General features: G+C 38.1%; 2 protein-coding genes and 2 long non-coding RNA genes across 9 annotated transcripts in view; 2 read left to right on the forward strand and 2 right to left on the reverse strand.

Annotated features, from left to right (window-relative positions):
- The first annotated feature begins 41990 nt into the window (after positions 1 to 41990).
- On the forward strand, positions 41991 to 45701 carry LOC113648756. The gene is made up of 2 exons (XR_003442014.2): positions 41991 to 42546; positions 43967 to 45701. It is a non-coding gene; the product is annotated as an uncharacterized LOC113648756 (long non-coding RNA).
- A 1300-nt stretch (positions 45702 to 47001) lies between these two features.
- gpc5a (glypican 5a) lies at positions 47002 to 121131 on the forward strand. Of its 5 annotated transcripts, none has more exons than XR_007138524.1 (9): positions 47002 to 47543; positions 48392 to 48598; positions 50884 to 51054; positions 58478 to 59172; positions 59509 to 59633; positions 61991 to 62116; positions 83390 to 83510; positions 86409 to 87683; positions 97790 to 97892. XR_007138524.1 is itself a non-coding variant. In XM_047803673.1 (9 exons), exons 2-9 carry the CDS (start codon positions 48448 to 48450, stop codon positions 103171 to 103173), a joined length of 1563 nt encoding a protein of 520 aa, XP_047659629.1. In that variant the 5' UTR covers positions 47003 to 47543; positions 48392 to 48447; the 3' UTR covers positions 103174 to 103298. The 5 variants fall into 5 exon arrangements, 4 of the variants coding, with proteins under 4 accessions (XP_047659629.1, XP_047659630.1, XP_027012389.2 ...); XM_047803673.1 differs by lacking the exon at positions 86409 to 87683 and adding an exon at positions 103163 to 103298 and having other exon boundaries at positions 47003 to 47543; positions 97790 to 97952; XM_027156588.2 differs by lacking the exon at positions 86409 to 87683 and adding an exon at positions 118462 to 121131 and having other exon boundaries at positions 47013 to 47543; positions 97790 to 97952.
- Positions 54956 to 56333, reverse strand: LOC113649026. The gene is made up of 2 exons (XR_003442053.2): positions 55775 to 56333; positions 54956 to 55210 (listed from the first exon to the last, which is right to left on the reverse strand). It is a non-coding gene; the product is annotated as an uncharacterized LOC113649026 (long non-coding RNA).
- A 19979-nt stretch (positions 121132 to 141110) lies between the features above and the next one.
- gpc6a (glypican 6a) overlaps positions 141111 to 144179 on the reverse strand; it is a 118571-nt gene continuing 115502 nt past the window's right edge. Inside the window, exons 9-10 of one of the 2 annotated variants that reach the window (XM_027156563.2) lie at positions 142549 to 142724; positions 141111 to 141679 (exon numbers count right to left, since the gene is read on the reverse strand). In XM_027156563.2, the coding sequence (XP_027012364.1) occupies positions 141450 to 141679; positions 142549 to 142724 (406 nt within the window). In that variant the 3' untranslated portion in view covers positions 141111 to 141449. The remainder of the gene's footprint in view (positions 141680 to 142548; positions 142725 to 144179) is intronic. The other variant, XM_027156564.2, reaches the window with a different exon arrangement.

A 144179-nucleotide genomic window follows, 5' to 3' on the forward strand; every position in this document is an offset into this window, starting at 1 on the left:
GCTTGAACCTATTCAAAATCATTCTGCAAAACAACCTAAGAGAGCAAATAAAAATATTTAATTTTCTTGCATTTTAAGCTGTTTAATTAAAGAACATAATACAATTAAATCTATGATTATTTCCTAAGCTTCCATCTCCAACAGTTTCTAAACATGCTAGTCTCTTTTATGTCATCTAATAAAAACTGGCGGTAATACAATAAACCTAAAATAATTTGATTATAAAAATAATATAAAATTTATGATAATCAGTAAAAAGATTATTTACTCAGAATAATAGTATTAATAATAAAAATAAATGCTGGTGTATATGCTTGAAAGTAAAAAATATAAAAGTGAAATATTTTCCTGAAGACAACAAATTAATGCCACAGAGTGAAAATTTCATTCTGTTAAGACTATGTTGTAAATGCAGGACTTAGTTAAAGGTCCAGTTGTTGCCGGGATAGTAGCTTCATCCATCACAAATCAGGGTTGTCCAAAATCTGATCCAAGGGCCAAAAGCGGCAGATGAACAGATAATTCGCATGTGGCTTCACTGCTCAGTCTCTCAGTTTTGTGCTTTTTTGTGGAAAACTACTTGAATTGGCACAATTCTTCTTTTAAACTTACAATTACTTTCTATTATAGCTGTTAATTAAAGATGGTTTTGGCTGATTGTGGATTTTGATGATGCCACATGACGTGTCTCGGCCTACATCTGCAGAAAATCTGTGGCCATTTGTAAAAACACAGAGTCCTCTGAATATCATAGTTTGCTTAATTTTGCATTCATTATTCACAAAATTATAGAATCCTTAATGGACTGTCTTTTAAAACTTTTAGACGGATAGACGGATAGACGGATAGATAGATAGATAGATAGACGGATAGACGGATAGATAGATAGATAGATAGATGGATAGATGGATAGATGGATAGATAGATAGATAGATAGATAGATAGATAGATAGATAGATAGATAGATAGATAGATAGATGGATGGATGGATAATGTATCTAGGAGTTTGATAGTTACACTGCATGATAATACTAATATTAGTACCAATACTAAATACAATACAATATTAATCTGTTCTTTTAACTACATACATTGAGCATGTGATCTGGACCACGAAGAGAGTGTTAAGAGCCTTGCAAATGTGTGCTTCACCTAAGAAGACTAATATCCCTTTTCCAACAAAAAGAACCGGGTGCTGGTTCAAAGTTGGTTCCACTGGCGAACCTTCTAAGAACCGGTTTGCCTTTCCATCGGTTAGAGAGCCATCACAGAGCCGAGTCTGACGTCACTTTATGCATGTCACGTTACACAGCAACTTTAGTGCAGCAGCGGCAAACACAAATACATCAACAATGGCGGATGTTGCTTTACTCATGGCTTTACGAACTTACATTAGCATCCAAACGCGGCGAATCCAACGTGTACTTGCAGCTCCATGTAATCTGTATAAACGGAGGTTGCAATCTAGAAAGTACAAAACATTATTTTATCATTAACACAGAAAAAAGTTACCCTTAGCATGTAGCTACCTACTATCATGTGTGCTGATAATTGATCATATTGCGGTAAAGTAAAAGTGTATTAAACATTGGTACATTATCAAATGCGCTAACAGTAGCCCCACCCACAGCCCCTGACACAAGCAGTTCTTAAGTCTATTCCAGCAATGTTTGGGTGCTACTTAAGAACCACTTTTCCTGGTTCAGAGCCATGGCCTCCAATTTCCCCAGATCCTAATCTGATCAAGCATCTGTTGGATGTGATGGACAATAGGTCTGGTCCATGGAGGTTCCACCTCACAACGTACAGGACTTCAAGGTGCCAGGTCCCACAGAACACCTTTAGAGATCTTGGAGTCTATGTCTTGATGAGTCAGTGCTGTTTTGGCAGCAAAAAGAGGTTGACACCATATTAGAGAGGTGGTTTTAATGTTAGGGCTAAATGGTGTGTGATCAACTATACTATCAATCTGTCTTATTGATAACAGTTTACTCATTTTCATGTACAACAAACAATGTTACTGCCAAATAATACAGCCATCACTAATATTGGCTTACCCTACCGCTACTATCAAGGAGATTCTACTTATTGTTTAAACATTTCAAATATATTGTTCTAAAGTTTAGACAATCTTATCCAGCAAACCGATCATGTCTTCACAGAGAAAAAAATGAAATGCTGCATTCAAATTTAGCCAAAAAAAAATGAAATAAACTTAGTTTAAATGGGACTACCTTCATCAGCATGCAAACACTCAAAAATGTTGTTTATTTCACAGGGGGAAATCAGCTCAGGAATCCTGTCATCCTAGCTCATGGAAGCTGGCAAGCTAGCTTTAGAAGTAAAGAATATAAATCTAGATAAGACAAAATCCATACTAAAATGCTATCAGGTAAGCTCACATTAGCTAGCAGGCTAGTTTTAGCAGTGAATGTTATTAACTTTTACAACTGTCTTAATAATCCTCTCAGGAATCTTGCCAGGTTAGCTCATATTAGCTAGCAGGCTAGTTTTAATTGTCTTAATAATCCTCTCATGAATCCTGTCAGGTTAGCTTAATCATTCTCAGGTTTATTAGCTCTCCCTTCCAGCATGCGATGTTTTTTGTTGTTGTTTGTTTGTTTGTTTGTTTTGCCTCCCCAGTGGCATATTGATCATTTGTTCTGTACAGTCATAGCAGGACTTTGTCTCTCGCTATCTGTCTTTCTTGCCATTGGTCTCACTGGTGTTTAAAGATGCATCGAGTGTGTTTCTGCATCAGACATCTGATGTGTTTGTGCAGGAGAGAGAACTGAATTAATTAGACGTCCACCCATAGGCATTTCACTTAAACCTCCAGTCGTGACAACTCGACAAAATAATCTATCAGTTTTAGGGGTGTGGGCCCCAGATCATTCCTGGAGAAAAAAAAAATCTTTAATGTAAATTAAAGTGTTTCTGTAGGAAAATAGGATGGTGAAGTCACTTCCTATGACTTTATAGTGTACACTGACATGTAATTAGCAATGCTCTGCTGTCTAATCAGTATGTTCTGTCCTGTTATACTGATAACTAGATAAAGGCATGTGGTTTAGTGTATATATTGTAGTGTGTGTTTGTGTGTGTGTGTGTGTGTGTGTGTGTGTGTGTGTGTGTGTGTGTGTGTGATGTAAATTTATGGTTAAGTGTGAGTATTGTGTGGTTAATAGTGTACTGTGTGTATTGAATTGTTTGATGGTGTTGTGTGTATTATTTAGCATGTTAATTATATTTTTTGGCATAGTGTGTTGTGTCTGTGTAATCCATGCCACTGTGTGTATGCTGTGTCCTTTATGGTGTTATGCCTGCATTGTGCATGCATGATGTGTGTGGTGTGACAGTGTGATATAAGAAGAACATACAGCATGTGAGGAATCACAACATGTAGATTGAAGTACAAGTGTAATGAAACACAAAGTGTACAGAGTAGGCTAAAATACATGTAGAGAGTGATGTAGGACAACATGACTGAGTACAATGCAGTTCTCACATATAGAGAGTGTGATGTTACACAACATGTAGAGTGTAATGTAACAGCATGTACAGGGTGTGATGTAACACAGCATGCTGATAGTGTCATGAAACACAACAGGTGGACTGTGTAATGTATTACAACATGACACAGTGTGATATAAGATAATACGACAGAGTGTGATGAAACACCTAATGTACAGTGTACACATCTCCAATGTTAGCGAGTCAAAGAGGGAGCAAGCAGTCATTTGGGACACACACCCTCCAGAACACCTGAGTGGCTTTCTAATTAAAGCTAAGATCAAAACGCTGAAGGAATGGAATGATGAGCCTAAGATGAGCATCATTAACCCTTCGCTTCATCAAGTCTAGAATGATCTCTACTGCTTTTCACTCTTTCCCTTCCTTGCGGCTAAAGCGCTGAGATTTGTTTGGAACGTTCATCCCTCTTCAGCGAACATTAAACTCACTGCAGGTGGCCTTTACCACTTCTAATTTAAGAGAAAAGAGAAATGGGAGTGGCTTAATACTTAACATGCTAAGAATAGGACAGGCTGTACCGCAAATCAGCTAACAACATCATAAGGCTGCCATTTAACCTTAACTTAACAACAGGAGAAGAGTATGGCTTACTGCTAACCTGCCAACAACAGTGTACATCTTACTGCTAACCTGCTAAGAACACTGTACATCTTACTGCTAACAAGCTAACGACAGGAAAGTGCAATGCTGCTAATGTGCGACAGACATTAAAGCTAATCCACAAACCTGCTCGCCACCCTTAAAATGCCTGAAGTCAAGTCAGCTCTTATATTATGTAGCTTTGTGCATTGTACAGTCTTGCGAATTATGAGACTATTATACTGTATAGTCGTGGCCTAATGGTTAGAGAGTCTGACTTGTAATCCTAAGGTTGTGGGTTCGAGTCTTGGGCCGGCCACGACTGAGGTGCCCTTGAGCAAGGCACCGAACTCCCCAACTGCTCCCCGGGCGTCGCAGCATAAAAGAATGGCTGCCCACTGCTCCGGGTGTGTGTTCACTGCTGTGTGTGTGCACTTTGGATGGGTCAAATGCAGAGAACGAATTCTGAGTATGGGTCGCCATATTTCACTTCACTTTGTGTTTATTGTGTAGCTATAATCTTTGTTGTTTGTACTGTGTATTTATACATACTGATTGTGTATGTATGCATTTATGCCGATTGTGCAGTTGTGTGTGGAGTATGTTATGTGGCTAGATCTGTGTATTGTGTTTTTTTTTATTGTACAATTGTACACATTGTTTAGTTTTGTGAATTGTTTTATTGAGTCTAATTGGGTAGTTGGGTATATTGTGTACTTTTAGTTGTATATATTATGTTCATCGTACAATCATCTATATAAGTATAGTGTTTAGCTGGGTGTATTATACAGTTGTAAATTGTGTATTTGTGCGTTTTCTGTATATGTGTGCATACTCAAGCTGTGTAAAAACTGTTGCTAGGTAACATACTGTGCTAGAACATCATCACCATTGAACATAGCAGTCTACCAATGATAGCTGTGTAGCTGTCCATATTGTTTACTTGTATGTATTATATCACTGTGTTAGAATGTCATTGTGTTAGAATGTCATTGTGTATTTCTGTGTTTTGTGTGGCTGTGTGAATTGTATAGTAATGTGTAGTGTTTAGTATTGTAGTGTATTGTGTATCAGCGTGTTTGTGTGTAGCACTATGAACAGTTACATACATTTTTTTTTTTTAAAAAGCATCAAACCTTTTCACTTTTTGTGAAATAGTTGTGATGAATCACAAATCTATGTTTACTGAATCTTTTCTGTGTTGCAAAAGACACTGGAGACTCCATCCCTAACTATCCTTCACAATATCGGTGACTGTTGTAGAAAATGACTCAGCACCTTCTGAATCAGACTCCACTGTTCAACACTGTTGTTCTGTATTGACAAATATTCATAAACTAAAATATTGTTACATCATTATAAAATATGTGACCCCTACAACCAGGACTTTTTAAAACCTTAATACCTTAGATCTAAAATACAAAAGAAAAAAAACAAGGATCAGCATAACAAATAACAGAAAAATTTTAAATGTTATTAAAACATAATTAAATTGAAATACAGATGTGATCAAAAAGATGTGATAAAAAAGAGAAAAAATATATTACATATATCTATATATCTATAGATAGTGTTTATCAGTGACCATTACTTTTTTACTGCAAGATCATTATACAATATTCACTTGATATTCACTTCCTTTTCATGAACACAATAAACACTACAGAAAACATCTGGATCTGGCCAGTTTTGCCCACTCAGGCTGCCCAGGTGTTTGTTCAGTCTCTTGTCATCTCAAAGCTAGACTACTGCACCTCACTGCTGGCAGGTCTACCTGTGAACGCAATTCGTCCTCTGCAAATGATCCAAAAGGCAGCTGCATGACTTGTTTTTAACCTGCCTAAATTCTCACATACCACTCCCCCCCTCTCCCTCCACTGGCTTCCTGTAGCTGCATGCATCAGATTCAAAACACTGATGCTTGCCTACAAAGCCAAAAATGGTGCGGCTCTCTCTTACCTTAAAGCCCTCATCACTCCTCACACTGCACCTCACACCCTCAGAGCTACCAGCACTGCTCGACTGGTCCCACCATCTCTCAGGGTAAGAGGTAAGCATAGTACAAGACTATTTTCTGTTCTGGGTGGTGGAATGAACTTAATCTAGGGGTCTGAACAGCTGAGTCACTGGCTATTTTCAAACGACAGTTGAAGGCCTACTTATTCATGAAACACTTCAACTAGCAATTGTGTGTGTATTTAAAAAAATATATACATACTTTCAAGAGTGATTTAGGCTCATGGTCTCTTAAGTCTGTAGCCTAGTGAACCAGAGTTCATGCGTTCAGTGATTGAGTTCTTTGTACGTCACTCTGCATAAGGGCTTCCGCAGATGCTGTAAATGTACAGTAAATGTAAGAGATCATTCAGTGATGTCACAGGTGTGAGTGAATATGCAAATGTGGAAGTTGGGACTTACAGACAAAAAACATTATAGATGACTCTTACATTTCACACACACAAAGAAAAGCATTGCATTTACCAAGCACCTACATCAATTGTGTGTATGTGAGTGAGTGAATGTGTGTGTGTGTGTGTGTGTGTGTGTATGTGTGTGTGTGTGAGTAAGAGACAACACAGAAAGAGATCAGTTTGCAGTCTCCCTCTCTTTTCCTCTCACTCTCTCCACTATAGAAACACTATAGAACACACTATAGTAAAGAGAGAAAGAAAGAGAGGCCGAGAGATAGATACCACGATGATGCACCACTCAAGTCTGCCATCTAGTGTTGTTTCTGTCTGTTGTCTCTCTTTATCTCTTACTGTCTGTCTGTCTTTCTTCATCATTCATTCACTTATTCCCTCGTTTTTTTCTCCATCTATTTTTTTTTCAATCTCTCTCTCAGCATCCCTCCTTTCCTCTCTTTACTTCTCTTCTTCACACTCACCTACTCTTTTTTTTTTCCGGTCTTAATCATTTAACCTATCTTTGTCGTCTTTCACCCTTTCCCATCTACACTTTTGTGTTTCTATTGCTCCATTTCTGCTGCTCTCTATTTTTTTTCATATTCATTCACTTTCATATTTATACTTTCATATACTCTCTCTTGTTCTTTCTGTTTCTGTGTTTTGTTTTTTTCTCTTTTGGTCTCTCGACCTTTTTTCCTTTTCGAAAATTTCTCTCTGCACAAACCATATTTTCAGTTGCACGTTCATGAACGATATCAAATGGCTGCTTTGGACATTTCATTTTCTGTACATAACAAGGTCGGTTTCAGTCATAAGCAACATTATTCCTTTCCTATTGTGCTTTTTCATGATTACTCTTTCTCCAGCATTTCTTCATTCACTGTACGTCTGTCAATCAAACCCTGTGGGAGGGACTAATAGGTGTTTTATTTCTATGAAATTGCACAGTGGGTTCAACTTTCAAGCAGTTGTATTGAACATATGCCAAAGCTACATCAAACATCAGTTAGATCAGAGCGACAGTTGTTGGAAAAATTCAAACCTTTAACAAGATCAAGAACACTTCACTTGAAACGGACTCTCGTAGCTCAGGCTGTAGTGATCCTTGACCAGCTGGGAGAGTTTAAAGCTGTCAACAACACAAATAACATTAATAAATTTGTCTGTGCAAGTTTGTATCAGGTGATTGATCTGCACCAATAAGTGAAAAACAAATAAGAAAGAAAGGCTTAAAGAAAAAAAGAAATGCGAAAGGGAAAAAAAAACATGTCTGACTTAGTTAGAATGTTTGATACACTGGAGCATTGACTCTTGCCTCTGCCCTTTGTGTGAGTGTGTGCGTGCGTGCGTGTGTGTGGAGTTTGCATGTTTCCCCTGTATTGTAGGGGTTCCCCCCAATTGAAAAATTGTGTTCTATACGTTGTGTGTAGTGTGTGAATAGGTGTGCGTAGAATGACTGGTATTGGTGGATTATGGCTGCACAGCAAAAGTATAAATAATTCATATAGAAAGATAACAATTAAGAAAAAAGCATAGAATGAAAAGCAAAGAAAGAAAGAAAGAAAGAAAGAAAGAAAGAAAGAAAGAATTTTGTTTCATTTTTCATATTGATAATAGACATGAGTAGGACAGTTGCATACAGATTTGTATGTTAAACAGAACAGTGTGGTGTGAAATGGAGCTCTTTATCTGGTTGATGCAGTAATGAAGACACTCCATGACACTCTATTCATCAAACTCAAACCTGCTATTCTAATCCTGCAGTCTTCTTCTTACGTTCCCTCATTCATTTCCTTCTCTACGTTCCTCTATTACTCTCCTCTATCTCTTCCTCTCTCCATCTCTGTCTCTCTCACTCTTTTCTCCTTGCTCATGTTTTCTTTATCAGATAAAGGACAGGAAGTAGAGACGTGTGACTGTATTATTTGGTGTCTGTGTCAAGGTTATTGTTTACCCATTTTATCTTCTAATCTCACACACACACACACACACACACACACACACACACACACACACACACACACACACACACACACACACACACACACACACACACACACACACACACACACTTTGGTCTAAGAATCAGAATTTCCACTGGTAAACAAGAAGCGACATCACCTTCTCTGACAGAGACACTATGGAATGGATTATGGAGTACTAACGTGTGTGTGTGTGTGTGTGTGTGTGTGTGTGTGTGTGTGTGTGTGTGTGTGTGTGTGTGTGTGTGTGTGTGAAATTACCAGAAATTCCATATTTTCTCCACCACTTCATTTAATCAATCACAAAATTAAAGCTCTGCACTGTTTACATCTACTGCGGAATTCTATTGGATGAATGAGCAATCATTTATCTCGTTATCACTAATGAAAATACAGTATATACAGCAAACAAACACAAAAAAACATGCATTGACTTACGATCCACTCACAACACAACAGACTGATGATGACAATGATGTTTATGTGGTGTATAAAGTGAATAGGGCATGTAAATACGGACACGACCTATATTGATTAATAGTGAGATGTTTGTGAGGAATCTAATAAGAATATGTACGTGTGTGTGTGTGTGTGTGTGTGTGTGTGTGTGTGTGTGTGTGTGTGTGTGGCAAAACAGTCCTTAGTTACAGCAAAAACATTTTATACCTTCTTTGTGCAGCCGTAATATTTATTCATTATTAGCTAACATGTTGGCTAACATTTCCTGTTCCATTAACAGGTGTTTTGCAGCTGAATCGCTAAAATGCTCCAGGTCAGTATAAATTAGAAAGCTAGCTGAGGGCTATGTTAATACTGAGCTGTTCCTATTTAGCGATTTATCAAGTGAATGACTTGTTGCCTCATTAGTAGCATAGCTGTTAGTGTTGGAGATTAGTGTGCAGGTCAGATTATCCATTTATTCATTTTTCATGTTTTATGTATCTTAAAAAAAAAGCAGTAAATGTGCCTACAGTTAGACTTTTTTGCCATTAATCCATTACAATTATCATATGTAGCTTGCAATTGAGCCCAAGAAGATTTCTTTTTGCTACTTTAATATATTTTTCAGTTGAAACTGCTATATTAATCTGGTATAATCTGATAACATTGGTAATGTATATAGTACAGACCAAAAGTTTGGACACACCTTCCAAAAGTTTGGACACACCACCTTTTCAACAGGACAATGACCCCAAACACACCTCCAGGCTGTGTAAGGGCTATTTGCCCATGAAGGAGAGTGATGGGGTGCTGCACCAGATGACCTGGCCTCCACAGTCACCGGACCTGAACCCGATCGAGATGGTTTGGGGTGAGCTGGACCGCAGAGTGAAGGCAAAAGGGCAACAAGTGCTAAGCATCTCTGGGAACTCCTTCAAGACTGTTGGAAGACCATTTCAGGTGACGACCTCTTGAAGCTCATCAAGAGAATGCCAAGAGTGTGCAAAGCAGTAATCAAAGCAAAAGGTGGCGACTTTGAAGAACCTAGAATATGACATATTTTCAGTTGTTTCACACTTTTTTGTTATGTACGTATATAATTCCACACGTGTTCATTCACAGTTTTGATGCCTTCAGTGTGAATCTACAATTTTCATAGTCATGAAAATAAAGAAAACTCTTTGAATGAGAAGGGGTGTCCAAACTTTTGGTCTGTACTGTATATCCTGTGTTTTTTTTACCCTGTGCCATGAAAGCTGAGAAGGAAAAAAGCAGTTATTCTAATATGCCAACTGTTAGCTAGTTAGCTACCAATTTTTTTTTCCAGTCATAATTTGGAAATGATTCATTTTGATGGTTATTCGTTATGAAATTTGACCTAGGAAATTTACTTTTTTATTTCACCCATCAAGGCTTGCACAAAGTTAGCTAGCAAACCACAATTAGCTAACACATTTCGGTGAAAGCTAGAGCAAGTTAGCATGACCTTTGAATACAAAATGCAAGTAGTCATGTGACTGATTTCATCCAATAGTGTATTATCAATGACATATAGGCTGTTTTTCTGTTCCCTGAGCCGAGGTGTTTCCCTCGACAGTGAATGTTTAATGTTCTGCATAAAAGGTCAGGCAAAAGTACGATACCGTTCCTCATGATGTTTTCAGTCTTTTCACACTCGACATCTTCCTATTTTTCTGCAGCAGCTCTCGACAAGACATTAGCGCTCGACTTTCAAAGGGCACTGACATTTACTCTGGTAAAGTAAGCAGGAAATCAAGCGAGTGTACAGTGGAAGTGCACATGCAGCATACTTAAGATCAGAGAGCAAAGAATTTGCTCTTAAATCATGTCCAACACCACTGTGTAGTGAATTAATTAATGGTAATGTTATAAAGAATACTCACAATACGTTGTGGTGTATGGTTTGGGATCCACATATTACTATAAGCAGTCTTTATAGTAAATAGGACATGTGGTTTGGGACAGGTCCACATGATGTATTTGTGAATAGGGAGTATACATTGGACAGATCATGGGAAGTGTTATAGAATGAATGGAAATAATAGAGCCAGGGAATTGTAGATTTTAATTTGCTCTCTCTCTCTCTCTCTCTCTCTCTCTCTCTCTCTCTCTCTCTCTCTCTCTCGCCTTGCATGTTTTTGTTTGTTTTTCTTGAGAAAGGGGGATTTTGAGGGAATTCACCACCAATCCCTTGTCCAACAATCTAGGCTTGACCACTAAGCCTGACTATCTGGAACCCTTAAGCCATGATAAGTAAAAGTCCACAGTCGTTGCAAGCAGATATTGGCAGGACCTCATGTTGAACCCATTAAACATGACCCTGGCACCATTATTATGGCTACCATGAAGCAGATGTGTCAGAGGTTATACTGTGTGCTAGTCAAATTCATCGATGTTAAATATAATCTGCTTCAGAATCTGATGGTTAGTGAGACAAGGGGAGCTTTGACTGGCTGTTCAGCTGAGCAAATCCTTGCAAGTGAAGTGAGAAACCAAGTGTACGGTATCTAGCAGACCGTAACCCCATAAGGTGTTTGATGCTACCGACTTGCAAGGATGAGATATTGATGATGCTGCAGGTGTATTTAAAGCATAGTGGAGCCAGTATCATGCTGTGGGGTGCTTATAAGTGGCTGGGATGGGAACATTGGTCAGAATTGAGGGAAGTATGAATGCAGTCATATACAGAAAGTTCCTTGAAGAAAACTTGCTCCAGAGAGTGAAAGTTCACCATTCAGCAAGACTACAACTCAGTGCTCAAGTCTCTAAATATCCTTTAGTGACCCAGCCAAAGCCCATACTTGAACCCCATAGAACATTTATGGACAGACCTTCAAATAGCATATAATAGGTGAACCCTCCTGGGCTTCTGTGTCAAAGAGGTCATACAGTTTCTTGATTTAACAGGGTACTTCCTTCAGTTTAACAAAGATTATATTTAACAAGCTAAGCCAACACCTGATGTCTAATCTTCAAATCTTCAGATTTACTGACTTGCCATTTCCTTTTATTCATGCAGATGTCTGTGATGATTTGATGCAAAAATAATGATAGAGGGCAAGATTTCGTTGTGGCATCATACTCCAGAACCTCTGAATAGTATTCGGAATGCCATTTTGTCCTGAACGTTTCCTGCTAGTCAAATCCAAAGTAAGGACATATCCAAGGAGGGAATATCATGTTCAGTTAAGTAATAGTTGTTATATTAGTAATAGTAGTTGTAATTGAATATTGGAAATTAAGGCATTCTGGCTACACATAAAGGGCCTCCATGTTTCTGTAATTTAAGGTGGTTCATGTTCTGGCTTAAACCCATCGGGCAGCTGGCAAGACTTTGAGTTCAGCATTGTACACAAACCGGGAGATGGCAAAGTGGTTTCTGACACACTTTCCATTTTTCCTTGGCCCAAAGAAAGGTTCAGTATCTGGGAAGTCTGAGAGGCTCCTAGCAGGAGGCAGATGATAGTGTACTGGTACTTTTCACCTGAAACACCAGCCAGTAGCATACCACTTTTCACAGTAAAAACTTACATCAAATCAGATGCGGAGGCAAATTATATGGCTGAAATTTGAGTCCTTGATCGAAAATTCATGAGCTCCAGCTGTCACCCTGCCCACTACTTGAGCTCAACTGCTCAATTGTAAGAAAAAATAGATAAATTTTACTCGACCTGTATCAGGGTGTCCACCAAATGCCCTGCGTGTGAATCTAAAACTATAAGCTATTTGATGCTAACTGCAGGATCGTAAGGCTGGATATACAGTAGGTAGTGTCTTGGTAAAGCATGGTGGTGCCAGCATCATGCTCTGGGGAAGCAAAACAGAGGCAGGGATTGAAACACTGGTTGGAATTCAGTGGAGAATGAATGCAGGGAATAGGGTGTGAAAGTTCACTACTCAACAAGACCAGAACTCAAAGCATAAAGCCAAGACAATAGAGTGGCTTTGGGACAAGTCCTCTGAGTGGCCAGGCAAAACCCAAGTTTGAACCCAATTGAACTATGAACAGACTCAAAACGAGACTGAAAATCTGTTTGGAAGAATGGGAGAAAATTTCCGAATCCAGGACTAATATTATAGAAACTTGAATAAGAAGATTCAAATTCAAAACAAAGATTATAATTGTTGAAATTTGTGAAGTAAAACAGATAAGAAGAGGAACGATTAATAAAAAAAAAAAAGATGTGTATGTGTGTGACTATAGTGAATGTCTGTGCACGCCACTGAGGGTGAGTTGACATTAAGCTGCTGATCGGCTGGTTTCTGTATGACGTTATCTGCTAGAAAATTCTGTCAGGGGAAAGTGAATTATTAGTGGATTATTAAATTGGGTACACAAACCGAACTTACACACACACACACACACCGCAGTTATCAGCTGGATTAATACCTCAGTATCTATGTTTGTCAGCCTGTGCTGAACTTTCTGGTGACCCAGAGACTCTAAAAGTTTCTTTATAGCTCAAATGATGATCACTCCTGCTGCCATGAAGGAGCTATAAAAGTTAACCAGGTGCTTTTTACGCACATTTTTTATCCGTGAGCTGCTCTTTATGCTCGCTTCACTGCTCCAGACGTAATGGTCAATAGCTGGCCCTGTGTCAGTACGGACAGGGCCGCGGCCGCCCTGTGTAATTATGCCATTCCTGCACTAGGATCTAATGAGATAGATCACTCGAAGCAGTATGCATCACCTCCATTTACTGGATTCATTATTGAGGCGCCAGTGTAAAAACGAGCTGTAAATATGGTTCAGAGCTCCAGTACGGTGACAGAGCAGAGATAAAGGAGAAGCTCCTCAATCCAGCGCAGGGCTAATCTCCATTTCCAATAATGACTTCCATTTATTACTGCACCTTCCTAAACATCACGGCCACATCACGATGATCATCAAAGTGTAAGTAACTTGGTGAGTTAATGTCTGATGGAAACACTGGGCCTGCAAAAAGTTCATTGTGGTGGGATGAAGGATGAAGAAAAAATTTCAAAATTATATATAAAAAACAAATAGGAAAACAGCATTAATGTGTTAATGATTATTGTTTAAATAATGAAGGATGAAAGAAAGAATGAAAAAAAGAAGAAAAAAATCAGATGTGAAATGAAGATGGATTTTAAAAAGTAAAAAGACAAACAGACAGATTAAGAAATACTGGAAGAAAGATGAAAGTAAAACGATTTAAGAAACTTAAAAATAAGAAAAAATATCGTTTTTAAGATTTTTTTTTTAAATAAAAAACACTGAAAATTGGTAAAATACAAAACTTCTGACTGAGCTTATATTCTAGTGTTTAAAAATGGCTGCCAATAGCACTAATAAGATGATTTTAGTAACATGTTCTAGTATGATCGGCACCGAGCCCGTTTATGGCTGACATTCTAACCAGAAGACTCACTATAGGCATTTTGGAAGGTTTGCAATGGCTAATTCCATCTACTGACTTACATATATTTTTATCATGTGCAGTGATAGACAGGCAGGTCAAAGGTTACTTATTCACCTCTTTTGTGCCATATCATTAAGTAGTGCACAGAAGATTTGGGTTAAGTAAAGGAATTTTTTTTTTTTCATTATTTCTCACTCTGTGCATCTTTGAACTATCGACACAGCACTTGGTGATGAATTACGCTCCTTCGTGTGAAGTGTCAGGATGGTAATAGGGTGCGGGACGCCTGGCCTAGCGAGTATTCAAGTGTGGCGGCAAAGATAATGGCTTTAACTTTAACTGTAGTTTTGTGAATTCAAAAGAAAAAGTGCTGATAACAGAAAAAAAACGCTGTATCGTTTTGTTCTGAAAAGTTGTTCCGGCTTTTGTATAAGAAGGTTTTTGTGCATGCTAACATTTTATCAAACATTGTTCTGAGGGACTGAGAATAATATTAAAAAAATGCTGTGATGCTATGTTAGCAAGCTGAGCTAATGAACGTCCAGCTCTTGTTGAGTGTGCCAATCTACTGAAGACTTTGTTGCTAACTGAACAATCTCACCTAATAAAGGCCAGATTGTTAGCTTTGTAAGCCAAAGTAAAGGAGCCTGTGGTGCAAGCTGATTGAACATGAAACACTAATAAAATTATGCTTTTAACCAAGAGAGCTGAGCTAATGAAATCTATTGTGTGAACTGTGAGATCTGTGATAACATGGCTATGATGCTAACTTGAGAGCTGATCTGCAAATTAAAAGATTGTGGTCAAATTTTCATTCGTCATTCTTACATACCCAGGATCCTAATTATCCTATTTAAATGCCACATAATGAACACATAACAAAAGATTATTTGTTCCTATGGTCCTATTTTCTTAAGTTTAATATTCTGTTAACACACATTAATAAACATTTGTGTACTCAGGACTAATTTTCTATGGGTCAATTTAATTACCGACAAATTGAAAATGAATAACAACATCTATTAAAATCCATTCTTTATCCACACTTTATAAGCTACTAACTTGAAAAAATATCTAGTTTGCTCATGCTGAACATGAACAAGGTTGACTCTTAGAACATAGGAACATTTTTCACGTTTTTATTTATTATTATATAAATCTGGGGAAATTGGGACCCTGAGAACATAGATGTAATGAGTCCGTCTGTGTTTTCCTTTTTGTCTGTCTGCTGCCTTGCCCTGTTAATTGTTTGCTCCGCCCACTCATTCCTTACCATGGACACTAATTGCACATCATGACAATAGACAAATCTAAAGCTAAACTTCACAGTTATATATGCTGTTTTTTTATTATTATTATTATTATTATTATTATTTTAAAATTACTATTTTATTAGATTAAAAAATGTTAATCACTCAGAACATGTGACGTATTGGTTTAAGTTTAATTACAGTGAAATTTTAGGAATAGGAGGTCTTTTCTTTGGCTTATTCTCACAAAGTTAGCACACTGTAGCTTATACTCATGGATAGTTAGCACACTGTAGCTTATTGTCACAGAAAGTTAGCACAGGTAATCTAACGACATATCTGAGGTAAATGTTGACATTCCTGACAGTCAGTGATGTATAAAGTGTTAGTAAGCAATACTTGAGTAAAAGTACAAGTATCATACTAGAAAAAGACTTTGGTAGAAGTGAAAGTCACCTTTTAGAATATTACTCAAGTAAAAGTCTTAAAGTATCTGATATTTACTGTACTTAAGTATCAAAAGTCATTTTCTGATATTTAATGTACTTAAGTATTTGAAGTAAAAGAAGAAAAGTAAAAGAAAAGAAAAAAAAGAAAAGTTTTATATTATATGACTACATAGTAATCCAAAAGTTATGATATTATTAAATGGCAAAAGTGGACACCAACATTTTATGCATGATGTAATGATGCCAGTCTTGAATCAGATCAGTTCATGTATGTGTGCATTCTCTACAAACTGTGTGTCCAATGAAGGCAGTCACTAATAAACTAATATTCACAAGACAAAGACCAAATCAATAAATGTTATTTTTTTATTTAGTATTGATATTGCATTAATATTTTGTTTGTGCTACAACTTTGGTAATAAGAATAGTGACATTTCACTGCTTTTGGTTGCTACCATTATAGATAAATGCCTCCAGCTCTGACTGCACGTGCACGCTGCGTGTACCTGTGCTTCTCCGTAGAGCGTGCGGAGGACGTGCAGTGATTCGTGCGGATGTGCAGTGACAATCTAGGAGCAGTGATTCGCCAAACCTCCCTTATTGCAGTCGCACACATTTCTTATGATTTTATTTTGTAGTAACGAGTAACGAAGTTGCTTATTGGAAATATAACGGAGTAAAAGTATACATTTTATCTCGGAAATGTAGTGGAGTAAAAGTGAAAGTTGACATAAATTTAAATAGCGAAGTAAAGTACAGATACGTGACATTTCTACTTAAGTACTGTAACGAAGTATTTTTACTTTGTTCCATTACAACACTGCTGACAGTTATGTTTTGTTTTTTATTGTCAATGTACCTTTAACTTGTCTGTTTGCAAAAAAGGTTGCCTGCTAGCCAGTTACGTGTTTGGCCTAAGTTAATAGCTAGGTTTTCATTTGCCTAAAAAAAATTATTTATTTACTACTTGAAGCTCAGTGGTTAAGGTGTTGGACTACTGATCAGAATGTCATGAGTTTGAATCCCAGGTCCACCAAGCTGCAAGTACTGGGTCCCTGAGAAAGGCCCTTAACCCTCAATTGCTCAGTTGTATATATACCAAACAGAATATCAAGATATAGTTACCAGATATTAAGCTATAATTATTTAGCTGGCTATTCTGTAGCCATTAAGTCTATGATACCGAACATACTACTTTAAACATTCTTTAATGAATGTTTATGATTAATTTATTTCATTAATGAATGTTGTCATGTAATGTTGATATCTGTAGTCATTTCACAGAAAACACACTGCCAACTATTTTATAACGGCAACAAAAGACGGCTGAGGTGGCAGGTTAAACATCCTCTTTCCTGCTTTTTCTTTTCCCTTCATTCTGAAAACCATGTGTCGTTTCCAGCTTGGCAGAAAGCGAGAGGAAAGACTGAGTCTCTCTGCATAACTGAAAGCCCAAGCATCAATCCTTAGCAAACGAGATTAGAGACGTAAGTCATCATTTTTCGCTGCTAGCCCTACAGCCCGTAAAACCAAGGCCTCGTCCTCGCTCCGTTCCTCAGAGACAGTGAAAGAGAGAGAGATGTAGGGAGAGACGGGAACAGATGAAAGTAGTCTCGATCCCATTTCCCCCTCCATCTCTCCATCTTTCAGCCTCGGGTTGGTAAGCATGACCAATCACTGCTCTTTCCGTCCCCCACACAGCCAAACTACCTCTTCCCCCTCTCTCTCTCTTTCTCTCTCTCTCTCTCTCTCTCTTTCTCTCTCTCTTTCTCTCTCTCTCCATTTCTCAGAAGTAATGGAATAGGTTGGGCACAGTATTGGTAGGAGGTCGTGCCTGACCACCCAGAATGATGATGAGGGCGAAGAGGATGAATAAAGCTCCACATCTCTCTGTAAATCTTTCTAAAAGCTTTGGAACGTCAGGACCAAATTCTCTGATTGTTGCCTGGATGAATGCTAATATTAACATTATTTTTCTGACTGTCAGAAAAGCAGGTGTCTTCTGGGAAAAAACCATGCCCAAATGCAGGGATAATAAAACCACAATTTATTAAAGAGAAACATAGACAGGGAAACAAATATCACAAAAAGTCAGAAAGGCACCGTAAAAACAAACACAGAAAACACCAACTGAGCCGAACAGGAAAAAGACAAGGACTCCGCACCATCCAAACGCAATGCGGCAAAAATAAATAGGCATAAATAAATTAATGATAGACAACTAGGAGCAGGTGAGTAATGACGAGAACATGTTTTACACAACATGCTGCTGGAATGCTCCTTAATGTTCCAACAGAGAATGTACAAGCAACATTCCTGACACTAACATTACTTTGCTAGTCAGTTTTTTTTAACAACCACAAGATAATGTTAGGTAAATTGTTATATTCTGTAAGTTCAATGAGTCATGAGGTTATATGAAAGGCTAATGCGAAGCTAAAACTGTGTTATTCAGCTCATATTGTAACGTTATAGTAAAACAGAAGGGGATCCCAAACCTAACCCTGAGGGACACCTGATGTAGCATGATGTAATCACCAACCTTTCTCAAAATCTTTAAGTAATGAGCACATTAACAATTGGGAAATGCACATATTATGCATGCAAAAGCCATTGCACGTATGAAACAAACAAACAAAAACACTCACTCATTAAAAGTGAAAAAGATATGTGTTAAACCAAAATGTATATTCTGAACTCTAATAAGCTTGCAATTGTGAATAAGGAAGCCATTAAGGTTCTGATTGATGATTATCGTTGTGATAAGTGACAGTTATAATCACATCAGCGTTCTTATCGAGTAATCAGATATAGAGTTCTCTTCATGCGCACACAGTGTGAAATCAAATAAATTGTCATGATACAAAGCGTTTAATGGCTTCCCCCACTTTTTTCTTTTTGAAGCCCATGCATTAAATCAAGTTTTGTGTGCTGCAAACATACTCAAGTACTGCATTATAGGAAGTCAAATATCTGCCCCTGTTGTGGGCGTGGCCTAAAACAAAGTATAGCGTTGGATATATGCGTTTGGTAAACATTTGGTGTATGGTGTTGATTAAACATTTCTTATAGACTGTGCAATCACGGCGAAATAGAGCTGCGATTAAAGAAAATGATTACACTGCTTATAAACAGTGTGCAGAAAATGGGCTTGCATAAACAAAAGTGTTCTTTAGCTAATAATTTATATTATAGATATAATAATTTTTTCCTTTCTATTAGTGTGTTTTGTGTATTTCTCAAGATTACCAGATTTGTTGCTATTCTGTGAGATTTGTGCCATCCTATGCTCTCCTGATATCAGGTTTTAAAGCACTCACACACACAATATGAATTTGAAATTTCATACACTGTCAGAGTTTTCTTGTTTGGCAGCTATATTTGATTTTCACAAAATTTTAGCATTGTCACTAAATTTAATTAGATTAGTTACTGAAATTATAAATGTCCACAAAAAAGTGCTTGGATATCTTAAATATTGCATTATAATAAAGGTGACTTGATTATCCAAATGTGAGAAAGTTCCACACGCCCATTAGATTCAGTGTTAGAGCTCAGTTACTGCACCAGACATTTGTGTTTGGCCATCAAGACGCGTGTGTGTGCGTGCATCCTCATTTCTTTGAATACTCACACACTGTGTACTGCCAGATGACACGCACTGATAACAGGGCGTTCAGAGTCCTACTTAATAAGGAACACTGTGTTACAGACGGTCGCTTTAATCAGCACTGCAAGATCTGGAGTCTCACTTCACTTCAAAGGCCTCTTTGACATACACACACGCATACAAACCTCATATATATATATATATATATATATATATATATATATATATATATATATATATATACACTCAGATCAGTATCCCTACAGTGCAAAGATATTAAATGTAACTGATATGATGTTGGGAATATGTGTGAAACACCTGTATGTATCATCACACTCTCTCACACAGTCTGTATGTATGAGTGGCACACTGTGCTTTGAGTAGAAAGCTGTGTCATTGTCCAACGGTTTAAACACTCGAGTGTTGCTTTATCCTTGAACACATACACCCACACACGAATGGTTTTATATTGAACCCCAGGGAGAACCCAGGCTCTTTGAAAATGCTACACTGTCAGTTCACTTCAGCAGATTGTGGAGTGAGTTAGTGCACATAAGCCTTTATTGTAAGCAATAACAAAAAACTCCTTGAACAAGGAGGGGTTAGCATATTTACCTTGAACGTCAGAGGTTGGTAAGGGGGTTGATTCCTGACAACACCTTACATGTGCAAAGCTTGCATCTTCTTTCCTTGCTTCATGAGTTTCCTCTGGGTACTTCCCCAGTCTAAAGACATTTGCTGTAGGCTGATTGGCATCTCGAAATTGTCCATAGTATGTGAATAAGTGTGAGTGCATGTGTGATTATGCACTGTGAGGGGTTATCACCATGTCGACGGTGTGCCCTGCCTCATACCCAGGATAGACTCTGCAGGCAACCCTGTGTAGGAAAAAAGGGCATAGAAAATGTATAGATGAATGGATTTTGAGCTTTGCCTATATAATAATAATAATAATAATAATAATAATAATAATAATAATAATAATAATAATAATGTGTTGATCAACACTTTGGTCAACTTTGGTTGTTTTTAAAGTGCTTTATAAATAAAGTTAGATTGATTGATTAATACTGTATGGTGGAAGCCCTACATACAAACCCTATATATGAATTTTGAAGTCCACCAACTGAGTACATTTTCAGCACTCAACTGAAAAACGATTTTGTAGTGAATGTAAACAAATAAGCCCAAATTGGGCTCAAATAATCAAAAAGAAAGTCAAATTGAAAAATAGCCAACAAGATGAAATCCAAAGTGACCAACATTTAGCTGAACTGAAAAAAATAAAGTTTTGATAGTGAGCAAAACGATGCACGTTGAAAGTAAATTTATCAGGTTTTTCATGCAAATGGGTTTAAAGTCTATATCCGGGCTCAAAACTCAAGCAGCTTAGCAAACGTGTGTTACACACATACACACTGGCAGCACCAGGAGCATATAAATACATGGATTATTAAGAGTTAATTAGAAGCAGGTGAGAACAATTTACAACCATGGCAACCGGGCATCCAGAACAGGAAGCCATGACCATATAAGGAAAATAAGGGGCTGAAATAGGAGAGTGAGTGTATAAGTGCAAATAAATCCAGAATCACAATTCTGTCATCTATGAACTGCCCTGAATCTCTGTATCATTTTTTTTCTCTAGAAACAATCATTTGTAGGCCCTGAAATGGTAGAATGGTCATTTTTTTGTTCTTAATTTAAAGACTTTGACTTATTGTGCCACAAAACATTAACCTGAAAAATACAATAAAGGGATGAAAGAAAACAGAAGAGGAACAAAAATGTATATTTAACATTTTAAAATTTTAATGATAGATAGATAGATAGATAGATAGATAGATAGATAGATAGATAGATAGATAGAAAAAAGTGATTATGTGATTATATTGAGTTTGTTTTAAGATTGTAACGAGGGTGCAGTTCTATTTAGTGGGAGTTGATTCACGGCTGCTGACTGTCTGGTTTCTGTGATGCCCATTATGATGGCCTCAACTTTCAGTTACAATTGAAATTATCCAACACTGCAACAACCTTAAGCACAAAAGAAGAATAAGATATGCTTGTTTTTCACACTCTGCAATAAAACTTCTTCTGAACTATGGAATGAAAATGAAGAATTCATTTTCAAACAGCATGAGACCTCAGAGCCTGAACAATCACCTGTAGAATTCTGTACTTCCAAGAACTCCATTTCAGAGGTATCTACATTCAGACATACAGCCTGCAAAATCCGTTCTAGAGCTGGTTTACAATTCCCAAAGCTACCAATTACAGCCAGAGCCAGCCGCAGACGAGACAAGACGAGACGTGACCAATGCTGAGTGACAATCCCTTCCTACGAGTGAATAAAGGATTAGCAAAGCTAGTGATAGATACTATTGACCCACTTCCACTTCAGCACAACAGGCTTCACTTCCTGTTAAAGAGGAACCCAATTTTTTTTTGGTTGGGGGTTCTTTACAGCATTGACTCAGACTTGGAGTCTTTCATGTGAGCTTACTCAGTGTGGCTTTGAAGACTAGCAGCCAGGAATCTCTTCAATCAAAGGGAAACCATGTAGCAACACTAGCAGGATCCCAAGGGAATGCCAGTGGAATTGCTAAGGTGGGAATGTGAATGGAAATCCAAGAATTACGCAGGAAGAATTGCTGACCTGATTCTATGTTTCCAGGAGGTTCAAATTGCCTAGGTTCCGTTTCATAAAATGAAAGAGAATTGTTAAAAGTCACTTTCCTGCTTCAGCTGTAGTAAACCTTTAATCCTAAACAAGCATTACTGAAGAGAGGAGGAAGAAGAGATGGGCAGGGGTTTTACAGCTGTTATCATTTATCTTAGAATCCAGTGTACAAAATTGGAGAGGTTGGTGCTCTTTAAAATATTAACTAAGGCATACACGACGACAAGCAAGAAAGCGAGAAAAAATAGTGAATGTAGAAGATAAGAAAAAAAGAAAAAGAAAGAAAGAAGAATACAGTGAAAGAAAGAAAGAAAGAAAGAATACAGTAAATGAAAGAAAGAAAGAAAGAAAGAAAGAAAGAAAGAAAGAAAGAAAGAAAGAATACAGTGAAAGAAAGAAAGAAAAAGAAATGTCAAAAGAATACAGTTAATGAAAGAAAGAAAGAAAGAAAGAAAGAAAGAAAGAAAGAAAGAAAGAAAGAAAAGAAAAAAAATTAAATCTAAATAAAGATAGCAAAACAAAAATAGAAAGAATGTAAAAAGAATAAAAAGAAGAAACAAGCAAACAAACAAAAAAGAGAAAGAAATTGCAAAAGCTTAATAATAGGTCAAATAAAATATAATTTATTTTTTCTATAATTTATTGTTATAAAAAAATATTTCTTAAAAATCAGGAAAGGACTTTCCTTGAGACAAAACGCAGAGCAAGTTGAGACATTAATTATTAATCTGCTCAGGCTGAACAAGTTATTAAAGTGTCTCCAGGTTTGGCTTTAAAAAAAAAAAACTAAATTAAAATCATCTGTTCTAAAATTATCTGAGTAACTGTTCTATATCACTCACATTACTGTACTCATGAATTACTGCACAAATTTCTGCTTCTGGAAAGTTCTCTAAAATTCACGTGGTATGTTTTTCTCAGTTGCACGATGACTGGTCCGTTTCCTCAGAGCACAACCAGTTCTGTTTAGAACTCTGATGACCTAAGCTTACTTTAATTACAGCTGATGGACACCATGTTCCTCTGTGAGGTGAGGGTCTCCATCTAGTAAAACTCATCTGCCTGTAAACAAAACAAATGAATATTCAAATGTCTAGGGACAAATTGAGATGTTTGTACCCTGTGGTGTAAAAAAAAAATATATACACACAATCATTTATGTAACGGAATCTTTTATTGGATCAATTATTGAAGAAATAGAAGGCTAAATAAACAAACAAACCGGCTTGTGTTTTTTTTTCTTTTTGTTGAAGGTAAACCAACAAATGACTTCAGTACATACAGTGAAGTTATAAAGTGCTAAATCCTAAATCATGTATTTATGCACTATTCTACATTATTTTATAAATAGAGGAAGTGTTTAACTGAAAAAAATCCAACAAAAAAAACTCTCAACTTATAGAGATTGGAGCTTTGTTTACATAGTAAAATGGGGCGGGGCTACCAAGCTCTAACAATGGATAAGAAAATCATTTTTGAGATGGCCGGTGACGCAAATGCCTATTATATTATGCCATACTGTGTGATTTAATTTTCAACTTTCTAAAATTCCAATGTATTCTGCTAATACTAGCGGCATCATGTTCCGTGCTTTTGCCAACATTTGCCATAGACTGGGAAATGGCTTGTAAAAAAAAGAAAAAGAAAAAAAACTTGTCATTTATTTCAGACGATATTACCCTTAGTATAATACATAGTATGTCAGCATAGTATATAATACATAGTATGTCACTTAAATCTGGTATCTAAACATATCATACTGTAATTCATATAGTTAAGTCCTGTATTACACCTGGGCAATATAAAACAACTAGTAAGATTTAATTCATTCACACAATTATGCACACAATTATATGTTGGTAATACCAACTCAAAGCTTTCACTATAACACCAGAGCCCAAAAACTTGTCTGAATATGGAGCTCATTCATAAAGTTTTATCTGGTACAGTTAAGGTTTTGTGATGGAAAATTTTAAAAGAAGAACTTCTGACCTTCCGTGTACAGGTCCAGAAGTTGTTTGTGACGAGTGTTTGTTTTTGTGAACTGCTAGCGGATCAGAATGCGCTGGAGACGAGATGGAGAGGCTTAATGCTTGGTCAGACTCAAGGTTGCACCTTACCTGATCAGGCTTTCTGAAGTAACAAAGGATTGACAATGTTTATTTTTTGCTTTGTTTTTGTGTTTGAATCATGTTTAGAAAAACTCGAATGATCAAGGCCCTTGAGATTTCTTAAAGAGCCTTGTGACCTAGAGAATTGTGAACTTTTTACTGTTGCCCGTACCTACCTAGTGTGCTATGATCGTAATAGCTTTTTATGTTCATGGTATGTTCCTTGATTGCTCTTGGCAATAAAAGATCACTTTAAATAAAGCTGTGATGTTGTGTTGTCCTATGGGTGTGCAAATATTTGCATCCAACTGTATAATATCCTACCTAGTTATACAGTACATAGTACATACATAGTTATCCTAGCTCGGATTAAAGATGTTTCCTGGTTTTATTTCTCGTAAGTCTTTTTATCAGGCAAAAATAAACACACCGTTATGAATGCGTGACCAGCTTGTGATCATATGCACATGGATGACATTCTAGCAAAAAATAGCGGTTAATTCCAAAGTTTTGGATGAAACCCTATAATGACATACATTCTACTACAAGACAATAAGCATGACCTCTAACATTTGAAACGGAATCTTTAAAATGACCTGTTTTTAATAACAATACTAAGTATACTTAGTGCTTAAGCACAGCCCTCGAATGGCCACCATTTTAAGTACACTAAGCGGTGTTGAACTTTAGACGTCTACAGTATCAGTATTTGAAAATATCTTTTCAAATAATTGATTTGCATCACGTCACTTGGGTTCTGGATTTTATATAAAATTTAAAGTAATCAAAAGTTTATATATTTATAATTGAAGGTATAAGCAGCTTATTAGCAGTGTGCTAATAAGCTAGCTAATATATTATAGTTATATATTATATAATAATTTGTGGCGATATGACTTAAATTAGAGATGCTAAGTTAAATGACCATGGTAGATATATTTTTTATTCTGTATAATAAATATATTTATTTTATGTTTTCTATCATTTATAATCACTATTATTTTTTAATCACATTTTAGGCTTCTGTGCATGTTTTTAACTAGCGTTCAAAACTTTCTTTTTGATCTCTGCTATCAAGAGGCTAGCATTCTTTTGAACTACTTTTCTCTTGTGCTTCTTTTTTCTTTTCTGCTAATTTGACCTCCAAAATGCTAATTACAGTCTCCAATGAGCTCTTTCACCCTGACAACCGCTCGTCCCCTCGTATGAGGACGCATTAATATCTAATACACCCACTAATGAGCTAATAATGCAGAATCCGACCACGCTAATTAAACCTAGAGGTTCATCTGTAACGGAGTCCATGAATAAAATCAATAAAGTTAGCAACAGAGCTCTTTGGAATTTCAAGCTAATATTTATACACTATTTATATTTTCAGCATGAATTATGCATTGATTATTAAAGCCCTCTTTTTCACGCTAATGACTGCCAATCAACTTTTTTTTCCTCTTACTTTTGAAAGGTTTCATTAAAAAGCAAAGTCAAGCAGCACTTGCTGTCCTTCTTTTAACTTCCTTTAACTCAAAGTTGAGATTAGCATAAAATACTGGTATTGTCATGTAGAATAATAGTTCAGTGTTCAGAGCCAGCTGCATGTTACTCTAACTAATTATCTTGGCTATCGTTACATGTCCTTTAAGCAGTAGCCAACTGAATTCACTACCAAGTAAGAGCCTTAGCCTACATGTTTTTATTTAAGTATTTTCATGTTTGCTAGCAAGCTGGCTGAAAGAACCCAGTAACTCTTTTGGTGACTGCAAGTTAACATCAGTCTGTGAAAGCTAGCCAATTTTGTGTGATTTCAAAATAGCCAGCATAGAAACAGCGCATCAACCATGTGTGTGGTATATTAGTCAGCAATACCATGGCATAGAAAATCCAGTAGAAGTGCTACATCCTGCTAAATCACGGAATATTTTCTCACACAGGTACATATCACAGTTATTGATGCTAAATAAGAACGAGCTAACTCCACCGACTCCCTGGTTTTCATTTCATTATCTGTTGTTCATCTCGTTCTGTTTACACCTCAGCTCCTTATTGCGTCTCATGATCTTATCCGTTTTCATTTTCTGCTAGTGCTTAGCATTTAGCCACACGCTCTTCTTTTCTTTCCTCAATCTCCGCCTCCTCAGGGTTTGAGGCGATAACCTGACACTATCAGGCACGTCTCTGAGGAAATATACTGGAGAAGAATTCATTGGATTTAAATGTACACTCCGTCCCAGACTGGGAATGAGGGAATGGAAGAAGGAAGGAGAAGAGAAAATGATACATTAGGTAGCTGTTAGTAGATTGTGTGAGATTTGCTTGCTTTGAGTTAGTTAGCTAGGTTATTTGGGACACATCTTGAAATAGTTGATTATTCTGTTGCTATGCTGGTAAATGTTTTGTGCCGTGTTGTTTATTATATAAATACGTTAAAGTATATTATAAGTACAGAATTGTCATAAAATATCATAAGACCATTGTGAAAATTAATGACAGTTTAAATCTAGTTAGCTATAACCAGTAGCTATAAAAAGGCATTAAATTTCACATTTGACAGCTTAAAGTGATTATCGTCTTTCCCTTACGTCTTGAGGGGAAGTGTATCTGATCAGCTTGGCTCCTGGTTCTCAGAGGGAGAAGGCAGAGAACGTCACGGCTGAGTAATTTAAACCCCAAGTCGATTGAAACACAGCGTTAGAAACTGGATTTTGGTAGATTCCTGTCTTTCTTTCCTCCCCATCAGTGACACACAGGCTGCTTCGGAGAGAAAAAGTAGAAGAGAATGTGAGGAAGTGTGTGTGGGTGAGACAACACCTGCTGAGACGAGCCCACCACCGTCGTCTCTTCATCCTGAGACGTGTCAGGGGGTCTGAAGAGAACGCGATTGTGCAGAGACTTTAACCTGGAACTCACAGAGAGAGCGGAGTGATGGAGGAAAAAACTTCAAAATGCAGAAGCTTAGAGAACATTACTTTTCTTAAAATGCAAATGATCTATGCAAATGCTGTATACACATATTTACTAAAATATCCATTGTGTAGAATATTCCAGCACAAAAGTAATGTGTGTATATGTTCAGTACTGTGCTGAACATTCTAGAACGTTTATTTTGCTTAAAATAGACTTTGCTGCTGTTATGCATGTGTACTAAAAAATGGGGACATGGTAGCTTAGTGGTTAAGGTTGGCCTACCGATCGAAAGGTTGTGAGTTTGAGTCCACCAAGCTACTACTGCAGGGCCCCTAAGCAAGGTCCTTAACACTCAATTGCTTAGTTGTATAAAATGTGAGTCATTCTGGATAAGGGTGTCTGATAAAAACCATAAGCAAGAACAGAACAACTCCACTATTTGAATCATTCTAGACTGCTTACATACACAGTGCCACATGTTTCATAGCCACTAAGCTAAAGTATTCTGGAACACTGACATCCACGATGCTGAACATTTGCTCCAACTTTGTTTAGACTCCATCACAAAACCTTTCTGAAAATGGCCCAAAAGCATAAATCTAATATCCAAAATGTTCCAGAATAATACATTATACAACATTTACTCCAAATGTGTTTAGATTAATGTTCCAGAACATTTATCACTGCAATGAACTTTATCAATATGCAATATGTTCTAAAACATGCAATTCCACTTTGCAGAACATACCATCTAATTCTTTATTGGTGTATAGTTACATTTATTGACAAATGAGACAAACTGATTGTTGTGGCAACCATTAATGGTAGTTACGTCTTTGTCTGTAAAGAAAGCTCAGACAATGGTGACCCTTTCCAGCGTAAATGCTAAATAAAGGTCTTTTTTTTATTACAAAAAGCTTCACCACATTTTTTCTGTAAAACCACATTTACAGTACATTGTGTTATATCTCTACTTGTATTAGAAGCACTGGTCATTGTATTATAGATAATCGGTTGTTACTATAGTAACAATATCATTTTGAAACGAGGGCATCAACAAATGTAGTCCAACAAATTACTACACTATACTTTTTGTAACAGCTAACAACTATCAAGCTGGCTAACTACTGTACTGATCTATTTCTCTTTAGTGTTTTGTCTTGTTGTAACTCGCTCTTTAATTAGGTCTTAACATAAAATACATACTACAGTTATCGGAACAGTCCCAAAAAACAACACAGATTATGCACGCTTCTCATGACCTTATACACCATTTTACATTCTCTCAGTAACAACTGAAAGAATATGTTTTGTTTAAGGTCCAAAAAATCCATTATGAACCTTGAGCCAATTGCATATATTTATAACAAGACCTCATTGTGCAGGGTACTGTTACAAGAAAAGAAAATGTGACAGAAGAAATGAGACGGAACCATGTGGAACATCAACAGTTACCTCAGATGTTTTGGGAAATTACCAGTTATTAATTACTAAAACAATTAAAATTATCCTGTAATTAATTTTTAAGTATTTAGCACTTAAACTTCCATTGTTTCCCCAAAGGTTTATTCAATGCTCTGAAAATTCCTACAAAACACACAGTGGTCACAAATCCTAGAACATTTTAGAAGGAGGATTTCCAACAGAAATGAGTACTAGTGGATATCAAACACCTTCTTTTTGTGTCAGGTTCAAAATTCTGGCACTTTTATTGTTGGATCATTTTGCCCGGAGCTACAACTGTGAGAAGCCTTGATCTTTTTCTACGCAGCTTTCTGTCTGGTGCTGATAAAAAACGGGTCTTTAAACGGGAGGTAAAGTTATAATGACAGATAAATTTCAAAGAAGGTCAGTTCGACATGTCGGGGGGTCTAAAGTACACATAAGCAGAACGTCTTGTTATTTGAAACAAGGAACGATCTGTGCAACGATGATGCAACAGCTCTTCACACACACTGAAAGTAGCCATTTTTCACACACTTCTCTGTCATGTTCTCCTGATTGTCAATACGTAAGTATAGTTCATGCTTTGACCATAATGGCCATAGACATCACCACATTTTTAGCAGACTTTATTAAACAACGTAAAAAACAAAGGCAATCAGGTTACAAAGACATTATATCAGCTTAGAGTCACTTCCAGCAATACACAAAATGACCACATTATAAGGTAGAAAAATAAAATAACCATTAATTATAAAAAAAAAAAAAAAAATCTGTACATGTTGCTGTAAAATGTTTAGAAACATAGCAGGTCTGACATGATTACTTTTATGGAACATCAACATAGCTAGCTGGCTAATTAAATAAATTAATAATATAAATATTCTCTAGGAAATTTAGGCTACTGAATATTATTCAAAATTTGAGTAAATTGTTATTATAGCATAGATTATATATTTGTGTTTTGTGTTAAAAAAAAATGTATTGAAATGTAATGAAATGTTCATATTGGTGTGAACTGAATTTGACTAGCTAGCTGAATTACTGGTGGTAGGCTGGTCTTATCCTCTCTTGCTCATAGCCATAATTACCAATTACTTCATTCAAAACACTTAATCAGCAGCACTCAAGTCAAGTTCTACACATTTTTTCACGTCATTTGTATTTGAGTGTGTCGTTATAAACCAGATGTTATGTTTATGGCCGCTTGAGGCACATGCTGTAAAATCAAAATGGCCTCTCTGCTCAGGTTTGCAACCTAAATACACACAGTAAGGACATTTGTTGTTTGTCTTCTATAAAGCAAAGAGAATAAAGCTACAGTTACAAGCATATCATGAAACTACAAATAAATAGATGGTACGTGACATGTATGCTAATATTCTTCAAATAAATCCAATAAAAATGACAACATTTCAGACCTCTATATTTTTGACAGAATGAAATTATGGATATTGTTAGTATTTTGTCAGTGAGAGTAACTGTAATATGGCTATTTGTTAGAATATCTAATGCAAACATGCTATTAAATAGGAAGGTTATATAAAGTAATTTTAAAGTCTTAGTAACCAGAACCACTCAAATGTGTCCTGCCCATTTGCAGTTACAGTAGCTTTGCACAGCTGATTTTGCTCTCTGGCTTTGTAAGTTTGCTGATAAACTCTACTAGATGACCTTTTTTGTTTCCTTTTATTTGCCTAAAATCTAGTTTTGATAAACCAAGATGATTGGCTGGGTTCAATTTTGTTATCTTTTTAATGCTATTTATTAATGTAGATTTTCTCCTGACAATATCAGCATGTTCTTTGTGTGCTTAAAAGCTCTTCTTATCTTCATGACACAAGCCTGCAGATATATGGATCTTATGAATGAATACAGACCGAAATATTAACAAAAGACCATATATTTTACCAGAATATCTGACTTTGTAGAGATTCAGCTGAGGTATGGGAGAGAATATATCACCACCATCACATACAAACAGATACAAACACACTGAATTATTCACCGTAATGCTGATGTACAAGAGATTGAAGGATGAAAAAATTGGCATGAGAGAAAGAGCATCAAGTGTTGCGTATTCAATAACACACTTCTTTTTTTTTTTTTTCAGATCAGTTTGTCCAGAAGAATAAGAAGTGGGACATGCTGTGTGTTTTTATACAATCTTCTCTCCATCACACATGTGCGCTTGTAGCACCAGAGAGTGTCCTGGTTTCTAGTCCTACTGTATGATCAGGATGCTATAATAACAGCACCTTATGTTTCCCATTCCCATTGTTCCAAGAGCTCCAATGTTCCCACTTCCATTTACTCCCTGTCAACGTCTCTATGTTTGTTTGCAGGCTTGAGAAATTTTAGGACGTATGTTTCCAGAGCCATATATGTCCAGAATCCTTTGTTCACAGTTGTCTATCAGACCAAGGTTCTATATTTCCAGCACCCTATAAGTCCAGATCCACATGATTTTAGTGTCCAATAAGTCCATGTCTCTGTGTCCCCAGTGTCATTTAAGTTTAGGTCCCTAAATTATATTTCACAGTGTCCTCTTAATCAGCTCTCTATATTCCCAAAGCCCTATATTTCCAGTTTCCTATATGTCAGGTTCCTATATTCCCAAAGCTCCACATTTCCAGTTTCAGGTCCTTATATTCCCAAAGCTCTACATTTCCAGTTTCCTATAGGTCCGGTCCCTATGTTCCCAGAGCCCTTGGGTTCAATTGTCCTATATGTCTTGGTCCCTGATTCAAAGTCAGCTTTATCATCATTCATTCTCATCACAGATGTGTTGAGTAAGGGACAAATTATTTTTCCAGGACATGTTGCTACATTAAACATGAACCAGCAGCAGACAACAGTGCAAACTATCAGAAATACCAATGGTCACATGTCAAAGGAACACAATTTAATCAAGACAAGCAGATAGAGAAAAGTGAAAGAGAGGAATGAAAAGCTCTGTCACTACCATGTACACTTACTGCCCTCTAATGGCTGATTTTTAGAGACTAATTTCCTCCATCTCCTTTAGTCACCTTGCCCGAGCACATGTTTCTATCTGTTTTTATCAGAGCTGAGATATTATTATTACAGATCGATACGTAATTCCAGCTGGGTTTGCAGGCGAATCTAAAATCTGTGTTTTTTCATGATTTTGAGATGAATTGATTCAGCTGCTGATCAATCAGCTCGGTGCACAGTCTTACGCACACACATACACATTTGCTCTTTATAATGTACTCTCTGTGTGTGTGTGTGTGTGTGTGTGTGTGTGTGTGTGTGTGTGTGTGTGTGTGTGTGTGTGTGTGTGTGTGTGTGTGTTTGTGTGGGTGTGAGTGGGTGTGTTTCAGATCCTCCTCCAGGCTGTGTGTCTGACAACTGACATTTAGCTGATCAATGAGGACCTCAATCAGATTCATCAAAGCGTGACATCACTCAAAGCCTCATTAATCAGCGTGATGAGTTTATGCACTTACACATTGCTAATATATCAGCAATTATTTTTTATGAAGAACTGCACACACACACACACACACACACACAATGAAAACGTGCCTCATGTAGCTGTTAAGCTTCTTTCGGGCTGTGTGTGTGTGATGTGAAAGATGTGTGTCTTCTGTGTTCACTGGGATTCATGCCTACAGTGAGGTTTGTGGAAATCTCCTGCCCTTAGGTGATGTTGTATATTTGATGTTGTCCAAATCTGTATGGGGAATGCGAACAATCTTCTTATACAGGAAAAGGAGCCTGCAGAGACCTTGCAAGGTCAACACTGTATTACTATTCCTCACACTTCTTACTATTATTATTCCCTCACCATGCATCCAATGCTTAGTGTCAATAAGTAAATGTGTTCCCAATATGTGACCTCACTTCCTTTTTCCACTAAGAACTCCAGAATTAATTGAATGATTGATTATTGATTGATGATTACCGAGTAACTCTGGGTGGTCTTTATATTACATCATGTACAGCAGAAAAAGACCTTGGTGTGATTTTTGACTCGGGTCACTCATTTGAAGCTCACATAAATAATATCACAAGGGTAGCCTTCTTTCATCTCAGAAATATTGCTAAGAAATATAATTTCATTACATGATGCAGAAACACTAGTTCATGCTTTTGTTACCTCTAGGTCTTATCACTGTAATGCTTTACTGTCTGGATGTTCCAGTACGAACATAAACAAGCTCCAGTTAGTTCAGAACGCAGCATCTAGTGTCCTAACAAGAATCAGAAGACATGAACATATCACCCCTATCTTATCCTCATTGCATTGGCTCCCAGTCAAGTTTCACATTGAATATAAAATACTATTGCTAACCTATAAAGTACATAATGATCACACGCCACAGTACCTGAGTGATCTTTTGGTTTTTTATGATCTGTCACACATACTTCAATCAAAAGGTGCAAGATATTTGGTAAAACCTCAAGTATAAAAGCTACAATGGAGGGCAGAGCTTTTTCTTACAGAGACCCACAGTTATGGAACAGACTTCCATATGCTGTCATCGCTATCTTGCTAGTCCCTGTCTGCACATTGCACGTAATGTACATTGTTCATCACCTGATTACAATCATACCTAACATTCTTCTCTTTTTCTCCCGTCTCTCTGTCGAGCTATATATGCCACTTCTAAGCTCCCAGTGTTCTGAGTTCTTAGACTGATCGCCTCTTCTTCCGGACCTTCTTCATCAATCCTGAAGTTTTACCACTGGTTGGAGTCTCGTTGCCTGGTGTGCACTCTGCTGGGGATTGATCTGCATGGTAAACCAGTGACTCATTGGATTGTTGTAGATGGAGATATCAGGAGACGGTCATGCCATCTTTGAACCATTGTTGCTTCAGTCAGTTGTATGGACTGGTCTTCATCAGCAATCATTTGAAGACTTTGGTAGGAAGGAATTAGTGTTGGGTCTGTATTCCTCAGGAGCTCTCAGTTGCATTATTATAAACTGTTGTAGAAAATACGTTATTAACATTTACATTATTCACTGTCTAGTGTCACACAAATGAGGATGATGTTCACTTCTGAGTCTGGTTCCTCTCCAGGTTTCTTCCACATAACATTTCAGGGAGTTTTTCCTTGCCACCGTCACCTCCGGCTTGCTCGTTTGGGATAGATGTTAGAGATATATAGTAACTTGTTTTTTTTTTTTTATTCTGTTCCAATACTTCTGTAAAGCTGTTTTGAGACAATTGTGAATTGTTAAAATCACTATACAAATACAGACCTGCCAACCTTGGAAAAAAATTTTGAGTAGCTAACGGCAGCGACACGGCGTGAGGTCAGGCACATTTGCTGGTCAGTGTTGATTATGTTCACATGCTTACTCATCACAACTTTTTACTTAGCACATAGTTCTCACTCACCACCATATCTAGTTATTCAACATACAAGTAGACCATGAAGAACTCTTTTATTGAAAAGGCAACATAAAAACTATTTTAACAACTCTTTATGTATTGCCATAAATTAGATCTAATGAACTAAACATTTGACAACACATACATGTGTTAATTTTCTCAGCAATAATGCAAGACTCTAGACTTCACTATGGTTTTGACTGGCTGATTATATAATAATACCTCCCTCATCATTTCTACTTTCTGCTTCTATTTCCCTGCTTTTCACAAAAAAATCTGATGTCCATCAGATGTGATCTACAGGAGCCAGTAACAATCGAGTCAGAATACGATTGATATTTAAAAAATGACATTAGTTCCGTCATGTTATAGCATGACTGCGTGCTATAAAAAGGGATACACAGATGCTCGCGGATATTGATTTCTGCGTGCTCGCGCCAGTTTGTCTTTTCCGTTAAAGTACGACGGCAATGCGTTGACAGGCATGACTTACGTTTCCTATATAAATACTGGCAGATAAAGTAAAACTTGGTCTGTGCGTAAAACTTAAACTTGCGGCACAACACCGGACACTTGGGCACATGCCCCAGTAAAGGAGTCTAACGACGCCTGTGGTTCGGCAGGCTTATTAAAAAATGGATGAAATTCACAATTCTGGCCATTTACCTTTGAAACGTTAAGTCCTCACTTGTGAAAAACAGTCACGGTAAGAAGAATTGAAGACGGACAGAGACAGATGAAAACCACATTCGTTTTGACGGCTCTCCGCTTGTAGCGTTGAAGAGGTTTAAACTGGCGCTATGATTGGTCGAATTATTATTTTCCCAGGTTGCTGCCCAATGCGGTTACACCCATAGGCGCATTGCCTGGTGCGCAAATGCACAGACAGTTGTACTCAAAGGCATCAATGGTTTTTTACAATGCGTATTTTGAAGTGACAAATCGTATCAGCGTACTTTGACTACACAAAATGCGTAAAGGTTGGCAGGTCTGCAAATAAAGTGAATTGAATTAAATCAGTTTTTCCTTAAAATTCAAGAACTTAATTCTACATTCATGGTAGTTTAAATATAAATGCCCTCTAGTGGTGGAATGATACTACACTTCTGGCTGACCCTTGAGTCGTAGTCTTAAATTCACATACAGAATTTGGTATGAAATCATTGCATAAATCTGTTCATAAGAAGGGTTTGTTTATGAATCGTACACCACTATTAAGCAATGTTGTTTTTTTAGAATCATTTTACTCAGTTCATAGCACCACATGTATCGAATTCTAGGGCAGAATCTACACACTGTATGACCCATTCTTAGTAATTATTAGCATAATTCTGATCCTAACAAATTGTAACATTCTCTCTCTCTCTCTCTCTCTCTCTCTCTCTCTCTCTCTCTCTCTCTCTCTCTCTCTCTCTCTCACACACACACACACACACACACACACACACACACACACACACACACACACACACACACAAACAAAACACTATAGAGTCTAACACACTAATATCAACTGCTTTGAATTTGCTTACATTTTCTGTCTGAAAGAAGACCATTTGACTTCTGTTGCTAATAAATGACATAGTAAATAACAATAAATGACACAATTGGCCAATTTGTGTATAGACCATCATTGGTTCACCATTACCATTTTGAGGTAGTGTTTTTAATACTTGATAGAATCTCCTTAAAACTGTTTATAGATAAATGGATATTTTTATATAGCACATTTTGAAAGTTTTATATCTCCCCCACATAACTGTTAATCAGATTTAACAGTTAGGAATTAGGTTTAGGTTGGATTTACTAAAAGAATCGACTCAGTAAATTGAATTGAAATGCTTCTGTTTATTGTTCTGTCGTATTAAATGTGATTCATAAATGCAGGCTGTTGTAATTCTGTGCTGTAGCACAAGATGGCAGAAGAGTGATTTCTTTTGTGCTACAGTATAATCTATGTGTCTATCACCTATAACAGTAAACTAGTGGAATATATAATGTGTATGCAAACCTTTAGTGCTGGAATTATCTTAAATACTCCTTCTCATCTGTTCATGTACAGTATTTACTGAGTCTGTATCTTTGTTTTTGTTTTTTTCTCATTTTCTCTATGCAAACAATTAAACAAACCACATAGTGTGTACAACTAATCAGCTTAGAATGATGAGTATTTATATGGCTAGAAAACAGCTCCAGAAAAATACTTACTGACTAAATAATAAACGATATAATTTAAGATGTAAATACAGCAGATCACCACATGGTGGAGCAAACCGACATTTCTAGTATTATTATTATTATTATTATTATTATTATTATTATTATTATTATTATTATTATTATTATACATTAGAATGAGAAAACTGCAATGAGATAATAAATAGCGATAATATTATTTTATTATATAAATACCAATACCAAATTTCTGCTGAAAAAAATTAACAGAACTTTATTTTTCTGCTTTGCACTCGTCTCTATAGAAGCTAATGATGGTAGCTTGCTCCATGTAGCTTAGCTAGTGCTAGCATGTCTGTCTGGTCTAGCTAATAAAGCTAACCTCGTACATAGTGTAATTAAAACATTTTGTGCCGAATAGGTGGAAATGTAAAAATGAATAGCCTAAAATAAATTGCAATCAACAAGTTTGTACATATTTGCCCCTTTTTGTGTTTCCTCCCTTGTTTTTAAATCTCACAATTATACTTAATTATAATTATGTTAAAACGTCTCTTGGTATCTTGTTAAAATAAATAAAAATCTCCAGTTGCAAACAGTAAAGTGCATTTTTTATCCAACTGCCCGTGTTCAACTGTATAATATTTAATTATAGTCAACTTTTGTTGTTTTTTGTGACTATATTTTCTCTAGCTTTACATAAATGAAGTCGATTGCAGCGAATAAGTGAACCACCAGGTGGCAGCACTCAGGTGCCTTCATATCTTATTTCACGCCACAGACTAACGATTCACTTTAGAGGATGTGACGTCACTGCTAACTAGTTGACCAACTTGTTATTCTTGTTGCACTGCAGAGAAATAGTTGTTATTTTGGTTAGAACAATTTTTGTAAAATTTTGTAATTTTTTTTTCACATTGTTTAACACTTTTGTAGACAGGTTTCAGAGATCAGAACCTTTTAATTTCACAAACTGATTAAAAAAAAAAATATATATATATATATATATATATATATATATATATATATATACAATATATATATAAATATATAAATATATTAATAAATATATATATATTAAATATATATATATATAACAGAGTTGTTTGTGTTACTGTGTGGCTGTTTTACTTGTTATTTAGTTTGTTAGTTATTTTCCAAATGTTCATATTTTAAAATAGTTTTAAAATGCTAAAGAGATTAAAGAAATGCATTTTTAATTCAGTTAACTGCTAAATGAAAAAAGTAATGAATAATAAACAATGAAAACAGATTTAGTAAAGATGTTTATTTTTATGTTCATTTGATCATTATGCTGCAACTTTAGAACGTTAAAAACCAAAACATTATGCTAAGTATAAATCATTTCAAGATTCAGTTTTATTTTCATTCTATTAAAACCAACACATTTTAACATTTTATAGCCTCATTGTTTGCTTTAATACTAATGATAAATTTTTGACAGGAAAAAAAAAACAAGCTGTTGAAAAAATTAGCGTTGATTCTGAGGTAAAATTCTGTTTGATCCTGCTAAAAATAAATAAATGTTTACTATTTATTTTACATAGTAATAATTTCATGATTTACATGTTTGTTTTTAAACATGTAAATTAGCATCATCCAGATAACATTATAAACTAACATCAATTTGCTTCAAGTATCAATGTTAATTAAATTTTAACCAAACTGAAAATAACAAGTGTTTCCTGAGTGATGTTTTCTGTTTAGTAAAGTAAGTAAAATGGGTTATTTCTTTTAATATTTTCTCTGTTTCTATTTCAATTATTTACTATTTCCTTTCCTTTCATTTTTTTTATTCTTTGTTTTCCTTCAGTTCCTTCTCCATTTAATTCTTTTTAAAAGTTTTCCTCTTTTTTCTTATTTTCATTTAACCTCGTCCATACTTCTTTTGATTGTCGATTTATTTTCCCGATCTACTATCTTCATTAATTTCCATATCCTTTCCTTTGTTTTTTCTTACTCAGCTTCATTATTTTTATACTTTCATGTTTTCCTCCTTTTCCACTGTAGGCTATCCCTTTTGACATTGAATCTTTCCTTCTCTGTTTTCCCATCTTCCCCATTCCCTATATATAATCATACCTAGTTTAGCTTCTCCATTTTTCTTAAATTTAATTTTTACTTGATTTCTTCATTATTTTCCTTTTTACTTTCTTTTCCTTCCTGTTTTTGCTTGTGAATTTTTACAGAAAATGATCAAGTTAAAATGCTCAAAGTTTTTTTGTTGTTGTTGTTTAAAAAAGATGAACAGATGAGCAGATGAATGGGGGACGGAGAGGTGAACATGTGAAAGACCCGAGGTTACATACAAGGACAATCTGTAGCCTTGCTTTTAAAAGAATGAACAAACAGACACACACACCTCCCCCTTCACTAACCCTAAAATGTGGGAGGAGTTCAGCCATTTTAAACCGAGAGAGAGAGAGAGAGAGAGAGAGAGAGAGAGAGAAACAAATCTGAAATGTCAGAGAGATGGATATTGACAAGGAGAGAAAGGGAAAAGATGATAGTTGGAAAACAAGTAGCAGGGGAAAGTTTTTAGGGGAGTATGTAAAGCAAGAGAAATAGAAGGAAAGAGGAAGAGACGAAGATATAGAAAAGGACAAGTGGGGGTAGAAAGTAAGAAACGCCTGAGGGAAAAACTTTGGGGGTTGGGGTGAAGAGGGGTATTCCAAAGATGAAGGGAAAGGGGAAGATCATAGATTGATAGAAAGAAAGGGAATGGGAAGAATGAAATGGAAAAAGAGGGAGGAAGGGAGGAAAACTGTAATAAAAAAAAGAAAAGAAAAATTAGTAATTAGTGGAGAGAGATATGTCCTATCCATATGCTTCTGTTCTGCATATTTGTGTACATCTGTGTGTGTGTGTGTGTGTGTGAGAGAGAGAGAGAGAGAGAGAGAGAGAGACTTCATGCAAGTAACACACTTGCCACCTTAACACCTCTAAAATGGCCGCCTTTTGTTTCCTCTGTCCATAAATTGTGTGTGTGTGTGTGTGTGTGTGTGTGTGTGTGTGTGTGTGTGTGTGTGTGTGTGTGTGTGTGTGTGTGTGTGTGTGTGTGTGTGTGGTAAGAGAGTCGTGCCCTCCTGCCCCCTGCTCTGAGATGGGATTAAACTCTTTTGTGTGACTGGTCAGTGGTGGGGGGCTGGGAACGTGTTCCAAACCAGTGATCAAGCACTGGAACTGAAGAGCAGGAGATCCACCTGTATGAGCATGGTGGGGTGGAGAGAGCCGGAACACACACTCAAACGGCTAAAGTTAACATTAAAGGGAAAAAAGTACTTATGAAAGAAGACAGACAGAATATAAAGAAACAAAAACAACTGCTTGAGGGGTAGAAGGATTAGAAAGAAATGAATGAATAAAGAAAAGGAATACATTTAGAACAGGAAAAGAGACAAAAGAAACTGGTACAAAAAAGATTTTTGAAGAAAGAAAAGGAAAGAAAAAAGTCAAATATATAGGGATAAGAAATAAAGACAAAAAATTATGGTGAGATTGATGCAAGAAAAGGAAGAACTTCTTTGTGAGGGAGTGAAGAAAGAAAAAATGGAAGCAAACAAGAAGAAAAAGATTAAGAAAAAAAGGAAACAGAAGGAGGAGGAGGAAGAGAACAACAATTAAAAAAAGGATGACAAAGAAAGAAACAAAAAGATGAGGAAAAGAAAGATGACAGGTTGAAGAAAGGAAAGAAGGCAAACAAATAAGGTAGAGAGAAAAATATTGAAAGAAACTGGCAAAGGAAAGAAGTACATTTTGTAGAAAAGAATGGAAAAGAAAGAAAATCAGTAAAATGAGAAATGGGGGGAAAATGGGGGAATTAAGAAAAAAGGATATAAAGAAAAGAAGAACAGTGAGAAGGTCTGTAGAAAGAAGATGCAGGGAAGCAATGAAGAAAGAAAGGGATGAGACATGCAGAAAATGGATAAAAGAACACAAGAAATTGGTTGAGTTATTGAGGGGAAAAAGAAAGGAAGGAAGTAGAAAGAAAAAAGAGAAGGTAAAAATAAAATAGAATGAAAGCATAAAACAAAAAAGGTGATCTTCAGAGTGTGAGTTGAAACAAAGCTGCTGATTGGTCAGCTGATGGAACCACCCTTATGACATCATCAGTTGTCAGTTCTGCACAGCAGCACTACAAAAAACATCATTAATAATGCTCCTAAGAGTATAAGTTGAAGTTTTCTGGATATTCTGATCTATTTGAAGCAATATAGCTATATCAACATTAAATGGTGAAACTTAGCAATATAAATATGACCCCAACCAATAAACAAACAAACAAAACAAACACAAAACAACTTTTCTCTCAGTAGATACAATACAGAATCTAGCTTTATTTTCAGTCTTTAAGGTCCAATCAAATGGTTCTGTGTAGTATGTACTGTGATTGTACTTCAATATGCAACAAAAATAAGAAGTGCGCTCATATAAAAATGACCTTGAATCTTCTGGCACACAGCATGTAGTAGGTTACACAGCCAGATTTATTCAGTCAGATAAGTAAAGACGAAATGAAGGAAAACAGCTAAAAGTTGACATTATTTCATACATGTTTGTTTAAAAGAAAACAGCATTTTTAGCCCTTACAAGAAGTTACAGTATATCTGAAAAAGGACAAAAAACACAACTAAAAAGATTAAAATAAATAAAATAGATCAATTTGCTTATTGCTTTTCTGGATTTTTCCTCCTTTTGAAAGAAAGAAAGAAAGAAAGAAAGAAAGAAAGAAAGAAAGAAAGAAAGAAAGAAAGAAAGAAAGAAAGAAAGAACAGTTAAAGGAATTTGAATAAGAAAAAAGAAGGGGAGCAAAAATGAGACCGCAAAACAAGATAGAAGTAAGAGAATAAAAGGAACTGGCAGATTAAGTAAAGAATAAAAATATAAAGAAAGAAAAAAATTGGTATTTGTAAAAAAAAAAAAAAAAATTTAAATTAAAAAATAAATGTGTGTTTCTAATAAGTGTGTGGTTATAATGAGTGAGTGTGTTAATCATAACAAGTGTGTTTAATCATGACAATAATATAAATAATAAGTGTGTGATTATAGTGAGTGTGTGTTTACAATAAGTATGTGATTATAGTGAGTGTGTGATTATAGTGAGTGTGTGATTATAATGGGTGTGTGATTATAGTGAGTGTGTGATTATAATGGGTGTGTGATTATAGTGAGTGTGTGATTATAGTGAGTGTGTGATTATAGTGAGTGTGTGATTATAGTGAGTGTGTGATTATAGTGAGTGTGTGATTATAATGGGTGTGTGATTATAATGGGTGTGTGATTATAGTGAGTGTGTGATTATAATGGGTGTGTGATTATAGTGAGTGTGTGATTATAGTGAGTGTGTGATTATAATGAGTGTGTGATTATAATGAGTGTGTGATTATAGTGAGTGTGTGATTATAGTGAGTGTGTGATTATAGTGAGTGTGTGATTATAATGAGTGTGTGATTATTAGTGAGTGTGTGATTATAATGGGTGTGTGATTATAATGGGTGTGTGATTATAGTGAGTGTGTGATTATAGTGAGTGTGTGATTATAATGGGTGTGTGATTATAGTGAGTGTGTGATTATAGTGAGTGTGTGATTATAATGAGTGTGTGATTATTAGTGAGTGTGTGATTATAATGAGTGTGTGATTATGAGTGTGTGATTAAACATACCCATTCAACATACACCATATTTCTGCTTGTTATGTGTTTATGTTAATAGAAATATATTTATGCACATATCAAATGATGCGATTGATACTAGTAACGGTTAATATTATTAATATTATAATGAGGGAACTGCAGTTTGGATAAATTCACCGGAAGTTGTGTGTTTACAGTAACAACAGTTATGAAATCATGTGCAGGCTCAGACAAGGGCGCCAAAAAAAGGCTTTCAGGACGAGACTGTAGGGTTGTTATTTACGGCCGGCCGGAAGTAGTGTTTATGTTAATGAGCCGGGGGCTGGGTGTATATCGCGGGATCCGCCCTTCATTCAGCACATGGTTTACGCAGATTTTCCTTCGCGCCACTTTCGCAGTTTTACTACGACCTACAATCTGGTTTGGGTGAATATTTCCGGTGCGGTTCGGCTCGCTGGCACACGCTGCTCTCTCCGGGCGGCTGTATGGAAAAGTTTGCGGTGCAGTTTGGTACATTTTGGGGCCAAACTGCGGGACTAAATGGGGGTAAGTGTGTTGAACATGGTGGCTTTACTCTGCCTTATTCACAGGGAACCTGTTGTCGCGTGCGTGTTTCTTATTTTCAACGCACAAGGATCTTTTGTCACGTTATTTTCTAAAATATAAATCGCGAGTCGTATTGATTTGAAGTGCTGCGGGACATTTGGTTAGCACGCAGCGGTGTATAAAACGCAACTATGGCTGATAAACAGTGTAGTAAAGAGTGGCGCATGGTCGCCCTCCTGCTCCTCCATGAGAACATCATGGGGGGAGATTTGAAAAACCTGCACCGAACCCTTTCACTTAAACTCGCTCTGAGCTCCGGTACGTCTCGCGCAAACCGAACTTCGGAGATTGGGGGACGTAATGAGGCTGATTTCACCATTTTAAAAGCTCTTTGTGCGCGTTTATTGTTATCAGAACAAAGCGCGCGCGGTGAACAGGAGGAACAGCAAGCAGCGCGTGGACACCAGCTTCCGTAGGCCGCGCGCTTCAACACCACCGCAGCAGCTTAGCAACCAGTGCTAGGCAACGCCACAGTGGCGCGTTGGATTAAAAACACCAATCCATAATCAATCTTTGATTTTAATACATACTTAAAACGGGTCAAGCCGTACGTTTGGGGTGTTTTTGTGAAATAAAACTTGTGCTGTGAGACTCGGGTCGCTGCTCGTTTTGTCGTCAGTGTGTTCAGGACTCTTAACTAATCAGCGTTAGTCCGTTTAGTCTCAATACAAGTAATGCAAATTACAATCCTTAATCCTTCGGTACACTATTTTATTTCGGACTACATATCTATTTAATGTATTTAATTCACCGTCCATTTTCTCCCCCCTGCAGCTGTTGTGCTTAGCGTGCCTGCTTGCTTCGTAACACGCTAGCCGTTAGCTAGTTAGCATTAGCACAAAGCTATGGCAACAACACGGGTTTAAAGTTTAAACTTCCGGTTTCGTCTGATCGCTGCGAACATTTCATAAATATTTTTAATGTAGTTGGTGTGATACGTCGTTGCAACTGAGCAGGTTTAAACAACGTGGACTAACATTCACGCTAATGGTTCGGCTAGCGAGCTCACCGGCGCCATGTTACCGTTTATCATGCGGGGGATGGGTGACCGCGCATGCGTGAGGGGGTTTTCATGTGTGCACAAACTGCGCATGCGTGATATTCCAATGCATAGCGCGGTCCGCTTACTCGTGCTTACTGAGAGCTTCTTTTTTATAGATCGTAAATGAATGTTTAGACTAAATGATTGCTGTTCATTCAAACACATGACAGACAAAAACTCTAATTCATGATTTCCGTAGCACGTGATAAACACCATGTAGCTATTTCCTGTGAGTCTGAAGCACGTGTTTGGAACATAACCCACTAATTGTTCTCTCTCTCTCTCTCTCTCTCTCTCTCTCGTCTGTTTAATCTTCAGGTCTGATCCGAGGTTCCTCAGAGTTGAAGTGCTACCACCCCACTGGCTGTGTGCTTGTGTGTTGCCAAAGTGCTTACAGTGCAGGTAGTAATATGAAATACCTACTGCAGTGGAGGCACTTCTAGCAATGTGCAGGCCGTGGTGACTTCTTACATCCTCACTACAGCATGGAAACAAGTGTGCGCACTCGCACGTCTTTGTGCTAAGGTGCATTTAGTGCAGATAGTGAAGTAGACTAGCACCTACTGCCCTAAGTGCTCCTTCTGGCACGAGGTGCCGTGACTATCTTCAAGGTGAGCGCTGTTTCCCCGACCACCGCGACCCCCTGCCTCTGGTGCAGTTCTCGGCTAGTTTTGCATAGTTGCACCACAAGAAAACTTGAGTTGTGCAAATCTATGCAAAACTGACGGCGGCCTGCTTCTCCGTCCTGCTGTCCGATTCATCAAATGAGCTCAAGCAGTGCTAAAGTGCTTATAGTGCAGGTAGTGTGTGAGCAATCTACTGCAGTGTGAGCACTTAAAGTACTCCCAGCTTCAAAGCCTCGCTTCCTCCAGTACCACATCACTTCCTGTTTCCAGAGAGGATGATGCTGAACATCAGTCCTAAACCACACCTGTGTACATAAACCATGATACCGTCACACCATTCACTGCCATCTGTCTGCTTGTTCTGAAACTCTTTCCTTTCTCTGGAAAGTGTTCTTGTCTTTCTCTCTTCGACCCATCGCTCATCTCTGGTCTCCTTCCTTCCTGTCCCCTCACTAGTCTTTCATTCTTTTAGTTTTCCCATCTTCCTCTCCACATCCCTCCTTTTATTCTTTCCTGTTTTCTTTCCTCCTTTCCCCCTTAATGTCTTATTAAAGGGGCATTTTAACTCTGTCTCTTTTTTTTTAATTTTTGCCTTTATTTTCTCACACATTTTCTCTCTAGTCCCACCATCCCATCTCTATTCAGCTTCTTGTTCTCTTATTTCGTTCTATTCTTTTGTTTTGTTTAATCTCTCATTCTTTGCCCTCTTGTCTCTTTTCCCTGTCTTTTTACCATTTTTCATTGGTTAGTATGCTTTGTTTTTTGTCTTCCCTTCATCAAACCCATTTTCTGTCTTTACCTTTTTATTTGTGTCCTTTATTTGCTCATTTACATTCTCCTTTCTACCTTCTGTACTTTTCTTCCTGTACCCATTTTGTTTTTCTTCTAATCTCACCTTTTCCTGACTTTTTTTCTTTTTCACATGCATTTTGTTCTTCCTCTGCTTTTCTCCTCAGTTTGTACTGTCTCCACTGTAGCAATACCCTCATCCACACCAGTGCATTTTGGGTATTCTGTTCCGTTTGGTTGATTGTCTTCGTCGTGCTGCTGGCTCTGTCCTTGTCCTAACTGCACTGTCCCTCACTCAGTTTTGCTGGTTTGCATTCTGCCTGACTTGTTGTTCGCTGTGCAAATCCATGCAAAACTGAGTGTGGCAGTGGCTGCTCGAGACCCGGAGGACGGTGGGTCGGCTCCGTCCTCGTCATCCCCTTGCTGTGCAGGTCGGGATCGGTGACAATGCTGTGTGTGTGCGTGTGCAGACGTATTGCACTTGTCCCGGCCTGTACAGGAGTGTGGAGATCCCAGCACCACACTGTTTGGCCAGCTGTGTAACGGTAATCTCATCCGTATGAACGGGATCATTAAAAACGTGTGTTGATGTGTAACGCTGTTTAATTATAATGCAAAATAAAATGGATTTCCAATAATGATGCATAATGAATTTTTTTTTTAATGAATCTTTGGGTACTTGACTGGTTGTGTTCCAAATCAAGCTTTATCTTTCATTCTGAAATGTTTTGAGGGCCAGTGAATAGTTTTTTGCTCTCTGCCGGTGGCTCAACCTTTGATCACTGTGCAATATGTTCAGTGACAAAATAACAATCCTCAGGCAGTCACTATCTCCAGGATCTATTATTCAGAGGTGTTTGCAGTTTATTTGGTGATTTTTAGTAAATTTGGGTGAGAAGCATTGTGAGACCCCACAACAGTCAGTCAGTCAAAGCCCTTGTCCATTTACATGAAGGGTTTCATGAGTACATATACTGTATAAAAGTAATTGTCTTCTCTGGTAGCAATTGCTTGTTATTGTCAATTCAGGAAGTTTTCTAAGGGGGAAAATCATATCACCAAAACATGATTTTGCTGCTTTTACACAAACTTAAAAGACTCAACACCTGAAGGGATTATAAAAGAATAAAACTGTATGTTCCAAATTGAACCTAATAAACTGCTGACCTTTTGAACAGTACCAAACACTTGGATGGCTTATTGGCTGTGTTCCAAAAGCACACCTGTAAATAAAGGGACTTGTGTATGTAAGGTTTGGATGATCAACATTTATACACACTCTGGAAGAAGGTTTATTCATCATCCAAACAACTTTTCGCTTTAAATCAGTACAATAAAACATAATCTGGTCCCAACCACAGATCTCAGAAGCTGCATTTAAACAGCTGTGTTTCAAATCAAGTGTACCCTTATTAAGGGTCTTTCTGAACAATCCAGCTTGTCTGATTCAATGCACATTCAAACTCTTTCAATTCTCTTGTCTATTTTCTCTTTTTTCCCCTCTCTTCTTTTTCTTGTTCCATTTCTACTCTGCTTTAAATTCTCCATTTCTGTCCTTCCTTGCTTTCTTCTTTACTTACTCGTCCTTTCTTTACCTACTTTCTTTAAATCCTTCATAAGTATGTAATAACTTACTTTCTTTCCTTTCTTGCTGCCTCCCTGTTTTTCCTTCCTTGCTTCTTCCCATACAAGTACTTCTTTCCTTACTTCCTTTAGCCTTATGTAATTTCTTTCATTACTTCCTTTAGCTTTATGTAATTTCTTTCCTTGCTTTCCCCCACCTAATGTTCCCCAAATCATTTTCTGTTCTTTTTCTTTCCACCTTTTCCTTTCATCCTTTCTCTTTTTGTACTTTATTCCCCCCTTTCTTTTCTTTTTTCTTTTCTTTTCTTTACCTTTGTCTCCTTCTTTCTCTACTGGGCCGTTTCTTTCTCTTCTGTACTTTCTCTTCTGTCCACTAGGGGCCGCGGTGGTCTTTAGGAAGTTGAACAGCTGCACTAAGAGATTTAATGACCCTTGATTTAAGAAGCAGCAGCTGATTAAGGCTCGTTACAGCACAGAGGATTACAGAGAGAGACTCTGAGTGAACTTTTATAATCTATTTACTTTTTTATACAGGATCAGTGACTGATTTTAGAAAAGAGCAGTGTTCAAAGCTTTGTGTATGTGCTGGAGGCCCTGAACTACACTGTAGTTAGAGTGTGTGTGTGTGTGTGTGTGTGTGTGTGTGTGTGTGTGTGTTCGTGTGAATGAAATGATGTCACTGAGAGAAGGTGTGGAGGAGCTGGAGGAGGCGGATACAATTCCTGGACACCGCCCATGTTGCTTTGACAGCTCCAGTAAAGCTCTGTGTGAGAGTTGGTTGTTTCTGCACTTTGTGAGACTTAATGCACATGAGCTGAGGTATAGTCCTGATTTTCTGTCCTTTAGTAGTAAAACTCTGCTGTGATTTTGCGAAACATTCCTGAGACTCCAGCAAGGTTTGCTGATATTTAAACTTCTAAGATTTGATTGAATTTTTGATGTTTTTTTTGTATTAAAGTAGGATTAAATCTTGTGATTTCCAAGCGCTTAAAGCAGCTTTTTATGTGTTTTTTTTTGTTTGTTTGTTTGTTTGTTTTTTGTTTATGAGTTATTCATAAAAATTTCATTGTGAGCTTTATGATGTTAGAAATTAAGGAAGTGATTTTGGAGTAAAAATTAGTTGTTGTTTATTCAGGTTTAAATAAAGTTAAAATGATCACATTGTAAAACAGCTATTATTTCAAAGTGTTTGAAAATGGTTCATTTGCAGTTCAGATATTTTCTGAGCTCTAAAGTGGGTACTAGAGATTTACGAGTTGAAATAAAGCATTTTTGAGGTGCACTTAAACAAAAAGATTTAATGACTTAGAAGATTTTGAAGGCTCTGTCTTGCTTTTTAAGGCTTACTATAATTTCTGATGTCTAATGAATCATTTGTAGGTTAAATTTGTCATTTTAATATTTAGATGTTTAGTGAATTTACTGAGGTTTAATACGATTCATTTAGGATAATGGTGTTTTTGTGATATGTTTGAGTCAATTATGAAGATTTATAGAATCATTTGTTATTTTTTGAGAACTGTTTCGATTTAATGAATCACCTTCAAGAATCTATTTAAATGTATTATTTAAATGTTTGTTTATTAAAGGATTCATGAGTCGTGTTTTTAAAGATTTATTGAATATTAATGGTTTAATGTGCTGCTTCTGAAAATGGTCTAAAGCTAAATGAAGAGTGACATAGTGAAAGTCTCACTGGAGTTATCCTGAGCCTTAATGTGGTTTTTCCTCTGATCCTGTGCAGTATTTGGAAGATCACCTGTGAGTGGATCACACCTGCAGTCTCTCTGAACACTTAAAATGGCGAGCTGGTGGTGGTTTGTGTGTTTGTGTCATGTTGCTCTCTCTGACAGAACACAACAAAACTCCATGAACTGCGATAGAGTACGCAAACTTTTGCAGCTACAGCAGATCGACACAACAACTGGTGTGCTGAACAAACCTCGAACAGGTACAGTGGGGACAGCATTATATTCTACACACACCTGGGATAGGAAAAGGACAAAATTATAATACAAACACACCTAGGACAGGTACAGTGGGACAACATTATAATCCACACACATACATGGGACAGTGTTACACATATTAAACTATAGTGTCTACCCAATAAGACACACTGGATGAATATTTCACAATTAAAATTTAAGCTATCAGCTTATGTCATGACACACAGTAATGGCCAACCTATCAGCAGCTCAGCTTCTTTCAGTAGCTAAGTGTACCGATAATTAGAACCCCGTAATTTTGTTGTTTATTGATTTGTATTTTCTGCTTTTTCCACTTTGAGGTGTCTCTTACATTGCAAGTTACATTTAGAGCCTATTTGTGAGAGTATGAAGATTTAATCAGTAAATTCCTTTACCTTTGGGAAGTTTAGGAGTGGGTTGTTTTCCCATCTGACCCGTTTTATCCTGCCATCTCTCCAGGATTAGATAAGCAGTGCTTCATGTCTGTGTTTGGCACCATTTAGTTTCCGTCCGACAGCAAGCACGACACGTACGCAGTCGTGTTACAAGTGACTATTTCAAAATGAGGGTAGGCATTTTGCGATTCACTGATTTGGTGGTACATTCAGTTGGAGAATGGCTAGCTATCTTACTAACCAATGACACTGATTTTGAACTGTTTTTGGGGTGTATTACAGAATTGATTAGAGAGTTATAAAAAACTAAATAGTGTTTGCACTGTTGATCTACTGTGGTTAAGGTGTTGGACTCCTGATGTGAAGGTTTTAAGTTTGAATCCCAGTTTCACCAAGCTGCCACTGCTGGGCCCTCAAGCAAGGCCCTTAAACCTTAACTGCTCAGTTGTATAAATGAGAAATATAAGCCACTCTGAATAAAGGCATCTGCCAAATGCCGTAAATGTATGCACCAACTGGAATGCGGTATGGGGGACTTGGGTGTTGATATGATCAGGGGTTTGGTTACTTGTCATAGCTGCAATGAAAAGACAAATTGCCCAAAGGGACACCAGTGTGAGAAATTTGTCTACTGGGGCAGTATACTAAAGTACAGTTTTGATTCTTCAAGGTTAACAGGGTAGGGTCATGACCGGGGTTAGTTCTCTGTTTTACAGACATTCATATCAAACATGACCCTGAATTTTAGATGTTCTCAAGATGCAGATTGAATATCAGATGGATTACAAAAGGTGATTTCACAACAAATGTGTTCTCTGTATCCCTGAGCATGTTTGCATTTTTCCCACTGCATGTCTGGTCTTGTAAGCACAGTGTCGAAGTGACGCTTTGTAAAATAAATCTGCCTGAATCTGAAACATTTGGGTGGAGGTTCAACAGGAGAGAAAACCTTGCCCGAGGCCCATCATTTCATATTATCTGGATGAGTAGGAGACAAGGAGGAGATGATTATCAAGAAAATGATTTAATTTGAAAACCACAAAGTGACGCTATGTGATGATCTACAAAAACATGACCCCATTCATATTTAGCAAAAGAAAACCTCTTTAAAGAAGGTAAACAATTGACTGGTGCAGAATTTTTTGTTGTTGTTTCAAGTACACACGTGTGCCAGTTCGTGTTTAAACCCGTAGCTGACCTGCATGTAGAGAAGTGTGTGCCGGTATCAAGTGTACGAGTGTGTTGTGTATGAAGTTGTTGCTATCTTCGATGGTATCGTTCAAAGAAATCTGCAGGAACAAGATGTTCTCCTGATTGAATGCTTTTATGCTGTACAGAAAAGAGCTCTTCGTATGTTCTTTTGATTCTTTCTGAAAGGAAAGCTTGTTGTATGGGTCAGCATAGATCCCCTTTTAATGGTGGCGTACTATCTGTTTAATAATGCTTATCTGTTGGTCCTTTTGCAGTGATGGACAATGTTCTTGGGGCTAACCTGAGATTTATAAATCATAGACTGAATTTGGACTCTGCAGCTTGGGATACTAAACTTGATTCTATGGCTTAGGGATAAAGATCCAAATCATATTACAGTATCTGGACCTGTTTAGGACTCCAGAAGTACTATGGACTTCATTCAGACTGTATAGCTAGGACATGATCTTAAAACATCATGTACACACTTCTTTTGAACCTTCTTTTGAGTCATGCATTCAGATTTGCTAAGGATGTGTATTGCATTATGCACCTTCTTAAGAGCAAACTACACATATGTACACACAAGCCTGATTTAGATCTTGATTCACTCTCAAGTTCAGTAAACTAAACTATAGAGAGAGCTGGTCAGTGTTTTTCTTATAAATTTCTTATTTCAGTTCCGACAGGATCGGATCTTCAGGTGTGTCTGAGCAACAGTGTGACCTGCTGTACAAGGGTGGTGGAGGAGCGGTACCAGACAGCAGTGCATCAGGACATGCAGAATCTTTTGCAGACCTTCAGCTTCAACCTGAAGCTTCTCATCACACAAAATATTGCCATTGTTCAAGGTGAGTGAGAAAAGACCATCTGAGAACCCTTTCTATTAGGCTTGCCTCAAGCTAGGTCTCAGCTTGATTGGTTTGATTTTAATCGGACTGACATTAGAAGAGGGTGGACCAAACTGTGGTTGGCTTAATCAGGTCTGAAAGGGTTTCTTGTAGCTCATGAACCATCTTAAATCATCAAAAACAACTTGTTGAGGACTTTTCAAGTGGAATGTTCAGGATATTGGTCGTACTGTTTCACCTGAAGGTTTGTGTTTCTCTGCTTTTTTCTTGTGTGTGATTGTGTGACGTTAGTCCCTGGTGATGTGTGTATTACAGGGCCCATTGGTGGTAATTTAAGACATTTAAGTTGCATTCTGGGAGGCTAATGGCTCATGATGAGATGTTTCTGTGACTGTAAACACCCACACATTTGTTGTGCATTCCTTTTAACCTCAAATCAAATGTCCTCTTAAAAAAAAAACAACGAACCTGTAATTTACCACCCAAAGGCCATTCTGTCTCCCTCTATCTGTTTCCTTCTCTGTCTCCTTATCTCTACCAGTCTCACTCTTAAAATCAGCAGATTTGTCTCTTAATTTTTTTTCGTCTATCTTTTTTGGTGTATTTGTGCACACGGTTCTCTACATATTTCATATTGTGTCTTACCGCCTATACTTCTATATCTGTTTCTCTATACCTCTGTGTGTGGCAACCTAGTGGTTAAGGTATTGAGCTGCCGATCGGAAGGTTGTGAGTTCGAAGCCAGGCCACGAAGCTGTAACTGTTGGGCCCCTGAACAAGGCCCTTAAACCCTCAATTGCACATTTTTATAAAAAATTAGATAATGTAGGTCGCTCTGCCAAATGCTGAAAATGTAAATGTATAACTGTGTTTCTCTTTTTACATCTCTAATGCGCTATATTCTTTTATTTCTGTATCTGTCTCAACATGTGGTTTTGCACCGTTAGTTGATTTTAACTTCAGTTGGCACTCAGCTATGGTTTATTGTTTAGCATTTAGCTCATGAGGACAAATGAAGCATGTTTAATTACCTATTAGACAAACAAGCTCACGAGCTCATCCGGGACTCGTGCGTCCAACATGACTCTCACACTTGCACTTTCTCTAAGGGGCTTTAGTAAACATCGGTGCAGCTTTGCTATATACTGTAGATTAGCTAAGGAGAGTTATTGCATCAGGTGCTAGTAAGTTGGCAACTAGTGATTTAGTTAGATAAATAAGCTATATAAACTGTGAGGTATCTTAATTAGCTAATTAATTTCAACCCGGAAATGGTTACAAGTTGAGTACAGAGTACAAGGTGAAGGTATAGTGTTTTCAGGAAGATTAAATATGAATAACCTTCTTTCAGTTTTCACAATGTGATGTGAAAAGTAGTATAAGTTGATGCTAATGGTAGATACAGAGTTCCTGACAATTGTTTTCACATACAAAGTTGTTTTTACATACAAAGTTGTTACATTGCTAAATAAAATACACACTACGTGCTAGCTAGCCATATCAACTCTGATATATTAGCGAGCTTAGCTTGTACCCGCTTTTTCATGTTAGCTAGAAACACATTAACCACTTAAATGTCAACTTGTGTTGCTTCTAATTCACAGATTGAACTCAAATCCAAACAAAACAAACACAACTGCTAACTATGAGACAAGCATTACACTTTCAGTTCAGTTGCAGTGACAGGTTGTCCATGTTTCCACAAAGATTTTATGGTATTCTGTTTTGGTATCCAGAAGGACATTTGATTTGGAACTCAGCCAGTCAGATAGAAAAGGCTTTTAGCAGCCGAAACACAGCAGGTGAGACACAATAATCATTTTGGTTTCCATGGACTGACAGAATGCAAAAGAAAAGGTGACAGTAAACATAAACAGAGTGGGTTAGCAGTGTCCTTTTATTTTCACAGTAGTGTACTTTATTGCTGAGGCATTTACTAGGTGCCTTAAAATCTCAATTTCTAAATAAATCTGTTCATACGTTATGGGTGATACCAAATGCTAAATTTAAAAAAAAAAATGTAGCTAAATCACAGTATCTCATGTTTTTTTGTTTTTTTTTAATATATTAGCATTCAGAGATTCAACGACATGTTGTTTTGTATACTTATTAATAATTGTCTAACCCTACAATACCAACTCTACTCATCACATAATGCTAATATTGCTAATCCTGTTCTTCACAAGCAGGAAAAGGGACAATGAGTGCTCCATTTCTATCAGGATGTTTATATTGTCCATTTCTATAGTCTGTGGACACAAAGTTAAGTAGTGCACTGATGGGCCTAAAGACAATCCTCTTGAATATTGATAAATAGCACATTACATGCATGACTGATACATTAATGTGCCACCCTGCTTTCCTTTTGATTAAGTCTTACTGGCTGCATCTGGCTTTATTTATGTATGTGTCTCTTTGTCTCACATTTTAGACTAATTACTTTTTTTGTGGCAGGATATGGAAAAGTCAGCAGGTCTTTTTATATGCGTGTGTGGGAGAGAGAAAGAAAAAGAGAGACCAATGTCCCATGTTCCTAAGAGAATTTCTTACAGATGGGAATTTCCCACAGAAGTGAATCTGTATTTAAAGCCTATGTGAGCCACAAGGCTAATGAAGCTAACAAGTATGGCTTCCAGTTTAGCACTGTGCAAACTGCATGTTCATGCCATCAAACACTCTCTCATCAGATGATTTTGTGGACTACTTCACTCTCAAACAGGCTTATGTGGTTTCTCAGACTGTATGGCACACTATAAAAATGGACTAAAGAATGCTGCATAGCTAAAAAAAAAAAAAAAAAAACCCAGCTCATCCAAAAGCCAAATCCCTTTCTGGAGTCTGGACCTGCTGTATAGCCATATCTCTGAACTATACACCGAGCTATACACTTTACTATATTTAGTAAATATGTGTACAGATTAGGAAATTTAGGGCTATAGACTCTGCTGATCTGTACTCCAAATCTAGAATCAGTGCATTTGACTATGTAAGTCTTAGGAGTCTGGGCTCAGCTCAGGCTCTAGATACAGTAAAGCAGAACCTGACTCGAACACTTGCTTGAGATTTTGAATTTGAATCAGATACAAAAGCTAGAAATTCTAGACTTCACTTTGACTTTAACAGTTTGAGACAATCTGGTATATCCCAGATTCTAGAGCTTATGATGCTATACTATGTACTTGACAGGCTCTAAAGCCAAGTAACTCTGCACTTGAGAGGGACTGTAGATCTAAATGCCCAGTGTTGATTACAGAGCTTGGAACTCATGTATTCAACACACAATCTAGTGCTAGGGATTATAGACTCTAGAGCTAGGAACTACATAGTCAACACACTCTAGATCAGCATCTCGGACTACCAAGTATGGACCCAGATCTAGGAACTACTGTATGTTGTTGAAAGAAACTAGAGCTAGGAACTACATATGTATTTGAAACAAATTGTAAATGTAGGAACAATGTATTCCATGCCTAGCTACCAAGTATTTTCTCGACATGGACTCTAGTGCTAGGAATTACGTTCTTGAAAAAAAAACTAGCACTTGGATCATGCGCTATCTCTGGATCTAAAACTGTGTGCTTTCAACAGATTGTAGATGTACTGAACACAGAATCTAGATGTACCTGACAAATAAGCTACAACTAGGAACAATGTAGTTGACAGATTCTAGATGGAGGACCAACATTGTACTCAACATTGACCCTAGAGAAATGTTCTTAGCATAGCATCTAGAACCACCAAGTATGTACTCGACATGGATTCTAGAGCTAGGAAGTATATTCTTGACCAAGAATATAGAGCTAAAGACTACGTAGGAACTGTGTGCTTACTTTGCATGGATCTAGAGCTCAGAACTATACAATACTCTATAATTGGGAAAAACAAACAGTTGTAGAGAAAGTGTTTATAAAGTCTTGTTTACTATGAGCCTGGAGTTCAGGTGAATGTTCATTGTTTGTGGTAGGAGATTTTACTAGATTTTACCATGGTGTGCACTATAGTCTCATCCTCATCTTTTGCAAGAGTTCCGACATTGACTTGCTCAGTCTCTCACACACATACACAAAAACACAGTTGGTAACCTCGGTCAGGAGCTGCACTTCTCCTCACGCAAAATAACAGGGTTCAAAAACAGAGCATTCTTTCACCATGAGAACTGGAAAGAGACAAAAAGAGAGATGGATGTCAGAAAGAAGGACTGAGAGAGAAGGATTTGTCTTTCAGGCTTAAGGTTCTCTCTCTTGCTCACTCTCTCTCTCTCTCTGTCTCATGCACTTTATCTTGCTCTCGCTTTCTTTCTCTGTGTATGTGTGAGATTATAATGGCTGTCTGTAACACCAGACTGACTCCTAAATCCACCCACACAATCTCGCACTAGCAACAAACTTTACAGAAAACAGCTTTTTTTCCCCCTGTAATTTCAGCCACACAAACATACACTAAATCCAGTAATTAAGAATGTATTTCTGAAGTGTGAGCTGTACAAAAGGATGCACTGATGAGCATAGCAAATAAAATTAGCAGAATACATCTGAATCAGTGTGGCTGTGCTCACAATCAGACATACACTCATTCTTCTTTGACTAGCAAGTATGGAAACCCCCTCCCCCTTAAAATGACAGCTCCTGATTGGTCTATGGAGCTGTGAATTCCCACACATTCATTCTAACCATCAATTAACTATTTAATTGAAAAAAAGTACAATTGTTGTAAAGCTCACCACAACACATCCTCCTTCACGTCTTGTGAGGGAAAAAAGATCCTGCTTTCATTCAGATTCTGATGAGGATGACCTGCTGACAAACATAATGAATACCACACTTCATTTGTTTGATCACTGTGTGTGTTAGAGAGACATAAAATGAGATCTTGTATCGTTATGAAAAGAGTGGCGCTAATGACTCGATTCCTTATTGTTCCTCTTTCACTCTCCCAGTCAGAGCGGCTGTGTTTCATTAACATCGCCTGTGTTGGAACAGAGCGCGCTCGGTGTAATTGAATTGGGCAATTGGGACATTAAGTGATTAACTCTTAACGGATTTTCTCTCCCTCTCAGTGGAGTGGCTCCTCTGTCTCCTAATTAACTTGCACTCATTAACTAACTGGATCATGGAGCTGAGAAAATGGAGAATCACAAGACTGGAGAACAACTGATGTCTAATCCTGTTGGATGATTTCTTCGTTTAGTGCAAACAGGTCCTAAAAAGGGTCCTTGGGGTAGTTCCTATTTCTTGGCTTCATCAAAAGTTTCTACTTGGAACACTTCCGTCTAGGGTTCTGTGTAGGTAGAACACACACAGCCTCCACCAGAGTAACTGGCCATAATCTCATTAAGAGTTTGAGATTTAAACTTTTGAACCCATTTCTATAAACATGTTTTTGCTGCAGGAACTTAGAGAATTTGGCCTTTTCTCTATTATCTGTATTCAGATTGTACAGATTATGACTGTGGAATCAACTGAGAGTTTAGGGCTATGGACTCTCCTGACTTGGACTCCATATCCAGAATCAGTGCTCTTGAATTTAACTACAGAATCTGACACTAAAGCTAGAAACTCCAAGCTTCACTCGACTTTACCAGCTTGGGACTATTTGGCATGTCTCAGTATCTAGAGCTTATGGTGCTACACTATTTACACAGGCTCTAAAGTAGGAAACTATACACTTGAAAGGGACTGTAGCTCTAGGTGCTCAATGCTGATAATAGAGCTTGGAATTATTGAACTCAACACAGAATCTAGCACTAGGGATTATAGACTCTAGAGCTAGGAACTACGTATGTAATTGAAAATTTTTTTAGATCTAGGAACAGTGTCCAATATGTAGCTGCCAAGTATGTACTATGGACTCTAGCGCTAGGAACTAAAATCTTGACAGAAAATTTAGAGCTCGGATCATGAGCTAGATGTCTAGATGTAGAATTTACCAAGAACCCTGGAATATTTTGAACTGCGCAAAATTTTCAGAAAACCTGAGAACTAAGGTAAAAACTTTGAGTACATGGGGAACCTCAACACCAATGGTAGAAGCCCAGCTACAAGGCATGTTTTCTTGAGCAAAAGAAAAATTTGCATTTGAGAATGATTTGAATAGTTTCAGAAGCCCAGCCACCTGTCCAGAAATCTGGGAACTTTGGTTGGAATCTAGACTCTTTCATTAATACGTCCACAAAAATATTTTTGAGATAAAATTCATTAGTTGTGTTGTTGTTTTGCATGGCACTTGTTATACTAATCATTGCTGTTTGTTGGAACACAAATTAGACCAACCCTTTAAGCTGCTATTTTTTTATGTTAATTGACTTGGTGTTAATAACTTGACTTTCAATAACCTTCAGCAGGAACAGGAAGGAGCCATGATCAGCTCAGAAGGTACTGAAACTGTGAATCATGAAATGGCCAGTACAATAGACAAGCGGGCTTCAAGAGTCAAACTCTTCTTCTACACTGTAAACAAGTGTATTAATGAACAATAATTTTACCACAAAGCCTTTGAGGCATAGTTCCTTGTTTCCCTTCAATTGTTTTTTTACTTGGTTTTTATCTCTTTATTTCTCCTGCTTTTTGAACACATGTGAAGTGGAAACTGGCTAAACCACAAGAATCATATGACTGATTTACATCACTCTGTTGAACACACACCCAACATCAAACACCACATTTTCCACACACTGATGATGACCTGTACTGCAAACAAACTGATTTTGAGATGAAATTTCAAAACCTTTTCAGGGATTAAAAAAAAAAAGATTGTGGAAAGGAAAGAAGGAACAAAAATGGGCTGGGCAGGGTCAGCAGCGTTGAAAATTATTGACGGAATTGGGGATTGTATAACAAAAGGAAAGAAAGAAAGAAATGTAGGATTAAAGAAAGAACAATGAACAAGAAAGAATTATATAAATGATGGAGAAAATGAAAGGAAGGTCAAATGTGAAAAACACAATCTGTGTTTGGAGAATTTTATCTGTGATACTGGAAATGGTTGAGATGTTTTGAAAGATGAAACTAAATATCTCTGTGAGTCATAGCATCAACAAGACAAACACACACACCATTGTGCTTACACACACCAAAACAAGTCAATTGTTTCTACAGATGTGCAGAAAGAGGAGCTCATAAGGTTCAGGGTGGAAGGAGGAGGAGCTTATAATTTTAAAGATGACAGGAGGAGGAGCTCATGGGTTGCATTATGGTAGGAGGAGGAGCTTATATTTTGTCAGGATGGCAGGAGGTTGTAGATCTGCAGCTGGTAGGAAAAGGAGCTTGTAGGTCTGAACCACCAATTAAAAATAACTGATAATGCATAAAAAACATATGTTGCCCCTTATTGGCAGCTGATGCAATTTAATGCTATTTTCCCTAATTGTTATGGATGCTTAATTCTCTCTTTCTCTGACATTCTATTCTGTCTGTCTCTCTTCCAGACACTGTGGATTCAGTGGTGCGCCAAGTACAGAACCGCACATTTCACCTCTTGAACGGATTATATGGTGACCTTGCAAGGCGTGGTTCTTCTCCACTGGCTGAACTTTTTACAGATGTTGGTCTTTTTGTGCTGGGGGCGGAGCTTAACCTAGAAGAAGCAGCTCATAGGTTTTTCAACACACTTTTCCCATTGGTGTATGAGCAACTGGTAGAGCCACATATGGCACCTTTCGACCCCATCTACCAAGAGTGTGTACAGTCAGTAGGGCGCCGTGCAGCAGCATATGGGACTGCCCCGACTCGCCTTGCCTTACTGGTGTCGCATGCCTCTTTTGCAGAGCGCACGTTTCTGCAGGCAATGCACCTTGCTGTTGAGGTCATCAACACCACGGACCATGTCCAACCAAGCCATGATTGCCGCTACGCACTAATGCGTATGCGTTATTGCCCATTGTGCCAGGCCCTGGCAGACAGCAAGCCATGCATGGGCTACTGCCTGAATGTGCTGCGTGGATGCTTGGCCGGTCTCGCCGAGGTTGATGCCCACTGGCAGGAATTTGTGCGCTCCTTGGAGGCACTGGTTACACGCATGCATGATGGGGATGAGCTTGAGCACGTACTTTCCTCAATCCCACCTTTCATCACAGATGCTGTAGCTTACGCTGGCAAGAATGCTGCCCGACTCACCTCACAGGTCAGAAGAGAACAACAAGGAACAGACACATTTGATCAGCTAATAACAAACTTGATGTGACCTCATCGCTTGACACATGGCACACTTCATTTAAACAATAAATGTTTATCAAATCTAGCTCTTTAGTAGACTTTAACACTTTAGTAAATATCGTCTGTCAGTTGTTTGTCAATAAATAGTCTTTATATAAGATCAAATTTTAATATAGCTGATAAATGAACTGACACTTGCTGTTTTTGCTACAGGAATATATTAAAATCAGGGTTGTAACCTGTGCTTAACAGTGAACTATTCTCTAATGATCTTACTGTTTGTGTGTGTATGTGTGTTTTGTAGGTTCATGAGTTGTGCGGAGAACCTGTGCGCTCCAGTCATGTCCAGCAGGGTGACGCTATTGACACACTACACCTCCACACTTTCTCTGAGAGAAACGAAGAGGAGACTCTGAGTCACAGGAGACGGTAAACCTCGCTCAGTTATTCTTTTGATTGATGTTCTAATGAACTCATTTATACAGTTCTTTGTTTGTTTTTGTTATTGATATGATTTTCTCATTTTTTATTTCAAGTATTTATTAAACATTTGCAAAAGATTATGTTGTCAAAATGAACATTAGCTCCACCTGCTGGCTACTGAAGCTATCTCAATTAGTTCATTTGTAGTTACATTTGGAATATTAACATCTCCGGAAATCAGTTACTTTACAGCATGAGGGTCCTTTCGATTTTAAGTTATATGCTGACTCTTTGTGCATTGTCATTTCAGTGTTAGACATTTGAAGAATCTCTTGTTTCTCCTCACAGCCTAAAGGTTTCCGCTTTTCACTGGTGTTTCACTTAGTGTAAACTACCTGCTCTATAGACCGGCCAAATAAACTTGAATTGAATTGAATTGAATTATTTATATACACATTTCTCCTCAAAAAACATTTCAAATCTCTCGCCATAGTAACTACCTGGACTAGATATTATCTTCATTATCTTTATTATCCTCAAAACCCAAACCATCAAAAGATTACTTCACAGGATTTCCATAATCTCTTTAAAGCAGTTTTATATGTGTTAGTCAACTTCCCCAAAATTGTAACCCATGTCCACAAAGGGTTGTATTTTCTTTCTAAGAATGCTCTTCCATTTGTGTTACAAGCTTGATCATTCTTGTTAGATAGGGATATGGTTTTGGCTCTACAGCTTACCTTTCTAAATAACCTCTTCTCAACTGACACTGTCTTTACAGCAGAGAGCTGTACATTTAGCAGTTAGCTGCTGAAACCCTGGAGCTTGTATACATGGCACAAGCTCAAAGATATTCGAGACTTGGGACGTCACTTTTGCAATTGTCCAAACATTTGTTTTCTTCTTTCTGATATTCCTCACAACTCCTTATTTCTGTAATAGTCTACATGGGTGTAAATCACAATGGATAATCTGTTTATATATTTTTTATTAAACAATCAGTTTATTACAGTTAAAAAAAGGTATAATAATAAGTAACTATTAAACGTTCTCAAAGATTCAGACATTTTTTTCAGGTCGTCAAACTTTGGACATTTCTGAGCAGATTTCTGATGCAATTGTTTTCTTTGTGTTTTTTGCCATCTGGTGGACAAACTCACGAACTGCAGCTTTAACACGTTTACACTTTGCTGTGTATTCGTTTTATGGGTGTAATAGTAATGTATTTCACTCAAAAAGTACATAAAATACATTTCCCCTTCTCAATTGAGTTCAGAAATGAAATTACTGAATTTATTTACATTCCCTTCTAATTAATTTGCTATAGAGTGAAGATGTTTGGGATCTTTTGAGATCTAAACGATGTGAAGGATCTAAACGATGAATAGATTTTTCTGATAATTACATCATGTATTTATATTCTTGTTTGAACCCAGCAAATTTCCACGTGTATGATAAAAAATAGCGGAACAGATGTTTCTTGTCAAATGGTGAGCACTGTTAGATTAATTGTGTAAACAATAACTGAATATATAAGTCTGAGCCCTATGAACCACTACCAAAGACATTGAAAGGCGAAAGTGTGGAGAAAGAAAAAAAATCTTGTCCTTATATAAAACACACATGCTTATATGTGAAACATGGTGGAAGAGTCAGGGCCTGGGCTTGCATGTCTGTATCTGGAACAGGCTCACTAATGTTTATTAACTCATGATAGCAGCAGAATTAATTCACAAGTATACAGAAACATTCTGTCTACCAATTGACGGAGAAATAGATCTAAACTAATTTGGATCCTGCATCAAGATAATGACCTAAAACACACCTAAGACCCAAATTAATAAAATACTTCATCAGAGGGGAAAAAAGTGGAAGGAATTGGACTGGGCAAATTTATCCTAAAAAATTAACGCAGTCAAGCAGCACTTCAGCTTTTGATAAACACCCTTTAGATGTGATTATTACAAGAACGTGATGCAACCAAATGTAAAGTGCTATTTGTTATCTGTCCCAATACTTTTGTTGTCTTCATTTGTGTGGTCTTTCAAAAAAGCATGTTATTATTTAACAGATTTTAATGTAAATGTCAAAAAATGTAGATCATTCGGTCAACGTATTTTTCATACAGAATACAGAGAGAGAGAGAGAGAGAGAGAGAGAGAGAGAGAGTATTTACTTCGACTTTGTAATAATAATAATAATAATAATAATAATAATAATAATAATAATAATAATAATAATAATGTATGGGAAATGTGCATCAAATATTTTGCAGTTCCTCAGTGTGTCCACCAGATGGTGGCAGATTAACAAGTTTAATTCTTCCTTCTACTTTGTTAAAAACTGTGTGTTTGTGTGTGCAGGGAATTCATTAGTTCTTTCCGGCACTATCGGGCATTTTACGGAGGTTTGGCTGATCAGATGTGTGTTAGAGAGCTAGCGTCAACTGACGGACCCACCTGCTGGAACGGAATCAGCATGGTCAAGAGGTGACACACACTATACACTGTGTTCTGGTTGGCTAAAAGTGATTATAGAGTGCATCCGAATTCATTTCTTTTAAACGTACACCTTTCCATGGTAATCACCACATCAAGTGTGACATAAACAAATACAAAGAAATGTTGGTGCATCCAAATCCATTTCCCATGCTCTATGCACATGTTCCAGTGTTGTGCACATGTATCTGTATCTTAATGTTGTACGATTATACAAATCTTGAGCATTGTTTGCTTTTTCTTTGACTTCATTCGTGTCCATGTGAGTATAACTCCGCCTACCAGGGTCTAACCACAACCAGTGGAGTTCATTCATATTGGTTATTTAGCAAGTTATATAAATTTTCCAAGTCTCTTTACTCCATTATCCCACCCCCGTCCGCTGAGACGGTCTGACCAGCCCTGTTGAAGGTACTGCACAGAATTATGGGATACACGGGAGAATAAAGCATATTAATTTGTGAAGTTTGTGCAGATTACAGTCGGTTCTCTTTCCCTCTCTCTCTCACTGACTCTCACACACACATGAAAAGCCTGAAACAGAAAAATGACTTTTTCCAACAGCATTATTCCCTTGTTCCCTCACTCCCTCATGTCCTCATTTCATCATCCCATTATTCTCTTTCCTTCTTCCTCCCCCCCCCTCATTTTCTATGCACCCTTCTTCTCTTTCCCACTCGTGCTTCCTTACTCCATCACCATGTTGTAACTTTTCCCCTTGCTTCCACTACCACCTCTTTTTTTTCTCTTCACTTTTTTGTTCAGTTTCTCAGTTTTTGTACTTACCTTCTAACCTCTTCCTCCATCAATAAATTACCTCGCTAGTTACTCATCTCCATATCCTGATGCTTTCTTGCCCTACTGATGCTTCTTCCAGCTCAAATATTCACAGCAGCTGTAATAGTGTGTTATAATTTTACTCGTTTTGGAATTTTAATAGCCAAAATACTTCACTCTCCCTTGTTGCTCCTAAAAGCTGCTAAATACATTTAGCTTGTGTCTGCTGCTCTTTTTCAGTATCTAGCAATTCATAATTGACCATTCCTTTCTCTAAACTCTAGCAGAGACTGAGGTATGTCCTTGCACATTCAGAGCTGTGTGCAATTTTAATCAAATTCATCAAATCTGAAATGCGTGTCTCTACTGCTTCTTTTGTCAAAATCAATATGACTTGAAAATAATCAGAAATCAGCTCAGGTTACCTCAGTTTAGCACACTAACTGTTCTTAGCAGTGAATATTATGAGCAATAATGTGACCGCTGTAAATATGATTTGAAATTTCTCTCAGAAATCCGGTCAGGTTACCTCAGTTAGCACGCTAATTGTTTTTAGCAATGATTATCATTAGGATTACTTTAAAAAATTTTAAAAGTCCTTTCTTTTCTGGTTACCTCATATTAACCAGTTAGTTAGTGTTAGCAGTAAATTATAAACATTTATATATGTTATGTTGACTACAACAATCCTTGAAATCCATTCAGTGTAGTTCATGTTAGTTTGTCAATAAAAAAAACAAACAATATAAGACAGTTAGCATGAGCAGAAAATACTTTAAAGAATGCTAAACATTTATTAATACATTTAACTGTTCTGTCAATTAGTTCATGTCAGCTAAGTAGATAGCATTTTCAATAAATAACTATGATTAAATGATTGAATTTACAGGTAGTTTCTAATCAGTTCTGTCAGGATAGTTGATGTTAGCCAGGAGCTAGTTTTCTAACATTATTAATGTAGAAATGTTGTTTTAAGAAAATCTATAAATAAAAAATGTGCCCATTAAGATACCATTAGCACTAAAGATTATGCCCTGAAGGTTAGTCACATTAGTTCATATGATGTGCAATCAATAGTTTTTAAAGTGGGATTTATTTTGGGTAAGTTAGGAACAGCTGAACGATGCCTAGCAAATATACATTCATTAAGTTAACTGAGGAACACAAGAGTATACACAAGACTAGCATAGATCTGTAAGGGTAATTCTTTGTATTAGTCTTAATAGATTGTTGTATTTAAATAGCATGCATACATGTGGACTCATGATACATCCTCTGTCTTATATATGGACTCACACCCACACACATATACACACATTGTGTCTGAACTCTGTTCCCTGTGAAGCTCAGAGGGAGATTAATGTGTTTAAAGGGATTCCCAGCTGTTTAACCTCAATGTAAACATTGATCGGAGTCGTGTTTTGCTCTTTTTATTAATAATAAATCAGGATTATGTTTGCTGAGGGAGAAGTCTGGAATGTCTCGCCGCTCCCGATCAGCAGAGCTTTAACACATTTTCTTTGCTCAGCCTGACGGGGGCGCTGTGGTTATTCACACACTGCATCATAAAGCTTTTCACCTTAGCTCCCAAATCATTTCAGCTTTATCCACATTATCATCAGCACGAGGAGACAGAGACATAACCAGCTCCTTGTACGCATCACTGCAGATGTCACATGGCTGAAATAATGATCATAATTATCTTCTGATATATTTATAGAACTACTTTCACATTTTTAAAAACAATAAGGATCAATATTTTGTATGTTTGTAGCAGCTTTAGTAGGAAAGGAGGATCAATCAGTGAATCATCAGTCAATATTCATTATGTCTGGGTATTCATATACACAGTTTTGTAGATGTTATTTTGCACGAGGTGGAAAGCCGTGCAAATAACATTTACACATGAACGTCTACCTATGTATCTACTGTATCCATCTGTCTATCCAGCTAATGGTCTGTCTGTCTATCAGTATCTTTCTCTGTTTGCCTTATCTGTAATGTGCAAAATAACTTTGAAATATCAATCTATCAATCTGTCTGTCTGTCCATCCGTCTCTCTGTAATGTGCAAAATAACATTAACACAACTATATTTGTCTGCTCAGCTAGCTGTCTGTCTATTCATTAGGCTATCAGTCTGTCTGCATGTCTGTATCTTTTTGCGTCTGTCTGTCTGTATTTGTAATATGCAAAATAATCTAAAACATTTTTTCTTTATCTAGCTGTCTGTCTGTCTTCCGTCTGTCTGCCTATATCTGTAATGTGCAAAACAAAAATCTGTCTCTGTCTAGCTATTAATATATTTGTATGAATGTCTATCTGTCTGTCTGTCTGTCTGTCTGTCTCTCTCTCTCTTTCTATCTCTCTTAATTTTTCTTTCTAACCTTTGCTTTATCTGTGTCCATATCTATAATATACAAAATAACATTAACAAATTAACATGTCTGTCTATCTGTCTGTTTGTGTCTATTTAAATGATTGAATAAAGAGAGAGAGAGAGAGAGAGAGAGAGAGAGTGTGTGTGTGTGTGTGTGTGTGTGTGTGTGTGTGTGTGTGTGTGTGTGTGTGTGTGTGTGTGTGTGTGTGTGAGAGAGAGAGAGAGAGAGAGAGAGAGAGAGAGAATATCTGACATAACTGTAGATTATTCAATTCAATTTCTTTTCAGACTTTTATTTAAATTATGAGACTGAATCAGATTTATTACACACCTTTGTGGAGGAGAAATGAGGAAAAATCATCAAATATACTAGAGGAACTGAAGTTATACAACAATCCATTCAAGGAAGTTAGTGTGTTATCTCACAGAACACACACTTTTACTGTGTGGCATTATACCTTCCTATGCTCAGTGTGTGTCAGTATGTCTGTGTGTTTCTGTGAACTTCTGTCTGTCCATCTGTGTGCGTGTGTGTGTTGCCACGTCAGACTCGGATTAAATCCAGACACTTTGACCTGCAGACATGAGGACTGAAGACACACACAAAGAGTAATGGGGTTTCAGTGCAGTATTATGTGCTGCTGCTGGAATATTAACACATTAACTCCTAACTCGTTAATAGTAAAATATCAGAGCTGCCTGATTGTAAGGAATTAAATATAAAGAGCAAGAGGACAAAAGAGCTGAACGACAGATGAATGAAGTAAATTATGAAGTAAGAAAAAGAGCGCTGGGTTAAAGTTCCTGGAATAAATGGTGGAAAGGTGATGAGGGGACATAGAGACTACAAGGTGAAGATGATAGCGCTAGCAAGTGGTTATAGGGATCAGGGAGCGAAGATAGATAGGGAAAAGGAGACAAAGGAGTGAGGAAAGTGATGAGAGTCTGGGACGAGAGAGAAAAGGAAATAAAATTGTCTAAACGGTAAAGTGATTATGGAGCAAGGTGATAAGGGAGGGAGCTGGAAGACAAGGGGACAAGGGAAGGTAGAGGAAATAAAACAGAGCAAGGAGATTTCAAGGAAGCACAGGACATAAAAGAGCAGATATTTAAGGGGATAAGGGACAAGGGAAAGGGATCAAGGATAAGCGAGGATAAAGGTGCAAGAGAACAAGGGCAAAGTAATTGACAAGTGCACAAGGGGACAGGACATAATTAATGCTTGCCGAGTTACTCTATATACAGCATATAGCGAGTGTGAGTTTCTGTCTCTGCATGGCTGCATCTCAATCTGCATAAATAGTGCAAAAAAAATAGGCTGCTAGATCGGTCTCTGGTGACACTGTGGTCAGTGGTCAATTGTCGCTGTGTTCCAAGTCACAATTACAGTATTACAGAATTAACTTGTGATAGTTTTCTATACCTACTAAGCGATTTGATTTGGGACTCAGGTGTTAATGGGTAGAACACTCATTTTTAAGGGAAAGTATTTGAATGGAACCTCAGCTTGTAGGTAGAATTGAGTTCTCAGTGTGTGTTTATTTTAGATTCTGTTGTGTGTGAATTTAGGGTTTCGGTGTAGGTTTTCTAGTCTTTTCCCTCGTTTATTAGGGTTAATGCGTTGCTGCACCCTGCTCATCCTCCAGAGTGCAAAGAAGAACGAGCACTGTGCCTCTGGATTAGGACACAGCTGGTGTGTGTGTGTGTGTGTGTGTGTGTGTGTGTGTGTGTGTGTGTGTGTGTGTGTGTGTGTGTGTGTGTGTGTGTGTGTGTCGGTATGACTGTGTGTTTCTGTGTGTGGGTGGGTGTGTGCATTTTCACTATGAATCAATGAGACTGCAGCTGTCTGTTTGTTTCTAATGTCCTGGGTATGACCTTTTGGACCTGTCTCTCTCTCTCTCTCTCTCTCTCTCTCTCTCTCTCTCTCTCTCTCTCTCTCTCTCTCTCTCTCTCTCCCCTCCTAAATGTCTGTGCCTCTATTTTTATTGTTTATTTTCCATACTACAAATGGATGGACAGACAAAAGCTTGACATCAAGACTGATTGGTTGACAGACTTTCAGACCAATACAGTCAGACAGACAGGTACATAAGCAGACAGTCAGACAGACAGGTGCAGGCAGAAAGGGAGAGATAGACGGTGAGAGAGACAGACAGAGATCAGATACAGTTAGTTCAGACAGATCAGATAGACAGAGTAACAGATAGGAAGACACGGACGTATAGACAGACAGATGGTTTGAGTTTTGAGTGAAAGGTAACAGCCGAAGCTTGCCTGAATATTTATTATTATTATTATTATTATTTTTAATTAATTAATTTATTTGAATATATAATGAAATAGGCTCATTTTTAGCAGTTTCAGCATTTTGCTAGCTAATATTTCAGTCTGAAAGACATTATTTAGTTTTATTTTACACAGGGAACATGGAAGCTACGGAAGCTTTTGTAAAGCTGGGGCTTGTAATGACTGAAGGTAAATTTATTCGCTTTTCCAGTGAACGCAGAAGACCTATGACTTTACAATCGGAATGCTTAAACTCTGTCTAACAGTTTCTTTCTGAAGAATCGTGCAATGTTTTAGGAAAAAAACTTTGTATTCTGTCACTTTCTCTCTCTCTCTCTGGGACTGAGAGATCATAGCATCATGGATGATGCCTTAGGAAAGAAGCCCTCTGCTGTGCCTCTTGTCCTAATTTCATCAATGTGTCATGCTGAACCCTGTTCTTCATCTGCTGCAGTGGCTTATGCTGGAGCAAACCTGAATGGGCAGGAAGGAAGAGAGACAAAGGAGCAGGTTGAGTTGTTTGAGTGAGCAATGAGGATTTTTGCTAAAGCGAAGTACATTGTGCATTGTTATAGCAGTTCATGAAAACCCCATGTTGTTTAATTATAAACAAATGAGACCTCAGAACAGCAGCCTCCTCATGGAGCATTGCCATTGGCTGTGTCTCGAATCACTTCTTCATACTCTGAGCCAAAGTTCCTCAGGTGGAAGTTCATCCTTGGGACTCGGGAGGATGGTACACCAAGCACCAACTTGCTGGCACAAAAGCTGTTGGCACAGATTAACCACCTCTGGGTCTTTTATTATTCTAAAATGATACTGCTGGTTGCTCAAGACAGGGATATCCTGACTCCAGTGTCATGGATTGAACCAGGAAAGCCAAGAAAATTATCTTATATATCTTAAATTATACACAATAGACAGGTCTGTAGTGGACGCTGTTCTCCAGTGGCTTGAGATCCAAGTATTAACGCTCCAGTTTTGCAGTTGGGTTTTGTGCTTCTCCTCATTCATTGTTGACATTTAATCCTGCTCAGGACAGATACCAGTTCCACAGAAATGCTGGAGAAAGTTCCATAACGTGGGCTTTGGGATGCCAAATGGAAACCACCTTATATGCTGTTTACGGGGGAAAAAAAAAACAAATTACTTAGCAGAACTTACAGCATCCTCATCCAAATAAATAAAAATTAAAAAAGGCAATGACTCTTGCTTGAGATAAATTGTCAATTGTCACTATTAAAAAAAACTAATAATAAATACCTGCTCATTATTAAAAATAATAATAATTAAGTGTAACAGGAAAACTATTTTTTAAATGAAAATACTTCATTAAACCTAATCAAACGTAATTGTAATTCTGACTGACGTTTTCATAGGCTCCTAAAAAAATATTACAACATATGCTTCTTTCATGAAGTGGTCTGCTTTCTACTCTTTCTGCTTAGTTAATTCCCAAAGGATGGCAAGTGCTAGGAAAATAGCATCTATTAGTTCTTTGTCTGTACTGAGGTAAATTAGTGAGCATTGGTACAGAAACAAGTGCTCAGCAAGCTTAATGCTAAACTCTAAATCTAGTGAGGAAATGCTGTCTCAAATGTGCTGCCTGCTGAAGCAAATTTTTTGCTAAAATAATGCTGAGTGAGGCTGTGAGGAGGATGGCTAAAGGTTGAGATCAAGTGTTCAAACATAAGATTGAAGCTAACACACGATTGAGAGCATAGGTTTTAAGAGCATAAGATACAGTAGCTAGCTAACAGATGAGGTAAAGCGCTAACAGATGGAGAGCACTAAAAAATGAGATGAGTGAGGACAGATGCTAGCTGTCTTTCACTTGTCAAAATGCAAACGTTATAATCAGAATGCTTCTCCTTACACACTGAAACACTCTAATTTAGCGTTTAATGTGTTGTGTGTGTGTGTGAGTCATTTGGCTGTGCGATTTCCTGAGTAAATGAGTGAATGCCCGCTGTACGGCGGGTTAATTTTGCCTCGCGTTTTCTCTGACGAGCTAACAGCTGTTTGTCTGTGATCTCCACCTTCACTATGCTCTAACGCTAGTTCATTAAACTCAGACATGGTGACACACACAGTCCTCTTTGTTTATTCTTTTATTTAAGAACAGCAGGTGGGTCTCTCACACACTGCCCTTTGTGTGGCGGTGGCGATGAATGAGCTGAAAGTCTCAAAGTTCACAATTAGAAAAATAGCAGGAAAATACATGTAACAGAACAGAAAATGAAGCATAATTGTAGGAAATAATAGTATTTCTACAAAAAAAATGTGTTTGGTATCAAAATGATTGGAATCTACTGAATGGATATAGAAAATTTGCTACAGTTAATAAAAAAGGAAAAGATTATAAATGGAAATGGCTTTAGTTTTAGAATTTTATTATAGAGAAAAAAACTTAACAATCGACGGTTTAAAACAGATGCAGTCAAAAAAGCTCTTCCTGTTAGAAACCCACTTAAGCACAGGTTCTGAAGATTGTTGCGACACAATACCACTGATCTTTTGGGGCTCATTTGTGGCCCTTGTGGGGACAGATGCCACAATGAATTCCAGTACCAGGGTATTTATGGATAAAACAAGTTTCCCTCTACCAGGAGTTTAAGACAACTGTAGATCCAGACCCCAAGCATGCAGTATTGCAGCAATCATTTCATTCTCTTATTGGTGTACCAAAATAATACTAAAGGGGAGCCAATCATTTTAAGAATAGTGCACTACCATATACATGTATAATATTTGGCAGATGCCCTTATCCAGAGTGACTTACATTTATCTCATTTTTATACAACTGTGCAATTAAAGGGTTAAGGGCCTTGCTCAAGGGCCCAGCAGTGGTAGCTTGTTGGACCTGAGATTCAGATTCATGACCTTTCAATCAGTGAAACAATGCCTTAACCACAAAGCTAGCATGAAAAGAGCATAAAAAAACAACAACTCAACATGTCTAAAGTGCAATTTATATCAGTAATTCTGATTAATTTGATACAATTCTTTGAATAGCAATTTTAATAATTCACATTGTCTCAAAGCAGCTTTACAGAAGTATGGAAACAGAATAAAAAGTTTAAAATGAAGTGACTATTTATCTATAACAACTATCCCTAATTTGCAAGGCTGAGGCAATGGTAGTGAGGGAAAAACTCCCTGAGATGATATGTGGAAGAACCCAGTCTCAGAATGGAACCCATTCTCATATGGGGGACACTGGAGAGTAAATAATGTCCTTTCTTCAATAGTTCATAGTCAAGTGGTATTAAGAAACAAGAGCTCTTGAGGAACTAATAGGTCTGCACAATTCCAGTTCCCCACAGACCCAGCACTAATTCTTTCTTGCCAAAGTCTTCAAATGATTGCTGATGAAGACGCGACCACAGCATTCCAATGGTTCATGGGCTGTCCATGCAGATCAAAGTGCACACAAGAAGACGAGACTCCAACCAGGGGCAGGGGGTGAGGATTGATGAAATACCAGGTGCCAATAGGAAGGGTGGCAATAAGTCTGGAGCTGATATACAGTTAGACACATGACTCTAGGACTTATAAGGAAGAATAAATGGATGGATTATTGATGTGGTATAGAAAACCGCAGTCCTCCTAACCCGCAGTTCAAAAAGTGCCGTATCCAGTAAATCTGATATATTATAAAAGGTGTGTGTTGAGTATCTTGCTCCTCCCTATGCACCATATTCTAAAGTGTTCTGCTCGTCTGTTCCATCCCCGAGAGGACATTTAATTAGAGCCGTCCTGGTTCGAGTCCAGCGTGAGGAACTGCCGCTCAGCTTCATTAGCTCTGGGATCGGCTAGCCAGCGGAAAATTACAGCCGGTTTTAATGTATGCGCTCTGACTGCTAATTGTCTCACTTCACCTAGGTGTAGTGTGCACATGAAAACCTCAAGGAACACACAGAATATTCTAAGACAACAGAAATGATAAAAAATTATAAATTGCGCTACAGAGGAAGAGAATCTGTCAAGGCTGTGTCTCAAACTGCATGCCACTACCTTAAATAGTGTTTTGACACACTAACCCGAGCTAGCCAGTGGAAAATTACATCTGGTTTTAATGGACGTGTTCTGAATGCTAATCGTCTCACTTCACCTGGGCTAAGCAAGTTCATAAAGCGCACTGGGGCACGAAAAAGAGTTATAAGTCCCCCTCATCAGCAAATTACACCTTCTGGTATCAGCAGATGTTCCCTAAAAAGTAAGTGTTTTGAGAGTATACTTTATTTTAATGCCACTGCTTTCAGCTTTCAGTGCGAGTTTGCAGAGTCGTATTATCCAAGGATGGGTTCAGGGCTGTATATAAAGAGGTTTTATTATTATTCCTTTATATAGCTTGTATATTTCAAAACCAAATGCTGGTTCCTCAGTCTACAGTGCACAGCACAAAACAGTAGATCCACAAGACAACAGAATAGCGTTGTGTGAGAAAACAATATTAAGCAAGAAACATAGCAGCAATCTTGGAGGCAGCAGCACTTAGAGATGGTAAGATATTAAAGTTCAGGACAGCAGTAATGATACAAGAGCAGCAGTGGTTTGAGTTTTCTGAATGCGTCAGGTGTTGTAGGGTCTAGAGGCGCAAGTCTGGTCCTGCAAGTTGCACAAGGGATGCCACCATTATTAAGAACGCAAGCCATATGGAAGATAGGAGCCACAAAGCTTTATAGAGTAGTGGCTTGTGCAGGGTTTTATTCTGGTTGCATAAATGTTTACACCCTTTTCTAAACTGTGATGTGGCTCTTTTCAGAATGAACCAATCATCTAGGTAATCATCATGCAGCTGTCATTGCTGAAATAATTCTCATCGGCTTTTTCTCTAGGATCTACTAGGTTTTATCCAACCACAGAAACCCTGGTCCATAAAGAGCTCATGTGATACAGTATGTAACTTATGATATGATAAAGATATGGATCAGAAGAGGGGTATAATTTAATTTCCATTACATTAACCCTTGTCAGCAAACAGAATATGGACTTGAAGCAGTGACATCACCAAGGACAGGGCATCCCTCTAATATTTTTTAAAAAGTATACATGTAAATTAACCAGGGAGGCTGCCAAGTGACATAGAATAGCATTAAAGAAAATGCAGGATAATAAGACAAGTACTGATCACTCTCATATTCACATGTCATTCAAACGACTGAACGGCGGCTACACGGTGGCTAAGTCCATTCTCAGAAAAAACAACATCCTTCCAAACCATGTGGCAAAATGTTTTGTCTGATTGTGTATTGAGATCTAATTGATCAATTCTAAAATCTTTGTTGCAAATCACCAAAAAAAAAAAACTATACCAGTGGAGCAGCATGGTGGTGGTAGCATCGTGTTTTAGAGCTGCTTTTCTTCAGAAGTGGGGCTTTTATTAAGGCGGGAAAAATCAGGAATAGCTTCAGATGTCTGTTAGTAAGCTGAAGATTGAAAAAGAAATGCGTTAGCCAGAGCCCAGAGGGATGTGAATACTTTGACACCTCTTTGCACCCATTTTCCTAAGATACTTATGATAGTTTTTCCCATTAAAATGTAATTTTACATTTTTTACATTTTTTAAATATTTTAACAGGGAATGTGCACTTTTTATTATCCAATGTAGCAGCAATTGTTGCAGCTTGATTTTAGCAAAAGCCTCGAAGATGATGAATAATTAAGATTCTTCTACTTGATTAGCTTTAAAAACATTGTGAATAAGATGTGTAGTTTTTTTTGTTTTTGTTGGTGCATTGGTCATTTTGGTTTTGACCTTTGACCTGTGCAAGGTGAGATTGATTGAGAAAATCAATGCTGGTGATGGAGGTGTGTCTGTAGCGTTCTCAGACTGGAGATGTTGCTTTACCATCTTGTTATTCTCTAAAGGTCACAAGGCAAGCTTTCATGTAGTGATCTGATAAAACATGGAGAGGGTGGAGAAATGTTTGGACTCGCATGGCGGTGTGCATGTTTGATCTGCTACCGATCTGAAACTGAGATATTGAGACAGCTTCAGGAGCCTTCTGGGGTTGAGCCTGAAAACCCCTGAGGACAATAAACCCTGTGAACTGGAATAAAAACAAGACTGAAGGTGTAGAGATGGAAAGAGAGGAGGAGCAAGAATTAGTAACTGAGCAGATATGATAATCATCGCATTGATAACAAAACAACAAAGACAGACAGATCTATAGGCAAGAAAGTCTAGCGTTAGGATAAAAAGCACTGATTACATGATGAGCACTGTATTGCAATGCCTCACAGCTACATATTATTTTCCCCACTTTTGTGTGTGTTGAGTGTACAGACGTTCCATTCAGGCATGGTTCTCTAGAGAATTTTAGAATTTTTTAATTCAATTTATTTGTATAGTGCTTTTAACAATTCAAATTTGACAAAAGTTTAAAATGAATTTAAAAATACTAATTTAAAATTTAAAACACTATATATCTATCCCAATACCTAATGAGCAAGCCAGTGGTGACGCGTCAAGTAAAAACTCCCTGAGATGATCCAGGCTCAGAGGGAACCCATCTTTATTTGGGTGACACTGGACAGTAAATACCTTAGACCCCGATGTTCTACCGATGGCTGGAGTCTAGTCACCCGGTTGTCACCTTGCCAGGGATTGATCTTCATATGTCAGCCAGTGTCTCATGGGATTGTTGTGAATGAAGCTGCACAGAGACTGTCATGCCTTCTGTTGAACCAATGTTGTGTCAGTCAGCTGTATGGTCTGGTCCTTATCAGCAATCAGGTCTGCGCTGAATTCAGAGTCTACGATGACCCATTAGTTCCTCAGGAGCTCTTGGTTGCACTATTATAAACTGTTGTAGAAAGGACATTATTTACTGTCCAATGTCACTCAAATGAGAATGGGTTCCCATCTGAGCCTGGTTCTTCTCAAGGTTTCTTCCTCATATCATCTCAGGGAGTTTTTCATTGCTGCTCTCGCTTCTGGCTTGGATAGGGATAGAAATGTAGTATCATAGATTTTAAGTTAATCTGTTTTAAATTAACTTTAATTGTGTATATTCATTTATTTATTTTTATCCTTATTTTTTCTTATTATTATAAATTTATTTCTTTTTCTCTCTTTTGTTTCCTTACTTCTGTAAAGTTGCTTTGAGACAATGGGAAATTGGTAAAAGTTCTATACAAATAAATTGAACTGAATTGAATTGAAAATGTAAATGTAAATAATGTCCTTTCTACAACAGTTTATAATAGTGCAACCAAGAGGCCCTGAGGAACTAATGATTCAGTGCAAACTCCAAATTCAGCAAAGAAGTGATTGCTGATAAGACCAGACCATACAGCTGATTGACACAACATTGTTTCAAAGAAGGCATGACAGTTATGATTGTAGTCAGGTGATGGACAATGTAAATTATGTGCAAAGTGCAGACAAGGACTCTGGCAAGACTAGCTAAAAGTCTAGAGCCAGAAGGTGACACAGACATGAGGGCTTCCTGGGATGTAAAGAGTCCCATCACTCCAGTCAGCAAACCTGAGCGACTTGCAAAAATGGTAAGCCAACAGAATCCAGACATCCTAGTTCACCAAACACTCTATGCCCATGAAACCTCCAGATCAGCAGAAAATCTCCAGAAAAGCTATTCATAAAAAGCTAGAATGAACAACTGTGTTTTTGCCTGGATTTAAACACTGAGACTGAGTCTGAGTCCTGAACACTAATTGGCAGTCTATTCTTTAACTGTGGGTCTCTGTAAGAAAAACAACCAAATATCCTGCACCTTTTGATCGACGTAGGTGTGACCGCTCATGAAAAAAGAAAAAAAAAAGATCACTCGGGTACTGTGGCGTGTGACCATTAAGTGCTTTATAGGTGAGTAATAGTATTTTATAATCAATGCGAAACTTGACTGGGAGACAATGCAATGAGGGTAAGATCCCCTATGATATGTTCATGTCTTCTGGTTCTAGTTACGACTCTAGCTGCTGCATTCTGGACTAACTGGCGCTTGTTTATGCTCCTACTGGAACATCCAGACAGTAAAGCATTACATTAATCCAACCTAGAGGTAACAAATGCATGGACTAGTGTTTCTGCATCATGTAATAACTATTTCTTATCTTAGCATTGTTCCTGAGATGAAAGAAGGCTCTCTGTCTCTTTTTCTCTATTTCTTTAAAAAAGTGTTTTTTTTTTTGTTGTTTTTTTAAATAAACTAGTGTGTGCTGAAGGCCTCTTCTTTGTCTTGCGCTCATATCCTGGGTTATAGCATCCTCATATCCTGTAAACAGCCCTGGTTTGAACCTCAGCTACACCTCTGACTCACTTGTGTTATGAGGGTATAAGTTGTTATTGGGCAGCGTTGAGTCATTTGCATAAATTTCCATAAATGTGGAGGTGGTGGGGATCTAATGCATAACAGACTTGTGTGTGTTGGGAGGATATATTTGATGTGTCCATGATGGCAAGGAGGTTGAGTTGCTATCTTCTGCTCCAGAGGGCTCATTTCATCTCGTTTCTATGGTAACGGCATGTAGCTGGATTTGTCGTTCTGGTGTATATTTGGTCTGTGTAGTGGAAAGGGTGTGTGGACTGGGACACATCCACAATGGACCCATGATGGTGTTTGTATGGCCTATATAATGAATAGTGTATGTGGTTTGTGACACATCCACAGTGGGCAGAAGACGGTGTTTATGTGGCCTATATAATGAATATAGTGTGTGGTTTGGGACACATCCATAGTGAAGGGGCAGTAAGATGTAAAGTGTTGGAGTGAGTAATAATGTGGGCAAGACATATGACCAAGACACGAGGGATTGGCTAACGTGCCAGCTCGCCCAAGAGGAAATGTTTATCACCATCCTGTGCTAATGATGGCTTTCCCCATTTAGCAGAGTTTCATGTGCAGAATCCCAAACCACACACCCTATTCCAGGGTTGTCCAGTGTCCAGCCCCTGGCCAACAGTTGCCTTTTTAAAATCTATAATAGGTGGCACTTAGGGGCCTACACATTGCAATTTCTGAATTTGCCTGATGGTGGCAGCAGACTGTGTTTGTATTAAACAAATTAATTTACTGAATGAATTTTTAATCATGGATACAGACCAGAAGCACAAAATTAACAGTGAGAAGTGGGTGATTTCAAAACTATACATCTTCTTCACTTATATACTCTACATAAACACCATCTGTACAGATAAAATGGGATAAAACAGCATGTCTTCACACAGCTGGCGGTATTAAGCTGCCTGTATGAATGTATAGAACACTGTGATGATGTGATGGAAGGATCCATTTCATTTTAGGGACGGGGGTTACAGAGAGACAGCTTCAGGCCTTATGAAGGGCTGTAATTTAAAATTCATTCATAGCAGCTGGAGCTCGACTGCCTGCTGTTCTCTCAATGTAGTACGTGTTCTCGCTTCACATCTGGAAATCTGTACCCGCTACATCTTTTTGATGACCTGCTGCGCTATTGCGGACACCCATGACTACTGGAGCAGATGTCGCACGCCACTGTTGTTATTCTTAAAGAAATCATTCAGCAAAAAATATGAACATCTGTAATTTCCCTCTTACTCCAGGCTGATAGGACATGTTTGGTGTACAATGCTGTAGTACGCTAATACTGACTCAGTGCTAGCTTCCACAACATTAGCTAGCTTGTTAGCACAACATGCCAACAAGCTAAAAGATTTACTATCTGTCTAACATCTGATAGATGGCTACTGCTGATTAGCGAATGTTGGCTGTTTTTTTAAGTTAGCTGTTGAACCTGATACTGTACCTTAGCAAAGGTTTCACCAGTGTACCTTAAAGCCAGCTACCTTGTTAGCAAACCTAGCTGTTTAAAAATACACAATAATTTAATTACCTAAAATTTATATTGCATGTTACTTTGAGTAGCAAGGTAAACACTGTTGAAGAGTTAGAGAAGCTAGATCGTTGGTTGGTTAATTGTAGTGTAGCCCAGAAAAAGATTTTCAAATAATTACGTTTGTGCTTGGCTGACTCAGTTCAACTGCATTCTGGGTATTTTGTTCCCATATGTGTACATTATTTTAGTATTGGTTGTATTTTTTTATTTTTTTATTTTTTATTTATTTTTTTTATTTATTTTTTTTTTTTTGTAATATACCAATGCATTTGGTTTAATGCTAGCTAAACGATCAGCTGCATTTGTTTGTGAGCTCATGGTTAGAAACATGTTAACTGTATTTTATGCTAGCTATAGCCTTGGCTGGTTTAGACAGCAATTGTGTAGCTAATTTGAGAAAATAAAATAAGGGCATCAAAGATCTTAATTAAGAAAAGCTTTGTTACAGCATAGGAGTGACAAAACTTGTGAAGTACTTCTGGTTCCTCTGAGTCAAAAAGAGAACAGGACAAATCCTGCTTAAACATTTTATACTGTTTTTCCTTTTTGTAGTTTAAATGGAGTTTCGATTTAAATGCAAATTGAGTGTAAGAACTGAGTAGCACCCAAATGGCCAGGTAATAGTATTGTTTAAATAGTAATCACGTCACATACACCCTTTAGTGATGGTCTTTGACGTCCTCCTGCTGCTCCTGTACTTAAATTGATTTAAGGTTATTCATTTAGTGATCCAAACCTTTTCCTCTGTGATATTTAAGCCTTTTTGTAAATATTTCTGACTTGTATCTTTGAGTTATCTTGATTTTCTTACACTAAGAATATTGCACACTTTGTTGCAGGAAAAAATATATTTCACTCCGATATGAATAAAAGTTAGCGATTCTACTTATGTTAATTGTACATTTAGTTATTCAGTGAAATGTCTTTGCAATTTACCAACATTTCTGAGGTAAATGTTGATGTTCTGAATAATTCTGTCTCATTTCCACTGTCACTCTGTCTTCACACTATGTGAATTATTGACTTGTTAGTTAAATGGATAGGCTTAGTAAACAGCTCGTATATTTTGCTTTGCCATTCTGAAAATAACTTTTGCTTTATATATATTTAGCATTATATTATATACATTATATTTGTGAGGAGATTACCTTGATATGGAAAAAGAATTAACACACTTCACACACTGCACTGACAGGAAAGCGAAATCGAGACGGAAACATATTCCAATTTCCTTCAGTCGGCTCTCGGGGGAGTTGTGTTAACCTCCACACTTCTCTTGTGCACTGCCGCGTTATGGCCACCATATATTAAAGGTATCTTTCTGACTGCGTAGGGAATTGTGGGAAATTGCCTGATGGATCGACAGCGATATAGAGATTTGTGCAGCAGAGGAGCTTCGTCTGAGTGATGCATTCCTGTGTGTGTGTGTGTGTGTGTGTGTGTGTGTGTGTGTGTGTGTGTGTGTGTGTGTGTGTTTTGGACTTTTATTATTATTTATTATTTATGAGGGTCTGTTCTCTCTCTGACCACAGATATGAGAGAACTGCACTTTTGGAAGACATAAATCGCTCTAAAACGCCGCTTGTGTCTAATACAGCGCCTTCCTTCCTATTCTGGACGGTTGTTTACGACCTGCTGTAATACAGACCCTGTAATCTGTTAGCATACTGCAAAGTAATGCTCAACAAATATGTATTATTTATATCAACCTTGCCAAGTTAGTGAAAAAATTATTTACGTTAGGGCATAGCAGCAATCTCTGCTTTTTTGGAAAATATAATAAAGAGAAGCTGAAAGAGTGAAAGAGAGAGAGATGCATATTAAAAATACAAGAAGAAGGTCAATGTGAAGCTAAAAGACAGTTAAACATAACATTCTGTTTAGATCGGAGGTAAACAGCTTTTGCACTGCATTTCCTGTGTGTTATCTATACAGCTGGCTAGCAACTCTGACACACAGAATTAATGACTAGCTAAAATTCAGTGCTATGCTAACAAATATCTTCCCTAGGATAGGGAAACACAATGCTACTAAAAAGTAGAAAGAACTAAACATTGTGCTGTATTACGATGCAAAAACATAGCATTGATCTAAAGGTCAAGTACATATTCTGAGGTAATGCACATAATGTACAATATTTAGTATATGCTAGAGACTGGGAATTAGCTAGCCAGCTTAACATGTAATAGCATCGAGCAGTGTAGCAAGCTAACCTGACCCTAGACACACACACTTTGATCAGCAGTGCATGGGCAGGAGGCTCTTATTGATCTGGACACTCAGTCTGGCTTCCTCCAACCTCCTGTAGGGAACGCTACAGTGTGCACTACACCACCAGCTAGCAATGCTCTGTTCCATCATCCCTGCAGGCTGTCTGGCATAAAGGAGTGTAATTTACTTTTATCAACTTTAGCAGGAGGCTAATACTGCCATGGCATGCTTTGGCTGAGGTGTGTGTGTGTGTGTGTGTGTGTGTGTGTGTGTGTGTGTGTGTGTGTGTGTGTGTGTGTGTGTGTGTAAAGATGCATTGTCTTTGGCTAGTATTCTTAGCTAGCTGGTGTTTAGCATTCATTCTAAACGAAGGAAAGAAAGACAAAAAAAGGCTAATGGCGTTGGCTTCCTGGTTATTAGATATGAGATGAAGAAAACAGACTTACTTGGCTAATGGTGTTAGCGCCCTGTTAGCATTCAGCAAGCTTTAGCTGTTATTTAAATAATTAAAAGAAATTGATTTGTGCTACTTAGCTTATGGTGTTAGTTAGCTGCTAAGTTTTTAAACAAAGCGGGCTTTAGAAAGAAAGAAACATGATTTTTGGCTAATGCTGTTAGCTACCTTCTTTTGGCTACTTGGCTTATCATTTAGAAGGCTTTAGCTATGACATTCATTTCTAAAAGAATGTGATACATGCTATTATAGGTTAATGAGGTAGCTTGTTTAGTGTTTAGCAGGCTTTTAAAAAGTAAGAAACAAACAAATTAATTAGTGAATGGTTTTTATTTACCTGGTTTAACATTTAGCTGGCTGTAGCTGTGACATGAACAAATAAAAGAAAGTAAGAAAATTATACATGCTTCTTGGCTAATGATGCTAGCTAGCTTGTGTTTAACAGGTGTATCTCTGATTCAGAGTAATGTTAAATGGAATAGGCTAAGTAGATCAGTAACATTCCACAGCAGCTGTAGCAAACATGCTAACTCTCAACAGTGCTAAATCTAGCATTCATTCATTGTTTATTTATTTGTTTGTTTATTTTGAGTTGGAGAACTCTGACTCATTTGGTTTCTCAGCCTCTCACAGGCAGCTTGAGGTGGGACTTTATTCTGGGTTTGTCCTCCAGCCGCTCTGAACTTTCTGCCCGCCTTTGTCTCCTGTGCTTTGTTTACCTGGTGGCTTTAATCCCGGATTTAGCCGTCTGCTGCAGAACGTTTGCTGGCGTTAAAGCTCTTAGCTTTGTTCAAACAGAACGCGAGGAGTCAGAGCCAAGGTCTCTCACGCTGATAATCCTCCATCCTGCGTGCCTCAGAGCGACCTCGTAATCACATTACACCTCCGCCTGAAATACAAACCCCAGGAAAAAAAACACACCACTGACGTGAAAGAGTCACGCAGCCTGATGCTAATTCTGTGTGCGTTGGTGTCTCGCGCTTCCCTCCCATCTTTCTTTTGGAAGGGTGTCCATGTTCCTGTCTCCTTTTGCCTCAGAAAACATATAGTATATTATTAGCATTGTCAGCACAAGACACTATTTTCTATTTTTTGTTCAGGCAACTTTTAATATTTTCTGTTACAGCTGTCAAAAGGTAGACATAAAGTGAAGTTTGTGAGTGTGAAGAAACGTGACAAAACACCACGCTACAATTAGAGTAAATAGGGCCTCGTGTTCCATACATGCTAGCTGTGGCGGTATAACTAGCTAGCTAAGTGTTTAGCCACAACAATGCTTTTTTCGGTCAGCTGATACTTTCTTTCTACTCTGTTCTATATACATAATATGATCAATATATTTATTTATTTAAAATTTCATTATATAACTGTGTGTGTGTGCGTGTGCTCGTATCTCCCTGAGCTCCACAATAAGAGACAGCACCATCTGGTACAGAGCTCATCTGCATCAGGTTTATTTTTACCTGAAACGTGGTGGCTCCTGTCACACATACACACACACCACACACATACCACACATGCAGGAGAAAGAGTTGTCTGTATATTACTGATATTAAAGAAAGTTTAAGTATCAAATAGTTTAAGTGTTTTGAATGCAGTTTGAAGGAACAATACGATTCAAACAGAGGAACAAAAAAGACCAATAACCAATGAGAGAAAGAAGGAAAGGAAGGAAAAAGAAAAGAAGAAGAAAGTAAATAAAGAGAAATAAAAGGATAGAGAATGAGGTAGGAAGGAAAGTGAAAGGGAAAAAACATTTAAGAGGGAATAAAAATAGAGGGAAGGCTGAAAGACAGACATTTGCAAAAAAAAAGCAAGAAATGGAGTGGATGAAATCAGTAAATAAATGAATAGAGTCTTAAGGGGCACAGCCTCCCTATATATGCAGCCTCCTCCTCCATGGAACACTATTTTTAAAATGATCAAAATTACTATTTCTATGCAATTCAGGGCATTTCTCTCTCTCTCTCTCTCTCTCTCTCTCTCTCTCTCTCTCTCTCTCTCTCTCTCTCTCTCTCTCTCTCTCTCTCTGTAGGCAGAAGGACTGATCATGTGTGAAGCAGCAACTTGACTCTCAAGTTGCTGTGTGTGTGTGTGTGTGTGTGTGTGTGTGCGCGCGCGTGTTGCTGATGTGTAGGAGTTTGTTTACTTCTTGTCATTCCCTTCAAGGTCAGCAAGAGCGGGAACAAGGGTATGAGATCTGCTCACCCCGAAAAATTCAGGACGCTGCACATCTTCTCCCACCATCACACCTGTCTCTCTCTCACTCTCACTCACTCACTTACAGACTCACTCACTCACTCACTCACTTGCACATTCACGTTTTACACTTTCTCTCTTCTTGTCTCTCACCATCTGTCTCTCTGTCGCTTTGCCTGTCTGTCTCTTTCTCCCAGTTCCAGTTTGTCTGGGACTCTTCTGGTCTGGCCACTTTGTTCTTTCTCTCTATACCTTTTCCTGTCTCTCTACTCTCTCTCCGTCCCCAACAGTTCATCTTTTCCATGTCCTTCTGTCCACCTCACCTCCTCTCTGCATATCTGTCATTCTCTCACTCTGCCTGCCTCTCCTTTTTCCTTCTCTTCCTTTTTCTATCTCCATTGCTCTGTGTTTTGTCCCTCTGTCACTGTCTGTCTTGCTGTCTGGCATTTTTCTCTCTGTGTATCATCCTTCTCTCTCTGTCTGTTTTTTGTCAGCCTGTCTCTCTTCCTCTCTCACTCCCTCTGTCCCTCCCCATAACCCCTCCTTCCTCCTCCTTCACCACCACCCACAGTCCCTTCGGGATAATCCCTGTGTTTCGGCTCAGAGCTCTGCTGTTTTATTGAATGGCCTTTTTATTCGTACACTCGTTTATCTGCAGGCTTGTTCTCTTTTTCTTCATGTTCAGTCACTTCGCTTCATGTATTGTCCCCAAAGGGCAGAGATTTGCTCTGTCTCTCATTGTCTCTCTGTGTGTCTCACTGTATTAGTACGTCAGGATTGAAACACAGACCGCATGCTGCATGTAGGTGTGATGATGTACCATGATGACCCTAAACACTGATTTCATTAGCCCCATGATACTAAAACCCATTTAATTTATATACCTTCACTACTTAGGGAGTGACCTGGAGGGAGAGTTAATGAAGTGCCCTTTATTGCATTATGGAAAATTGCCTTCTGATATTGCTCTTTAAGGAATAAAGGCTAAATAGTCTCCCTCTCTAATGCGTACACAAACAAAATGACAGAATATTTGCAAAAAAAAAAAAAAAACTTTTTGTAAATTCATAACAGACGTTGTTTCTGTATGACTAAAACGTCACTCTTTCTTGCAGTTATACGAAGCGAGTTGTGGGCAGCGGAATACGAGCCCAGGCACAAAACCCAGAAGTTTGGGTGAAGGAGGCTGATCCAGTCATCAACCAGGTGATCGACAAGCTGAAGCATATCAACCAGGTACGAACCGATCAGATGGTCAGGAGTTTGACTGAGCGAATCGATTGTAGGAGTAAATCAGTTCTAAAATGTTTGGATGAGCAGTACCTGTGATTAATACAGCAGAGTGAATCAGTCAATCAGGTGTGAACCAGTATGAGTGAATCAATTAAAAATCATCAGTAGTGCCAAATAAAAAATGAGGAAACCAACCAATCAGTGTGATGAATTCAGAGAAGTGAATCGATAAGGTACAACCTGAATGAAATAATAAGTGCAGTCAAATTAAGTTAATCAGGAAAAGGCAAAGATTTTCAAAAAGGTAAACATGAAAAGGTGATCACAAAATTATCAGGTACGAAGTGATCAGGTTATAACTAAGCCTGAGTGAATCAAGCAGGTATAAGTGATCAGGTGATCCCTACATCTGAGTGAATCAATCAGGTATAGAGTGATCGGGTGATCATTACCTCTGAGTGAATGCATAAAGTAATTCGGTGATAAGAGTATGACATTAATCAAATACAAACTGATCTGTACAGACATTTGAACCAGTTAAGTATGGCTCAATCATGCAAATCAGTTCAACCAAAAAAAAAAAATCCTGTTTAACCCTTCTGCAGACCTCGGGTCAATCTGACCCGGCTGGAAAGTTTAATGTGTCATAACTTGGGTTTCCTTCCACATATTTGCCTGAATTTTTCCCGGACTGTTCCAAATTATGAACTCTGCAAGTAAATTTATGTGTTCGTAAAAATCAATACTTTCCTCCTCAATGTTACACACACACACACAGACACACACACACAAATAGGGCATTGCATTTCATTAGGCCTCCAGAAAAAAAGCTACATATTTGTAAATATTTCACACTTTTGATATGCCTTTGCCTAGCAGAGGACAAAATATGATCTTCCAAAATGATGCTACACACACACGCATGCACACACGCATGCACGCACACACACACACACACACACACACACACACACACACACACACACACACACACACACAAGCATTGGGCATTGCATTTTGATTTATAAGCATTCAAGTCTATTTGTCCTGGAAAAAACAGGTTTTATTATTTGCTGACATTAAAAATGGTCAAAATGGTTTCAAAACAATCCCCTGGCTTTGAAATATACCAGCCTGTAATTGTGCATTAACTTTTGTGCCTCTACAGTGAAAATAATTCAAAATTTCTGTTTTTTGAGCCATTTTTGCATATTAACAAGGTCTATTATACCAAATATTACAAAACATTTTGCAAAAAAATAAATTATATGTTGGAATCAAGTTAGACTAAAAAGGTAAAAGAAATAATAATAATAAAAAAAAAATCATGTCAAAACAGACTCCTAATTTGCATTGGAATGCAGACGAGGTCTGCAGAAGGGTTAAACTTGCTAGCCAGGTAACATGAATCATATGTGGCATGTTAAACACATCGAAAATACCTGACACACATATAAATAGGAGGTAAATAGGAGGTAAATAAATCTAACAGAAGCACTGTCTTGAACTTTTAATGATTTTTCTGTTCAGAAATTAGCGTGTGTAATTTGTCTTTAGTGCAGAACAGCCAGTGTGGTTGTGTGTGATCAATGGATACATATTTACCAGTCCATCTTCTGTGTTTGTGTTCAGCTTCTGGCTAAATCAATGCTGTTTTAGCCCCATTGTCTCATTGTGGTGTTTGTGCTGAGGCGGCTGTGTGGAGTGTGTTTAGCCAGAGGATGTGATGACGCTAATGCTGATTCAGGGATCATTATGGTCGATTTTAGCCACACACACAGCCACACACACACACACACGTACTGTACACACACACCATTGTAGCCTTTATTCCTAACAGTCATTGTTGCTGTCAGCCCTTACCGTTATTTACTTACTTACTTTAACTGCACACTGTATTCATTTAAATACTGTAATCTGGAAGCTAATTTGCTAATACTGTAATCTGGCATCCAAATCACTTCATAAATAGTGTCAGTTCACCCCATTATTTTGGATGTAATATGCAAAACTGCCAGGTGGCTCCATAATCTGTGAGATTACTTTGCAATTTGGTAGATAAATCAGTGATATAATTTGCCATGGTCTCCATGGTAATGTGGAAGACAGCTGCATGATCTTTCCTGACCTCTGTAATCTGTGATGTGGATTATTAATATGTCAGGATAATTTACTAATCTGACTGTAATCCAGAAGCTTCTGTGCCATAAAAATACTTGCTCAACTGGTTATATTTTGCACACAATGCTATAGTTATTTCAATATAAATATTACATAGTTGCATGGCCGATGGCATATGATAGCATTCTCTGCAAAGACTCCCAGATCAGATGAACAGTGATGCATGAGAAAGGCTTTAATTTTCATTTAAATTGAGAAAAAGGTGATCACTCAATCTTGCTAATTTGCATGAAATGGTATTGATTACATTTACATTTACAGCATTTGGCAGATGCCCTTTTCCAGAGTGACGTACAGAAGAATTAGACTAGATTAGAATCCAGATCTTTTCCTTTTCACTCTGACACACACACACACACACACACACACACGGGCTGATCATGGACAGAAGCATAAAGATGAATAGAATTTAGATATCTGTCCTATATACTGGCCTTTTAGTCTAACTTCTAATTGCTAGTATGTCATTTGAGACACAGCCCTGAACTTGGTAGTGAACATGAGAGGAAATCAGGATTTCTCCAATGGAACTGTGCTCCGTTTCTCTCTGTGAATTATTTACCGCTCTTTGTCATGCGGCATGTATGCCTTCTGAATCAGTGATGCGTTTCTCCTCTGAATCAGTGATGCGTTTCCTGTCTGAGGTCAACAGCGTTAACGTGTGTGTGTGTGTGTGTGTGTGTGTGTGTGTGTGTGTGTGTGTGTGTGTTCACCCTCCAGACAAACAAAACGCCTGCAGGAATAAACGAGGGCTAAAAAAAGTGCACTATGGCCTACAGACTCCTCTTCAAAGGTGGTTAATTATCAGGCTCGTTAGAAAACTGACCTCACTGACCTCCAGGATGTGCCGGGGTCAGAGTTCACCACAAAGACTTCACTTAGACCTCTAAACAATAAAAACGAGAAGAATATCTCATGTTCTGTCAGGGGCACCACTAATCAAAGCCTCTCTCTCGTCATGCTAATGAGAGGTCATTAAGCGCCATAAAAAAAACTGAAATAGCAGGACGTGAAGAAGGATGATACGGAGAGATAAAAAGAGATGGAGAATGACAAACGGAAAAGAAGAGAGGAGGATGCTTATGGATATGAAAAAGAGAATGACAATATGGAGAAAGGTGGAAAAGAAATTGGAAACTGATACCAAAAAGGAGAGGGAAGGAGGAACAGGCAGACATTTAGAAAACAGGAGAAAGACAAAAACAGGAGCTAGAGAAAGAGAGACGGGAAATTATAGAAGAGATTATTCTTTCTCACTTTTTAGGGTGTGTGTGTGCGAGACAGTGAGTGAGTGAACACTATCTGTCAGTGTGACCTTTAACTCAGGACACTGTGTGGGTGTGGGTGTGTTGTGTAAAAATAAGGAGGTGATAGCTGTGCTCTGCCATCACTGTCTCAAGTCCTTCCGTTAAACATCAATGACGCACAACCTTATTCAAAGGTCAGACTTGTCTCATTTATCATATCCTGCACTTCTTTCATGCCCTAGCACCTTTACACTTGGTAGGGTGCTCACTCCAAGAAAATCAGTAAGTAGTTAATGCTAGGGGTTTGTGCTCAAAGGGGGCGGGGCCAAGACGAGAGGGAGGAGGTATTGAAAACTGTTAGTAAATGTGCTAGGATTGTGGATGGGTAGGAAAACTCCAGACAACTGTTTTATTTTATCGTCTCTTTCTGTCTTTCCCATTTTGAACTGGTTTCATTTTTAATATTTTTTTCCCTTTAATTTCCTTCCTTCCATCCTTTCTTCCTCTCTGAGCTGTGCAGTGTTCCCTGGAAATAAGCAGTCCAGTCAGCAGTAAATTCATCTGTCGCCCTGCCTTTCGCAGTTACTCTTGATATGAATTGATTTTTCTCCTGGGGAAAAAAGAAGGGGGTGTCTTTTTTTTCCCCCTCTTCAGATGGTGGAAATGGCAGCACAGGGAATCATCTGTGAAATGAAAAGTGTGTGTGAAAGGCAGCTGCACATTATTTACCCCAGTTACATCCTCACAGGTAAAGTGTATTCAATCAGAACTTGGTACATTATCGTATTAGAGCAGATCAATATTTACTCTTAGTGGTGTTCTTTAGTTCCTGCTTGCAGCTGATTGGCTGGACTGTTTGTTCAGCATCACCAGACTGTGTACACATTTTTTACACACACACACACACACACACACACACACACACACACACACACACACACACACACACACACGATGATGCCAACTCTTATTAACAAAGCAGCGGTTTGTATTCACGGCTCAAGACTTTGATGCTAATTAAGTATGTTTGTTTTTATTTGACTTCTGTTTAATTAAAATGATAAACAAGAGTCAAAATGAATTAATACATACATACATACAAATAAACAAGACACACAATGTTAAACAATGTAGCTTAGTTTGTGATAGGTTCCTCAGCATCTGCTTGGTTCCATTCAGCTGAGGCTCCACCCACTTCCTCACCTAGCATTATTTATGTATTGACCAAACAAGACAGGGCATTAAATGACCAACTCTGAAGTACGAACAGTGATTTGTTTACTTTAGCATTTGGGACAGATCCATGAAGTGACCATGGTTATCTTAAAACACTAACAAGTCTTAAAAACTCTTGTTTGAGAAAGAGCCACAAAATACAGCCTTTTAGCAAGAACATTTAGCATGTTTTAAATTGGCCTCAGATGTAGTGAAACACTAGCTCATTTTTAGTCTTAAAAATTCCTTTTTAAGTAGTAAGAACAGTAACAAGTCAGGATGTCTGGAGTTCAGAGTGCAGCTTTACTATATTCGCATTAAACATTTACTAGCGATTAACTCCAGTTGTTGTAATACGACAAAACGAGGGTTTCGGTGGGAGCCTAAAAATAGACTGACTTCTGATGAGAGAACATTAATTAGTGACGAATTTCAGTATTTGGGATGGAACCTTGTCTTACAGTAAAGAAATGTTGGTGTTTTGGTACTTTAAGATTCATCACTAGTTAGTGCTACTTCTAGTACAGCACATCAACCATTTTAGTGTTTCGACTGACATTCAACTTTAAGTACACCAAGCCATGTGCTCTGGACTGGAGCCTAGTGCCACTTCTGAGATTTTGAACAAAACCTGGATGTATCCCAGGCTCTAGTAATAAAATTTGCACGTTTCCCAGCCTTAAGGATGGAGTTTTAGAAGCCTAAATAACAGATGATTAGATTCTTGATAGAGCACTTTGCAGTTTGTTCATTGAGTCATAAAGAGGAGTTTTGGAATGAGAAGACTAAATAGTGCTGAAGGTAAAAATATATATACTATTTATAGTGAGAACAACAAATAAATGCTAGTTTAGGACAGCCATAAAATGGTCTATATTGCTTTTTTATGTATATCTTAGACACATGGCCTTAAACTGATATAGTAAGAAAACACTAACAAGGGATCAATTCTAGCATTTTGCACAGTAACTTGACTTGAAATAAGATCACTAGGTTGTGATTGATTGCACCATTGTAGTAAAAGCAATAAATAGTGATAGAAAGAATGCTAACTAGTAATCTACTTCAGAGTTGTATAAAGACTGGTTAATACCAAGCAGCTAACTTTCCCTCCTTGTCCTCATGCAAATCAACATGAAGAAAAACGTTTGTTAATGTAGTTTGAAAAGTTGTGATGTTCCATTTAAAATAATAATAATAATTAAATCCAAGTGGTTAAGTTTCACAAACACACACTGATTTCGTTTTGGTGCAAATACTGAATGAGACATTATATCAGCTTCCCATTGCTAATCATTTCTCCCCCAAATTTAGCAAAAAAAGTAAAAATTAATTTGATAAATGAGGCTGTCAGGGAAGAGCAACATCTGCCTAAACACACACACAGAGTGTAATAAACATTTCATTTATAACTGGTGATAAATTGGGATAGTAAATTTGAACGCCGCTGAGGTAAATAAACATCCTGATACGCAAACACACACTGGTGACATTTTCAAATCTGTGTTGACACGTTAGACGGAATATTTAAAACACACACCACACACTTATATTTTCGCTAGCAATCGTATTAGCATGCACTTTAACACTCACTGGCAATGAATGTAAAAAATAAATAAATAAGCTGACTTTGAAAGTAAATATGATTTGTGACGGTTCCCTGATTTTTGTAGTCTATTTAGATGCTAATTAGCATTTAATGTAAAAATGTATGAACCATAATTAGCTATAAAATTTAGCATTTGGGTTAGATCCCTGAAAGGAATTCTAGCTAAGGATAAACTCTAATTTGGGGATGAGCCATAAGCTCAGACAACAAACAAATAACAGTATACATATCCGAATCCTAGTTATGGTACTGTAAACTAGGCCCTAACTGCTAATTTAAGACAGAGCCATAAAGGCTTGACAAAGATCACTAACTAGTGATGGACTATTGCATTTGGCTAAGAACCCTAAATAGAAGTGAAAGAGCGAGCTGCAATATGCTGGAATGTCTAAGAACAGATGAAATATAAAGTGCACTTGGTAGTGCACTCAGCAGTGGTGTGTTAATTAGTGAATGCTTCGTTAAGCTTTGGGCTAAATGAGGTGCATGTTAATGAGGCTTATCAGCGTCACACAGCTGCTCTTCTAAAGCCATTTATATCAATCTGTTTTTAATGGCTAATTGCTGACCATGTGCATGTGTGTGTTTTAATTTAAACGTTACTCCCCAGTGTTAGTTCTCACAGTCTAATCAGGAAGTGTCTCATGGGACAGGGTGTCTCGATCATCTTGAGATAACTTTCCAGTTTTGACCGTGTCAGATTGTGTGATCCCCTCAAAGTAACGTAAAGAACTCTGGACTTTGACCTTGAGGTATGGGTAACGTCGGCTCACAACTTATCCTACTAATGCTAGCAAAGTAGCCAGGCTATTTAGGCATTATTCAGGATCATAGCATTAAATGCATAAAGAGTATCTTATGTGCTAATGTATAAAGAAGCTACAGTGTAAGAATTCCTGTCTTTTTTTTTTTTGGTAACATAATAAGTCAGATATACGTATACATTGGGTTTCTTGACAATCAGCAGGAGTCCAAAAGGGGCTTTTGTGTCACACAAAAACTCTAAATTGATAACTTTAAAAACAGTGCAAAGTGAGCCCCCTGCTTTGAGGTATTAGGTCAGAGACATTTGACGTCTCTGACCTGATACTAGAAGGTTCCTGGCTTAGTTTAACTCCAGTCTGGGACCTGATGCCAGATCAGTGGGAAATTCACAATTGATCCGAGGTGATTCGCTATATCCCTTTAAATCTAGAAGCAGGGATACCTGCACTAAACCCAATAAACTCCCTCTCTTTGTAGTGCGCACTGCTTCGTCACTGCAGGGCATTTCTACAGATTTACAGAACCTGAACACAGCTCTGTAAATCCCCCATGATGCTGAGGGAACAGCAGCTCGAGTGAACTCCACAAGTCCCCTTCTTCAAGTTCACTGCCGATATTTGCAAACAGAGATATACTAGCGTTAATGCTAACCCACAAATTAGAATTAAAGTAAGGAGAAAATGGTAGAAAAACAAATCTACAACACAAGCTATCATTAAAATTGAGTCTAACCATAAATTTTACTATTATAATGAAATAATAGTATATCACTATTATTTCATTATAGACTATAATAGCATTATTAACTAGCATAACTAGCATTATTACTGACTAAACAGCCTAGCAGCAATACAGGTTAATCGGCAAACTAGCATTGTAGTAAGCAGACTAATCCACAAACTAGCATAATACCCATAAAAACTTACATACTACTGTTTGAATAAATTAGACTAAACCTTTTAAATAAAATGTTTGCTCTAAGCTCTGCGCTTACGGGCCTGTTGCGATGCATTGTGGTCCAGAATCTCTATGAAAGTCATGCGCTCAGTTTTGTAAGGTTTGTCTTTTTTTCCCCATGTTAATGGGGTTATTGATCATTCTGACACCCTGGCATTTCTGTAACACACACATGCTCACACTCAAACACACACACACAGACAGAGAGAGAGAGACAGAAAACGCCATCTGAGCCTGAACGCATTTAGATTACTTCATTCCTGGACACACACTTCCATCAGAATATAATCTTCTCTCTCTCTCTCTCTCTCTCTCTCTCTCTCTCTCTGTCTCTCTCTCTCTCTCTCTCTCATTTATATATATATATATATATATATATATCTTTACACAGTCCCTACTCTGTGATGATGTATTTTATGATTTTATGGAATATTTTAAACACATATGCTTTCTATCCATTCTACTTTACTAGTGTATGTACTCTTATTCGGTGTTCATCAATGAAGCCTGAATAAGCATACTGTAAGCACATGCACACACACACGTATGTGTACCCATGTGACTTTGTATTTGATTGTGCATTCTAATGGAATTCATGAGTTAATTTTTTTCTAAGTCAAACATAACTAATGCTTATTCGAAGTTGAGATCACGGTTGCTAGGCAACAAGGAGAACGTATGGATGCCAGAAAAATAAAACTGTTAACTTTAAACTGACTGGAAATTAAAGGTTCAAACTTATGTTCCTCAGGTTCCATGACCTTAACACTCCTTCCCACTACTCAGCTTCCCTCTGTGAGTGGTATAAAAGGGGAGTATAGACCAGAGGGAATACAGAGTTCACTGGGGTTAGTCATTCATATAGACAATGTACAGACAAAGCAACAGTGGAAAAGTAACAGAATTACTGTATACAAAATAGTAACATTTTTATCTCACATGTTGTTTAATTACTATAATAGATCTGCTTATGACTAGAATTACATTGTATTTGCACTTAGCATTGACCGATAACCCATACATTTTTCTAAACATGGTGGACACAAACATTTGAACAAAGCATATGATATTCTGCCTGATAGCTAATAAGGTAGCAGTCAGTCAAAAAAAAATTGAGGCAGAATTATCCAAACTGTCAACATTTACCACAGATATGTTAAGTTTCTGACACAGTAATAACAATTAGCATCAATCATTAACCTAACTTTCATGTCTCATGCTGCTGGAGGTGTCATAAAGATGGTGCATAAAGTTGTTTGCCAATGCCATTGCCATGCAATGTTAGCAACATGAAAGACTGTAACAATTAAGCATTTAGCATGCAGCCATGCCACAGTGATGATTGAATCCAGACAGAACTATCTGGAATGTCAACATTTACCTCATATGTGAGAAGATAACTAATCTTATTGGCTTATCAACCAAATTTATGGAATTCGTATCACCATGTTAAACCATCTCACTGATATATCATCATAGTTGTAGTCGCTACCATTTTACCTGTGTTTGTTTGGTTTTCCTTTTTTTAACATGTATGTGATCTTTATTTTGATGACTTATAACGTCTGTTGGCTTGAGATAAAATTCACGGCAAGTAATGAACAGATCACTGCACCTGCATCATCATTACGAGCTTAATGAAGCTATGGTTTATACACAGTGGCGGTGCTAATAACACTGTCATGCCTCACAATAAATCCATTTTTCCTTTGCAGCACACAGCAGCCAGTCGCCACTAGATAACCACTCTTCTGCTCTAAGGCTGTTATGGCTGTGTCTGAAATGTTGTTACGTGCATAAGGGTGAATTTTCGAAGATGCCAACAGGATTAGCGGGATCAGAGTGATTCCTCTTTACGAGTCCACTTGACATTACATTCAAGAAGTTTATGTTGTGAATAAATAAAATAATGGTAAAAGATAGAAACTTATCTAAAATCTGTAGCTAATCTAGAGATAAATACTAATGCTTAATTATTATGGTTAACAGTGTGTCCATTTCCTCTGAATATCAGGTGTTCCAGTTCTTAGAGTTGGCATTTTAGCGTTTAGCTTAAACTGCATTCTTCATGCCTCTGTTTGATAATGGAGTTGGATACAGCGCTAATAGAAACTGCTAATGGAATGTTACGGTTAGCTTTGCGTGCACGTTTCTCTCCGGCTTTCTGAACAGCTTGGAGCTGCAGGGTCACAAGACCACTCATCCAGAACCTATGTTCAGCTTTCATTCTGAAAGTCTGAGCAAACACAAATTCCAAGTCGCTAATCTAACCGAGGAACATTACATATTGCTAGCATTAATGATACAGCACTCAGCAAAAAAAAAAAAAAAAAGACACATTCAATCTTTGCCGTTAGCATAAAACACAAAGGCAGCGTGGGGCCTTTATCACTCCGCTCTCTTCACCCTGGAAATAAACGACAAAGTGAACGAGGGATAATCAGCGCTATCGCTCTTTAGCATCGCCACGCTGTGTTAGTGCCAGAGAGGAAAGCAGTCAGATTTCCAGGAGCAGAAAAAAAGGCTTTGAAAGAGTGAGACAGAGCTTTTGTTTAATCCCTGATCGATGGCTTCACACTGTCGCCTTTTAATCTCTGCTTCTCTTTCCTCAATTATCTTGCCGTCTCTTTCTTTTTCTTTCCTACAAGCTGATAACATTCAACAATTGTGCACTCGAGAAGTCATCAGGAACAGAGCGCTAGTGGTCCTGTGTGTGTCTGTCAGGTTATTTATAGAGCACTAATGTCTTAGTGAGAAAGAGATGTATGCTATCCATTTTATCTACTGTGGTTTCTTTCTGTCCTTGTTGCTGTGTTGCTCAGAGTTATGCTTTTTAATCAGGCTTCAGGTTGGTGTCACTTCTATGCTAAGTGCTAATTAGCTCATTAACCAACAAGGTAATTATTTCTTTTATTTAGCTAGTTTCTAAACACAATAAACACAACCATTTGTTTTCTGATAATTAACTAGTTAGGCTAGTAGATTAGGAGTTAATAGGCTAGCAGGTTATTTATATTATTCCTTGATTTACACTGTGACCAGTTTCTAAATACCAAATATTAGCTTTTTCTGTGTTAACTCATATTACCGACTTAGCTTGTGTGGCTAAGTCAAATTAGTTAAATGTCAAATTAGCTTAAAGTTGTACAGTATTTACTGTACCTTTAAGTGCTAACTCATGAGATAATTATCTTGGGTTTTTTTCAGGTTTTACACCGGACCTAACTTTCTCATATGCTAAGTGCTAATTATCCTATCAGCTAACAGAATGTTATTTGGATAGTAAATAGAACATGCTAATTCTAGTTAATGTTCCATGTTCTAGCTGCTTGTCTTTGTAAAGCATAAGTATAGTATGTTTTGTCTAGAGGGCTAGTTTATAGTACGTAAATCACTAATAATCCTATTAGCTACTGAGTAATTGGTGTAAAACTATGATGCTATTGGCTAATTTGCTGATTATCTAGCAAAGTTGATAATATATTACTAGGCAAATCTACTACTAGCTACTAGGCGATTGTTAGCTAGATGATTTTTAGCAACTAACTGCTAACTAACTGACTAACTCACTGTGAACATGTAGTGCTAATTTTTAAAAACTTATTTTCTCATAAGCTTGCTAATTGAATTATATGACTTTAAATCATGCCGTATTAGCTAGCTAGCAAACAGGCTACAGTAGCTCAAGGTTATGTTTTCTCTTCTAGCCACTCTACACTGTCTTAATGTTGGCATTTATGTTTTAAATTAACTGCTAATATAAACACCTTTTACATTACCAGCTGACAGAACCTCTTATGCAAACCAACTTTATCTTGCTAAAACAAACACCAGTTAGTTGCTTCTCTGGAAATTGTTAGTGTTTTAACTTGAACCGGACCAACAAAAGTAGACGCTGTGACTTGAGATGAACTGTGAAAACATAGAAGTCAGTCAGCCATCTGTGGTGAGTGATGAACAAAAGTGATATTTGAACAATTTTATGTGATTCCCTGGGATTTTACAGCTTTGAGCCATGAGTGCAGAGTGAGTTCAATTGACTGGATCATTATATTCACTTGCCTTTTATTTCATTTATCTCCAAGTGAAGAGCAACTCTCTCACCGTTTATTTGAGCTGTCCTTCGCAAAAGAGCCATAAAGCATTCAGACCATCTGAGGCACATAGTTTTATTTAATATTTAATTCTGTACTTTAGCGTATATTCTGTCTATTTTACGGCTGATCCACACAATTATACAAACTTAATGGACACGTGGCAACAGATGGACAGTTTTTAAAGGACATGACACACTTGTGGTGACTTTGGAGTTTCTGCTAATTGCTATGAGCTAATGTAGCATCTGTTGTCTTTCAGTCGAGATGGAAAGTGTGATGTCAGTTTAAACAGACAAAGCTTCAGTAACAGCTTCTCTGCTTTGGCTTTATATAAACACTATTTATGTATACAGTACAGCAACAGTAGAACTTGTACTATACAGGAGAAGACCGCTAGCTTCCTGGCTAACAAATGCTCTCTGCATACACTTTATCTAACTAGCTTCATTAATGTCGAGGAGTAGCTAGTGTTTTTATTCACTTTTTAAAGCAGCATTTTATCATTTACCTCAGAAGTAGTTATAATTTGATAATATTTTGTGTTTGCTACATGAACATAACACGGAATCTCTTTTAGACTAACTATATACCTGTATATCTGAGAGGCTGTAATTAGCTGCATGGACTCTAAAATAACACTTCTAGCTAGCTGTTACCTCAGCATTTCTTCAGGAGAACCACCATGTTTTTGCAAAATCTGGTTATGTGCTGAATATCCAGTAGAGGGCACTGATGGTAATATTTTTTGTCCTTTTTTATTTTTTTTTTATTTTTTTTTTTTTTTGGAAAGGCTACTGCAATATTAGAAAATAAATAGTTGACCTTTACCATTAAAAAAACCCTGAATATTTCTAAATATTAGGTAGGGCATCTTTGGCCTCAGGGTGTTGCAGGTGGATAGCATGCATTTGAAATTATCTAAAGACAATGAAGCAATAAAAGTGTGGAAGCAGCCATGCTGATTCTTATTCAGAGGATGAAGCTAAAATAAATACGCCATTCAGAGAATGAAGTGATGGCCGGAGCAATAAGAAAGAGAGAGGATGGGTCTTTCGTCCAGCAGAGGAGATAAATCCCTCCGTCCCTCTGGGCTTCGAGTGTGCTCAAACACAAACCAATCTGTTTTAAAGTGTGTGTGTGTGTGTGTGTGTGTGTGTGCAGGTGTGATTGAGAATAACGTACGCCGCTCGAGGCCGGAGAGGAATGCTTCATCATGGCCTTTTTCTCATTTTTCTCTTCCGCTCCCGCGGGCGATGAACACTTCAGCTTTATTGTGAAGGACGTGTACAAAGAGAGGAAAATAAACGGATTTGGGATGTAGCCACATGTGGGAAGTACATTTAGTACTTCATTTTATACAGCTAGTAGCTAACTAGCATGCTAACTAAAAATGCTAGCATGTATATTTAGCTAACACACTTTACACACGCTATATCATTCTATTTATTTATTTATTTATTTATTTTTGTGCTGCTATTTGCTTGCTAACCATTGATACTGATTGCTGAATTGCATTTTAGCTAGTTGTACTTAATACTTATTTTAAAGTTTTATTATCTAGCTATACAACTAGCAAAACAACAAAAAATAAAAACACTACATAACCAAACGTCATGCTAGCACTCCAGACTTTTTCCTGACATTCAGCTAACTGCTTATTGCTTACAGTACTTTCTAAACCCAAACTGTCCAGGACAAAACTATCCCCATTAGACAATAATGAGTTTAGCTAGCATAGGAAATATCAAAATAGCTAGTCTTCAGCAGTTTAAGATCAATTTATTTCATGTAAACATGGCCCTGTGGAAATACGTGACACAATTAACAGTCATCACTTATTTCAGTAGCATTTTTTTCACACTACTGATGAGCACAAGGACTGTTTCAGTTTCATTCATCTTGTTTTTATTTCGTTCTGTTTCAGGTGTCAATCAATTCAAATCAAACCTCAAGTCCGGCATTCTGTTTATAGCTAATTATGGCTAATGAACATTTGATTAAATCTAACTATAGCCCAAAGCGTGGGCAGTTAGCATTTCAGTATGCAAGTATGCATATATACGTATCTCACACACACACACACACACACACACACACACACACACACACACACACACACATATATATATATATATATATATATATATATATATATATATATATATATATATATATAAATATATATAAATGATGCACTTGTCTGTTTGGCAGCGCCTGCAGGGACGCTTTATCCCTAAATTGGGCACTTTGGACCAGATCGAGATGGGCAGTGGAGACACAGACTTGGTGTTTAGTGGACAATGTGATGATGAGGATGGCTGCTGGGGGTCTGGAGACAGAGCTGCAGAAACCCGAAGCATTAAACCACCTGGACGTGAGTACTAACATCACCCAAAGTGTAGGATTTTATGACTACAATATCAGCCATTTAGGGCTACTGTATTTTATACAGTAGTTGCTAATTATCCCATTACCTAGCAGTTTATTTTCATGGGATCTGTCTAACATCTAAACTCATTCAGTTTGATTTTTGTGCATTTCCCAATCAATGGCCATTTTCAAACAAATTTGTCCACATGTACAGTAACAGTAACAGTAGCGTAAAGATGATTAGCATGAATTCAATTTCAAGCTTTTTACAGAGTGTTTACAGAGCATTATTCAGCAGAGCCTTGGTTTCCTATCTAGGATGAACTTTTACATTCAGTATTGAAATGTATTAGCAGCAAGAGGGACAAAGATCAAAGGAAAAGGAAGGTGTCTATTTCACCCCTCATGTTATGGGACTAACAGTGCAGGGCTTTACAAAGACAAGTTTCTTAAAGGTTCTATTAGGCCAAGCACTTCATATTTGCCACTGAAAATCCGTCTCTTATTTACACCAAATTACCTAATGCACCATAGGACTTAGCAAGCTGTCTAGATGCATGTTGGATGGATTGATGGGATGATGGACAGATTAATTTACTGTATGTGTGCATGAACAGGCATAGATAGAATTGATGGAGAATTTCCTGAATGGGTGGATGGGATGGGTTTCTGAATGCGCACTTACAGTAGTGAATAATGATTGATAAGTTGGTTGGGTGCATGGATGGGTGGATGGATGCGTTAATGGATGGCTGGTTGAGTAGATGTACAGTACAGATCAGTGGATGGATGGGTGACTGGATGGTTGGATGAATGAATGGATGGATGGATACTCAGAAGTTGAATTGATGGTTGGGTAGTTGGACAGATCAGTGGATGGATGTTAATGGATAGACTAATGGCTTAGATGCATTGATGGATGAATGGTTGAATGGACAGATAACAATTGGATGGACAGATTGATTAGTGGATTGTTTCTTGGTTGAGTGCATAGATAGATAGCTTTATGGGTGGATGGAAGGACAGATGAATAGGTAGATGGATGAATTGATGCATGACTGGTTGCCTGGATTAATTCACTATGACTAAGCTACAACTATGATCTCATACACTATCACCCACTTCTCATATTATATTCTTAAATATCACACACAAATATGATCATTGGAACAAATCGACTCAAATCCTCCAGTGGATATGAAAATGCGTTACATTCTAGACATGTTTTCCTGCTTCTAATGGATGAATAAATGTCATGTAAACTAATGGCGATTATTTATAGATAAAAAGGACCCGTCTGGTCTCCATCTCCCCTGTTTGCCGACCCGGGTGTCTCTAAATCAATCTCTCCAGACGCACTTTCCATCCTGCTATCATTTATCTCTTGGACACTTGCTTCTGATTAATCGCCTCTCCTTCTTCTGATGTCAAGGGTTACCAAAAGGCGACACCATCATGTTACATTAATGCTCTTCTCTCCTTCTTTTGTGCCACTTTTTCATCATCAAACCTGGCCACACCCCTACAATGTCAAGCACTGCAGTTCCTCTTGCGTCATATACTGTAGCATTGCTAAACTTGATTTGTGGCTATGCAGGATACTGAGATCAGCTTTTTCCAGAGCATCCTTTGCTAACAGTAAACGTGTGTCTAAAACCTTAAAACCACTCCAGTTTTTCTAATTGATCATAATTTGGCTTATTAATAAGTTTTGAAACGTTCTAATGCAAAATGTAGCTTTACAATGTCATTGAAAAAACTTACTGAATTTAATGGTAATGTCTTGTTTTTGGCTGAGGGTTATGACAAGGGCTGGGGTTAAAGGGAGGAGAAGAGTTTGCAGACTTATCATCCAACCACAAGCCTTGCCTCGCAAGAGTTAATCGGGTCAGCTAATCTCCATGTCTTTATAATCATGGTCATTTACTTCAGAGTGATTTATTCAGAAGAATCAACTCTGAACATTGCTTTTATTAAACAGCAAAATACACCATTTGTATCTCAATCGTTGAGGGCAATGAAGACGGACACGCTGTAATCTGCTTAATATCCGTTGCAGCCCTCCGGCTTTTGTGTGCATTAATCACAGTACACTCCAGGAGAAGCTCACGCCCCATTTATTTATTTATTCTTCCAATTATTTATGGAAGCGACCCAGAGGCCTTGTCGCCGGATTCGCACGAGCGGAGCATAAATATTTTGAATCGGATTTGCATGTTGTTATCTCTGCGCATAATGTTAGCGTATCTGCATTTAAACAAAAAAAAAATGGTGACCTTTAATTGACCTCGTCCATTTGAATAAGGCTGGTTTTGGATTTCTTATCTCACAGAATGAATGTCTTCTCCCTAGTGCCTTGTTTGTTTGAACAGAATAATCTTCTAAATATGATTAGCTTTGATTAGCCGTAATGTGATTTACACTGCAGTTCTGTTTATGAAGGAAATAACCAAAAAATCCTCTGAAGAAATCCCTGATAATCATTTTTTAACGTCATTGAAATTATACTAAAAATGCTTGTGTCAGATGATTAAAGGTGTCATTTAAAGCCAAATCTACTATCTTAACCACACTATTTAGAATTACATAAACAAAAAACCTCTTTATAATCTTTGAAGAATGGATTCACTTGGTTAACTGGTGAACTAACTAACTGGTTAACTAGCTAAGGTAGTGAGTGGTAAACTCATTAGTTACAAGAGCTGCAATGGAGCACATTTTGGGGGGGTGTTTAGATCAGGAGTGTACGGAAGAGCTAAAGGGCGCCAGCAAGTCGTTAGCAGAAACGTTAGCTATCGATCACAGGAAATAGAGGAGGGTCCTTTAGCAGCGTTAGTGCTAATTAAAAGCCCATGTCAGGAGATGATGTTAATATAATATGACTCTTCACTTCATCAGCAGAAGGTGTGTAATGACGGCCGAAGGTGATCTCACTCTCACACACCTGATTAGCAGTAATGATCTGCCAGATTGGTATGGATCCTGCTAATGGAGTTGAGAGACTGTCGAAGGGTTTCAATCGCTCCCATCCTGAGACGACACTTTAACTTCATTGATCTGCTCTCCATTTTATGTGACACATATCTGACCTCTCTGCCTGAATATTTCCAGTGGGTAATGGCATCTTCCATCTTTTCTCAAATTGAAGGCCTGTTTAGACTTACAACAACTGAAATATTTATAAATCTTGCCCGTTATTAACAGGATGAGTCTAATGTTAGCACATACTAGAATAGCCATGGTGTCATTTTATTTTATTATCCAGACATACGTTTTGTTGTTTTGTTAGTATGTTCCCTGTATATGGGACATCAAAAAACAGTTTCTTGACCTAACTAATTAAGAAGCATTAATAATGTCTGATTGGATTCTTGATTTATTTCGAGAAACTATTTTGGAAATCCCCCAAGCCCTCTTTCCTTTCATTATTTGAAGCTATGTCATGAATCAATCTTTCATATATTTGGAATTTATTATAAGTAATTGGATATCCATCAAGTCAAGCATGAACTAAGAATGAAATGAAATAAAAATTAGACCGACTCCAGCCTCAAATTTTACATAATAGCATTAAATATACAATATGTTTTGATGGCTCTGTTGAAACTCTACACCATGGTTCTATTGAAATGAAAAACAAAAGGAAATCGCATTAGCCTGCGGAAAGACAATTCAAGGGGAAAGGACATGGGATATGAAAGGGCAAAAGATGTGGGATGTTGCTGGCAGCTTACATGATTGCCAACTTTGAATTAGTCTCTTCGGATGGAAAAAACATTGGTGGTCCAATGAGGTAAAATTACAAATTTTTAAATTTATGTATCAGGTGGCAATTCAATTCTGGGTAACAGTATTGTTCTCCAGCAGATTTATTTCATTCAGGCATCACATGATCAAGGTGTACCCATTTTTCAGAGTCAAATTAAGCAAGGGTTACAAGTCTAGAAAAATGTAACGGATGAGAAACAAGATATTCCAAGCAATGACCCCTTGAACTCCCAGAACCTGTCATTGTGCAGGATTCGGTTCCAGGCCTTGACATCTTAAGAACATGGTAGATTAATGATGCATGGGAAGATTTGCACAAAACAGGAGTTACACCTTTAAGTCCAAATGAGAATACTGGTGGAAATAAAACAAGCTAAGATGGCATGAAGTAATCGGATCTGGATATAGGAAGTAGAGAGTGTGGTGAAAGTCAAACACAACATTGTACCAGTGGTGATGCGAGCACTTGGGATCGTGACCCCCATGTTGAAAGACTGGCTCCAACAGATTGCAGGAATGAGATCAATGACCTTAGTTTGCAAAAGTGCTATCTAAGGTACAACAAAGACACTAGTCCATCCCTTTGAACTCACAACAGGTCTTTGGTGGAAGTTCCATATACAGTATATGGGAGACAAAATGTATATCGACCAAACCACCCAAAAGAAAAACGAGGCACTAAGAAATGATCATTGATAAAATAAATAGGATCAACAAATTGGTGACTTTGAGCCGAGATTTTGTTGAATAGTTCGAATCAGTTTTCAATCAGCTGACTTTTTAAGTAATTCTGCCGATCATCAAGTGTCTGTGAGATCAGCTTTGCCTCACATTACACACCCACTGCTGATGAACTCGAGAATCGTTTTTCATTATTGTAGTCGCAGTAATTCTCTACCATACTCTCAAACTCCAAACTCCCACCAGGCCTCTGATAGAAGGCGAGAGACTTGTGAAAGATTTGCGTATGAAGTTTCTGAAGTAAATTTGGTAGCCCCACTAAGCAATCCTTTTTTTGGCTTCAAAACATAACTGCAATTCTATCTTTCTTTCCAGCGATGAATGTCTGCGGGAGAGAGAAAATGACTTTTCTCAGACATTTCCCTGTAGGGAGAGATGTTTGAACCACTCGTTTACTTTGTTTTTCCACTTACTGAAGTAAAACCAGCTAATCTCACCACAAGGAAAGAACATGTGCATGAAATCTTTATCTCAATCATAAAGCTGAACATACGTTCAACACCCATGATCAGGCATTTGATTTACTTATAAATAATGAGATGGTTTATATTACAAATGCACCAGAATAAGCTCAACACTCTTGCATGTTTACTTGAAGTTAATTTTGCATGAACAGTGTTCTTCTGGGCTCAGTATTACATCCTTTTCTGTTTTTTTTCCTCTTTATTTTCACACCTTTTCTCTCCACACCTGAACGTGTGCCAGCCTGCAAGTAGCCAGATGTCTCATTTGGCTAATGAAGTATGAAAAGGCCAAACACACATCATCCTGAAGAGCAATTTTAAAGATATGCCCAGTGACAGAATAAAACATCTTTTATGCCTTCAGCTGAGACCAAAAATATTCTGCATTTTCATGGAAAGAGAGACCTTACCTTTGTTTATATTGTCTGTTAAGGTAATGACATAATGGAGTGAGTGTGTGTGTCTTGCATTTGTCTAAAGCTGGCCTTTTCAGCTAATGAAGATAAAATGCATATGGTTCTTATTTGAGATTTTCTGCAATAGTAAATAACACAAACGGCGGGGGAATGCACGGGACTTTACAGATCGGTGGGCCCTGATGCATACAAAACATTGTTCCAGCCTTTTGGGCATTGTGGCTAGTATTTTAGCACTTAAAATTTTAGCAATTTATCTGTGTTAGTTCCAATAACAAGGGTGCATTACTGACATAGGTAGAAATTGGGTAGTGTAGAGAATACTGGATTCTGATTGGTCGGAAGTGTTTGATGCACCTCAAAATCACAGGTTTATGTCAATGCTGTTGTTTTTATACTTTATCAGTTCTAACAACTTGTTCACAAGGACTTAAGAAAAATAATAGAATTGTTAATATAATTAAGTGTTTATGAAACATTTCTGTATGGACACTTCAGCGTCAGTGCTTTGTAATTGTCTCACAGATCACAGAGGATAACAAGAAATAACCATATAACCAAGAAATAACTATAATCTGATAAAAGGTAAGGCTTGTGATTGTTTCATTTCCAAAAAAAATTTAAGCCCTCAAATGGACAGAAGCTGATTAATATACGAACTTCATACTTACTAAGCTTCAGCCCCTTCACTGAATGTCTTGCTTTGCTAATTAGGGCTGAAAAGGCCATGCACACTTCATTCTGAAGGGCACTTTTAAAGCCAAAATTGGTGACAGTTACATCATGAGAGGCGAGAGGTAAAACAGTCTCTTATTACAAAGGTGAGAGTGAGCAGTCAACACCTTCATCGTCCCAGCTCAGGATTTGTTAATGAACTAATGAACTCAACAGCCCCCCGCACCACCACCTGCTTCTTCTTCACTTACAGCCGTATGGTGCACCTTAAATGACTCCTCTAAAATCATTGTGTTTTTTATATATATATATATATATTTATATATATTTATTTATATATATATTTTTTTTTTTTTTTTTTTTGAGAGGTGAGATTTATTTCTCATACACCCAGAATAAAAATGTATGACCAAAGAAAATCTTGTGCCTTTAAACAGTTGTTCAAACATGCTATGCATCACATTTGGGACACAACCGCCTCCTGTGTTAGCGTCTAGGTGTGCTTGGATGCGAAAACGCCGTTAGGCGAAGTGTGAAAGTAAGGACGCACTGTGGCGGCGTCTCTGTGTGGGTGAAATCGAGTCGGAGTGTAACTTTAGAGCTTTGTCGTTGAGGGATCAATCACTCTCTCTGCCGAAGAGCCATGGGTATTTTTTCTGAGAATTGATTTGAAACGGGTCCAAAGGTTTCAGTGAAAGATGGGCAGGGCTTCTCTCTCTCTCTTGCTCTCTCTTTTCTCATCCCCCAACTTTGTCCTTGAATGTGCTGTGACTCAATAGAAGAACTCGAGTGATGTTCACTTGGCATGGCTTTCCCCTAAAAAGGAAAATGAGAGTTTATTCTCTCCAAGCGCCCTCAATGCAGAAATAACAGGTGGAGAAGAGTGCGAAAGAGAGTGAGAGAAAAGAGCGCTACACTAAACAAATTTAAATTAAAACAAATTAACACCTATTCTTCACACAATCACCAGTCTGCATGCCAAGGGTGCTTTTATCCACATCTAAAAATAAGTGTGAATTCTGAAGTGGCATCGTCAAAAGATCGTCTAGCCAAACAAACACAGACACTGGCTGCATCCCAAACTACACAGTAGGCTATGTTAAACATTGGTGCAAATCTGTGGTATATATTTATTTTTTTATGCAGGTTGTAAAACACTGGCAAGTATTTGAGTGAAACAAATGGGCATGCCAGTGAGTGGAATTGTCGTGTCTTTTTAAATAGGTCAGATGGGTGTGTCTTTATGTGAGACAGCTGGGTGTGTACTTGTGTGAGAAAGTGGTGTGTCTTTGTGCGAGACAGCTGGGTGTTTCTTTGTGTGAGACAGCTGGGTGTGTCTTTGTGTGAGACAGCTGGGTGTGTCTTTGTGTGAAACAGGTGTGTGTCTAAGTGAGCCAGGTGGATGTGTCTTTGAGTGAGACATGTGTGTGCATCTTTGAGACAAGGTGTGTCTTTAAGTGAGTCGGTTAAATGAAACAGATGAGCATGATTTTGAGTTAGACGGGTACATGTGTTTTTATGTGGAACAAATAGGAGCATGTTTGAAGGGGAAAGACAGCCTCGTCTTTCAGTGGGTCATGTATGGGTGTGTCCGTCTGTCTGTATGAGTGTGTGGGGGTGTCTTTAAGTTGGACAGTGTTGTGTTCAATGTGGATGTGTCCCAAAACATACACACACTGCTTACTTTATAGGACACATAAACCTCATCACTCTACTGTGAACACATCCCAAAACACACACCCTATCCTTAAAATGTAGGTCAATTTTAATGCCACAGACCATTATGGGTATTTATCATTTGGATGATATCATCACAGCTGTCAGACTCTCTCTCACACACACACACACACACACACACATACATACATATATGATGCTGGATGAAAGCCCACACTCCCATGTCACTGTGCAGACATACCCTTTGTGTCAACAAAGTAACACCTTCTGATACGATCTGTAAATCATACACATTATTTTCGGACTTCTATAGAAGTCTCCTAAAGCCTGCGGTGATGGAGGGATGAATGGAGGACAGAGAAATGAACAGATTGTTTTGATAGCAGGATTCTGCATGTAATGTAATGAGTCATTATGAACATATTCACACCTTCTTGTCTGCTGTACATGTTAGCGCTAGCATACTAATTGAGCATAAATCAAAAACAGGCTAAATACATTAGCCTGCGGAGGTCATTCACAAAACAATGAACTACATAATCAGAATGACGTCAAGAAGCAAAATTGGAACCATAGATTACACAAGAGCTAAAATTAAATTCATAATCAATAGGAAAACAGGAAATATAACTATAACCAGAATAAGACAAAAACTCAAAGAACACATTATTATCAAAATGACATGAAGTATAGAAAATAAGAATCAGAACTGGATTAAGGTCCAAAACATCATAAGGACAATGAAGGACCAAGACTAGAGCATAATTTGGAATCAGAAACAAACAAACAAACAAACAAATAAATAAACAGTTAAAAGTTCAAACACAATCAATAATCAGATCCACAAGTATTGAGACTAGAAGATGCTGAAAAAGAACTAAAAACAGAATCAAACTAGAAGATAAACTAGAAAAAGTTAACAGAATCACAGCTGGAGCAAGATTCAGAAAAGAAAGAGATCCAGGACAAGAATCTGAACCTCAAAAGGGAGAACCAGTGTAAGAGGTATAAAGCAAATCAAGGCTAGAACAACCAGAAACACATCAAGGACTCATGACCGAATCAAGACCAAGAAATTGGTACAGAATCAGAAACAAGAATCAAACGTAGAACAATAATTAGAACCACAACAAACGGTATAATATATATATATGTGTACCAGAATATGAACTAGAACCAAACTGGAATCCAAGCCATACTTGGACCCATTATAAGAACCAAAACAAGAGAGTGAGAACTGCATCTGGACGTGACGCCAGTTCCCTGTCTATTCATCTGCACTGTTTCCATGGAGACGCTATATTGACGCAGTAAAACGTGGATGCATATTCCCTTGACGCGCACCCACACACTCTCCTCATTCTCTGGCTTAGACTCGTCTGAGCCGTGTTGGAACAAAGCCAGACACATACAGACACATCGGATTCAGATGAAGCATCACGTGGCTTCACTCTCTAAAACCTTCACGTTCATGCACACACGAGAGTAAATTCATCCATGAGTGAAAGTGCGTTCTCCATCCAGCTATATGTTCATGCTAGTTCTGGAACTCCTAAAACACCTAGAGCAAAAACTAAAATGAGAACCAGAACCGGCGGTGTAACAGCATGTGTACCCTCAAGGAAACTCTGGATACAACAATAGACAACCCAAGAATAAAACAAATCAAAACAATAACCAGTTATAGAATTGTTTTGTTCTGGTTCTTTTTCCAAAGTTTCCAGAAGTTTATCCAGCATCAGGTGAAACAAGAACTGGGATAAGAACTTGAAACCCTGGATCCTGTATACAACATGAACCATGACAAAAACTAAAATCCCAATTAAAACTTTAACAATGACCACAATGAAGATGAGCACTGCTCCTGGAACCCTGAACAAGATCTGAAAGCAGAACCAGAATTGAATAAGCCCCAGAAGAAGAATAAAGAACAATACTAGAACTTAGAATTAGGATAAAATCATGAAAATAATCCAGAAAGGAAATCAAAACCACAGCAAGAACTAGAAACAGAGTCAAGATTTATTAAAAGTATTAGAAGGTCATTCAGGGGTTCAATAACAATCAACAAAATGCAAAACCTCTAGAAGAAGCAGACACAAAACCGTTTATGTTTTAGTTCCCTGTATTTTCTCCTCTGTTTTTCATTTCCTCCATTAAAGGCCTGTCAGACGCTGCAGGTCAATCGTGTGCACCGGTGTGCCCTCTAGCTGTCAATCATCCTCCCTCAGGAGCATAGCCCCACCCCCTTAATCATCACCTACACCGTTTAAATCTGCCCTCATCTGTAAGGGAACGTCAGGAATGGTTCCAGAGCGGATCTGACATGGAGCTGTAGTGTAAAGTCAGCAAATTCACCGCTTACACTGCTGTTTATAAGTATTGGCTCCCTTAAAGTGATTCCCATTTTGTAGACTCTGAAACTGAAATGTATTTGTTTTTTGTTTTTTGTTTTTGTGGTAGTACTATATGAACTTGTGAACTTGTGTACATCAGTACCACAATCAGAATTAGAAAGTGAATCAAAAGTAATGTTCAGAACCCAAATTTTAGCAAGAGTGCAGAAACAGAATGAAAGTAAAAGTGAAATGCGGAAAAAAAAGGCTAAACTGGAACATATTCCAGACACAAAAGGACTAGAAACAGAACTAGTAAATATGCTAGAATTTAAATAAAATTTTAATAATATTAAAAACTAAAATGAACCAAAATAAAAACTAGAAGCAGAACCAGAATTTAGAACTAAAACTGGAACTGACTAGTAATACAGTCTTAGAATGTAATCGTGAACCAGAACAAAAACTGGAATCAAAACGAGAGGTAGTAGAAACTGTAATCAGAACCATACTTTAAATTATACAAAGGAAATAAAACACAATTCAGAACCAGAATCTATTCAAGAAGAACCCAAACTCGAACATAATCAAAACTGGAACCATGTCAAGAACAAGAAATAGAAAAGGACCTAAAAAACTTAGAATCTGAGCCACAAGATCTGAAGAACTGAAGAGCTTCACTGTGTGTGCTAATTAATGCTGGATTAGCAAGGTGATGTATGGTTTCATTAATTCTGTGTGTGTGTGTGTGTGTGTGTGTGTGTGTGTGTGTGTGTGTGTGTGTGTGTGTGTGTGTGTGTGTGTGTGTTAATTAACAGTAGTGTAGGTGGATATTGTAATTGCATGCTGCATTTTTAAAAGCATTCAGCACTTATTCTTCTGTGTGTGTGTGTGTGTGTGTGTGTGTGTGTGTGTGTGTGTGTGTGTGTGTGTGTGTGTGTGTGTGTGTGTGTGTCTGTGGTGAAACACAGGGTTCAAAATCCTTGTTTCTTGGTTTATTGTACTACTATATTACATGTGCCTCATGTACCTCATCAAGTAACTATGGCAACTGCTATGTCGAACTACATATATTACATATATTTATTATAGCGGTTTGGGACACAGCCTTTGACATCATCTTGTCACTTCAGGATACACAACAGAATTTATTTTTGTGCTGCTGCTGCTATTACTTTTCCCTCCATTTTTTGCTCTAGCGGGGTGTGAGACAGGAGAAAGTGTTTACACTGATCCGATTCATCACACATTCGCATCCATCAAAGCCCATCCTCCGATGTTAATTGGTAGTGCTAATTATCCGACCGCACGCTATTAAGCATTGGACCTGTGGTTCTGTGGGTACGGGGAATAAATGGCTGTCCATTAGCGTCTCCATTCCTATTCACGGATTAGCTTGCTATTGATTTTGGACAGCCATTTTCTCCCTTCCCTCCGTCCCTCTATCCTTCTATTGATCCGTTTCTAATGTGCGGTCACAGTGTGACCATTCGTTATTTGCATTCATTCTGGTGTCAGTGGTTGCCATATTGACTGGAGAGGATAAAGTTAATAAAAATGGAGTCTGTACATCAAAAACAAACTTCCATATATTTACAACCAAGTTAAATATTTATTCATTTATTACCTCATTTCACACAGTGATAGTAGATAACTACTGTACTAGCTATTTTGTGTGTAGCTACTTTGCTAATAATGCTAGCCTAGCTATTTAACTATTTACACAAACCCACAGTGTTGCCTTATGCTAGCTGGCTACTTTATCCGCCTGCATTACCACATCTTTTCCTGTGATCGCTTCGCCTTTTACAGACTATTCTTGTACAGTTAGCTTCAACAACGTTCAAGCTTTTGACTTCTTAGGCTAATAGTGTGATCTTATTTTCTATTTTCTGTAAAAAATATAACCTCACAATTCTGTCTAGTCTTCTGACCTAGTTTTCTACACTCCTGTTAGATTGGTGTTAGTTTTACAGTATTGGAAAAAAAAAGATTTTACTGAGATTGCTGAGATTTTTCATACCAAACTCAAATGACACATAATTACATTTCAGACTTGTTCTTATTTCCTGTTGGAGCTTCTGTATAAAACTATTTCCAGAACTTCTAGTAGTGTGTGATGTCGCTTGTAGCTTGATAGCTTTTCTATTTTGCTAACATACTTCAACAAAAGCTTTTTTTTTAAACTAGCATTAGAATGTTCACGGTTGGTTGACGCCGTGTGACTTTCATGTAATTGAGTAATTTAGCTGGATTTACTCCAGCTAATATGTTTCCTCTCATCAATTCCAGTGAAGCGAGAGTATCCTTCCTGCATGAGCCGATTCGTCCTTCACAACACCGCCGTGTGTTTATTTATCAGCTAACACACGCTGTGTCCATATGTTCAGCTAATTAAATCACACTGCTCTGATCTCCCGAACGAGAATGTGTTAATTACTGAAACGGCCTCCGTCTATCAATTCGCATCCGTCTTTTTTATTAATCCGACTTCTTTTCACTTCTCTTTCGCTTTCACTCCGTTGTTCTGTTTAACTTGTATGTTATTGTGGTTTTCACATAAGCACACTGCACTGATCAGTTAACGCTGATTAGCTACATGCTAGGTTCTCATTTAGTGTGATTTCATTTTGGAAGTCATTGCCATGGATTGCATTTATCTACTAATGTAAATGCTTCCTGTGATTTACTTCACTCTTAAAAAAAAAACACTTTACAAAAATAGCGCTTTTGAGTTCTTAGGCTAAACTTAATTTCCATTTACTTTGAGTAAACACTCAAATTAGCTATATTTATTTTACAGTTTTACCTCACAACTTCGAGCCTTTTTTATTCTATTGTTGCTTCAATCTTAACGTAATTTAATACATTTCATTCCAAGTTTAAGTGATGTCTTTATACTTGAATTAAATTATCTTAAATTTACATTTTATTGAAGATAAACTTTCAGTTTCTTACATATACACTGACATATATACATTATCTTATACACTTACCCTACATCTACTAGCCTAATTATGTTGGCTTTGTAGAAGCCAACATTGTTTTCCTATTTAAGCTTAGACAAAAATTTATCAAGAGTAACTCCTCCTAGGGCTTTTGAGCCACATGCACCAAATTCGGATCTGTTGTAGACCCTGGTCTGAAGTTTGTTGCTATTACTTTTCTAAGTGATCCGAGTATCGATTCTTCTGGTACCGAGTCTCAAATTGGCCTTTTTTCCCCATAGACTCCCATTATAAACTTTGGAGGTTTATAACTCGGCAAGCTTTCGAACTATCTACACCAAACTAGGCCAGCTCTTTTTAGGGTGATACCGACTGGCCTTTCGGGTTTTCCTGCAGCCCCGCCCCTAAAATATGCAAAATCAGAAAAACTTTTTACAACATGGACATGTGACGTATCAAAACACTCAGCACAATGATGAAAACTTCCTCAAGAGTATTCGGATGACATCACATGTTGGTCTTCACTTACCTCCAAATGTTTTGGCACCCTAGCTTTCTGTCTACTTGCTTCCAAAAGTAAAACTGACCCTTATGTCCACTCGCCTCCAAAAAGCACCGGCCTTTGCGAATACTTGCATCGTCAAAGCCAACCGAAAAGTTTGTCGTGATGAACTTTACAAATCTAGTTATATATTTCATATGTTTAAAAAAATCGTGCCCGCTAGCATTTTATGTTGAAGTACTGATTAAAACTTCATAACTTCTTTCTTTCAGTTTTGCTTTTACATTTTTACACGATGAGAACTTCACCTTGAAGGCCAGCTTTTAGACATGTTGAGAGCTCCGCTCCACTATGCTCCGTCATTCTCCTTCGCTGCACCCTTTAAAGGGAAGGAGCCCGAGGCTCTGTATTTGGGCAGCAGCCAGACTCTCTTGTCTTTCTCACGCTGAAATGTCAGATGATGGAGAACGGCGGCCTCGCTCCAAATATTTTAATAACTCTGTTTAGATCCCGTCGTGACTGGCGACACGTATAAATTACAGCTTGGAGAGAAAAAAAGAAGAGAAAAAACCAAGGCTAGGAACACCACACACAGTTCACTGAAGGCTGTGTTCCTTGTTTTTGTGAAACGGTCCAATAAATCTGACAAGGCCACAGCGATTCATCACAGACGCGCCACTGTGTTTCCTTTAACGGCCTCATTGTGCAGGTGAATATTGATTTTTATAGCCACATGTGTCGCGTCCATAACAGATATATGAGATTGTCAGTGCACTAACTAGCAGCAGTTAGAATTCATTAGACAACTCGTCGCAGAGATACGTATTACCTGCGTATGAATATGTGCCTTAGGTTTCCATTTCCAATTGAATAATGCATTCAACATTACAACAGTGCAATAATTGAAACCTAATAAAGATACAGTGTTGAGACTCCTGGCAGCATATAATGAAAAAAAATCTTTACGTTAGAATGTAACAGAATGAGCCATGACTAAGATTTCAAAGGTGTGAGATGTAAATTGGAGCTACTTTAAAGTGCAGGAGGCGTTTATTACACTTTATCATGCTGTCCGTACAGTGTCTTGTTCAAAATGCTGACACATTTTATCAGGAGCCTCTTATCGAATGATACGATACGATTCATAAATATCGTTACATCCCTAATCGAAGGAATCAGGAACAGACATTTGAATGAGTAATGAGAGTAGTTAATGCTATGTGAATGCAGTTAAAACTGACGTGTGTCTCCGTTCCACACACTTTGTACCGTGAATACAATTAAAACACTACAGAATGCTATTTAATACTTTAGGCCCATAGATGTTAATTTGACACTATTAATCATTTTAATAGTATCATTTAGGACAACGGAGGACATTAAGACAAGCTTCAAGGGTATCAGATGAGTGCTAGGTCAGCTTATCCTTCAGTCTCTTTTCTTTACAGAAGTGCAAATCATGTTAACCAAAAAGATGAAGCAGAAACCTGAAAGAATTTAGTGATCTCACTATAATATATGAACCCTAACTGACCTCCACCTCCATCTATGTGCTACTCTGTACAGCATTTCTGCTACATTTGTTCTACCTCACATCGCTCACTGCTACTGCTCCTTCTTCTTCTTTGTTTTGTCTTTGTTTTGACTTCTGTCTTTTTCTCATCTTTCTTCAGCTGTTTCATATTCAAGCCTGAAACTTTCCCACACTGGCGCAATGTTGGACGATTTTATTTCCAGCTAACAATGTCATAACCAGCCAATCAATCAGCAGCTTCGCTTCAAACCGCACTCAAGGGAACTGCACACTCCTAATTACAACCCTAACACACACTCGTTATCAGCACACACTTGGTCATTTATTCTTTTATTTCTTTTAACATTTGTCTGTATTTGTTTCTCACTAAAAAATTTACATCCCCTTAAGAGTCCCTGTTTTTTCTTTTTAACCGTGTGTTTCTTCACCAGAAAAGAATCCCTGAAGAATTTATTTTTTTTATTTTTTTGCATTGATTTATACCGCTTTTTGGTTCAGACAGGCACACAACAGGTGGTGAGACACTAACACACACCACTTTAAACACACATGCTTAAGTATTCAACATGTAAATATTTAAGGAGAACTGAAAACATGCACCCACACGTACACTTCTCCCAGAAGTTAAAAGTGTGTGAAGATAAACACAGGACATCTTCTGGTCTGCTTTTGCTTCCTTTTTGCGCACTCTATTTCATCCATATTGGATGAAGGGTGTGAATGCCCCCCCTTCCTTCTGCTTTAATTAAATATCAGAGAGACTCATTTCACGCCACATTCTCACTGCTGCTGAGTGTGTACACACACACACACACACACACACACACACACACACACACACACACACACACACACACACACACGTATACCTTGAGATAGGCTCTGGGTGTTTGGTTTAAGCAGCTTGTGTGTGTGCGCGTGTGTGCACTCAGAGTCGTCCCGCACTACCGTGAGCTGAATCCAAAGTCTAATGTTTCCCACTATAGTATGTACTACTTACTGTAGCTGTGTTCTGCCCCATCAGCCAGCATTGTTGAAAAGCATTGTTAAAGGTGTTACATTATGAGAGTGGGTGTGTCCTGTGTGTTGCTTGTTTTTTTTCACTTGCCCCATCAGCAATGATAAGAGGCCTTTATTTTTTATAGACCACTCAAAATTAAATACTTTACCTGCATCAAATCAGAGTTACAGATCCGACTATGCCCCAACCTGCATGTCATCGTTCAGACTCCTGTGTTACCATTATTCAGTGCCCCCTGTGTTGACTCCAAAATTCCTGGTTCCTGGGTTGAGTAAGTGAGTGTAAGAGAGTAAGTAAATAAGATACCTAGTCATATGTGCTGACTCCCAGAATTTGCAGTTTAAATCAAATTTGGATTTTATTTTAGATTTAGGATCGAGTCCATGCTGCAAAGGCAATAAATCAAGCTCAAAATCTCTTTTGCTATAGTACTAGTCAATTCAAAGTTGTCTAACTCTGATTCCCTATTATTATCTACAGTGCCTAAATTTTAGAGTTTAGTACAGAATCCTACACTTTTAATATCATGTCCAAGTTGAAACAAGAGTCCTTAGCTTTGAGATCTGATTTGAGTCTAGAGTCATAGTCCAGAGTTCCCAGCTTTAGAGTATCAGAGTCCTATACAAAGTCCATACCTCTTAGTTAAATAAAGGGTGCCCAGTTCTAGATAGCCACTATCCCTAGGTCTATATTCTGAGGTCAGTGGTGCTAGCTCTGTCCAAGATGAGTCTAGATCCCCTTGCTGTAGACTCAGGGTATAATCTAAAGTCCTAAGCTTTGAAGTCTAAGTCAAGTCTATTTTTCCCTAGCTCTAGACACTTAATCAAGTCCAGAGTCCATACTTTGGAGACCAATTGCAGGGTTTAGTTTGCTAGTTCTAGATTGCTAGATAAGTTCCAAATCTTACAGATCAAGTACATTTTGTTTGTTTTTTTTTTAAATACAGATACAGTATCATGTTAGATCTTGAGTTTGGGGTTCAGGGGTTCAGAGTTTGTACAGTCTGTCTTTATTGAATCCAGTGACCCTAGCTCTAAAGTGTGGATATTGTCCAGGGGCCCTAGTTAAATTCAGTGTGCATAGCTGTAGATGTCTAATCTTATCCGGAGTCCCTGTGTTCAGGGGATAGAAGTGTAGCATCTGAGATTAATTCACAGGTCCTACAGTAGCTCTATCGTGGAATAATTAATAATAATATAATAATAATTATAATATTAATTGCTAGGGTTCTTAGATCTCAAGTTCAGAAGTGATTTCCTATTTCATCTAAGCTCCTTCTCTATGTAGACCAATTCGAATCCTATAGAAGGAGTACCTAGTACTAAGTACCACGCTTAAGAGTCTGAGTCGAGACCACACTTCCCAGCTTTAGGATCTGAGCCTAAAGTCTAAAGCTTAAGGATCTGAGTCTATTGTCATGCCTCAAATGTTCAGGGTTTTTTTTTTTTTGATAATCAGCTGTACTTATTATATTTGCTGTAGCCTGCAGGTAGCAATTAAAAATAGGCCCGGGGTGAAAAAAAATCCCACAAAGACCTTCAGGAATAATATTTACACACTTGACTATAATACAGTCTCACAGCTTTAAAAGCTTCTGTGGTATATCCCAATGTTATAAAAACTATTACTACTACTGATATGTCGACGGTTAAATTCTGTGAAAAATGCTTGTGTGTGTATGTGAAAGCGCTTTGTGTGCATGACACTGTATTATTAGCGTTGATATTGCACTATGACACCCTGTTATCAGGCTGTAGAACGTGTCATGAGCCGGATGTGTAATTGCAAAGTGCAGCTTTGTAATTTGTTCTAATGATTATTTACGATTTGCAGCATAATCACACCCAACTCGTGCATAATATCATCCTTATTTAATTGCCCTCTGTGGGAAATTCCTGCATTTCCCTTTCCATTCTGCACTTCATTATTTTGGTGTGGAAATGAAACGAGCTGCTGTTTTTGTGTGCTAATTTGAATATTAATCGGCCTTATTCCCCCAGCACATGGCCTCTTAATCAGAGGATTGAGAATATCAGCACGTTGTTGGACGAACGTTAAACAAGAACGCGCACCAAACCAAAAGCTGCTAATAAAAAAGGCTAATGAGAGGTTAATGCCAAAAAGGAACACAAGAACCTTGATTCATTATGCAAATCATTATGTAAGGTGAGCTGCTTGAAGAGCACACGCAGACTTCTATAGCCTCTTTTCTTATTTTTTAGCTTTGATGTAGCACTTAGCATAATACATTGCTTTTAGCCAGCTAGCCAGCACTGTACAAATGTTAGCCAGCTCAATTTAATCTTAGCTAATGCTAGTTTAACTGGTATACTGAGCATTGTGTCAGGCTGAGGAAGAGTAAAAAACAACTAGTGCTTATGCAAATAGACAAAGTTGTTATTGCTACAAGAATAACTAAAGAGGTAACAACTAGCTAATAGATTTAGAAATCATGGTCCGTCAGTGGAGCCATTAGCTGCACATACTGTACCAAGCTAGCTTTGGAATACAGATAAGATGAATCCTTCACTTCCAGTACAGTCTATCATTACACACATATCACAAAGTATCATGTAAAGTAAAGATAGTTCGTGTTTAAACTGAGGTGTTCTAATTGATTAGCTAGCATAAAAGCAGATATTGAAATGGATAGTGTGGCTAACTAGCTGCTAATTAAACAAAACAAAGAATCAAGATAAAACTTTACTGAACTAAGCTGAATAAAGGTAAATAATTTGCTAGCTTCTGAGTTTGTAATACTATTAGATAAAATATTCATGACTTCAGTAATCAATTATTGCTTTTTTTATTTGGATTTTAAAAAATCTCATTAATTTATGTGGTTAAAATTGATCCAAACACTAAAGGTACTGTGACTAGTGGAGTTTAACTGAAAGCCCCACCCACCCCCCACATCTGCCACCTAAAACAGTGTGATAAACCAACAGACCTGAAACAATGAGTGAAATTTCTAAAATGCACGCTTCAACAGAAACAGCTTTTTCACCTTGACCGTTATTTTGTCTGGGTGTAGTCACGACGCTCAGCAAGCGATCGTACCCCTCTTTATCCTGTTCGAATTTAATTGTTTTTCTCTTGCGAGCATGACTTTCGTGGCTTTGTTTCAATCCAAAACTGCTTAAAGATCAATTCTATGGAAGAGAATAAATATCCCACCCTCGCTTTTTTCGCAGCATGCCTTCAAAAATGGCTGTCAGAAGCTCCAAGGCAATGAGGTGGGATCGATAGTGCTAACTGAATCAAACACACCCACACACAGCTTTCTGTTTACAGCATCATGCTGAACGGACTAACCGATGTTAGCATGATGTAATCAGACTAAAACAAAAGAGCGCCTGGGTAAACTGGCTAAAACCTGAACTACAGTAGCCCTACAGTAGACAGGTTAAACCATGTACTAACATTACGGTTAATATACTAAGGCACAAGCTAGCATCACAGAAAACATGCCAATCAAATTTTATTTGTCACATACACATACATACAGGGTACGCTTTATGCAATTTATGCATTGAAATGCTTTATGCAACTGTATAAGAATAAAAAATATAAAAAAAAGTATAAAAAACCAAAAAATAAAATAATAAAAAAGTATAAACTATACAAGAAAACTATATAAAAACTATAGAAAAATATGAAAATATAGTTAAAGAAATAATGTATATACATATGCATAAATATACAAATGGTTTTTAAAGATTGCCAGCATGATCAAGCATGGTGGGATTAAAACATTAGCATTATTGTAACAGATGTTCAGCATAATGCAAGGAGCCTTGTGCAGTTGGTGAATGTGAATGGAAAATTATTCAGCAGCATCTATAATAACAACGCTGAATGTTGTGATATTTTGTTAATTTCCCAGGGCGGACTTTTTTTTTCTTTTACGTAACCCACAAAACATAACCGAGATAACAAAAGAAATCCAAACATGCTGTCATGGCTGTGATAAATCACCTCAAACTCTCCACAGCCGAGAAATGTGCAGCAAAAACAGTGACCGAAAAACAGGATGAATATTTCACTCTTTTGTGAAACTGGCAACTGGGATGGGAAACTATGTAACAGAAATTAAAACTTAGGCTCTGTCCCAAATAAACAAGCTGCTAGTATGCTGGATTAGTTGGGAATCCCTACTGCATTTTAAATTCTAGAGGTCATGTCTGGTTACTGTTAGTGCCTAGTATGTGACCTATTTAAGGCTCTATCAAAATTCATACTTAGTTGTTTATTAGAAGTCTACATTACCAATCACAGACCTCCAGCTGACTTGAGTGTCCATACTAGAGAATTTAAAGGCTTTATCTTAAATGGCAGACTTCACAACCGTTACGTAGGATATTGTCCATGACTAATTAGTGTCCTTCAAAGAATGTTTTTCTGATTCGCTTTTCTCGCTGTGTTTTTCAGTAAGCGAACAGAAGCCTGATGAAAACCCCCACCATGGCTCTCACACACAAGCTTCCGGACATATACTTCAGGCTTCATCAAGCTGCAGGAACACACACGGTGCCGTGTCAGTTCTCAGTGCAGTATACACACTGCTTATGTTATGGAGGTAACACTTGAGCAAAATCCGGCTCCTGAACCTGGACGCAGTAAAGACTCTCTACCAAAAACCTTTTCTTCTCTCATCTGTTTTTTTTTTCTTTCTCCCACTGTCGACACTGACACTGGCTCCTTAACACTCCTCTTTGTGTTCAGGGCCCTCTGGAGTCAATGGGGGTGAAAAATCACCCTGAGATGTTCCTGACATTCCCTTACAGACAAGGGCAGATTTAAACAGTGTAGGTGATGATTAAAGGGGTGGGGCTATGCTCCCGAGGGAGGATGATTGACAGCCGGAGGGCGCTTGACTAACCTGCAGCCTCTGACAGGGGTTTAATGTAGAAAAAGTCAAGAGAAAATACAAGGGAGAAACATATAGAATATTCCTGGAACATGGGCTTTAAACTGATTTAATCTGATTGCTGATTACATTTAATTTCTGAATATTCATTACTATGCATACAACTTAGTCTTCATAGACAGACAGACAGACAGACAGACAGATCGGAGGAGTGGATGGATAGATGGACAGAGCTTCCTGTATAAGCTCAAAATGTATTGTAGTGTACAGAAATGCAGACAGACATATAGATAGATGGACAGACATAAAGTGACCTTCATAGACAGATATAGACAGATATAGATAGACAGATAGATATACAGACAACATACAGTATAGAGTGAATAAAAGTCTACATGCCCCTGTTGAATTTGCAGGTTTTTGTGATTTAAACAATCAATACCAAAATACATCTTTTTTTCACTGTTATTGCATTATATAAACCAACAAAATTCAAGTAAAAAACAAATAGAAAGGTTTTTGTTTTACGGCACCATTTGTTTGTAATGCAGCACTCTGGCTGTTTAGGGAAGACTTTCCCAGCTTAAGATAGCTTGGTTTGAAATTTTATTCTACTCCTCTTTGCAAAAGTGCTCCAGTTCGATCAGATAGTGAGGGGATCTTCTTAGCACAGTCCTCTTCATGTCACTCCACAGCTTTTTGATAGGATTTAGATCTGGCCTCTGTCTGAGCCATTCCAAAACATTCATCATCATCTTCTGAAGCCACGGCTTGGATTTGTGTGTTGGCTACTTGTTGTGCTGGAGGGGGAAATTTTTATACATCTTTAGTTGTCTGACCGAGGCCTGCAGGTTTATCCCAAAATCGAACTCTATTTGAAGTTATACACGATCTCGATTAGAGGAACCAAGCTCAGAAAGGAACCCATCTTCAAAAATAATATAAATATTGTCTTTTCTACATCAGTTTACGTTCGAGTGGAATCGTGCAACCAAGAGCTCCTGAGGAACTAACACATCAGCATCATTAGATTTCATTACAGACTTAACACTAATTCCTTCTAAGTCTTTGAATTTTCACTGATAAAGACCCAAGCACAAAGCTGACCGAAGTAACAACGGTTTCAATACGGCGCCATAGTCTCCAAGTGACTATCCACTAGTTTACCATTGTAGAGCCATACAGTAGGTCACAGCTGTCCATGTAGCAGCAGCTGTGTGCACCACCAAGTGATACGACTCCAACCAGACGTAGGACTTTAGGATAGATCAGGCATCTCAAGAAGAAGCACTCACAGTGATGGTGAGGACCATGGCTTCAGCATTCGGATGAAACCATGAGAATCGTAGAGAAATAGCTATTTATCTACAATTAATCAGAATCATCTCATTGGTGACAGGTTTTTTTTTTCTTTCCTTCCCCCTGTACGTTTTCTCTTTGTTTTTCACTTGAATTTTGTTGGTTGCTACATAAACACTTCAGGTTTAATGATGACAAACGAAGAGGAACTAATTGACCGATTTCTGCTTCTTCATGTCTGTTGTGTAATGATTTCTGAAACACTGTGGGCTTTTGATTAAGATTTTATTAAGTCGTTAATATTGTTAGAAAAATATTCACATAAAAATTTTTAATGTTTTGATGTACTATAATTTATTCTTCAATGATTCTTCAAAATGTTTTTTTTTTTAAAGTGGAACAGTGCAATATTATCAATTTCATCCTTTTTTTTTATTCTTGGTACTATGTACCTTAACGTATAACACTTATTTCATTTGATTTTATGTTAATAACCTGTATGTGTAATATTTTTTACAGAGCACATTAACAAACTAAATCTGTCATTTATTTATTCCGGGTTTCTAATGAGAAGCATTAAACTGATATGCTGACCCCATTCTCTCTCTCTCTCTCTCTCTGTGTGTGTGTGTGTGTGTGTGTGTGTGTGTGTGTGTGTGTGTGTGTGTGTGTGTGTGTGTGTGTGTGTGTGTGTGTGTGTGTGTGTGTGTGTGTGTGTGTGTGTGTGTGTGTGTATCAGTGATCCTGTACTGAGATGATAAGGATTCTGTGTAATAACACAAAACATTAATCCCATGAGCCAATAGCCTTAAATTAGCCAGTTAGCCACATAAGCCTATTAACATGTAACATTTTTTTTGCCACCAACATGGAATTTATAAATAAATCCATAAATGAAATGAGTCAATTAAACGTGTAAAAAAATAATTTTTCTTTTGTGCCAGGAGTCTGATATCTGTGTCAGTCAGTAATGAGCCCCGAGGAAATAATGCTAATTAAAAGTGTTTAAAGGTCGCTAACAGAGTTTATTCTGAATAATAATAATAATAATAATAATAATAATAATAATAATAATAATAATAATTATTATTATTATTATTATTATTATTATTATTATTATTATTATTATTATTAATCTAAGTTAAATGAGAAGGAGCCTTAAATTAGACAGTTTTTAATTGGACATATTTTTTAACAAATGGTTTCATTCATTTTAATGAGTTTTAAAAAGTGTCAAACACTGCCTTTCAGAAATGTAATATCTGAGGAGTGAATGCTAGGAAAATTGAGTTAATTAATAGAGTACATGGATAAATAACAGTGCTAACAAAGCTGCAATATAAATGCTTTTGTTTGGTATGTATACTATTATTCTCTTAATGGTGGTAATACAAATCAATTACACTCATAATGAGTTAGCCTTTTAGAGATGCATTATTGTTTACTCAGTATTCTGTTGTTGTTTTTTTTAACACTGTCCGGTTCTCAGAAATGTGATTTCTGCTAGAAAGTATTGAATAGTGGGAAAATTATGCTAATACAATGCTAATTAACATTGTAAGAAGATTGCTAACGAAGCCCTGAAAAGCTCACAATTGGCGAAAAATATTCATTGTGTGTGTTTAATAATAGAAATCAGTCAAACCTGTGAGGATGTTTTTTTTAAACTAGCCAGTGGGCCACATAAACTAATTAGCATGCTAGTTTTACCCATAATGCATTTCTGAATCCTTTATCACCCTACAAGCTAAAACGAATTAATTAAAATTGTAAAGAAATGTTATTTTATTTAATTATTTTAAACTCATAAACCCTATTGCTTGAAAAAGGAAACCTTCAGTGCTCAGAAATGCACAATAACAGAAAGTGATTTTACATGTGAGCACATTAATCTGTTTAAAAAAAACAATTAAATGAAATTACTGAATTTGTTAAGCTGTCTAGTTTAACCAAAGGAGTTTATTAAACAATATTTTACCTCAGAAATATATTAGTTACAGGGATGGCATTGCTCATAAATATAATATCAGCTAGCTAGCTACAGTATGTAGCATGGTTAATGATGGATGTGTGATAGAGTAGGGGAGAGTGGGGTAAGATGACCCAGTGGGTAAGTTGACCCACCCCCTGTTTCTGGGCAACTATGCAAATTTGGTGTAATGTGACCATACATTCTGAAGGACTCCATCATTTGTAATTTTTTGTGAAGAGGAGAAGCACATGGGACAAGAGATACGTTTTTTTTTTTTTTTCACAAACACGCTTATTTGCTTGTTAAAGTTGATTTTCTGCATTTCAGGTATACTCGCTGTTGTGCCAAAGCAAATTTATCTAGGTCTAAAGTTGTGTATGGTACATTTTGGTGATTTGTTAACATATAAAACCATGTGAATCATCAAGCTAAAAGTTAGCCTGAATTGCTAAGCTAGGCCATTTTTACCAAAATGGTGGCTATGGGGCAAAGTGAGCCAGATGATGTGGGGTAAATTGAACCAGTGGTTGGATCAATGAAGACACCTTTGCAGAGTTCTTTGAACATCTGGTTCAGCATACCAAGTGCTCCTCTGACCATCTCATAGTGCTACTACTTGATTTAAGCAAAGAGAAAGGGAATTGTTATGCTCACAATTCCACCCCACACGTCTCATCGCCTGCAGCTTCTGGACAAGAGTCTATGGTCCATTCAAGACCAATTACAGCCAGCATATACTGTACCACATCCCTGTATGTGTGAACGAGGCTTTCATGTCAGCAATGACACCATAGAATATCTGTTCTGGATTCAGGTCCACAGGGATTTTTCCTTACAACAGAGATATTTTCTCTGATGCAGAGTTTGAACCATCCATGGTGTCAGACAGACCAAACCCTGATGTGCTGTCTACCTCTGTAGAAGATCAACCCATGGCTTCAACCTGCACCTCTATGTAGGATCTGTCCCACTGAATGATGTGCTGAAGAAGCCTTCTAAACCTTGAAAGGTTGGAGGAACTGCAAGGAGGGAGCAACAACTCATATTTCCCTGCAACCTTGATGGATGGAATGTCCAATAGTCATTTTCATTTTGCCGAGGTCTGAAAGTTCAAACTGTTCTTTTCTTCTCACAAGTTCAAAACTGTGAAACTGTTTAACAAAATTGGAAATTAGAACTGAACACACTGATTGGACGTTCTTTCTGCCAAACACGTGTGTGTGTGTGTGTGTGTGTGTGTGTGTGTGTGTGTGTGTGTGTGTGTGTGTGTGTGTGTGTGTGTGTGTGTGTGTGTGTGTGTGTGTGTGTGTGTGTGTGTGAGATTGGACATGACTTGATTAACAGCATAAGAAATACAGCATATAACCATATTTCTTGTTCCTGAAAACTATGCTGGCAGTCCTTCACTTAAAAATGTTTAAAACTATTGTTCACCAACACAGAAAATAAAAGATTAAAGGTAAAATTCAACTTTAACTGGATGGTTTTGTGTTGTTTGAGGTAGCTTTAATAAATGACATTGTTTGGAAAGGTAAGTGTATTGTTAAATAACTTTTTTAAAAGTTTTTTTTTGTAATATACTTGCATAAAATAGGATGGTCAATTTACCCCAAATGGCTCAATTTACCCACTGACTGGGATCAACTTACCCCTAGCCTGGGGTAAGTTGAGTCACATGAACACTTTTTTTTCTGAGGTCATATTTTCAAGGATCTATGTCATAGGTGCATTCTTATATTTTCAGTTGATAGGCAACATCCCAAATTAACAGTAAATGTCTTCGTTTTACTTCTGTCTAAATTTCCCTTGCCTGGAGATCCACATAAGTAAAATCTGGCTCATCTTACCCCACTCTCCCCCTACTGCTTTATTAAGTAGCTGGAATGATATTTGCATAATTTAGCAAGTAGCTTAAAAATTAGCAATTGTGTACAGTCATTGATTACACATTTAATATTTAGACATTTAACCTTAATAGTCCTAAAAAAAATTTCAAATTAAGTATTAAATATTATCAATAATATATTCAAAGATTAATTCAAAGATTAAGTCAGTCAGCATCGCAATATAGAAAGCATCATTTCTACTTGTTACATAATGCGATAACTAGCAGGCTAAATACACCACTTGCTTGCTGATTAGCTAGCATGATAATAGTTTGCTAGATAGCAAACCAGCACCTATAAAGGGTTTGTAAAGTATAGATAGAAAACCAGCACCAATAAAGGATTTGTAAAGCAAAATAATATTTTTTAAATTGCTGAATAGCGTAAGAATGCAGCAGCTCCAGCTCCAGGATGAACAAGTAAGTGTGCTCCAGAAGTGGCATTTAGGAGCACTGTCAAAACAGGGTGGGTGTCTTAACAGGTTTTAGCATCTAACAAAAAAAAAAAACAAGGTCACTCATATTTGGAACACAGCCCTTTAGATCCCCTCCCGTGTCGCCCGCCTTATTTTTGAAATTCATTAACGCTCGAACCCATTTAGTGTCTGAACCCAAGTGGGAATGGGAAAATTGAAAACTCAGATTTAATTTTGCTCCCTTTACTTCCTGGGGAGTTCGTCCCTCTCGGCTATTAGCACCGAGCCAAAGTTCAATCACAATTAGGCTGAAAATGAAGGTCGCTAACAAAAGAGTAGTGCGCACTAGTGCTCTTAATACACTGTTATACATGTGTATTCTCTTACAGTCGCGCTAAATAAATCAGCGGAGTGTAATAAAGAAACAGGGTTGACAATGGAAACCTTCCTGTTATATGTTCTTATATGTTTACTAAATCGACTGGATTTATATTGAGATTAATGTGTGCGCTCCGGTTATAAGTGAACACAGGGCTGCTAGTTTGAGTTTCTGAGTAATGTGTTAATGTGCTTACAGAGAAAAGCTACAGAGTAGAAAAAAAGGGAAAAGAAACTGTAAATGCTTAATAGCATGAAAGTATTTGTGATGAAAGAGAGGAAAAAGACAGGGCAGTAACAAAGGTGCATAAATGAGGATGAGAAGAACACAATGAAAACGAGGGAGAAGGAAGATGATGGAGAACGGAAAGGAATGGAAAGAGGAACAAATGAATGAATAAAGTAAAATTTTAAGATAGAAACCAAAATGGAAGGAAAACATACAGTAGGTACTGGTCATTTTATTAAAAACTCATGTGCACCTGCTCATTTCTGAAGTTATCCAATCAGATAAAAGAATCAAGAACAAATAATATGAGGCTAGTTTGGGTGAGTCTGTGCCCATAATGGGTCAAATGCCTGTTCCTGGCTGACAGGAGAGGAACCTGATGTGGTCTTTGGTTGCTTTAGTTCATGAGATGCTGAGATGCTTGTCTGCTCATAACGGCTGTAAAGAGTAGTTATTTGAGTGACTGTATCCATCCAGGCAGCTCAAAACAATCTGGTAATTCTCCCCTGAGCTCTCTCTCATTTAAAAGGTTTAATCACCCACAGAACTGTTACTCGCTCAATATTAAAGAGAGAGAGATAGAAGAGAAACATGAAATAACTGTGGGAAATTAAGTAAGGTGGCTTGGGTCAGGGAGTAAAAAAACAGAAGAAAGAAGGAATAAATTGTTAAAAAAGAGTGAAAGGAAAATGGGAAAGTAATTGATTGCAATTTTAATTAAACCATCAAAGATCAGAACAGAAGGATACAGGAACAAGCAGTCATCACTTACTCTTGTATCCAATATGGTAAATTACGTCCAAATTACGTGGAAAAATGTCCAAATTCTGAAAAAACAACCAAAAAAAAAAAACTTGGTTTCCACACACCTGTTTCCCATTGTGATTACCTTGTCTATTTAACTGTGGTTTTGTCCTGTCTCTAGTCTGTGTCATGTTTCGTGTCTTTTTTGTTATTATACCCTGTTTATTTTGATATCTTGCTTTTGGGTCCGTTTTATTCCCACGTTCATGACAGAAGATTCCGCCACACCAGGACCCAGCAGGATAGCTGGACCGGCTGATTGGGACTATTTTTTTCCTATTGGATTTTTTTTCCCTTGGACTTTGTGGTTTTGGTGACATCGGCCCGCATTTTTTTCGGTGAGGGATGCTGCTCTGCTCCTGGTTTCTCCGTGGGGGGCGCCACCTCACTTCCTGGTTGCGGGCCATGTCACCAGCCCGAGTTTTGTTTCGTTTTTTCGGTGTCCTGTGACATCGCCCCGCACCTGTCCGGTGGGGGGCGTCACTTCACATCTGGTTTCTGTGGAGGACACCGCCCGACTTCCTGTCCGCGGGGGGTGTTGCAGGCCTGTGTTTGGCCCCTTTGGATTTGTTCTGTTTGGTGGAGGATTTTTTTTTTCTTCCCCGCCCTCCCTCCCCATTCCTGGTTTCTGAGAGGTGTGACTGGCCACGGCGTGTTGGGGGTAGTGCTTGGCCCTTCAGCTCGGCTGTGGACGTCGCTCCGCCCACTCTGGCTGTGCCACCGTGTGCCTTGCTCCCCCCAGCTGCCTCGCTGTGTGCCTTGCTTCCCCCACCTGCCTCGCCGTGTGCCGGGTACTGTTAGGACTCAGCCCAGACTTTGGCCATGTGCGTTATGTTTATGTTCCTCGTCACGTGTCTGCCCCGCCTTTGTCCGCTCCCCCCGTTTCCACACACCTGTTTCCCATTGTGATTACCTTGTCTATTTAACTGTGGTTTTGTCCTGTCTCTAGTCTTTATGTTTTGTGTCTTTTTGTTATTAAACCTTGTTTATTTTGCTATCCTGCATTTGGGTCCGTTTTATTCTCACATTCATGACAGGAAGTGCATTAATTTGTGCCATGTGATTTTCTTTTTTTTAAAGATGTTGAATGGTTAATCGTTTTTCATTTTCAATTTCACTTCCATACTGTATGGTACAGAGTGAGTGCTCTCCCTTGAGTGTAGTGCATTAACATTAGCTATCCATATTTCAGCACACTAACACAATCATTTATCACACACACACACACACACACACACACTGTCATGCAGACTGAAGGTCACAGTTTCACTACGTCATTACCATGACTTCACGGTATGATAATTATCTGAGCCAAAGTGGTGGTGTTCAGTCTCACCTTTGGGACTCTGAGCATGGACACCTTCAGGGAAATGGTGGTGATCAGAAATAAACTGCGAACAAACTGTTTTTCTAGCAGCTGATTTGTAGATATTTATGCGAACAGCTTTTGTCCCTGCAGATGGAGATGCCAAAAGTCACGTCGATATGAAAATGTCAGCTTGATTAGTCTATAAGGACAGACTGCAGGAAGAAGCCATTAAAGCAGACAAGTCTGATTGTCTTCTAAAAAGTACTAACATTGTGTTCCTGACTTAATTAAACAGGTATGAGACTGAAATAAAAACAGAAAGCTGAATCAGTGCCACTGTTTAATATTGTTGTCCTTAGACACTTACTTTATGTGCTCTGTGAGGAAATAACAATTAAGTGAGAAATGGCACTCAAACAGGGGAAAAAAAGCCTGAAAGAATTCAGTGTTTTCTATATTCCCAGTTTAGGGTTATTTAAGCATTTTCCCAGTATTTATTCCATTATATTGTATATTCCGGTGTGTCATCCCAAAGTTTTCTCAGTATGCTTTATATTCCAGGATATTCCTGGTGTTTTCCAAGCTCTTTTGTGGTTCCTGCTGTGGCCGGGATGTTGTCCAGTGTTTTCCCAGTTTACATTTCAATACTGATTTTTAATGCATTTATCTTACAATTATTGCATTTATTCTTCCACAGTGGTGTTGCATTATATATGCTAAAATTTTCTTTTAGTTATTTCCAGAATATTCCTTGTGTGCTGTTTTCCCAGTGATTTTCTGTGCCATTCCAAAATTTTCCAGTATACATTAGATAATTCTAATAATTTTCCCAGTGTGTCTTTCTGCATTTTCCAGTATATTCCTAGCGTTGTTGTGTTTTTATTTTCTGCAGGGCCATCCTAATATTTTCCTTTTGTTTTCCAGCACGTGTTACAGAATACACCTCATTATTTTCCAGTATATTCCCAGTGTTTATGTAGTGGGTTTTCTTGAATGATGTGTCCAGTATTTTCACCGTTCTTTTAGTCCCTTATTCTGTCATCAGCATGTTTTCCTACTGTTTTCCCAGTAGTTCCAGTATCAGTGTCATTCCCCCATTCCCTAATTTTTCCAAATGATGTTTGAGTTTTCAGTGTTTTCTCAGTGCTAGAGTCTTGACATTATATAATCTGTTTCTACAGGTTTTTGTTCTGTTTCTTCAGTATATATTACTGTTTTTCAGTGTTTTACAGTGTATTCCTAATATCTTTCCCTGTGATTAACATGTATTGTTTTTCCCGCTGTGTTTTTGTGTGTTTTAGTGTTTTCTAGAATATTCCCAGTACAGTATGTTTTGTATTGTGTTTTGCATGTTTGCCCCAGTGCTATTCCAGAGATGCTCTGTTTTTGCCACCCGTAGTGTCACTGTAGGGTTTCTACTGTAATCCCTGGTGATTCCCATTGTATATTTCAACTTATTTCCTTCCAATATTTCTCTGATATGCTTATATAGTGTATATAATCCCAGTTAATCCTTTCCCTATCTCACTTGGTTGAGTATTTCTCTAGTTTTCCCCATTGTTTCCATTTTTTCACTAATGGTTCTAGTGTTAATAATTTAGTCTTTAACCAGCACTTCACCAATGATTTACCATTTTCTTCCCAGTGTTTTTGTTCCCCATGATTTTGACCCCAAAGTGGGCATGTTCCTGTATTTTCCAGTCCTGTGGTTATGAATTATTGATGTCTTAGTGTCTCTGGTGTTACTGTTGACCTGTAGCTGTTACCAAGTTTATGGTGATGTATACTGTCTGCCTTCATGTGACTCTGTCTACATGATAATTGCCCCTGGTTCAACAAAATACTGTGGTTTAAAGGAAAGCTCCATTAAACTCACGTTTACAATTAAAATGAATTCTGACACATAGCTGATGATAATTTCTAGTCTGTATCTGTGCCATTGTAACAAAGAATAACATATTATTTGAATAATACAACTGTGAACTGTGAACAAGAAACACTAACTCTGTGTGCTGAGAAATCCAGAGTGAAAACTTGTCTCGTTTCGTGTTGTCTCATTGCCACAGCAGAGGTGTCCTTTCTCTCCCTCTTGCTTTGTGTGTGTGTGTGTGTCTGTGTGTGTGCACTGAATACAGAGGAAACAGAGCCACAAAATCACACATGCATGCATATACAAAAGGTGAAGAAAACTGTGTGTAAACTGCTCTGAGGTGAAGAACTAGAGAAAGTGAGACATTGGACAAGTGTTTGTTTTTCCAGCAGTTTTCTATTGTTTTTACAATCAGTAGTGTTTCAAATGTGCTCCCCCCCCCCCTGATTTTACGATTGCTTGTTTGCCCAGAAGATTTATCATTGATTTTCATAGTTTTAGCCCTAGTTCTTTTCTTCAGCATGTCTTCATTGGTTTACTTCTTTGTCCAGCATTCCATATTTGCACAGAGATTTTTTACAGGGCTTTCAGTCTTTCAATATTTCAGACTTTATAAAAAAAAAAAGTAATGGGCAGAGCAATTGTTGGTCTCTAAGGTATCCAGCTAAGCCTATCTACAGCAGTAAGGTTACTCATTGATGCAGACAACAGTGAGACAAAGAAGCAGGAACAGTGGAAGCGGGAGGAGAGCAATCAGAATCAATCAGGCAAATCCACAGGTAAGAGGAGCCGTATCAACTGCAGCATCAGATCAGGCAGCATGAGTCAATGTGCAGCTCGACAGAATGAGAGAAGATGTGAGTTAGGAGTATGCTAGGAGTTAAAAGGGTCTGCATGACACCATAACTAAAAGAGAAAGCCAGAAACGCAGGCTTGAGGAAAGATGCAGTGTAAGATGCCGTGTATGGCAAAACCACTCTCATTTATACCACCTGAGTGACCACATGAACTGATTTTTTCAGCATTTTCCAAAAGGTTTTTAAATATATTTCCTAATGTTTTCTATGTGTTTTTTTTCCAATGTCCCTGTGAAGAAGCTGCTGTAGTGCGGCTAAAATTGGTGTGATCTGACTTCAGCATTCTGGACTAAATAGAGCTTGTTAATGCATCTACTGGATCATCCAGGCATCAAGGCATTACAATACTCTAACCTTGAAGTTAAAAGAACATGATCTAGTTTTTTTCTGCAATGTATAACCACATTTGATTTTTTTTTTTCTAGCTGAGCTTTGAATAATAGAATGGAGTCAAGTAACGTCAAGTCCTTACACTGCTGCACAGGATGTACAGTAACTGAAAGTCCATCCAGAGTTCAGCTGCCTTTGTTCTTTGTAGAAGTACATCTCTCTTGATGGAATTAGGTACAATGAAGTTACTCGGCAGCCAGTGTCTAATGGTCTATAATAAGCTGCTGTCTCTCATCTAGCTTTACTGAAACATGTTGTGTGTCATCAGCATAGTAACGGAATAATCAGTAGATACCCTGTTTATGAGTAATTGTACCCAGGATTAATATATACAGGGGACAGTAGGAATAGAAGAGAGTCTTGTGAATAAGTCTGTTCCCTTAACCTTGTTTAAACTTTTTAGTCTCTATAAGAATACAGTGATCCCTCGTTTATTGCGGTTAATGGGGACCGGAACCCCTCGCGATAGGTGAAAATCCACGAAGTATGATTGGCCCTAAGTTTGACCTTTTCACTGATGGTCATCATCTTCCTCTTCCTCTTGGGCTCACTAGAGGAATCTTTCGCTGGGGCACGGCGCTTAGGAGGCATTGTAAGGGCTTAACGAAAAGTTAATTTCGAACGCAATACGCAGGACACAGTTGACAGCGTGAACGAGAGTGGCGAGATACAACAAGGGAAAAAGCTGGGAGACGATGCGATGATGTGCAGCCAAGCAGCTCAGATCTCGCACCAGGAACCAATCATGTGCCTTGTCTGAGTGCCCGTGGGTATGTACAAAGCCTCTGAGAGAGTTTCTTTCTTTGTCTGGCATCCTGGGAAACCTTTTTTATTTTTATATATTTCGATGAATATTTTTGAAAAATCAGCGATGCACTGAGGCCACGAAACCTGAACAACGAAACTTGAACCGCGAATTGGCGAGGGATTACTGTACTGTTATCTGTCAGTGTTATCAAAAGCAGCACAAGATCAAACAACTCAAGCAAACAAATACAACCCTGATTACAGGCCATTGTCAGGTTATTTACTACTTTAACCAGCACTGATTTTATTTAGCCTGATATGAAAAATTAAAGCATATGGTCTTTGGCCTGTCTGTGTCACAATATAAATTGTTGAGCACAAAGATTTTCTGTCTATGCAGCCCCTGTCCATGAGAAATTTATAACCAATTGTCTGTTGAATTTACGTTTCTTATTTTCCATGACATATTTTCCTTTATTATAAATTATATAGCATTAATTCATTAACACTAAAATTCTATTTAGACAAATAAAGAGGTAAATCCCCCTCCTTGAACCGCCACCTTATTGTGGTGGAGGGGTTCGCGTGCCTGAATGATCCTAGGAGCTATGTTGTCTGGGGCTTTTTGCCCCTGGTAGGGTCTCCCAAGGCAAACAGGTCCTGGGTGACAGGCCAGACAAAGAGCGGTTCAAAAAGCCCCTTATGAAGAAGTCAATAACCAAGGTCCGTGACATTGCCCGGTATTGCGTAACCGGGGCCCCTCCCTGGAGCAAGGCCCAGGGTTGGGGCTCGCATGCGAGCGCCTGGTGGCCGGGTCTTACCCCACGGGGCCCGGCCGGGCTCAGCCACAAAGAGCGACTTGGGGATGATCCACTTGCAGGAGGAACCGTAAGGGGCCGGTGCATTGTGGATTGGGTGGCAGTCGAAGGCAGCGGCCTCAGCAACCCAATCCTCGGACACGTAATCTGACTCTAGGGACATGGAATGTCACCTCGCTGGGGGGCGAAGGAGCCTGAGCTGGTGTGGGAGACTGAGAAATACTGACTAGAGATAGTTGGGCTCGCCTCCACGCACAGCTTGGGATCTGGAACCCAACTCCTCGAGAGAGGCAGGACTCTCTACTACTTTGAAGTTGCCCATGGTGAGAGGAGGCGGGCTGGTGTTGGCTTGCTCATTTATCCATAACAAACACCATGTTCAAGCATAAGGGTGTCCATCAGTACATGTGGCACCAGGACACCCTAGGTCGAAGGTCGATGATCGGCGGAGCTGTCAACTGATCACCGGGGGTTCCTCCCCCGCCATCGGATCCAATTCACCACCAGGTGGTGATCAGTTGACAACTCTGCCCCTGGACAGACTTGGCAGACCCAAACGCACTGTGAGGGTCTGCTGGGAACGTTTGGCAGAGTCTCCGGTCAGAGAGATCTTCAACTCCCACCTCCAGCAGAGCTTCAACCAGATCCCGAGGGAGGTTGGAGACACTGAGTCCGAGTGGACCATGTTCTCCACCTCCATTGTCGACGCGGCTGCTCAGAGCTGTGGCCGTAAGGTCTCCAGTGCCTGTCGTGGCGGCAATCCCCGTACCCGGTGGTGGACCACGGAAGTAAGGGATGCCGTCAAGCTGAAGAAGGAGTCCTATCGAGCCTTGTTGGCCCGTGGGACTACGGAGGCAGCTGATAGGTACCGGAGGGTCAAACGAGCTTCAGCCTGGGTGGTTGCGGAGGCGAAAACTCGAGTCTGGGGGAGTTTGGTGAGTCCATGGAGAAGGACTATCAATTGGCCTCAAAGAAATTCTGGCAAACTGTCCGGTGCCTCAGGAGGGGGAAGCAGTGCCCTGCACACACTGTTTACAGTGGAAGTGGGAATCTGCTGACTTCGACTGGGGACATTCTTGGACGGTGGAAGGAGTACTTCGAAGATCTCCTCAACCCCACCAACATGTCTTCCACTGAGGAAGCAGAGGCTGAGGGCTCGGTTGTGGACTCCTCAATCCCCCAAGCTGAGGTCACTGAGGTAGTTGAGAAGCTAATCAGTGGCAAGGCACCGGGGGTGGATGAGATCCGGATGAGATGCTTTTTGCAGATGATGATGTCCTGTTGGCTTCCTCAAATCAGGACCTTCAGTGTGCACTGGGACGGTTTGCAGCCAAGTGTGAAGCGGCAGGGATGACAATCAGCACCTCCAAGTCCGTGGCCATGGTTCTCGGCCTGAATAGGGTGGCTTGTCCCCTTCAGGTTGGCGGAGAGCTCCTGCCTTAAGTGGAAGAGTTTAAGTATCTTGGGGTCTTGTTCACGGGTGAGGGACGGATGGAGCGGGAGATCGACAGGCGGATCGGTGTATTTTCTGCAGTGATGCGGTCAATATACCGGTCTGTTGTGAAGAAAGAGCTGAGCCACAATGCGAAGCTCTCTATTTACCAGTCGATCTACGTTCCTACCCTCACCTATGGTCATGAGCTTTGGGTCATGACCGAAAGGACAAGATCCCGGATACAGGCGGCCAAAATGAGTTTCCTCCGTAGAGTGGCTGGGCTCTCCCTTAGAGATAGGGTGAGGAGCTCGGTCATTTACATTTACATTTCCAGCATTTAGCAGACACTCTTATCCAGAGTGACTTACATTGTCTTATTTCAGTTTATACACCTGAGCAATTGAGGGTTAAGGACCTTGCTCAGGGGCCCTGCAGTGGCATCTTGGTGGACCTGGGATTCGAACCAATGACCTTCTGATCAGTAGTCGAACACCTTAACCACTGAGCTACCACATCCCACTCGGTCACTCGGGAGGAGCTCAGAGTAGAGCCGCTGCTCCTCCACATCGAGAGGAGTCAGCTGAGGTGGCTCAGGCAACTGTTTCGGATGAATCCTGGACGCCTCCCTGGGGAGGTGTTCCGGGCATGTCCAACCGGGAGGAGGCCCCGGGGAAGACCTAGGACACGCTGGAGGGACTATGTCTCTCGGCTGGCCTGGGAACGCCTCGGTATTCCCCCGGAAGAGCTGGAGGAAGTGTCTGGGGAGAGGGAAGTCTGGGCAATCCCTGCTTAGATTGCTGCCCCCGCAAACCGGCCGGGGATAAGCGGTAGAAGATGGATGGATGGATGGATGGATGAAGAGGTAAATCTAAAAACACTCGCATTTGCATTGGTCTGATTAAGCTATACACGATTAGAAGTATTTTAAAACCACACCTCTTCTGGATTCTGATTGGTCAGCCGGTGATGCTTTATTTTCTTACAACATCTCAGGTAGCAGTGCAGTAGCATGTGCTATTCTTTACTATATTATAAACTGAAGAATGAAAGTGCAAGAGCATTCTACAGTTTTAATATATGACTGCAATCTGACAACGATATAAAAGCTGGCTGCTTAAGCTCTGCCTCCATCCTTCAGTATCCTGTTCATTTATTTCAATTTCTCTTTTTTCTTCCCCAAAAAGCACACATAGACATTTTATTAATACAAAATGTTTGTTTTTATTTATTTATTTTTTGTACTCATCTTTTTATTACTTATCTGTATACAAGAGAGTGTAACAAAACCCAGATATGCAATCCTTTTTTTGTTGTTGTTTTTATAGTTTTTTTCTTTTCATTAAAAAAAGAAACGTTGTAAGGCATGTCTGCTCGTCACGTTGACTAAAATCTTTCAAATTCCTTCATAATACACTTTAACTGTGATGTAAACGCAAGTCATATACAGCCATAACCAATATCACTGGCTATGTTAAAACATAAATGTGAAAAAATAAAAGCAATGAATAATTCATATAATAATTAGGCTTTTTTCCTCTGCATCAGCAAAAATGAAATAAAGCTGCAAAAGTGCTCCAACATAGAAGTGTGTGTGTGTGTGTGTGTGTGTGTGTGTGTGTGTGTGTGTGTGTGTGTGTGTGTGTGTGTGAGAGAGAGAGAGAGAGAGAGAGAGAGAGAGAGAGAGAGAGAGAGAGAGATTTAAAAAAAGAATAAAGGGGAAATGAGTGAGTGTAGTAAACATGGCTTCACATGTCTTATAATAACAGGGTGGTTTGCCTTTGATAGTCAAAAGCCCTGAAAAAAAAGCTCTGTGATGCTTGCTAAAAGCTTAACTAGCTGAACACTGATGTGCTTTATAAACATTGATCTTATTTAGCACAGATATTTGGGATATGGAGATGCTGGAACACACATATAGCCAAAGTCTGTGTCTCAAACTACATACTGCTGTACTACACTTCACTGCAGCCGAACGGTTATAACGTTTGTAGCTTAGTGATTTAGGACACAGCCATAAGCCGTGACCAGGAAACGATTGTCATGATTGTGGAACAGCACAGAGGATTCTAGACCCAACACAGTGGCCTCGAGAGCTGTACCGACAATAAGCAGAGTCAAGGTTATTTCAACAATCTGCTACTACAGGATCATGAGGATCCTAGATCCACAAGAAGAGATTCATAACAATCAAGGACACACAAATCTAAAGTCAGCATTCTAGAACCTACTTGAAAGGAAATGAAACTCCTCATGATCAAAGTGCACTGATGATTGTAGAATCACATAAAATAACACACGCATGAGGATCAAATTCCAGACGATTGTAGAACTTCAGGAAAGATTGCAAATGAGTGGAATTCTTCTGGATCTTAACAATCGCAAGATGCAAAAGCACTTTCAAAACAATCACCAAGTGATGATGCTGAAAATGAGGATAAATGTAAAGGCTGTGATGAAATTCACAATATTCTTAATATAATATTCTGCATATCTGCATAAACCTGCAGCACAGGTTTTACATTTACTTCAGTTTCTCTCTCTCTCTCTCTCTCTCTCTCTCTCTCTCTCTCTCTCTCTCTCTCTCTCTTATTTTTCAGAATCTGATTAAGTTGCTGTTGTAGAGGTGTGTGTGTGTGTGTGTGTGTGTGTGTGTGTGTGTGTGTGTGTGTGTGTGTGTGTGTGTGTGTGTGTAGTATTTTTGCTGTAAGGTCAAATTTTGTGCAAACACAAACTTTTCTTTTTTGCGGACTCAACGTAGGAAAAGTGCTGAGAACACTCACTCAGACACACACACACACACACACACACACACACACTGACCAGTGGTGATCTGAGTCCCGAATGAAAAGTGCCAGAAGGCCACATGCACACAAGGGAACAGACACACACTCACACACATGCACACACAGTCTAAAATGAGGTGACCTAATAAATTGTGTGACTGACTTTCTCCTTGACTTTCTCATAGTGACATTTAATTTATTTCAAAAAGAAAATTTAAATGAAAGTAAATCAAGTGGCATTGATGAAAAAGAAAAATTGGTTTTAAAAGGCATATTTCTCTCAAATCTGGGATATATGAGATATACTGTATAACATGTATATAAACTGGCTTGTGTCAGTACTCGCAAACCGAAATGTGTTAGTGTCTTCTAGTAGTTTGTCCATTTAGTACAGTTCTATATAACAGGTAGTTTCCAGATCTTTCATTCGGTGTTTTTTTATGGTACCTTTGCTATTTGTTAGGTATTTTTAAATGGCCATTTCTGACAGTGGTAGGCCTGTTTTATATTTGTGCTTGTTTTGTAGTAGTTTGCAGATTTGGTGTTTTTTTTAGTATGAGTACTTTGTCTATTTGTTATTTTGCCAGTGAGTTTGTTTGCTATTGAAGCCTGTCTGCTACTGACTTTATGTTTGTTTCTCACTAATAGCTTGCCTGGGTTTTTGTGTCTGTGTTACTGTTTTGTTGTTTATTCAGATACACCTCCACTTACGTCATTTCGACCTCCGTCATTTCCAACTCAACTGCAGTTTTAGTGAATAACAATAGGGAAAAATTTCATTTGACTAATGTCAGTTTATGTAACTCTGTCAGTCAGATAAATATATTAAACTAAAAAAATAATAGAAAACCACATAAATAATTATGGTATATCAAATAACACATTTTAACATATTTAACATTTTCAAAAGACTTTGCTTCTTTCTATTATGAGAATATTGAGGAAATCTGCAGGACCTTCACTTCTGCCCCAACTGCATTTACAGCTCACAGTCTGAATTCCCCACTCCTTTGTCGCATTTCTCAACTGTAGCAGCAGAAGAGATTTAACATCTCATCCAGTCTTGCAATCCTACCACCTGCCCATTGGATCCACTCCCTTCCACTATGCTTCAGACCATCTCTCAAGACAGTCTGCCCTTCATTACCACTATCATCAATATATCCATAGCATCTGGTCAGGTACCAACTACTTTCAAGTAAGCAAGGGTTAATCCCATCCTAAAGAAACCTGCTCTGGATCCATCAGACATCAGTAACTACAGACCGGTATCACTTCTCTCATTTCTTTCAAAAATTCTTGAACGCATTGTCTATAATCAACTGTCTGTCTCTCACAGAACAACCTCCAAGATCCCAACCAGTCTGGCTTTAAAGAAGCTCATTCCACAGAGACAGACCTTTTGGATGCTGCTAGATCAGCCAAACTGTCATCCGTCCTTATCCTCCTTGACCTTTCAGCAGTGTTTGATACGGTCAACCACAAGACGCTCTTGTCCACCCTGGTGAGTCTTGGGATTTGCGGATCAGCTTGGGAATGGTTTGCTTCCTATCTGGAAAAACGCTCATATCAGGTAACATGGAGGGGTGTGACATCTGCTCCATGCAGACTCTCCACTGGTGTCCCACAGGACTCAGTACTCAGTCCTCTTCTTTTTTCCCTGTATACTCACTCTCTTGGTGAAGTTATTTCATCACATGGGTTCTCTTACCACTGCTATGCTGATGATACACAACTTATCTTCTCTTTCCCACCCTCAGATACCACAGCTTCTGATCGGATCTCAGCATTTAGGGTAGAAATGTCATCATGGATGACTGCTCATCAGTTAAAGCTCAATCCTAGCAAAACTGAACTGCTGTTCATCCCAGGTATATTGTTATATCCCTGAACAACGATCTGATCTCCCCTTCAGCCACAGCTTGCAAACTTGGGGTAACCATGGACAAACAACTGTCCTTTTCCTCTCATGTTGCTAATGTGACTCGCTTATGTCGGTTTCTTCTCTACAACATTAGAAGGATTCGGCTATTTTGGTCCACGCAGGCTGCTCAGGTACTTGTTCAGTCCCTTGTCATTTCAAGACTGGATTACTGCAACGCACTGCTGGCAGGTCTACCTATGAACGCAATTTGTGCTCTGCAAATGACCCAAAATGCAGCTGCATGGCTTGTTTCCAACCTGTTCTTGCATACCACCCCGATGCTGCGATCCCTCCACTGGCTTCCAGTAGCTGCATGCATCAGATTCAAAACACTGATGGTGGCCTACAAAGCCACAAACGGAACAGCTCCATCTTACCTCAAAGCCCTCATCACTCTTCGCACTTTACCCCACACCCTCCGATCTACCAGCATCCATGATCTTGGATCGTGGATCGAGAATAAGAGGCAAGTATACTATAAGACTCTTTTCTGTTCTGGCACCAAGGTGGTGGAATGAACTTACCCTAGGGGTTCGGACAGCTGAGTCACTGGCTATTTTCAAATAACGGTTGAAGACCTACTTATTCAGGAAACACTTCAATTAGCACTTCTTTCCAAAAAACCTTTGAAACTTTTTCATTGTAACTTTGAACAATGTTTTAAATGGTATCTTAAGAATGAAACCTAGTGAACAAGCATTAATGTATCCAATGATACAGATTTAAGCACTTCTGTACATAGCTCTGGATCAGGGCATCTGCCAAATGCTAGAAATGTACATGTAATGTAAATGTCTAAAGCTACAAAAATGGTGAAAACTTCTTGGCGCTCGTGCTTCTGGCTTGAGTCGGAAAACGGTATCGACAAACGTTCATGATAAGGCACAGATTTTAGCACATGTCAAAGATGATGCTCCAGGAATAAAGAAAAGAAGCAAGATCATCAAGAAAAGAAGCAAGATCTATGAAGTAATGGAATATCATTGTTTTCTTTGGATTAATTGGCAGACTCTGCAGCGTATTTGCGTAAGCCAATGGTTGATTGAGGAGAAAGCGCTGTCTTGTTTTAAGACCTGAATAATTTTTTCTAGATGAGAGGGACACAGAATTGTAGGAAAGTTCAGGATCTTCACAATGTCATGATCCGAGGCAAGTGTGTCAGCCGACAAATTGCCAATATTTAAATTCCTTGTGACAAAAATTATTGAGGAAAACAGTTTTCTTCCATGTAAATGAAACCAATCTTTATTGCAAGAACACACCAGAATCATTCTGTCATAATAAAGGAGGAGATGTCTATTCCAAGCTTCACAGGACCGTTTGACCCTTATGCTGGAAGTTAATTGTGCAGCAACGTTAAGATGCTGGTGTGTCATGAACAGAATCATCGAGCACTGAAGAACATCCCCAAGGCCCCTCTCCCATGTATATGGATGTCAAATCCCAAGGTTTGGGTGACTATTAGAATTTTTGAGGATTGGTTCTTCATTTCAGCAGTGGAGATGTAAAGACAATGGCATCCGATTAGTCGTTAAGCAGTTAATAACAGTAGTATTTCTGACAATGCTTCTGGCCAAACACAAATCTCCAAAGTTTTCCACCCTCCCAACACCACCTCTCTCCTGCAACCAATAGACCAGGGATCACTGCCATCTTCAAGCACTACTCCCTTTACACTCCATGTCTTTTGGAAGGGATACGACATCTACAAGGCCATGCTGAAAAACAGTCCAAAATTGGGTATGAATAGTGTTTGGAAGGTGCTGTGGCTTCAATTTGTTCACAACTTCAGTGGCTTTGACGTTGAGCTGCAAATGGACTTTAAGGAGGAGGATTTCATCTCAATATCTGAGGTAAGAGTTGCTAGAACTTCATGTATAACTGCGCCAAGAAGAGTAACAAGAACCAAAACCAGAACCACGACACTTCATTATCAGCAAAATGCAGCTGACCTTTGCACACATCAAGAACATGCTTGCAGTTGCACTTTAGTCCAATAAACCCTTTAAAAAAATGACATGGACACCGCAGAGTTCATACATTAATATGAACTCTGCGGTGTCCAGGTCATTTTTTAAACGATTTAAATTTAAAAGTTTTAAAAAATGTAAATAAAATTTTGACTGAATCCACGACATAAGGTGTCTTTTGTAATAATAACAAAATTCTCAGTGTTTATTAGTAGTTTTTTGTCCATTTTGTCCAACTTTCTAGTTTGACAAAGCATGTTATAGTTTTACTTTCACTCGGTTTTTTTTTATTGTTTACTGGATTTTGCCAATTTCTTAACACTGGTATAGAACTTTTTAGTTTTGGTTGCTTGTTTATAAATGTGTTTATATATATATATATATAGTTTGTCCATTTCATACTATTTTTTTAAAGGATGTTTGTTTATTTTTACAATATAAATCTAGTTTGGTATATTTTTTATTTTTATAGGGTTTGGATTAAGGTATTTTGGACTTTGTTTTAAACAGTAGTTAAGGGTTTTTTCTACTGTACCAATGCTTGCTGCCTTTTTGTGAGTCTTTGTTCACACATTTGCTGAATCTGATAAATAAACGAATGTTTGCGAATACTGACATTAGCTGCAAAGATTTGGTTAATGCTTTTGTAATTAGTGTTATAACATTCTTATTGTTATGAAGTGTCCTTCATGTAAAGTGATACAAAATTCCATCTATATCCTGAAAATTTCATCTATATCTTATTCAAAACATTAATGGGCTGAAAGAAGCTGAATTTTTTTTTCCTGTTTTTTTTTTAAACAAAATAAACAAAATAAAAATGACAGCTGTGAGATATGATGTCATGCATTCACAGTGACACAGAAGCAAATATGAGATATACTTTTTTTTTTAAATCTTTTTATCATTCCTCCCGCTCATGTCTCTGTTCCTTTGTGATGGTTTGGAAGAGACAACTCTGCACCTTATATAGATATCTCTCTGTTTTGAGGTTCTCATCTTGTGCAGTAGATATAAAAAACACAAACAAAAATAGATTCTTTCTAATATATATATATATATATATATATATATATATATATATATATATATATATATATATATATATATATATATATATATACACACACACATATATATATATATATACTTTTTTATCCTGGTACTTCAATGAAAGGGATCTGAGGAACGTGCTGCAGCATTCCTCGTATTTTGTCTCTTTTTTTAAAGGAACGAGAGAAAAAGGTGTCACTCGAGGATGAAGCTGCTCTTTGGAAACAAGCAGGATGCAGAAATTTTGCCTCTCTCTTTCTCTCTCTCAGGCTCTCTCTTTCTCTATCTCTGTCTTTAAGGTGTCACTCGTCGTGTCCTTATGCTTGCCATAATTAAGCCCAGTGGGGGTGGGGCAAACAGTATGGGAGGAGCTAAGCTGTATCATATAGTGTCCACTCCCCTTCCATCCATTATCTCCACCAAAACTGCAGCAACGTGAGCATCATTAAAGTGATTGGTGAGACAATAAGGGGCGGTGCTCTGTCAGAGGGAGGTCTTAGAGGTGTCGCCTTATCAGATGCAGGTCTTAGGGGCGTGGCTTGGTCTTGTCGTCCCACCCCCACTGCCGGCGCCTCTGTGGCTACAAACTCAAACTCAGTGGTGTAGCCACTTCCGCTGCCAGAACCACTGACCTCGTCACCTAAAAAATAAATAAATAAAAATAAAAACTGGGGTTAGAAAGAAAGCAGAGACAAACACAGACCCCACTTAAAAAAAGGAATAATAATCATATAAAGAAGCAGTGTGAGGATAGAAATTCTGCCTTTTTTTTTTCTTCCTTCCTTTCTACATCAGTTGTAGGCCTGTAAAGGTTAAAATAAAATGTTTAAACAAAAAACAAAGAATTAAACTCAGTTCAGACTCAGAAAGTCTCTAGCGAGAACTCACTTCATTTTCTGTCCGGTTCACAGAACTGCTGATTAAAGAGCCAGGAATATTTTACATGTTTCCCTTCTCTGCCCACACAAGTACAGAGAGAAAACACATTCTGGGTCTTTAGATCGGCTCAAGATCAGAGGGTTTTTTCCACCCAGAATCCCTCACTTACATTGCAATTAAGCTCACGTTGAAGTAGCAAAACTGCCTTTGCAAGTCTAAATTAGTGCTCGGACTGAATGTGAATAAAATGTGCCTGGTGAAAATGTCAGCTCATTTGAATGTGAAAGGACGAAGGATACAAAGAAAAAATTCCACCAACTTCACAGCCAGTCCATCAAACAAAATGGAGGAACTTCTGCTCATAGAAACTTATGACTCACTGCTGCTTTATTTAATTAGTCCCTCTGAAATGACCTCATTCATCAGCTGAGTTTTGCTCCACTAATTGTTTTTTTTTTTTGTTTTTTTACAAATTAAATTGAAACTTGAAATCCTCTGTTACATTTTAAGCATTATACCATGAGGCTCAATCTCAAACTATCATTATGGTAAAGCTGTTAACAGAGAGATTAGCAATAGAATAAGTACAGTATCTTTGTGATGCTGAAGAGGAAAAATAGTGCACATTACTGGAGTCCTGGAAGGAGATGTCGTTGCCGCTGTAGGCGCTGCGCAGTTTGTTGGTCATCACTCTCAGAGCCATGATCTGCTGCCGGATGAAGGTGTCTGGGCGGGTGATGTCGATCTCCACCTCCGGATTACTCAGCTGATTGGTCAGACCATCTTTAACAACCTCTGGGAAATACCTGCACAAGACAGGAAATAACTCTATTTAACCCTTAAACACCCAAACACACAAATAGCACTTTGTTTAACCCCAAAGAATGAACAGAACAGAACCAACTTCACTTAACCCCTAGATACTGAGGAAATACCTGAACAACACAGGAAACTGTGTTTCAACCAAAAAACAGAGGAAATAACTTCTATTATACTGACTAATATTACTTAACCCCTAAGCACCAATCAAACACCAAGAAAACACCTGCAAAAGATGGAAACAACTGTAATTAATACCAAAACACTTAGGAAATACCTGAACATCACAGAAAACAACGATACTTAATCCCTAAACCCTGAAGAAATACCTGCGCACAAGATGAAACGACTTTACTTTAACTCTAAACCCTGAGTGAATCCGAGCATACAGGATATTACCTCTATTTTACCCCTAAACCCCATGAAAACCACAGCACATGCAGGCAAATGCCCCTCAGGAAATACCAGCACATAACAGCAAACAAAAACTTTTAAAAAATAGCTGCACATAAATTTAAACATTTTGTAAGCGCTAAACACCCCAGAAGCCCTTTCCCCACCCCACAAGGGGGGCACTTGTGCTACTGAATGCCACTCACCTACTTCTTAAACGCTATAAACCCCTAAACAGTTAACCACATAATCCCTTGGGTGTAGTATGTTGTGGTTTGAGAAGTATCGAGAGAAAGCTGTTAGCATCTTGACACCTAGCTAGCTAATGTTACTTATACCACAGGCTGTATTAGGCACTGTACTGTTCTTATTTTAAACACAGAAGGGAAATAGTGCAGCACTGAACAAACAGAGAAACTAAAAGTCTCTACATTAACTACAGTAATCTGTGGTAGCCGTCTCATTTGCCAAAATGCAGCCACACGCAGTAGTGTGTTCAGCAGTCATCAGGAATGATTCACTACGGCTAACAGCTTGCTAGCACTGCATACTAACTAATATACTGCAAGAACGGTGTACAAGTTAGTGAACTATTAACTCCATTTAGGTTGTGTGAGGCATGGAGGATATCTGAGCCACGTCTCTTCATACTTTAGTAAAACTCTCTCTATTCAAACACACACACTTGAATCACACACAGGCATGTTGACACGTCTGCACACTGCCATTTGGCTCGGTGTTCATTCCTGTTATGAGAGAGTGCGACAGATGAAACAGTTTGATTTCTATTTGCTCCATCTGCTGATGAGAGAAGAAATGGAGAGACGCCAAGATGCTGACTGATGGAAAGAGACGGATCACGGGAAGACAGGCTGGTAATGTGATGGAGAGACAGAAATAGAGAGAGAGAGAGAGAGAGAGAGAGAGAGAGAGAGAGAGAGAGAGAGAGAGAGAGAGAGAGAAGGCAATTCAATTTAATTAAACAATTAAGCCTTTGAGCAAAACCTTAAGCACCAATAGTGTTCTCAATAGCTGTGTCAATAAAGTTT

This window comes from Tachysurus fulvidraco, chromosome 18, assembly GCF_022655615.1.
Source record: "Tachysurus fulvidraco isolate hzauxx_2018 chromosome 18, HZAU_PFXX_2.0, whole genome shotgun sequence".
Taxonomy (NCBI): Eukaryota; Metazoa; Chordata; class Actinopteri; order Siluriformes; family Bagridae; genus Tachysurus; species Tachysurus fulvidraco.

What these genes read in the sequence shown, in the direction of transcription:
- gpc5a (XM_027156588.2), top strand. Translation starts at nt 48,448, where the DNA reads ATGGCGAGCTGGTGGTGGTTTGTGTGTTTGTGTCATGTTGCTCTCTCT. An exon ending in GCTGAACAAACCTCGAACAG is followed by an intron (nt 48,599 to 50,883) that starts GTACAGTGGGGA and finishes TTCTTATTTCAG; the next exon opens with TTCCGACAGGATCGGATCTT. An exon ending in AAATATTGCCATTGTTCAAG is followed by an intron (nt 51,055 to 58,477) that starts GTGAGTGAGAAA and finishes TCTCTCTTCCAG; the next exon opens with ACACTGTGGATTCAGTGGTG.